Consider the following 144,179-nt stretch of genomic DNA (forward strand, 5'->3'; position numbering starts at 1 on the left):
ACCTGTAGTAAATCATAACTTAGAAAAACATTAGCAAAAAAAGAAAAACGTTAGAAAAATTAATTTAAATAAACATTAGAAAATTTAGATAACAAATTTAAACAAATTAAATTTCCTCTACAATGTGACCCATTTTCACATCCTATTACACGCACAACATGACCCCTTAAGACCACATATGACACTATACGTTCCCTTAGGAGGTCATAGAGGATCACATATAACATAGTAGAGTACATGTATGACATTCCCTTTAGGATCACATCTAGTGTCCTAAGGGGTCATACGTGGTTCTAAGGGGTCACACATGTGTTATAACACATGCGTGACCCCTTAGAACCACATATGACCCCTTATAAAATTGTAGTGTGAACGACATACCCCTTAGTCCATCAAATAGTGTCTTAACACATGCGTGACCCATTACAACCGCATATGACCCTTTATAAAATCCTAGTGTGAACGACATACCCCTTAGTCCATCACATAGTGTCTTAAGGGGTCGTATGTCGTCCTAAGGGGTCACGCATGCATTAACACATGCGTGACCCCTTAGTAGGTCACATAGGACCCCTTATAACATCCTACTATACATATGACATTCCCCTTAGGATCACATAGTGTCATAAGGGGTCATATGTGGTCCTGAGGGGTCATGCATGTGTTATAACATATGCATGACCCCTTAAAACCGCATATGACACCTTATAAAATCCTAGTGTGAACGACATACCCCTTAGTTCATCACATAGTGTCTTAAGGGGTCGTATGTTGTCCTAAGGGGTCACGCATGCATTAACACATGCGTGACCCCTTAGTAGGTCACATATGACCCCTTATAACATCCTACTATACATATGACATTCCCCTTAGGATCATATAGTGTCCTAAGGGGTCATATGTGGTTAGAACCACATATGACCCCTTGTAAAATCCTAGTGTGAACGACATACCCCTTAGTTCATCACATAGTGTCTTAAGGGGTCGTATGTGGTCCTAAGGGGTCACGCATGCATTGACACATGTGTGACCCCTTAGTAGGTCACATATGACCCCTTATAACATCCTACTGTACATATGACAATTCCTATGTGTCCTAAGGGGTTGAATATGTGGTCCTAAGGGCTCACGCATGCATTAACACATGCATGACCCCTTAGTAGGTCACATATGACCCCTTATAACATCCTACTATACATATGACATTCCCCTTAGGATCACATAGTGTCGTAAGGGATCATATGTGGTCCTAAGGGGTCATGCATGTGTTATAACATATGCATGACCCCTTAGAACCGCATATGACCCCTTATAGAATCCTACTGTGAACGACATACCCCTTAGTCCATCACATAGTGTCTTAAGGGGTCGTATGTGGTCCTAAGGGGTCACGCATGCATTAACACATGTGTGACCCCTTAGTAGGTCACATATGACCCCTTATAACATCCTACTATACATATGACATTCCCCTTAGGATCACATAGTGTATAAGGGGTCATATGTGGTCCTGAGGGGTCATGCATGTGTTATAACATATGCATGACCCCTTAGAACCGCATATGACACCTTATAAAATCCTAGTGTGAACGACATACCCCTTAGTCCATCACATAGTGTCTTAAGGGGTCGTATGTTGTCCTAAGGGGTCACGCATGCATTAACACATGCGTGACCCCTTAGTAGGTCACATATGACCCCTTATAACATCCTACTATACATATGACATTCCCCTTAGGATCATATAGTGTCCTAAGGGGTCATATGTGGTTAGAACCACATATGACCCCTTATAAAATCCTAGTGTGAACGACATACCCCTTAGTTCATCACATAGTTTCTTAAGGGGTCGTATGTGGTCCTAAGGGGTCACGCATGCATTGACACATGTGTGACCCCTTAGTAGGTCATATATGACCCCTTATAACATCCTACTGTACATATGACATTTCCTATGTGTCCTAAGGGGTTGAATATGTGGTCCTAAGGGCTCACGCATGCATTAACACATGCATGACCCCTTAGTAGGTCACATATGACCCCTTATAACACCCTACTATACATATGACATTCCCCTTAGGATCACATAGTGTCATAAGGGGTCATATGTGGTCTTGAGGGGTCATGCATGTGTTATAACATATGCATGACCCCTTAGAACCACATATGACCCCTTATAGAATCCTAGTGTGAACGACATACCCCTTAGTCCATCACATAGTGTCTTAAGGGGTTGAATATGTGGTCCTAAGGGCTCACGCATGCATTAACACATGCATGACCCCTTAGTAGGTCACATATGACCCCTTATAACATCCTACTGTACATATGACATTCCCCTTAGGATCATATAGTGTCCTAAGGGGTCATATGTGGTTAGAACCACATATGACCCCTTATAGATTCCTAGTGTGAACGATATACCCCTTAGTCCATCACATAGTGTCTTAAGGGGTCGTATGTTGTCCTAAGGGGTCACGCATGCATTAACACATGTGTGACCCCTTAGTAGGTCATATATGACCCCTTATAACATCCTACTGTACATATGACATTCCCCTTAGGATCATATAGTGTCCTAAGGGGTTATATGTGGTTAGAACCACATATGACCCCTTATAGATTCCTAGTGTGAACGACATACCCCTTAGTCCATCACATAGTGTCTTAAGGGGTCATATGTTGTCCTAAGGGGTCACACATGCATTAACACATGTTTGACCCCTTAGTAGGTCACATATGACCCCTTATAACATCCTACTATACATATGACATTCCCCTTAGGATCATATAGTGTCCTAAGGGGTCATATGTGGTTAGAACCACATATGACCCCTTATAAAATCCTAGTGTGAATGACATACCCCTTAGTTCATCACATAGTGTCTTAAGGGGTCGTATGTGGTCCTAAGGGGTCACGCATGCGTTGACACATACGTGACCCCTTAGTAGGTCACATATGACCCCTTATAACATCCTACTGTACATATGACATTCCCCTTAGGATCATATAGTGTCCTAAGGGGTCACACATGCATTAACACATGTGTGACCCCTTAGTAGGTCACATATGACCCCTTATAACATCCTACTATACATATGACATTCCCCTTATGATCATATAGTGTCCTAAGGGGTCACACATGCATTAACACATAAGTGACCCCTTAGTAGGTCACATATGACCCCTTATAACATCCTACTGTACATATGACATTCCCCTTAGGATCATATAGTGTCCTAAGGGGTCACACTTGCATTAACACATGTGTGACCCCTTAGTAGGTCACATATGACCCCTTATAACATCCTACTATACATATGACATTCCCCTTAGGATCATATAGTGTCCTAAGGGGTCATATGTGGTTAGAACCACATATGACCCCTTATAAAATCCTAGTGTGAACGACATACCCCTTAAAAATATTTTTAATCCTATTAAAAATATTAGATAAAAAATATTGAATTCTAATTAATTGATACGTAATACATATTAAATTAAAAATACATACTTGCATCATGATATCTTTGTCTTCTTTGTTCTTGATATCTTTCTTCCGTTTCGGGAGAATAATTCCTTGAAGTCTTATTTTGCCTTCTCTTCTTGTTTCCCATGCTTTTACAAAAAACCTTCAAATTATTGCCTTCAAAATAATTTTCAAATGTCTTCTTTCATCCAAAAATGTGAATTATTTTAATCATTTGGGTGATAAAAAACGAAAAAAAATTATGGATATTTATACGATTCCACAAATGAAAAAAAAAACAAAAAATGCGTCGGCCAGAGTTCGAACGAAAGCCGACAGTTAAAAATTGTTGGGTTCGCTCGAACATGACAGTTACAAAAATGTGCGTGCCAAAATCGAGCTCATTGGTTCGAGCGAATGGGGGTTCGCTCAAACCACTTTGGGTTCGAGCGAACCCAATTCGCTCGAACTCGTGTTCGTTTGAAACCGCAAACTAGGGGTTTCTCCCAAAAAATTTCAGAGTTCTAAAGAATTAATGACTTCGGAGCTCTGGATCAATACATGAATGAAATAATCTTGATAACCCAAAAATATTAGATAGTAGTACTTGAAGCAAGCTTTCTAACGAGTATAATTTTGTTATATTTTGAATTTATTATGTTCTTGTTTTTTTAATTTTATGGAAAATTGGTTTTTCATCGAATATGAACTTCTCTGTTCAACGCCTTGGGAAAAATAAGAAACTAATTCAAAAAAATTCTAAAAAATATCTAAGCCCCTGGTATTGATGTCTTCTTTCTAACAAAAAAAAAAAATTGAATTTTGATTTATATAGAACAAGTTATGTGTTCAAACGTAAACCTATGTTTGAATTATGACTAGTCGGACTTCAAAACTTTATAAAATGAAAAATATTGAACATATCACTATAAAACCAAATGCAAGCCCTGGATATTGATATTACAAACCAAAATTCGAAAGAATTGAGTTTTTATCATTTATAGAAAAAAAGTTATGCGTTTTGGGAGGCACTTCACTCTTAAAAAATGTAGTTTGTTGTAAAAAACTACTTTTCGAGGGAGATGGAAAATTTTAAAAAAATCCTTCAAAAAAATTTGAAAAAAATGTATATAGAATCTACAAACAAAATGCTAGAAATCACTAATTTACATCATCTTCAAATTTTTAATAGTTTAAAAGTTATAGTTCTCGGAAGTTGAAGATTATTTTTAAAATGTACATCTCAGTGTCAAAAGTGGCAAAAAAGTGGGAACCATTATTGTGAGTTCACCCAAGTATGAAACAAAATCAAAAGCTCTAGGCTCGTGTCTCTGAATATCTGTTGCTAAAACTAGCGGTCCTATGTTTGCTACATCAGGAACTTCAACTCCTCCAACCTGACCACATGCCATATATGTATACTGTAAATACTTCTTGAAAATAGTCATATCATAAGGAGGACCGTCTTCCTCTGTTAGCCTCCCCTTCTCTGTTTTGTGGATAGCGAGGTTCCAACCCTGGTATGTAGTATCCATTTTTTTGTATTCTTCTTCCAAATCCACAAAAGATAAGGGCACATTCGCCTCCAGATCTATTGCAAAAACCTCTTGAATTGTGGCTACTGCAAAGTGAACTAAAACAGTCTCGTCGAGCAACAAAATGCATCGCTTGTTTGTATCATAATGTCTTACCAGGAGCTTCAACAAATCAATATTTACAAAGACATTAGGTACCACGAGTTTATCTATACCGATACTCCACGGGTTTGAAATTGGCATGGACTCATCCCTACAGAAGTAATGGAAAAGAAACAGCTCGTGCCCTCACACTGTTGTGAATACATCTCCAATTTCTCTGTATCTGTCTTCCAACTGGTCGCGAATAGGCAAATTCACCTTACCTCTGCGTGACCTAGCTCCTAGAGAGCCCATTTGATCTATCATGTCTTGATTTAATTTTCTTCGAGCCTCACTGACTTCACCCTTCGATCTTTTTGTCATGGTACTGGATATTTGAACAACCTTCCACTTCCCTTTTGAGCTTGACCCTTCCATCTTTGCAAATTCCTTTACTCTATGCTCAACAGCTCAGAATATTTCTCAATAAACACCTAATATCTTTTTGCAATAACACTCTACAAAATGTTGTTATGCAACACTAGCTATATATCCCAAGGAGTCCAATCTTGTACTTAATTACTACAATCTTGATGGATCTGCTTTGTGTGGCATCGGACCTACTCAATGGATGCATTTAATGGAAGCCATTTTGTCAGTTTTTCACATCAAGACCTTCAACGGCTAATCGGCGAGACTTTTCCCGATGATTCAATTGTTTAGCGTTGTTTGTTATGACTTTACCGCTTCTTACCTTCTGATCGATTCAATCTATCTCGACCGACATATCAGGTCTCGGGATAGCAATTTTTCTCCTATCCCGATGGTTCACTTTATTCCAATGGATACTCCTTCAGTTTTGGCTTTGCTTTTTGTTTTCACGATCCATCGGCATAACTCTCCCCGATGCATCAGCCTTTGGTTCTCCTTTACTTAACCCATCGGGTATCGGCATAGTTCATTTTATGTCCCTTCGATGTCCTGATGACCTCAACATATCAATCTGCATTCGGACTAAGCTCCTTGCGTTATCAGCACAACTTACCCCGAAGAACTCCTTGCAACTCACCATCCGCCCTAACAGTCCTATCGGGATTCGGCATAACATTAATTTTTTTCTCCCAATGTCCTGATGAGTCTTCACTTAATGTTACTTTATCAGTATAATTCACACCGATTTCCCCGCAAACGCTTTTATCTTCATCAGGGGTCAGAATAGCCTTTTTCTATTCCTCCCGAAGTCCCGATGAGTCTCTGATGCATTTTTATGCTTTATTCCTCTGAGTCTATTTTATCGGTATAGGTAATACCGATAGTTCCGCCTTTCGATTCTCCATGTCATCGGGGATCGACCTAATTATTTTTGCACTACTCTGATATGGTCATTTTCTCCGATGGGCCCGCCTTCAGTTCTCTTCAGTTATCGGGCATTGGGATAGAGTTGTTTCATTATTTCCGATAAGTCGATACATGCCGATAGAAAATACCAACCTTCTGCCTCATCGAAACAAGCTATCCCGGTGGTATGATTTTCCAAGAGCGCGCACCATGCTAAATATTACTTAAGTGCTCCAACGAATTTTCCCTTTGATTTATCAGTATATGTCATGCCGATAATCCTTCTTTTGCTTGCCAATGCTATTTCATCAAGACTACCTATGTCAATAATTGAAAATTTACAATTTTGAACAAATGAGCCATCCACCTTGAATATTAGTGATCCCAACTATCTCACAGGGTCTGATACACACTAGAAAACAATCTTAGGTTATACCATAATGACTTCTCCGCTCATTAAATGCTTTCATACTGGATTCCTTGTGCAGTCTATACTCAGTGCATGCCCTTAGTGTGCCCAAGTGATACCTTGACATTCCAGAAACAGCTCATGCTAATAAGGTTCCTACACATGCAAACCAGCAATAAATGCTCATATGATAAAAGAAAAGGGGCTCCATATAGCACAAAATATTTGGTAAAAATATGTGCCAGCACATCACACACATGATGACTAGCTCTAGCTTATGTCACATATACATGGTGACTAGGTGTAGCAAACGTCACATTCATAGGGACTAGCTTCAATATACACCACTCATATATGGTGACTAGCTTCAAAAGGGATCACATACTTAGTGACTAGCATCTACACAATGAAGCACTAACATGTCCATAATGGCTAACAACCACTTGCCCACAGTGCATCCCAAATAAAAAGGAATGTCGGTGCGCTGTGCACTACACCGTGGGACACATTCTTTGGCCCAGTCTTCTTCACCAGTGAGCAAGTGGAAACAGGATTTGATGTATCTCATAATACACCAAGTGTGTATCCTCGTCCTATCAAAGCCAACTATACCACTTCCACATCAAAATACGCCCAAAATTATACAATGAGATTGGTCCAATTATTACCTATTCTTCATTAGAAATTCTCTTCCCTGCAGCCCAGCAGACAGCTAAGCAACAAGGACATCCATTTTTGGCATGCAACTGGCTCCCAAGCCTACATGCTCCTGGTGAATTCTGCCCAATACTCTAGATCAATGCGGGGTGTCCCTTGCCTGCATGGAACTGGCAATAACCATCTGTGAACTAGAGGGTACGGTTGACAATCTACCGACATAGTACGCTCCTTGACTACTGGCAATCTCAAGCAGATAAGCTTATCTTATGCAACTCATAGGATTTATTCTCCAATGATCACCTCGGATAGAGGGGACTAGTCTATGTGCTAGAGGAATACAATCCTCTACCTATGCCCTCATAGGGTCTAAACAATATCCATTGTCGTAAAAGTTTGCGCCTATACTTGGCTTAGCACTATAACTGGAAGAGAGGTTCCTAATTCAGAACAAGTAGATCATAATCAAGATAGGTCTAGGAGTATATGCATAAAATCTTATTGGTCTAGGATTAAATTACACAACTTCATAACATTACTTGGATCGAACATAAGATCGCTTCTAATCAATAGATAAACAAACTAACCATAAGTTGGTCTACCCTTTCACTTATCAACTCATTCAAAACACAATATATATTAAATATGAGCTATGAGGCGTTCTTAACTCTTTCATAATCTTCTAATGCCTATTCAACCTCGTTTGAAGCCTACTAAAGAGGAAAGGTCAACAAGTTAGGAACAACCCCAAACCTTGGAGTTATACCCCCTAGACCCTAGCCCTATGAACTTGAGGTCACATGAGCATCCTTCACCCAACAACCGCCTATGTTCTACTTCCAAACGGATCAAAGTCACGCGCAATTCTCCTTACCAAGTTTCCCTCAAGGTATTCCCATGCACACGTTCCCATAACCAGGGTTCATCAACATTTCCCTTCCATTAATAACACCTAACAATAGTTAGAAAATCATAAATAGTTCATAATTTAGTAACTAGCACTATAACACTTTCTTTCCCTTTTAAAATATTGAGGTGTTGACTCAAAGTCCTCCCATTATTATTCATAAACAATGTGAACGTCCCAAGGTTTGTTTTATCAACCTAGGGGCTAGTGTTATTACTCGTCCTGAAATTACCTTAGTTCACACAAACCATATACTTATCACTAAGTTAAGACACCAAACCATAGTGGATGAAGTTGCATTATTGTAATCATAATTACTATGTCCAAAAATTATATTCTAATAGAACCATGTTGGTTTTATTTGGGCTAGCTCACAAGAAAGAATAATTTCGTTACGGACAACATTACAGATTTGGGGCCCCTTACTACTCTAATTAAGCATACCCAGGTATGAGAATACTTACACAATCTTGTTTCCATATAAGAAGAAGAAATTAATAAGGTATATAAGTCCATATAAGTTAGTATTCATATATCATTACCAGTCATCCATAATGCCAAAGTCTTTATAAATATACTAATGGCGTCCCACTGTAGATGGGTGCAATGATATCAAGTATCCTAATTATCTTATATTTATACAATTACATAGGGTTGAATAGTCTTATCACTCTCAAAAGCATGGTCCATTATGTTAAAAACATATGATGATAAATACTTCTCTAATTTAGAAGTTTAGCTAAATATTTCTCTTAAAATATTAGTATATTGTCTCATCCATATTTTAGTACAAGGTTCACCTAATTTACCTAGGTCCGTCCCATTAAGCTATCATTTAGCACAAGCATAAAATGACCATCTCTATCATGACTATGATAGAATGTTACCCTTCAAAGGCAAATAAAGCATCCCTACCAAGAAATGAATTGAATTTATTTGTAGCCCACAATTGTAGATAAAACAATGTGAATATGAAATTCTTAATTAAAATATAAGACTAAAATAAAGTTACAGTTCCCCTCCAACCCTTTTTTTAAGATAGATTATAATGTCGACCCCCATATGAATGTAAGGACATCTCTATGGGGGACATATTTATATAGGCAAATCTTCATAAAATAGTCAATATGTAGCCCCTCTTTAACCCAATAATTTTTCTTGCCTTATAATTACCATAGCATTGGTTCAACCTTTAAGTACATAATTAGAAACACAATCTAAGTATAGGTCTATATAAGCGTGTCTCTAATAATACTTAAGAGACTCAGCCTAAATTTTCTTGCAACTAATAGGAGAATCTACTTACAATTAAATAAAGGAAAATAAAATTCAAATTCCTAGCCCGCAGTAATGTTCTTCCTTCAATAAAACTTAGGTAACATTAAAGTTTTGGTTACTACTTATTGTGACCTATTTCACACATCGCCCCATCGCAAATGAGGACCCCCTATTTTTTTTGCTTTTTATGGTTTTTTCATAGCTCTGCAATTTTGTAAATCCATCTTCTTTGAGGTTTTTGAGTCAGAGTTTTTGAGAAGTCATGCTGAGCCAAGTAGGGAGTTCATGCTCAAAACAGTGTTTGAACGCTATCAAAGTTCTTAGAAGGTTTGAAGGACAAGGATCGCAATTGCTTTGAGTCATTTCTGATAACTTTCTTTTTTTAAGAATTTATGCTTTTTTTCTTTTTTCTAAATTTAGAAAGTTTTGTTTTTGGCACTTTGGGCCCAATCTAGGAAGCAGCTATTTTGGCTTGCTTTTTTTTTTTTGCTTTTTGTTTTTTTCTGCTTTTTTGGAAGTAGAATTAGGGTTTTGTTCCTCGAGTAATATGATCAGTGCCCATGTTCTCAAAATTTTAAAAATTTGCCTCCAAGTGTAAAAAGCAAGGTGAAAACCCTAATCTAGGGTTTTTGTTCCAAATGATCCAAGTATGAACATGGCAAGTTAGATATGGACATGGTAGTCTAAATAAACATGTTTGGAAGGAAAATTGGCATGAAGGACAAATTCAACCAAGGAGGACATGGCTTAAGCCAAACCAAGTTCGCCCACGGTGAAGAAGAATGGCAGGACATTCATGAAGTCCACCCAAGACAAGTAGATAATGAAATATGGCAAGAGTTCTTCCAAGTCCACCTTGGCATGGGGCTTTCTAGCTCCACCTACTCTTGGCTAAGCTTCCATGAAGTTCACCTATGTCCTAGAAACCATCAAGTCTACCCATGCACAAAGTAAAGTTGGCAAGCAAATGTTACTTCAATCTGCAGTTAAACAAGGATGGCAAGGGTTAAGATTACTTCTACTTGTAGTTAAGACATAGTCAATAGCAAGACTTCATCCAAGTCTGCCTACGTTGGAAGATGGCTTGATGAACTTGGAAGCGTGTCAAAACATCCTCAAACTCTGCTTAGGCATTAAGAAACATGTCCAAACACGTGAACCTCGCCCAGCCAAGTATGGAATTATAAAAGCATGGCAAAGAGAGACAAGGTTGCAAAAGAAAAGAAAAACAAGTAATAAAGCAACATGTCCTAAAACTCCTCAAGTCCGCCATGACATAATGCTACCCAAGTCTGCCTTGGCAAATTGAAGACAGAGTTCGCCCACAAGGAGAATGATAAAAGTAAATAAAGCAAGTAAAAAGCATGGTTTAGTTTATCCAAGCACAAAATAAATCAACATGACCAAAGACACATAAAGTTCACCAAAGCAAAAGAAAACATGTCTAAGACCAAGCAAGGTCTACCCAAGTGAACCCAAGAAGATGGTAAGAAAGCTTCTAAGTCCACCTAGTATGAGGAAACAAAAAAAGAAGAAGTTGTTAGAGTAATTGGGTCTTTACTTGATTAATTAAACATTATTTGTTTAATTCTTTAAGTTTCCAATTATCTTTTTACACTTAAGCTAACATTAGGTGCATATAATTAATTATTTTAATTAATTATTATGTGCAAACCTAGGGTTTTCTTTTTTTAGGGTTTCTTGACCTATTAGAGGTTATTTTTTTCTTTTCATTGTATTATCTTTTCACAATACATTTTCTAGTGAATTGGAGCTCTCTTGTTTGGAGAATATTTTTTCCTGTGTTTTTCTTGTTCTTCAGATTTTGCTTCATTGCTTCTCCTTGTAACAGGTTATTCGTCTTGCAGAAGATCTTCAGGCTACTATGGGGTTGTATTTCTCAACTCCTATATGGTATCAGAGCTCAGATCTGCAGCTACCTGTTCCTGTTTTTTGAGAATTTTGCCCTTGAAGCAGATCTGGGGTTTCAAGCATTTTTTGTGTGCTTAAGGTTAAGGTTTTTTTTCTGAGCACTTTGGGCCTAAATGGACCTCACCATCATGCTCAGAAGACCCAAAAACCCCTATAGTTATATAAAATTTGTCCATTTTTGACCCCTGAGCATCTGGGTGATTTTTTTCTCCAAGCCAGGCCGTACGGCCCTGGCATGCAAATCGAGAAAAAAATTGCAAAAAAAAATTGCCTTTTTACGGCATGCAGGCCAAATTGTTTTGATTTTTCAAAAAAAATTTACAAAAAAAAATCAAACAAATCAAAAAAACGCATTAAAAAAAAAAAGTTTTTTTACCCAAATTTTAGGGTACCGGACCTGACAGTCTGGCGTCGTACGGACCTGTCAGGCCGGCCCCACTGGCGCCGCAGGCCTCTAGCTCAGGCACCAGCTCCGTGACGTCCTCGCCGCCAGCCGCTCCATGACGTCTCCCGCCGGCGACTTTCCTCCACTCCGGCCGGCGCTCCGACCGCCACTCCCGCCCCGCCAGTGAGCCACCATCATCGAGCTGTGCCACCTTCGCCCAGCCCGAGCGCCGCTCTGCCTTTGAACCACCTGCGCCCGGCCCGAGCCCCACCTCCGTCAGAGCACCACCAGCCCCTCCTCTCTAGTCTTTTTGAGACGAGGTTGGGTTTTTGGGCCTAGATCGTGCATCCGGAGTCGGATTTTGGCAAACGAATAGGCGTTGGAAAGGTGATTCCGAGCCAGACCTCGTGGTTGTGGATTTTTTTCTTGGATCTACTGTTTGACTGTGTTTTTTACCAGTCAAAGTCGGGCTTCTTTTTTGCACTTTCGGAGTCATAGAATGGGCAAACGGACTCCGTTTTTCGAAAACGAATAGGCGTTGGAAAGCTCTCAGCATGCTCTATTCAGATTTGTGATCTTTTTTCTCAGAATTTTCACCAGGTACATGAGATATCAGTTTGAATTTTTTTTGCTTATGCACTACTTCCTTCTCAGTACTATGTACTAGGGTTTGGGTTTCTCCATTGTGGGGGGGTGTTTTTTTTTTCTCGCTTTCTATCATTTATATCAAAAATCAGGAACACCTAAACTCTCAAAACAAACAAACCCTTCTGCATCTTCTGTCTATTCTGAAAGATCACATAATAAAAAACAACCAACAAGCAGGTGCAGGTGTAGAGTTTTTTCTTTGTTCTCATGGCAGATCCTTCAGTTGAGTTGTTGACTTCACACAACTATCACACCTGGAAGCCCCACATCACAAGGCTTCTCAGGTCACGAGGGTTGTGGGCTACTTTGGATGAGGTTCAGCCAGACCTTCACCGTCCTTATGAGGTTCTTATGTACCGGAACAAGCTGGATGAGGCCATGGGTTTGATCGCTTTGCATGTCTCCGACAGTCTTCTGTTTCACCTTGATGAGTTGCTTACTCCTCGGGATATGGGGTTGAAATTTGATTCTCTCTTCGGGAGGGTCAATGAGATTCGGGCATTACAGATTGAGGCAGAGTTGACTTCATTGTTACCTGATACCTTTCCCACTATTGAGGATTTTTTGAACAAATTCAAGACTACCAAATTTGTTCTTCAGGGATGTGGAAAGAACAAGACCGATACAGAGTGCATTCATTTGATTCTTTCAAAGCTTCAGGGTCCCTTTCAGTTTTTTGCCTTTGCTTTCTACTCCACCATGGATGGTTTGGGTACTAATTTCACCATGCCTAGCTTTGATGTCTTTTGTGAGCGCTTGTCTCGTGAGCAGTCTCATCTTTCTCAGTTGGATACACTCTCAGGCTCCAAGAACAAAGCATTGGTTGCTCAGTCCTCTAAGGAGAAGGACAAACAAAAGCATAAACCGAAGTCAAAAAAGCCTTCTGCAGGTAGTGAGAATTTCTCCAAGCCTGCTCCTAAGTCTGATTCAAAACCAGTTCCTCCCAAACAAGGGAAATCTTCACAGTCCGGTGAGTCTTCCTCCAAGACTAAGAAGAAATCATCAAACACTTGCAGTTTTTGTGGAAAGGACGGACATCCAGTTTCTAGGTGTTGGAACTGATTAGAGGCTTTAGAGGAAGCCATGCAGCAGCATCACATTTTCTCACCTCAGGCGTCTTCTCCTTCCATAGGGAAAGGTCATGCTCTCACTGCTAGAGCTTCGACCTCTGGGTCCACATGGATTCTAGATTCTGGTGCTTCTCACCATATGACACACACTCAGCAGTTGGTTACTTCTCTTGCCTCTTGTGGTATTTCACAGATTGCAGTGGGTGACTCAGTTCAACTTTCCGTCTTGGCTTCAAGATCTGTCTCTTTGGATGGGGGTACTCTACAGAATGTTCTGGTTGTCCCTGACATCTCGACGAACCTCATGTCCATTTATCAGATTTGCCACTCTAGCTCTGGTAAGACAGTTGATTTCTCACCACATGATGTGGTTATTTGGGACCTCCATGACCCTGATTTGGTTGTGGCTTCTGGTAGTGTGGATTCTGCATCTCGTCTCTACAAATTTGACGAATTTGAGCCCTCTTCGGGTACAGGTTCATCTCTCATAACACATGCAGATTCAGTGAGTAAGCTTTGGCATGAGCGATTGGGCCATGTCAATTACAGATATCTTCAGCAGATGAGTACACAGGCACTTGTTCTTGGGCTCCCACAGATTTCCTGCACTGATGGTGTTTGTCATGGTTGTGTTCTTGGCAAGCACCACAGAGATCCCTTTCCAAAGGGGAGAGCCTCTCGTGCTTTGGCACCCTTGGAGTTGATTCACAGTGATCTCATGTCATTTCCCACTCCTTTTTCAGGGGCCAAGTATGTACTCACGTTTATTGATGACTTCTCCAGACGCACATGGGTGTACTTTCTTAAGTACAAGTCTGATGTTTTTGATCCATTTCGAATCTTCAAGACATTTGTCGAGAAGCAGTCTGGTTGTTCTATTCGACGGATACGTACAGATAATGGGGGGGAGTATGTGAATCAGGCTTTCAGAGATTTTTGCACTGAGCATGGTTTCCAGCATCAGTTTACTGTTCCCTACACCCCTCAACAGAATGGTGTCGCTGAACGCAAGAACAGAACTTTACGGGAGATGGCGAATTGTATGATTCAGTCCAGGTCAATAGATTCGTCTTTTTGGGCTGAGGCAATCAATTGTGCCAACTATATTCAGAATCGGATGCCTCACAAGGCTATTCGACATATGACTCCTGAGGAGGTTTGGTCTCATGACAAGCCTGATGTTTCCTTTTTTCGGGTATTTGGTAGTGAGGCATGAGCCTTTATTCCTGATGCTCAGAGGAAAGCCATGGAGCAGAAGAGTCGACCACTCATTTTTGTTGGCTACTATGAGGATGTTAAGGCGTACAGGTTGTTTGATCCTGATTCCAGAGAGGTCCTATTTCGACGGGATGTTCAGTTTGATGAGCGTCTTCCCACAGTGGATACCCCGACTCCAGTGTCTACTCCTCTGCCTACTCCGGCCACTGCACCACTTCAGGATCTTTTTGGGGATGATTCTGATGATGGTGCTGATGATCCACCACCCCCACCATCCCCACCTCCACCTGCTCCACCTCAAATGCCCAAGTGGGCTCGCCTTACTGTTGCAGCGACAGGTCCTCTGGCTGGTGACCCTTCACATACTCATCGCACTCGTTCTCACACAGTGGGTTCTAGTCTTTTGAGTCATGCTATTTCAGATGATCCTCAGAAGTTTTCAGAGGCGACAGGTCACCCTGAGTGGGATTGTGCTATGGAGGAGGAGTATTCTTCTTTGATGAGGAATCATACATGGGATCTCTATCCTCTTCCTAAGGGCATAAAGATGGTTAGGTGTCGTTGGTTGTATCGCACTAAATATGCTACTGATGGTTCCATTGATAAGTACAAGGCACGTCTTGTTGCGAAGGGTTTTTCACAGGTTGAGGGTATTGATTACTCCGAGACATTTGCCCCTGTCGCCAAGATGAATTCCATTCGCTTTGTACTCTCGCTTGCAGCTTCTCGGCGTTGGCCTGTTTTTCAGATGGATGTGAAGAGTGCCTTCTTGCACGGGGATCTCCAGGAGGAAATCTACATGGAACAACCTCAGGGATTTGTGCAGGATAGTTCTTTGGTTTGCAGACTTCGGCGTTCATTGTATGGTCTCAAACAGGCCCCTCGGGCTTGGTATGAGAAGATGGACTCTTTCTTGCTCTCCATTGGGTTCTCCCACAGTCATTCTGATCACACCGTCTACATTCAGCTTCTTGAGGGTGACATTTTGATTCTTGTGCTATATGTTGATGATCTTCTCATCACGGGTAGCTCATCCTCTATGATTCAGCATATTCAGCATGCCTTGATGGATCAATTTGAGATGACAGATCTCAGTCTCTTGCACTATTTCCTTGGTCTTCAGGTGATTCAGTCTTCTGATGGGATCTCTCTCTACCAACAGAAGTATGCTCTTGACATGCTTCAGCGCTTCGGCATGCTTGATTGCAAGCCTGCTCCCACACCATTTCAGTCAAGGGTTGTTTTGACCACAGCTTGTCCCACTCCTTCAGTCGATTCTACACTTTATAGGCAGTTGGTTGGCAGTTGGTTGTACCTGACTCACACCCGTCCTGATATTTCCTTTGCGGTTGGTCTTGTCTCTTGATTCTCCCATGATCCTCATGAGAGTCATTGGCAAGCTGCCAAACGTATTTTGAGGTACATTCGGGGCACTAGTTCTCATAGCATTCATTATACACCAGGGGAACCTCACATTGTTGGCTACACTGACTCAGATTGGGCTGGTGATGTCACTGATCGGAAGTCTACTTCCAGCTTTGTTTTTTGTCTTGGCTCTGGTCCTATCACATGGTCTTGCAAGAAGCAGACTGCTCATGCTTTATCATCTACAGAGGTTGAGTACCACTCTGTTGTGCTCGCTAGTCAAGAGATCTTATGGCTTCGACAGTTGATGGCTGAGTTTGGTTTTCCTCCTCATAGTCCCATTGTTCTTTGGTATGACAATCAGAGTGCTATTCATATATCCCGCAACCCAGTAGAGCATCAGCGGACGAAGCACATTGAGCTTCACATGCATTTCATCCGTTAGTTGATTCAGGATGGTGTTCTCATTCTGGAGTACATTCCCACTTCTGAGCAGGTTGCAGACATCTTCACGAAACCTTTTGCATCGCCGCGCTATCTTCAGTTGCGCTCTATGCTTGGGGTGAAGGAAGTTGTCCTTGGGGGGTCTTTATGAAGCCTTCCTTCCTTCTTCTTCTTTCAGCATGTTCTTTTATCTCTTCTTGGAGAGGAGTTTTTTTCCCACTGGGTTTTCTCCTTTATCTCCGTTTTATAGAGATTTCATTGTATTTGGATACCTGATCAAGCCTTGTTGCCGGGACCCATCTTTCATGCTTTCAGTAGTTGTTTTAGGTTTTAGCTTCTCCCTAAGTCTAGCTTAAGGGGGGGTGTTAGAGTAATTGGGTCTTTACTTGATTAATTAAACATTATTTGTTTAATTCTTTAAGTTTCCAATTATCTTTTTACACTTAAGCTAACATTAGGTGCATATAATTAATTATTTTAATTAATTATTATGTGCAAACCTAGGGTTTTCCCTTTTTAGGGTTTCTTGACCTATTAGAGGTTATTTTTTTCTTTTCATTGTATTATCTTTTCACAATACATTTTCTAGTGAATTGGAGCTCTCTTGTTTGGAGAATATTTTTTCCTGTGTTTTTCTTGTTCTTCAGATTTTGCTTCATTGCTTCTCCTTGTAACAGGTTATTCGGCTTGCAGAAGATCTTCAGGCTACTGTGGGGTTGTATTTCTCAACTCCTATAGAAGCAATGTCCAAGCTCCACCAAACTCCACCTTCTCTAAAAGAAAGCAAAGTTTGAATCAAGCACATAAAGACATGGCTTAAAGTACTCAAACTCTGCCCAAGGCATGTAAAGCATGATTAAAGCACATCAAAGAATGTCATAAAACTATCAAAATTTGCCAAGCATAAGAAGAAAATTGTCCAAACAACTTGGAAGCGAACTAAAGCAAGACATGGCTAAGCAACATCAAAGCCTGGCATGAGAAAGAAAAGATGGCAAATACAATATAAAATTCGCCTTGGCATTAGCACTCCCGAAGTCCGCCTATTATGAGATGAGCACAAAGTCTGTCTAGATAGCAAGAGGAAAACAAAGTTTACTAGCCGGCTTAAGACATGAAAATAATAAAATTTTCCAAGATAGATGGCACAAACAAATACAAGTTGGCAAGACACTAACCAAGTTCGCCAGACACTAACCAAGTTCGCTTAGGCATAAATGGAACATGTGAAGATACCTCCTAAACAAGATGAAAAATTCGCCTATGGCTCAAAGATTAGACATGAAAGCAATCAACTTTTCATGATGAAGAAAGAAAAATGGCTAGAGGAAAATTAAAATTGACAAAATAAGCACATGAAATCAACGGTTAATCAAACGAACAGGTTGTAAAATAAAACTTGACACACGAATATTTTTAATTATTTTCCAACACTTTAATTATTTTCGAAAAGAAAATAATGTCAACACTTAGAAAGATTTTCGAAAATTGAAGAAAATTTTGCAATCTGAGAGAAAGTTCTAGAAGATTCCTTTCTTTTTTAGTTGAGGATGAAATTTGGAAAAGAAATAAAACTTTCCATTTTGCAATGATTTAAAACATTAAAACACAAAAACAAAAACAAAAAAAAATGAAAAAAAAAACACAAAGATGGAGCTTCTAAAATTAAAATCTCTAACTCTATATATTATCAACCACATACTTTCAAATTCATTATCAGGTTGGAAGATTGGAGTGCAATTGAGAAGAAGTTTTCTCTCTCAGATGTGAAAAAAATGATTTTGAAGAGGAATTTTTCAACAAGAAAAATTTTCTAAGTGTTGGAAGTTAAAAACAAAGTGCTTTTTTCTAAGTTTAAGACAAAATTTTCAAAATTGAAGATAGATTTCAGTCATAAGAGCAATTTTGAAGACCCAAAATCTAAATTTGACTCAATTTATCTGTCTATCTTATTTCTCACAAATTTGTCAATTTCTTGGCAAAATTCTTCACTTTCAGTCTGATTTTTCACAGATATTTAGCTTTTTAACAAGCTGAAAGTGAGATTTCTGAATTAAAACGCCCAAAATCATAATCAGAATTATAAATACGAATTTTCTCAATAAATAATATTAATTTTTCATGTGTTTTACAGGTTAAAGACAACCAAAGGAGTTGCTTCTAAGAAAGCTCAAGATGAAGTTCGTTGGTAAGGGAGTACAGCCAGAATCAAAGATCAAATCCAAATGGAAGAATGTCATAGATACTGACCTTGGGCATGTGGATTTCGAAGACTTCAAAAAGAGAATGTATGGCCATGATGGATACCTACCAACAACTATTGTTTGCCAGATGATGAGGAACGACATTGTCCAAGTAGTTGGATTTCCACCAACTAAAGGATGTGTTGAGTTGATGGTTGAATGTGCTATGCACTATGTAGCACAAGAAAGAGCAATCATTGCCCCTGATGGAAGGGTATTAGCTAATCTTTCAGAGTAAGCCATTTGGGAAGTGTTTGGAATACCAAACTACAATAAAACCTCATATAAGACTAAAGAAGATACCCAAAAGATCTATAATGACCAGTCCGAACTCTGTGCGGCAAATATCAACAAATCATGGTTAGAAAAGACAAGACCTCAAGGGAAAGTGCCAAAGAAGTTGTTGCGCCCTTACTTCAAAGAGGAATATGGTGATATTATCCTACTGTTGAATAGAGTAATGAGAATCCCTCAGGGTGCGCCATTCGAGACATGGATGTACTACTTTATTGATGAAATCACTTCGAGTCGAGATGTTCAATTGGTCTTGCATAATCAATAATAATCTTCATGAACAATTGACAAATTTAGAAAAAACAAAGTAATAGAAGTTCACGAAGTAATCAATTGGTTCCTGATTGGTTTAAGGAAAGATAAAGATACAAGTAATAGAAGTTCAAGAAGAAGATGATACGGCCAACTTCTTGGCTAGATTAGAATAGGTTGTTGTAAAGAAGCCAACCAAAAGGTTTTCCACCATCAAGAGAGATGAAGCTGGTTGTCACACGGTGCAAATCGTTGTGCCAAAAGTAGACAAGACAAAAGGAGATATTGCTTCTCATGAATATGCAATCACTACAATCAATTTGGGACCAACTACTAAGAGTTGGGAAGTTGAAGACGTGAATAATTCAATCGCTTCCATGAATGCAAGACTGGACAAAGAAGTGCGGAAGAAAAAGGAATACAAAAGAGAGAAGTTGAGCGCCTAAGAGAATACATTCAGCATTTGACTAAGCCACTCAACCAAGCCAATCCAGAAGTTCCTCCACTTTTAAATTCATAAGAGACAGTCAAATATTATGAGGAAGAAGCAATTACAACCAAAGAAACTAAAGAACGGATGGCAAATTGAAAAGAAGGAGCAGCAACATTTGCGGACAAATTGAGACTGACATATGGGCAGACTTCCTTGCTTCTCTCCAGAATTGCAAGCATGGCTGAAGCATGGATTGATCTTCAGGACATTCAAGATAGGATTATCGCATGCCTAGAGTATTGAAGGGCATGCATAAACAGGAACTAATTAACAAAGAGATAATTGCATCAAGGGTTGCCTATGATTTTAATGCATTACATTGGACATTAGTTGCACGCAATGAAGTTTTGAAGAAAGTAAAGGCAGGTAGTGCTAAGGTTGAGCAGCAGATAAAAGAGATTCGGGATAAGATCTTCCTCATAGCTACAGATGTGCTCGAGAAAGAAACAATCAAAGAAAGTGATATGCAGTTGGAAAGCCTAAAGCTCAGTATTCAGGAGATTTCCCCATCACGGGACCAGTCCTGAAACAGAATTTGTCCAAGGTATCATAATTCTTGTCTATCTGAGATGTCTTCCAGAAATAGGAGTTGGAGTGGGAGATTGCTTTTGCCACTTGCACAGATGATTTGGACGAATGGGAACACAAGATCAGCATGTTGCCACATGTCACCATGGAAGAGGTCGACTCAATTGTGTCCAGATTCATTGAACACAATGTTATCCATGAGGATAAGGATGAACCTTCTTAGGAGATGGTTGATTACACCACTTGTCCAACATGCATTTGTCTCTAGTTTTTTTTTTAGAAACTCTATCTAGGGTTGTGTTGTTTAATCTTCCGTTGATCTTAGGATTTTTTTGCTCGATAATAATAGTTTTTATTCAGAAATAGTAGAAAGTAGGTACATAGATTTTCCAGTTGTCAATCCCAAAAACATCCCGAAACATATCAAACCCAAAAAAAATCAACTACTAACAACCCCAAAAACTACCCATCATCCACATGTAGATGCAAAACATTTCACAGTATCTGTGTACCAGGAGATTAAATCTCATAGACCAACCAACTTCAAAATTATTCCAAATATTACAAACCAACCATTAATGGTTAAGAGAATTGCAAAAAGAAACAAGGGAAGATGAGGGTCCATACACCCTACGAACTCCCTTCCCCTGCATTGTCTGAAATCTCTTGCAGCCTCTTCTTCTTGCATGGACGAAGCACTCAGCCTTCCATGATTCTAGCTTCCCTCTTGGCTTCTCGAATTATATCATCCAATTCCTTAATTTGCACCACCATTTTCAGTCCTTCCCATCTGTGTTTCGCATCTTGCCTACAATGAGCTCTTCCACAATCCTCTGGCTAGGGGATGAAGGCTAAAGGTTTTTTGAAGCATTCATGTGGCACAAATTCCATTCCCTTGCTGACTTTGAGCCCTACACCCGGAATTGCCCATTCTGTTATGGAATCCATGCCTAACGAGTAGTCGCAATGCACAAGTGACTCCATCACCTTCTTTATCACCTCCACTTACTCACCAAGCTCCAGCCCCCACGCCATAATCATCGAATACACATCCATATTTGTGTGGTAACGATGTCTGAGATTGCCAAAGGCCTTCCCCAGAATTAAACGGACGCACTTAATCAAATGCTCGTCCTAGAAAAGGAACATCCCACGAAATCTTCTCTCTATGACCTCTCCCAAAAATGGGCACAGCTACTTTTTGGTTTTAAGCGTGAAGTTCGCTTCCATGACCGCTCTACAACTATTTGCCTCTCCTCACTCTGCCAACACAGCTACAACAAGAAACAGTGAATGCAAGTAAATGCTCACTCAACTTGTAATTCTTCGTAGTGAATGACTTGTCCCTATCTTCCCGCCACCCTTTTGCCCACCAACTCTGGACATTGCATTTAAGGCATTCTGTCAGAACCATGCGAGCTCAAATGGCCATCAATGCTCACTTAATCGCACCACTTAAGCATTCATGGCATCTGATGGATGAATAAATTCTTATCACTTGATAACTCATCTTCAAATTCATTAAGGTGGCCACTGCACACTTGTACCATCACCACCCCACCATTTCGTGGCAAACCTATCCAACTCATAGGCCACATTTGACAGCGAGTCCACCACCCCATTTCCCGCTCTCCTAATGTGGGATATCCTAAAGTCTTGGAAGGATAGAAGCTTCGAACAAATAATCGAAATAAATTTGTTAATTCTCCAGTTGGGTGAGGCCCCCTTCACAATTGCTTCCACTACAATTTTTGAGTCCCCTTCTAGATGTACCTTCGAGACTTTCATGTTGTTAGCTAATTCTAACCCCAACAACACAGCCTGCACCTCAGCCTCGTTATTCGTACCATCTTGCAATCTCGGAGCCCCTTTGAAGAGCACTTTTCCATTCTCATCACAAGCTACACACCCTGCACCTAAAATCCCTAGATTTCCCGTGAAACTCCATCAAAATTGATTTTTATCCATCCTTTCTTTGGCACCGTCCACACCTCACTTGAGTCCTCATTACCTTTGAGACAAGGATTAACCCTTCCCAACCCATGAACAAGTCTGTTGATCTTAGATTGATCTCAACCATTCATTCATCTTTCAGAACTCTATATAAACTCTCATTCTCTCATTTCATTGTGGAGAGATTTATGAAATTGTTGCTTAAAGCTACTTGAATAATAAAAGTTCATTTGCAAGTATTTGCCTTGAATCTTGTTGTTATTAAGTGGTTGTATGGTTGTGCATCTTTCTTCAACAAATAGAATAGAATAGAATAGATTTGCTTAAAGTAATTTGCTTTGAAGTTGTTAGATGAAAGCAAGATTGATAGTTAGATTGGTGAAACTTTTGCTCATACTCTTTGGATGGATGATTTTGATTCAATGTGTAAACTTAGCCTGAGCTTTGACATGGATGCTTAACTCCTACTTCAAGTAATATTGTTCAACTGTTGGCATTATTCATAAGGATGAAAATCTTGAGCACAACCTTAGAAGATTGTACCCACTTTGCGTAGTTGTCCAAGAGTGGTGAAACAAAGTGTTGTTATTGGTTTCACCCTGTCTTTATCGTCTCTTGAGTTCATAGGAATAGTTTAGAAGTAGCATAATAGAACTCTTGAACCCTTATCCATTTTATCCTTTTTTTGAGGAAGTTGAGTCTGAAAATCAAAAAAATAAAAATAAAAAGAGAACATTCATTGCCATATTTGTCCAAGTCCTAACTAGCGAATGACATCTTTATCAAGCGTAAGTCCCCCTTGTATTTCAACATGCATGCATAACCAAGGAAGTTATCCAACATAAAGTCGCTTGTTCGCACATATAGCCCTTGGAGTCGCCTTGTGGTCTTTCTCGCAATCTTGGCACAAGTAGTGATTTCGTTCAGGAGAGGATAGAGTATCCTTGGATATTTTATTCTAATGTTTAGTATATGATAAAATGTACACCAACATTACTCAAGTAGGTATATGTGGATACATTTATACATTCAAGGATCTAGGAATGTAACACCTAATTCCATTTCTAAGATATTGTTGACATTTTATTGACTCATAAGCACTAGCCATATATTCCCATATGAAAGACATATTTTATGTGCACCATAGAAGTCAATAGAATAACAGAATTATTGTTCATTCATCAATGCCTTTCATGTATAAAGGAACGAATTGTTTTACACAATACAAAATTTTCTCCTTTGGAAAGAAATGATTAGATGATCCCTCTTTGAACTACCAAACATTGTGAATCAGACCAACTAGAAAGAATTACATTTAGGATAAATACAAGAATTTCCTTTTAAGGAAAGCATAAGCGATTCCTCGTGAGCACATTGAACTTCATACTGTTTCTGATGATTTGACTTCAATTCTGGTGCAAATTGTGGAGAATAGTGCATTCTTGAGAATTCAAGTCTACAAAATGTAGAAAAGTCTTCAGGGAATTATGTGTAATCACCAAAATGTGTAGCTCTTTCTTGCTGTTGTAATTTGAGATGGCAGTAGATGACTATGGCCTTTCTTCGATTCTTCTAGGGATGTCAAAAAAATAGATTCACAGTTGCTGGTTACATTGCTTGATAGTTTCAAAAGCCTTTTCACAACCCAATTTATACATCTCTTGCATTCATTGCATTCCATGAGACCGTATTTCTTTTAGACATTATGTCAAACAATTAACATGCTTTGGCAGTGCTTCTACATTCTGCATACTAGTCTACAAAAGCAGTCACAGAATATGGCAATTTTCATGGATTAGGTTCGAATTTAATTGAATTTCAAACTTTTATAAAAAGTTCAAATTCAGCCATAAAAAAAATTCTGCTAAAAAGTGGGCAGACAGCAGAATAACTTTTACAAAAACTACGAATGTGAAATAAAATAATCCAATACAATGACACTTTTGTATATAAAAGAAACGACAAGTTCCTAGAATAAGAGGGTGGTTTCCTGCATGCTAAGTTTGAATTCAACATGGTCCCCGGCTGTGGCTATATAAAGGCCGGACAGAAAATGATAAACTTGCAAACCCACATTGAACTATCACCTAGTTAAAAAATTCTTAGAGAAATGCAGGTGTCAAGTGCACTTCCTTCTGCAGGTTCAAAAGGGATTCCACTGCACATTGTATTAGGTATATCATATATGATCACTAGCATTACTGAAATTCCTATGTTTCTTATGGTTTATATTTTATAAATGTGCCATCTTTTATAATGACTTCAAATCTATTTAGCAATGTTAAGCTATTTGGATAATTTACTAGAAGTATACATATATTTAAAAATAAACAAAATTATATAAGGCGAATTTTATCCGATTTTTTTTTTTCAAATTTTTCCCTTGTCGAATTTCATCCGAATTTCATGGCTGTCGTATTCAAATTCGAATTCAAACCTTGTGACTTAGTTCACAACTAAAAGACTTGGTAAATTTCCTCTCTTCTTTATGCTTTGATGGTAGTCCATCATCAATCTGCAAGCTTCCACTAACTTCTAACTCTTCTCAGTTGCTGCACAGAAGGCGGCAAAATACAAGCTACCTTGCTTTAGATGAGAGGTTCAACACATCTTCCATCACCAATCTTCCTTCTCTATACTCACCTACACTCCCTTGCTTCTCCTTCCTTTACTCATCTCCTTCCCTTGCTCTGCGTTTTTAATCTTTTATTCTTGCAGTCATTCGATCCCCGTTCCAACACTCATATCACCACACAGGCAGAGTCTAACACTTAACTCCAATCTCTTTTGTCCTTTTTGCTTTCAATTCTCAACAAAGTGCTCTCTGTTTCAACACATGAGAGGAGAATGCTTGCCCATGCTGTCCTCTATCACCAGTCTCACCCAATTAATGGGTCCCCATGCCTTCATGTGGTGCACGTATTGGCACCATGTCTTTATCTTTCCCTATTGCCATTTTCCAATATTTTATTTTTTATTAATGTTTCACACCTGCACTATTCAGTAAGGGGGTCACTGACAGGGATGTGACAATATGTTGTTTGCTGTTTGGCACGTTGGCTCCAATGTGAATTGATGATGTTGATCTTTGGTTTACTCCGAATGCTTCTATCCTAGACTTGATAGATGGAAGAAGGTATTTGCAGAAGGCTTCACGCAGTAATCTCTGATGGATATGTGGATGCCAAATATTAATAATTAATATACTTCTCTTATATTCAAAATGGTAAATGTTTAGTTGTCCCCAAATAGGATCTCCTCAACACAAACGTAACTGTGACTGTTCAGCCTATATATATTTGTATATGAAATAGTAGCTCTGTATTGAATAAATGTGTGTTCGCTGTCTCTGTTTTCTATCAATGTAAACCTGCATGAATATAGATACTTGTACAAATATTCTTGTCACTTTTAGTGTGACTACATTTCTGATAATAACCTGATTGCTTGTCCTGGGTATGTGCTTTATAATCCTGCAGTTTAATCTGATGCTGCTCCTGATCAATAACCCCTTTGCTTATGCGTCCATTGCCTTGTAATTTGGTGGGCAATAAATCACCTTTTACTTCGCTGAGTGAAGGCTCTATTGAGCGCTTCCTAATCTGAATCAAATATATAAAAAACAAGCCTTCGATGATGTCTTGGTGAGACCACAAATCTCCCCTTTAAAATCCATCGAATGGATGTGATATGGGAATTTGTATCTCTTTAATGGACAGCCTCCTCAACAGCCACATCCCTTGCATTACATGGGCCGCTCCACTATTTAACTCATTTATTCCCACTTAATATTTCTTTCTTAATTCATTCCTCATTAATTCGTAAGTTCCTTTAATTGCCTCTCCTTCATTACGTATTCCTAGTGACCACTTAGTTACACATAGTATGGTATTATGTGATCACCATCCCGTGAGAGATGGATAGTGTAGAATAGGCTAGCATCCCATTTAAAAATCGGGAGGGTTATTTCAGTGAAACCCAAGGAACCATGTTGCTGGATTCTAACAATGACCGACCCAGTTTTAGTTCACCCTTCCAACAGCTTGGAATTAAGGGTGGGACTTGAAACATTTTACAACAACCACAATACCTTGACACATGACAACACGTATTCACAATTAATGATAACAATTATTATAAATTAAAATTAAGTCCACTTACAAGCACATTAAGGAAGTAAAAAACTTGGAATGCTACGCTCAAGCTGCTTTAAAGAGATTCCTCAAATTGATAATTTGGACTAAATTCAAAATAAATACAAGAACATTTACAGTGGAACAATAATCCTATCCATTTTTGTATCCCTTTGCTTGCCACCCTGTATAATAGCTGCACCAGTACCTTCTTTTGCTATCGCATTGGATGACATGTATGGATAAGTTAGACCTTGTGCCTGCAACAAAAGAGAATTAGTTAGCAATACAGCTAAACTTAATTCGATAGCAGACTACGATAAAATCCAAGACACTTGAATGTTATTAAGCTATCACTAAAAGACTGCCACAAATTTTCTGCTGAATAAAAAACCACAATGCTCACCATATATGCACCCAATATAATGCTTTATGCTTTGTAGTTACTTCAACTATTAATCATTGATTTATTAGTTCCAAATAAACAAAAACGATATTGAGTGATGATTCTGATGAATAACTGCTGCAGCTAATCCCAAAGTTCCCACACAAGATCATGATTGTACTTAAAGAAACCAAGGAAAAAAATCCAAACTAGAAACTTTATTTTATACAAGAAATGTCCAAACCTTTTTTGAAAAACTCGAATATAAATAAATAAAGTTGAAAATACCTGTAAGATTGACGTGGGGATTTCTATAAAGCCCTGCAAAAATATGTCCACATTCTGCAAAGTCCTTATTGGAACAGGGGTAATTACATGAAACAAACCCTTGAAAATATCTATTCCTCTCACAATACCTGCACATAAAATAACTCAACATCTTGAATCCTGAATTTATACAATTCAGATAAAGAAACTCCATTAGTGAAAAAACAGGAGCATAATTAAAAAAAATTGACTTTTCATAGTTTTTCTCTCCATTTCATGTTTAAGATTCCCTTGGCTAAAGGGAAAAATAAGGTATTTCCTGGTATTGTTTACATTTATTGTTCAGCAATTCTGGTTAGCAGGGGATTCAGACACTGCAATCTTCAAGCATGATGTTGAAACTTCAAGTAACAAAATATGGATGCAAAGGGAAGAAAAATATGATTATTGAAAACAGAACGCAACCGTTTTTAACTAGTAAAGAGATTACAGATGTTAACACTAACAGTAGTACTTAAAATGTGATGATTAATAAAGGGTTGAGAATGCTGAAGCAAAACAGATTGGTAACAACTATAGTCAATTCATAGCACCTTAAAGGATGGACTATTGCTAACAACTTGGTACAGGGGCATCCCCATGGATTGGGTATGGCTTGGAGACTCTAGGACATCTCCAAGACATCTAAGAGAGTCCCAAGAGTTTCCCAAACACCCCTGGGACTTCCAAGCATCCCCCACAAGAAAATGAAAGAGTCAAGGATTTTTAAAAATCAAAAACTAAAAGTGTTTTCGATCTACATGTCACAAACCCTAACCCTAATGGTCTATGGGCCCCATCCAAACCCTAAGCACTAACAAAAAACTTATAAATAGGCATCTAAGCCTCATCTCAAATCACTCCCTAAGTTTCAAAAATAGTAAGGACTTGGTGTGGCAAAAAAGAAAGTGATAAAATTGTGAAAGCTGGCATTCACTATGAAGGTTTGTGTGGTTTCAAAGGCCTTACTTTGTGCTTGGTGGTGAGGGCTCCACCCCTCAACCCTGCCATATATCACAACAGGGAACACACCACAGGTGATTGGGGATACTTTGGTCTCCAAAGGGACATCTCCAGTACCCTATGACACAGAATAGAGGTAGAAATAGAACCAGCAAGGGTCTTTACATATTGAATAGTAGTGTCGAAAACCTAATAAACCAAATGTGCACTATAGCATGTCACAAGTTTCACACCCTTAATTGGGATTTTCATGATACACCCCATGTGGCTGAAGATCTCAAGGCTAAAGCTGAAGATACCGCCATTCACAAGCATGGTACCAGGGATGAGTAATGTTTTCTCATCTGAGAAAGACATTTAAGTCCAACGGACTTCAAGAACACATCTAAATCAGCACAGAATTAGAGTGTTTTGTTTAATGACAAAAGCACTAGATACAACATGGCAGTGGTTACATTATTGAAATGGCAGTTTCTTGAGTGTCATAGTATTTTGGTATGTCATGATAGTTCAGTAGTGGCATGGCGATTTTGCATGTGGACTAGCAGCCATGTTGTATTGCTTGTAGCTATTTCAAACAAAAAACTCCACAATGGCCAAGATTTAGTGTCTCTTCCCATTCTGAGTGATTGGGGATACTTTGGTCTCCAAAGGCACATCTCCACTACCCTATGACACAGAATAGAGGTAGAAATAAAACATGTGGGAGAAGTACACGACTTGATGATTGTACGACTACGAATACATACTAATGAGTAGTCAGTTGTTCATAGTCGATGAGAACTCTATGGTTCCTGTAGCCTTTCCACACAGGAGACAATGGAGATTTTAACATGTAATGCTCCTTAGACTCTTTGTATTGGCCTCATTGCTGAAGGAAGGAATGGAAGCCGTGTAATTGCCCCTTCCAGTTGGCTTTCCCCTTTCCAGGTTAAAAACCATTGTGCCCTATGGCATATTTTAATTATTTCTAGTTGATTAAGGTTTTGCAAGTTATATCACTCAATCTAATGTAAATTCTGCTACTCTTAACACACTCATAAAACCACTACCATTTGAAGTTCATTCAAGTAGTCATAGAACAACTAAATAAGATCTGCATGATTTTATTGCAAGTAGAATTGTAGGGGAAATTTCAAAATCAATGATCCAGTATTTTGTCTACAAGAGACATCTACTCTGTTGTTTGTCTGGTCAATAATCTAAATGGCATATCCCTTATGTGGTGGTTTTTCTGCCCTGCTGACCTGCCCTGACTAGTCAATATACTGTATTTGGTTCTGAGTTTAATATAAACCCCTTACTTAGAGAAAATAAAAATAACGAAAGCTTTTAGACAAGGTATGGAGGGTATCAAGATCTTATCATGAGAAATAATACAAAAAGGAACAACTTCCCTGGTTCCCTTCCTCTTGCTTAATGCTTCCATATTTTCTAATTTACAAAAATGACTACAAATAGGAATAGAATAAAATCAAAAAAATAAAGATGTTGCATGTGCACAAGTAATCAGATCATACAAACTAATGATCTTCGAAAGGTTTCAAAACTTACCAAGCCCCACACAAACTGGTTGAGAAAATACATTTGAGCAGTTCTTAGAGCCAACTGCCAGACCTACAATGGTACCATTCAAGCTATAATATATTTCATTATCTGGTACCTAAAAACATTTTAAATGCATTGTTAGTAACATTCGGCGTGATTCACTAAATTTTCATCATGAAACCAGAACCAATTTTTCAAATTACTATATCTTTCCGAATACTGTAATCAACTTAAGGATGCAATGAGAATGTCAGGCACAAATTGTACTTCTCCAAGTAAATTCCACTTTTTATATTTAATCATTTTGCAAACTTACATAATTTGCACCTCCACAAAGTGCTTAAAAAAGCATCAAAGAAATTCTAAGGGCAAAGAAGAAGCTAGCACATTTTTCCATAACTTCAAAGCTTAAATTATGTAAAGCACAACAGTAAAGTTTTCAGATAGACATCCAGCAAGACAAATGCAATAGTTCACAACCAAATGAGTAAAAGCTTTCTCTAAAAAATAACTATATTAACCTGACAGTGGAGATGCACAATCTTTATCCTTTGTATGGCAACTTGGTAAGGAGGATGAGAAGCCAAGGCACGAGCAAGCTCTTTATATGTTTTGACACTTTCTGAACTTTCGCCAAAGCACTGCCTGAAGTATGCAATGATACGCAATTCCCGCATTTGACGACCATGTTTTTGTATCACAATTCTATAACACAACACATTATTATTCACATGTAATAAAATATGGTGATAAATGCACTAGGTATGACAATTTGAATTCTCCTATATTGACAATCTTGAGCATTCATTATATAATAAAGATCTTAACAAGTACAAACTACAAAACATAAGTTTCAAATTCAACTCACATTTCAGAGTGGGCAGGAAGCGCACACACACAAATATACAATTAACATATGCAATAAGATGTTTGTGTTGACATAAATTTGATCAAGCACACAAATGAATATATAGAAGCACAAAAACTACACTAGCATGATTAGTTTACTAGAATTGGACTTGTTTAAAAGATATGCTACTCCATTAGTAAGCCAACGATCAACTCAAGAATGATAATCAGTAAAGATTGTTCCAAATCAACTTTTATGCATATGAGTATTTGAGACTCTTTTATTTCCACAATCATCTTGACTGAAAGTTGATGATGAGGAACCTACAGAGGTTGTAAACCCAATGGTTCATCCAACCAGGCTTGCAAAACTCGGCGAGCAATTCAAAAACTCGCGAATAATCGCGATCCATAATGCCGCGCGAGTTAATCGCGGAAATACTCGGGCCGATTTTTTTATATACTCGCCGCGATTTTTTTGGCAAATAATCGCCGTTAATGGCCAAAACCCGCCCGAAACGCGGCACAAAATGCGAGAAAAACGCGACTTAAGTCGCAGGGAAAAAAAAAACCGAAGTCTTTATTCCATTTCGCGGCTCGCGCGACTCCGGAAGGCAATAAACGCCACGCGATTTGCATAGGGTTTGCATTTGCACACACGACCAGGTATCTTTTTGTATTGTTTTATTTCGAATACACAGTCATTTTGACTGTGTAATACACAGTCATTGTGTATTACACAGTCAAAATGACTGTATTGTTTGCATTTGCACGCACGACCAGGTATCTTTTTGTATTGTTTTATTTCGAATACACAGTCATTTTGACTGTGTAATACACAGTCATTTGAAATGACTGTGTATTACACAGTCAAAATGACTGTATTGTTTGCATTTGCACGCACGACCAGGTATCTTTTTGTATTGTTTTATTTCGAATGACTAAGACTGTGTAATACACAGTCATTTGACAATGACTGTGTATTACACAGTCTTAGTCATTTCAAATGACTGTGTATTACACAGTCACAGTCATTTCAAATGACTGTGTAATACACAATCATTAGTAATTACAATTTACAGTCATTTCAAATGACTGTGTATTACACAGTCATCAGTCATTTGAAATGACTGTGTAATACACAGTCATTTGAAAATGACTGTGTATTACACAGTCACAGTCATTTCAAATGACTGTGTAATACACAGTCATTTCAAAATGACTGTGTATTACATAGTCACAGTCATTTCAAATTTTCAAATGACTCTGTATTACACAGTCATCATTACACAATCACAGTCATTTCAATTTTCAAATGACTGTGTAATACACAGTCATTTCAAATTTTCAAATGACTGTGTATTACACAGTCATCATTACACAGTCACAGTCATTTCAAATGACTGTGTATTACACAGTCACAGTCATTTCAATTTTCAAATGACTGTGTAATACACAGTCATTTCAAATTTTCAAATGACTGTGTATTACACAGTCATCATTACACAGTCACAGTCATTTCAAATGACTGTGTATTACACATTCATTTTCAAATGACTGTGTATTGCACAGTCATCAGTCATTTGAAATGACTGTGTAATACACAATCATTTTCAAATGACTGATGACTGTGTAATACAGAGTCATTTTCAAATTTTGAAATGACTGTGTAATACATAGTCATTTTCAAATGACTGATGACTGTGTAATACATTAATCATTAATGTACATTGTAATTAATGACTGTGTATTACACAGTCAATTGTGAAATACTCATAGTCATTTGAAATGACTGTCAACTGTGTAATGTCAATGTGTATTAAAGTATTTCATTTAAATTTAAATTTGAAGTTAAAAACTTAAAAAAATACACAACCAATTAAAAATTTTAATTTTAGAGAGTCATCTATTAATAGATGACTGTAAATAAAATACAGTTATACAGTCATTGTAATTTTTGGATGTTTGTGATTTTTTTTGGTAACAATGTTATTTATCTCTAAATGTTGCCTCTCTTTTGCTAGGTTCTTTTCCACATCTTTTTGAAAGAAAATGGATTCAGCTTCTACAGTTAAAGTTGGTGGCAAAAAGAGAGACCCTTGTTGGAAACATGGGAGACCAGGTCCAAAACGAGGAGATGTTTTTTGCAACCATTGCAAAAAAATTGTAAAAGGTGGCATTAATAGGTTCAAATATCACCTTGCAAAAATTCAATGCCGAGATACCACAAGCTGTACGGAATGTACTGAAAAGGCTACGAGAGATGCAATAGCAACGCTTGAAGCATATGATCAAAGGAAGGCAACAAAAAAGAGAACAGTAGAGGCAATGGCAGCGCCAAGGGCAGATTTGAGTTCCATGGGGTCACATGCAGATGTGGGGACATCTGGTTCTTCCCTTGGGCCACGGATACGAGCAAAGGGAACTTTGGACAGCAACATGGAAAACTTCTTTATTCCACGTAACACTCCTGGTGCACAACCTGGATTGCTTGGCACTGCATGGAATAAAGAGGCTCACCAACAAGCCAAGGTGGCGTGTGCTAGATTTTTTATCTACAACGATGTTCCGTTCAATGCTATTTCTAGTCCATCTTGGGACCAATTGGTCACCGCGTTGACTGTGGCAGGTAAGGGGTTCAAATCCCCAAGCCGTTACGAGGTAAGTGGACCGTTATTGCAGGATGAGGTCCAAAACACTCATGCATTAGTGGAAGAGCAAAGGACTATTTGGGAAAAGAATGGCTGCACCATTCTTTCTGATGGATGGACAGATGGTAGGAACAGGACACTCATCAACTTTCTAGTTGCTTCAGGAGGACAGTTAGTATTTTTAAAATCAATTGATGCCTCCAATGAAGTGAAGAATGCGGAGACCTTGTGCAACATGTTGGATGAAGTGGTGATGGATGTGGGAGTGCAGAATGTCATCCAAGTTGTGACTGATAATGCAGCTGCATATGTGGCAGCCGGCAAACTTCTAATGGCTAGACATCCGACATTATTTTGGAGCCCTTGTGCTGCCCATTGTCTTGACTTGCTCCTTGAGGACATAGGGAAACTAAGTTGGGTAAAGAAAGTGGTTGAAGGTGGAAGGAATATCACCAAATACATCTACAATCACACATGGGTCCTGAATCTTATGAGAGAGCACACTGAAGGTAAGGATCTTGTGCGGTCGGGGGTCACACGCTTTGCTACCAATTTCCTCACCTTGCAGAGCATACTTGCTACATTGCCCAACCTGAAGCGGATGTTCATGAGTGAAAGATGGTTGGGGAGTCCTTATGCTACAAAGCTTGAAGCAGAGAAGGTTGTGATTGCCATTTTTGATACTAATTTTGCCAAGATAGTGGAGGAGATCATCAATGTAAGTTTTGAAACTTTAATTGATGATTTATTATTTAATTTTCTAATATTTCAATCTGCTGATTTTGTTAGATTTTTTATATCTAGGTGTCGGAACCGTTGGTGAGGGTGCTACGAATGGTGGATGGGGATCATAACTCCATGGGGTATCTATATGAGGCCATTGATAAGGCCAAAGAGGCGATTCAACACTTGTATGGGTCAAACAAGACCAAGTATGAACCCATATGGCGCATAATTGATCGGAGGTGGAACCATCAACTCCACCAACATATTCATGCTGCTGCCTACTTCTTGAATCCCAAGTTTTTTTACTCTCCGAGTTTCAGAGCAGATGCAGAGGTTAGAATTGGCCTTGACACATGCATTCGGAGATTAGTTGATGATGAGATCCTTCGAGACCTGATACTTGATGAGTTGCAGAGTTATAAGAAGGCCTTAGGGGAATTGTTTTCTTCACTTGATTGCAAACGTAGGAGAGCCACCTTACGACCAGGTAAAAAAAAACATATGTTTAATTTTTACCATTTATTTCTCTCTTTAAGATTATTGAAATCTTTACAAGTTATAAATCACATTTTGTATCCTTGCAGATTTGTGGTGGGAAGATTATGGTGCCACAACGCCTAATCTTCAAAAACTTGCCATCCGCATATTATCACAGCCTTGTAGTGCTTCTGGTTGTGAGCGCAACTGGAGTGTTTTTGAGAACATCCACACAAAAAAGCGCAATAGGTTGACTCAACAACGCTTGAATGATCTTGTCTATGTGCGGTACAACATTCGATTACATGAGAAGAAGGTGCTAGGGCAAGATTCACATGAAGCACTTGACTTGGATGACATTGATCCATATGCAGCAGAATGGGTTGCTTCTCCTGATGATGTTGATAATGATTTGGATCCATTCCTTACTAATGAGCAGCTGAGTGAGTTGGAGAGGGCAGGAGAGGAATGGGATGCGGAAGTGGCAGCACGTGAGGAGGAGCAGGAGGTTGATCATGCAGCAGAGGCACCTGTTAGTGTTGAGGATGTTGCCACTACTTCAGCACCACCCATCCAGCGGCCACAATCTGTTTTGAGCTTTAGTCGTAGACGCAATTTATGATTTCTTATTTTCATTGATACCAAACTTTGAACTTGATATGTAATCAGAATTTCAGAGGTTCTTGTTTTGTGGTCTATGACTCTATAACTCTATGAGACTGTCACTATGATACGTTGATATGTATTGAACTCTTATACATATGTTGCACTTGGTTTTTGGTTTATGCTATGATACTTGCATTTGTTGCTATGTATTACCAAAAAAATTTGATTTATATATCATGGAAATCATATATGTTATACAAATTTGGTGTAAATGTGTGTTTTTGAATTATATATAAAAAAAAAATGTATTTTCAAATGTTCGATAAAGTTGCCGAGTTTTGCCGAGTTTTGGCGAGTCCCGAGTTTTTAAAATTTTTTGGCCTTGCCGAGTTATTGCAAAATCCGAGTTTTTCATCTATGCATCCAACAACTAAATTCAATACTAGTTTCCACATACATCATAGCTATGCACAAACCCATCATTACTATAATTAAAACAGGCCACATTGTATGAAAGATAAGTGAGCTGCAAAATAACCAAAAAACTAGAATGACAACAACAGCACAGAAAAAAGGAATGAAAAGGTAGATGAATACACTAATATGTATGGATACATAGCAGAGTGCATTCATTTTGAAGATGAAAGGTAAGAAACATTACTGCATAACCTGTCTTAACAAGAATTGACAACAAGACATGAAGCAAACATTTATATTTGAAATATGAAAGAATAGCTTCATATAGTGGAAAATGAACCCATTGAATATGAAGTTTTGCTGCAGAGATAATTTTCCAATTGAAATTGGAATGAGTGAAAAAGGATCATTTGTGCAAGACAAGTGAGCTAATTACACTCAGATAACAGCATGCCAGTTACACCACCAATTAGAAAGCCCTCTAGGATGTAACAGATATTAGCTGATTGAATGATGAAAGATTTATTGGAAAACGGAAGCCTTTCAAATATGATTTTCTATGCTTGGCAAAGCCAAGCTTGCTTGTTTCTGTGAAGATATAACCTCCTTGCTCATTGAAGCTAGGTTTAGGCACTACCTATCCTTACTTTTATAGAGAGATCTTCCTTGTATTCATGTTGTTCACCTGTAATTCTGCTGAAGTGTTCTTATCTGAGAAAGGGTAGATGAATTTCTCAAATAAATGTCTGACACCTTTTAATAAGGATACAAAACCATAAATTTAATGCTGATTATTGATTTAATACCAAGAATAATGAAATACTAGTGTCAACACATGAATGTAATGGACTTTCCCAGCATGTAAAGTATCTCCTTCCATCTTTTCTGCTAAGAATAATGAAATACAAATTATAACACATGAATGTAATGGACTCTCCCACCATCTGAAGTATCTCCTTCCAACTGCAAATAAATCATGGCTTGGGAACTCATTTTTGTAAAGTTATCTCAATTTTAATTGAAGAACAAGTTATGAACTATGGATGCTATATACGGATATGAGGAATTATGTCAATATCTAATAAATCTGATTTTTATCTGCAGGTCTGAAGGAGAGAGATCATTTAATATTTTCTATATCTTCTCCAGATGAATTCAATTGGCATATATATCATTTAGGCAACCGGTCAATTGGTGTATTGACCGGTCATGCCTTTTAGGCATGACCGATCAATGCACCCATTGATCGGTGCCTTTACATTTATACCATTAACACAATGCTGATTATCGGTTCAAAAACCTTCGATAGCATATTGTAATATCATAATATAATGACTGATCTATTTAATGAATCGGTTCAGGTAAACATCGATGATTCAAAGTGCACGATGAATATAATCCAACCGGTGCATTTGTTAACCAATGTTTAATGCCAAATGAAGCGGTGTATTCATTAAACCGGATAACAAATATGCTCGATATAATTAAGCCCGATAACAAATGTGAATCGGTGCCAATGTTTATGCATCCGATAGCAAGTATGTATCGGCTAATTTAACCCGATGACTTAATGATAAGCAATGTTTGTACACTCCGATAATCATATGTAATATAAATCAGACACGAAGCATGTAGATGAATAACAGAACAAGGTTAGGAAGGTCTTATCTTGCATAAGCTACCATGCATTAACACTCTCTCTTAGCTTTGGAAGATAGATAAGGCAACCTGCATCACATTTCCTTTTCATAACTAAGATAATGTCAGTCAGCAAAAATCATTTATACATGAGAAGTATCATCAAGACATATGATACAAAATAGAAGAACATCACTTGAGCATGTGACATAAAGTATTATTTTAACATGTGATAAAAGTAAGAGAACCATCACCTGATCATGTGAGAAATCACCAAAACATGTGATCTGTAAGATTCATCAAGATATCACCTAACACATGATATCAGTATTACCTAACATGCAATACTTAAGGATAAGTCTATGAGAAAGGTTAGTTTCTCATCATATCCAAGTTGTGATAAGTGCAATAACATTTATAAATGTTTATCACAACATAGTCATGGCACATCCATGACTTACCAGAGATCCAACATGATCAATGGTTGAGATATCACCTACACGTGATATCAGTATTGCCTAACATGCAACACAAGGATAACCATATGAGAAGTGCTAAGTTCTCATCATATCCAAGTTGTGATAATGCAATAACATTTGTACAAATGTTGTATCACAACATAGTCATGGCACATCCATGACTTACCAGTGATCCAACATGATTACTGGTTTGACTATCATAAGATCGTCACCTTATGATGTCTATATACAAGTGTTCAGTATCTGAGAGATCGTCACCTCTTAGATATGAACACAGGTGGCAAGAAGCCAAGAGATAGTCCAAACATGACAAAGAAGTTTACACCTTAAACATCTTAAATATATGTAAGTATAGATTACAAAGCAGATTACCTTTCTATCATACCTAAACCCTTTCTGAAGTGATCAACCTTCACTCTGGAAAGTGGTTTGGTCAGAATATCTGCAGTCTGATCTCCTGTACACACATATTCTAACTTTATCACATTCCTGTCAACCATATCTCGTACATAGTGATATGGAATCTCAATATGTTTGGACCTGTCACGAAATACTGGATTTACAAAAAGTTTTATACAGCTTTGATTATCACACTGAATGACTGTAGGTTTCATAGGTTCCCCAAATAATCCCACGAGCAATTTCCTTAGCCATACTGCTTCTCGGGCAGCCATTGAAGCTGCAATATATTCAGCCTCTGTGGAACTCTGAGCTACTGAAGATTGTTTTCTGCTGATCCAGGATATCATGGCTGACCCTAAACTGAAGCAGCATACTGAAGTGCTCTTTCTGTCAGTCACACTGCCAGCCCAATCTGAATCTGTAAATCCATGTAGATCTATGTCAACCTTTTCATATTTAAGACCAAGCTTTAGGGTACCTTGTAGATATCTCATTATATGCTTTACTGCAACCAGGTGTATCTCCTTAGGTTCACACATGAACTGACTTAAGGCATTAACAGCATAGCAGATATCTAGCCTTGTATTTACTAGATACATTAGGGACCCAATTATCTGCCTGTATTGAGTGGGGTCAGTAGGTCTTGATTCTGCTGCTGCTTCTTTAAGTTTATGGAAGTTGGTTTCCATAGGAGAGGTCATGGGTCTGCAGTTTAGCATTCCAAATCTTGTCAATATGTCCAAGGTGTACTTCCCTTGGTTCAGTACAATATTATCAAAATTTTGCCATACTTCCAATCCTAGGAAGTAATGAAGAAGCCACAAGTCTTTCATATCAAATTCTGTGGATAGATCTTTCTTGCATTGATCTATTAGGTGATCATCTCCTGTAATTAATAAGTCATCAACATATAAAATTAATATTAACATATCACCTTTATTTCTTTTGAGGTAGAGATTAGGATCTGCATCATTCTTAGAGAAACCCAGCTTTGAGAGATAGGTGTCAATTCTTTCATACCAAACTCTGGGAGCCTGTTTGAGCCCATAAAGAGCTTTCTTGAGTCTACACACATGAGACTTTGCATCATGAATTTCAAACCCTTCAGGTTGCTCTAAGTAGACTTCTTCCACGATCTCGCCATTTAGGAATGTTGTCTTAACATCCATCTGATGTACCTTCCACCCCTTTGCTGCTGCAATGGCTAGGACAGCTCTTACTGATGTGTACCTGGCAACAGGTGCAAATGTTTCTTCGTAATCTATTCCTTCCTTCTGTGAGAACCCTCTAGCTACAAGTCTGGCCTTGTGTTTTTCAATACTGCCATTTGCAGCATGCTTGATTTTAAACAACCATTTAGAAGACACGACAGACTTCTTGGTTGGCCTAGGAACAATCTCCCAAACATCATTCTTCATAATGGACTGATATTCTTCAGTCATGGCATCTATCCATACTTGATGTTTGAGTGCATCTGAAACATTGTTAGGTTCAGCTTTAGAGAGATCATTCATAAGTGCAACATAGTTGATGAATTTATTAGGCCTCTTGCTTTCCCTGAAGGTTCCTGAAGGAGCAGCGAACTTCTGAGCTTCTGCTATAGTTTTGGTGGCCCATAGTGGTCTTTTCTTGCAATTATCTATAGGTGGGTCTTGTGTTTCACTTATAGTTTCCTCAAGATACTCCCTCTGAAGCTCAGGAGTAGGTTCTTCTTCTAGGTTAGGAGTAGGATTATGAATTTCAGGTTCTATTGTATTTTGGGCCCTTTTGAAGGCTAAATCTTCTTCGAAGATTACATCCCTACTGAGTTCAATATTTCTCTGCCCTTGTACATAGATTCTGTAGGCTTTAGAAGTTTCACTGTATCCTACAAGTATTCCCCTTTTTCCAGAGAGTTCTAGTTTTAGTCTTTTCTCTTTAGGTACATGAATATAGACCGGACACCCAAATATCCTAAGATGGCTGATATCTGGTTTTGTCTTGGTAAAGACTTCCTCGGGAGTTTTATCTTCAAGGTGTGAATGAGGACATCTATTTTGTATGTACACAGCAGTGTTAGTTGCTTCTGCCCAAAGGTTCAAGTTTAGATTTTGATCTAGTATCATGGCTTTGGCAGCTTCTACTATGGTCCTATTTTTCCTTTCAGCTACTCCATTTTGTTGTGGATTATAAGGTATTGTCAACTGCCTCTTAATCCCAGAATTCCTACAAAAGTCTTTAAATAGTCCTGATGTGTATTCCCCCCCATTGTCAGTTCTTAAGGTTTTAATTTTGTTTTCAGAGAGATTTTCTGTTAATGTTTTAAACTCTTTGAACCTACTTAGGATCTCTTCTGATTCTTTACATTTCAGAAAGTAGACCCACGTCTTCCTAGAGTAGTCATCAACAAAAATTACATAGCACAAAAATCCCCCTAGCGAGGGTATGGACATAGGTCCACATACATCAGAATGAATTAACTCCAAAACTTTGCTAGTTTTCCTAGTACTATTCTGAAATGCATTTTTGGTATTTTTACCTAAGGCACACCCTTTGCATGCCTCTGAATGATATTGCTTCAACTTAGGTAGACCTGTGACAAGGTTTCCTATGGTTGACAAAGCTCTATAATTCAGGTGGCCTAATCTCCTGTGCCATACTTCATTTGCATTAGTTGCTTCATGGATCAATGCTAGATTGGGCTCTGTACATAGCTCATACAAATAGCCTTGTCTTCGACCAATGACCTTAGCGTCTTTGATGGAGGATCTCTTTGGCCAAGCCAACACCTTGTTTTCCATGAAGGTCACTCTGTATCCTTGATCTTCTAGTGCTGATATGGAGATTAGATTTCTTTTGATGCCTGGAACATATAGTACTTCTTCAAGTCGTAGTGACATGCCTGTCTTCAGTTTGATGGTGCAGGTTCCAATTCCTCTGACTGGATGTGAAGAATCGTCTCCGATGGTTACTTCCTCATCATCTTTCTCTATCATGGAGTCTAGTATTTCTCTAAAGCCGGTGATGTGTCTGGATGAACCACTGTCGATCACCCATGAGTTAGATTTGTTTGAAGTATGGCTTGTAAGTGCTGAGTAGAGGACATAGTTCTCGGAGTCATTTTCTTTTCTAGATTTCCTCACTTTTGCAAATGTGGCTTGCTTCCCTTTCTCCGGACAGTTTGCAACATAGTGTCCGAATTTGTCACACCTATAACATTGAACATGTGATAGGTCTTTCTTAGAAGTGTTCTTGCCTTGTTTAGCTTTTCTTTTCCTGAATTGCTTCTTTTTGTACTTCTTATTGATGTTTGTATTTAGGACTTGCAAGTCTTCATCTATATTCTTCTGTTTTATTCCTACCTTGTTCAATCGGGATTCTTCTTGTAGACAGTCATCTCTTAGTCTTTCAAACTTAGGATATTTGGACCTTGCACTGATGCCTTGGACGAATGTGCTCCATCCACTAGGCAACCCATCTAAAGCAATGAGTGTTAGTTCTTTGCCTCGGATCTCATAGTCTAGAGTTGCAAGTTCATCTTTTAGAACTGATATCCGCATGAAGTAGGCGTTGATTGTCTCCCCTTTGTTCATGGTGATATGATTTATTTCTCGTTTTAGTGTTAGAGTACGACTTGCATTTGATATCTCAAATGTCCTTTCAAGTGCCTTGAACATTTTATAAGCCGTCTCCTGCTTTCTAATGATGGGCATTATATTATTTCTTACCCCATCCACTATTATTTTAATAGCCTTATCATTTCCCTTGATCCATGTGGATTTCTCGATTTCATCTTCGAGTTGTGCACTTTCAGTTTGGACATATGAATCAACTTTGTTTTCTCTTAAAATCATGTTGATTCTAAACTTCCAAGCTGAAAAATCTTCGCTACCTCCGAGTCTATCTTCGAATCTGATAGCGTTGGCCATTATGGAAATGTGATGTAGTTTGTAACTTAGTCCTTGAATTTTATCAAAATTGAATAGCCTAAGGTTCGATTACCTTGGCTCTGATACCATGTAAAGTTATCTCAATTTTAATTGAAGAACAAGTTATGAACTATGGATGCTATATACGGATATGAGGAATTATGTCAATATCTAATAAATCTGATTTTTATCTGCAGGTCTGAAGGAGAGAGATCATTTAATATTTTCTATATCTTCTCCAAATGAATTCAATTGGCATATATATCATTTAGGCAGCCGGTCAATTGGTGTATTGACCGGTCATGCCTTTTAGGCATGACCGATCAATGCACCCATTGATCGGTGCCTTTACATTTATACCATTAACACAATGCTGATTATCGGTTCAAAAACCTTCGATAGCATATTGTAATATCATAATATAATGACTGATCTATTTAATGAATCGGTTCAGATAAACATCGATGATTCAAAGTGCACGATGAATATAATCCAACCGGTGCATTTGTTAACCAATGTTTAATGCCAAAGGAAGCGGTGTATTCATTAAACCGGATAACAAATATGCTCGATATAATTAAGCCCGATAACAAATGTGAATCAATGCCAATGTTTATGCATCCGATAGCAAGTATGTATCGGCTAATTTAACCCAATGACTTAATGATAAGCAATGTTTGTACACTCCAATAATCATATGTAATATAAATCAGACACGAAGCATGTAGATGAATAACAGAACAAGGAAGGTTAGGAAGGTCTTATCTTGCATAAGCTACCATGCATTAACAATTTTGACAGCATAGGCTTGGAGGTTTTTTATTTGAGGGGGCAGATCAAGAAAAACCCAGCTGAGTTTCCTTTATCCAACAAACATATGCTAAACCAAGATTGGAAACAATGACCGCTCACTCTAGCAAGATGACTTGCATTGTATCAGTTCCATTGGTGAGAATTCATTGAAATAAGGGATTGTCTAGCATTAATTGTTAGATCAACCCCCACACCAAAGATCAAATGGAAATTTAAATGGAAAGAAACGAAGAGGGGTTTTTTTAGCAGAAAGGACATATGTAACACAATGAGTACAGTGACAGGCAATGAAAATAGAGGTGTAGAAAATCAATCGAAAGTGGAAACATCCGTCATGTAATTGGCTTCAAGAAAGGACACCAACATGCATTTATCAAAGAGCTGGTGGATCACATGAACAATGTAACCCAGAGAATGTGTGAAATTTGATAACGTGAAATTGATATTGTAATCCCCGGTTTGTTTGTTTTGTTGTCGCCACAAGCACCAAGATTTGAGTCAGTCATCTTTCAAGTGTGTAGCCAAGTTTAGTTAATTAGTTTGACTTGTATTTCTTGTAAAACAAAGGCAACCTCAATTTCCAATCATTCATGTCTGATCTTAAAAAAAATTAAATCATGCCCCTGGACACCCACAATAATGCCCAGCATGCCCTCAAACCCATCCAGATTGGATAAACTCAGAATGACAGCCATAATTAAACTTCTTTTACATATGTTGCAATGATTGTTTACATATATGTTTATCTGTAAAAAAAATCCTTAATTCAAATCCTTTTTATGTCAGCTTTGCTAAATCACACCTAGGAGCTATTATATGCACATAAAGGGGCTGCAATTAGCTCTTTGATTTGATTTAAAGGGACCGCAGGTAAGGATAGATGGCAGGGATCATAGCTACTGTTATGTACGAAATAATAGGAGATGAAATGGATTTTCTGTTGAGTCTCCAAATATTAACATCAATGTTTGAATTTTTATCTTTGATCTCATGTTTGAAAATGGAAAACAAATGCTGGCTATTCCTCTTCGTAAAAGGTGAAGTAGTTTAAGTGAGCTTTTTGCTAATGATAAACCAAGACATCTAAGATTCACAAACGAGATAACCATTGAGGTTGACAAAGCACATCTCAGTTGTAAATTAGCGACGAAATATAACTACCGGAACAGTAGGTCTCTAGTAGAGCAAGCAGGACATAAAGTTCATTTCAGAATTTCAAAGGTAGGTTTCTTAACATTTGAGCAGTTACTAAGGATTCAAATAATAATAGTAGTAAAGGGAAAGAGATCCACTATCCTCACTGAACACAACCATGGTTGTTTTTCATATGAATTAGATATATGCCACTTGGATTTCTATCAATGTGGTAGGTTTCTTAACATTTGAGCAGTTACTAAGGATTCAAATAATAATAGTAGTAAAGGGAAAGAGATCCACTATCCTCACTGAACACAACCATGGTTGTTTTTCATATGAATTAGATATATGCCACTTGGATTTCTATCAATGTTGGAGATGTGCTTTTCATGTTTAATAAAGCTCCTACTTGTTGTGACGTTTTCACACATCGCCCCATTGCAAATGGGGAACCCCACTTTTTCACTTTTTAGGGTAGATGTTTTTCTTAGGTTGTCTTAGTTTAGCAATAGTTTTCTAATTTTAGCCTTTTACTTGAGAGAGGATGCAATGCAATTTCCAGGTCGTGTCCAGGCATGAATTCCATGATGAGGGTTTGGGGTAAGAAATGTATGAAAAGAGTGAAACCAGGAATATCAGTTGTTTACCTTGTATTTCCGGAAGGAAATTCAAAGATAAAATCTTCATATGAGGGAGTCCGCCTCTCCATCCTTCCCTCCAGCCCATATCCTCCATCTCACATCCATATCCTTTACACCTTCCCTACCCATGGCATCCTTCATGCCTCTCTCCTCCCTTCTCCCTTCCTTCCATCTTTCCATCCTTCCTTTTGCCAATACGTCCTTGATCACCTTTCCATCACCCTTTCATCCACCCTTCTTTCCATCCTTCCCTTCATCCCTTATCCCTCCATCTTCCTTCATCTCCTTCCACCCTCCATCGTTCCTTCCCTCCTATCATCTATCCTTTCCATCCATCCTCCATCTTCCTTCTTACCTTCACCTACCTTCCCCTTCACCTTCCACTACTTCCTTATACCTACCACATCCCTCTCCACTTCACCTCCCAACATCCTCCTTTACCTTCCTTTGATTTTCACCTCCCAACTTCCCTTCCACTTCATCATCCTCCATCCCTTTACCACCCCAAAACCCCGATCCTATCCTAAGGCATATCCCTTCATTCTTCTCCTTTCATCCATCTGCCCTTCATTTCATTTTCATCTCCCTTTGCCCCGGCACCTTATCTCTCCACATCCTCCATCCCTTATACCCCCTTTCACCGCGGCATCCGATCACTTACCATCCCTTATACCTCCCACATCCCTTACCCCCCTTCATCCCTCAACACATCCTCCATTCCTTATACCCCCCTTTCCCCGACATCCTTGACACCCCCCTTCCTCCCAGCATATATTCCTTCTGCGTCCCTTCCACTCATCCCCTACACAACATCCTTTACACCCCCCTTCCATGTGGCACTTCATTTCTTCACATACTACACCCCTCTCTCCCTTGCGGCATATATTTCCTCCAACCTCCCTCACTTCTCTTCCACCTCGACATGTCTACATATGCATTGGCACCAACTAGAGGTAAAACATAGCCAACTTCTTATGGGAGACAAGTCAATTAAAATATGACCGTTGAAAGTCAAAAAGTAATAAAATAAAAACACCCCATCCAAGTCCGCTATGTGAAGGAACTATGCAAATCAAACACAAATGCCCATTTATGAGAGTAACAACATTTCATTTCCACCAAAAACAAATTTAATTAACTGATTGAAAGAAGAAATCAGTGCAAATTACAGCAGATTGATGGTGACATTAGAGAAAACCAGATCACAAGCAAATCAGTTCAAAGTAAATCAGCTGCAGATTAGGGACAAATCAGACCACAAGCCTTACATTTTCTGACCTGTGTTTGAACTTTCAGTCCTAAAGTGATCATTTCCATATTTTTGAAAGGCTTTAAGAAGTCAATTTCATGATTTAACACTGTAATATATTCTTTAGAAATTTACTCCTATTTTCCTCTTTTCGGGTATGGTTGCACAGAATTGACATCAAGAGGAAAGACAAGCTCGTTGGAGGACTCATAACTGTTGAAATTGTAGCTAGCTCGGATACCTATTTTATACACTTGTATTATCCTCTATGTAAATATGCCATTGGGCTGGACCCAAAATGTAACGTGAAAGTCATCTTAATAAGTTATTGGGCTAGACCCAAATGTAGTGTGATAAAGCAATACAATGTGTCATTGGGCTGGGCCCAAAATGTAACGTGCAAGAGCAATTAAACAACTATTGGGCTGGACCCAAATGTCCAACGTGGGAATATACAATAATAATATATTATTATTCATGCAAGCCGATCTGAGGGTAATTAGTGCCTAAGGTTGATAAATAGTACTCCAAGATGAAGTCATTTGAACACACAACACATTCATATGTTCCTATCTGCTCTCCTAGCAGCGATTCTCTCTAATGCGAACTTGTGCAAGGCGATTATGCAAGGTTGAATATAGCGAAGTTGTCAAAGTTCATCTCAAGGTATCTTGTGCAAATCAGATCCAGACTTCTGCTGCTTCACCTTATCATCTGCTGTTAATGAAGGGCTGCATCCATCACTGATTTCTTGAACTCCAATCTGAGATAAGTCTTGTAAACTATCCATATTTGAGATAATAGATATCACATTTAAAGGCTGGCTTTTTTCACCTCTAGGAGGGAGGTTTTCCCAGGGTATCGGTGTCTTGTGTTTTATTGCTATTACTGTTCTTGTGTCTTGTGTTTTATTACTGTTACTGCTTATACGCAGTCTGATTATAATCAAATTGATTAAATTAACATCTGATTGCTTTAAAATCAACATGGTATCAGAGCCAGGTCGAGGCTAGGAGCCCCAAGCACATGAGAGGTGTGGCTTAAGGGGGGGTGTTGGTGTTGGAAATAAGCCACACCTGGACCGACAATGGACTGGTCCAAGAGGGGCCAGTAGCTCAGTGATAGAGCACTCCAGCAGCGTATGGAAGGTCCTAGGTTCGAGTCCTAGCTGGTCCATGTCTCAACATGATATCAAAGCTTTAGGTTCATTCAAATAATCAGATTATTAGTTACTCTTCACTTTCAGTTTGTTGCTTTAGTTTTGCAAGATGGTTACAGGTCTGAAAGTAGAGGATAGACTTGAAGGTGCTCTCAATTTCACATCATGGAAGGTTCGTGTCCTCCTTGCTCTTGAAGAATTAAAGTTGTTACAGTTTGTCGAAGATATGGATCTGATTGAACCTTCGGATCCGGAAGAGCTAAAGCAATTCAAGAAGAATGCTCTCAAAGCAAAGAAGTTTCTTATTGATTCCGTGAAGGATCACCTTGTTCCAGTCATCACCAAATTGAAGACAGCCCGAGAGATGTTCAAACATCTAGAAGGGATATATGAGATCAACAACATCAGTCGGACACTCACATTGAGGCAGCAACTTCTTCAAGTCAAAATGTGCAAAGGAGATTCAGTCATGTCCTTCTTCATGAAAATTTCAGAATTGAAGGACCAACTCAGCGCCATTGGAAGCGAGGTTGTGGACAAGGATATTGTCATGATTGTGTTGAATGGTCTTCCCGACTCTTGGGATCCCTTCATTCAAAGCATAAGTGGAAGAGCTGAATTCCCTTCCTTCGATCACCTCCGGTCAGATTGTATTCAAGAGGAGTCTCGCCTAGCTGCCAAAGAAATGCATAAAGGCTCTCATGGAGGAGATCAACATGTGCTTGCATCTCAACATGTTAGAAGAAAGGGAGGCCATTGGAAGAAGAACAACTTCAAAAGAGATAGAGACTTCAAACCTCCAGCTTTTGATTCAAGGAAGAAGCCAAGGGATCTTTCACGTGTTCGTTGCTTCAGATGTGACAAGTTTGGACATTATGCCAAAGAATGTCAGAATTCGCCCATGCAAGGAGAGGCCAACCTGAATGAAGTTGCAAACTCAGAGGACAATGAAGACTACCTCTTCATTTCTGCCTTGTCTAGCAATGTGCCAACCGATAGTAACACTTGGTTAATCGACAGTGGTGCATCTAGGCACATCACGAGATATCGAGAGCATCTCTCAGACTTGATGGAGAAAGAGTCCAACCTTCATGTGGTAATTGGTGATGATGCTCAGTATTCGGTAAGAAGCTTTGGTAGCACTTCTTTAAATTTAGAATCTGGTATGTCTTTGCATCTTAGTGATATCTTATTTGTACCTGGAATTAAGAGGAATTTAATTTCTATTTCTGCTCTAGAAGATAAAAGTTATCAAATAGCATTTTCTGAGGGTAAAGTACTTGCATGGCCTAAGAAATCTACTATTAAATTTGCTCGTGTTATTGGAAATAGATATGACAGTTTGTATAAGCTTTCAGCTAACCCCATTCGAGCACTCATTCATGAAGCTCCTGAATCTAACGAGCTATGGCATAGAAGGCTCGGTCATCTTCACTATCAGACACTTCCTTCACTTGAAAAGATGGTTAAAGGTATGCCTAAACTTAATCAATCTCATGATGATGCTTGCAAAGGTTGTGCATTAGGTAAGAACACTAAAAGTCCATTTCATAAAAGTGAAAGTAGAGCTAAAGAAAAATTAGCACTTGTTCATTCTGATCTATGTGGACATATGTCTGTTCCTTCACCTAGTGGATTTCTATACTATGTTACATTTATAGATGATTTTTCTAGAAAGACTTGGATTTACTTTCTAAAATCTAAAGAATCTGATGAAGTGTTAAGGAGGTTTAATGAATTTAAAGCTCTAGCTAAAAATATGTCTGGCAAAAGAATTAAAGTGTTAAGATCTGACAATGGAAGTGAATACACCTCAAGTAGCTTCAATGACTTTTGTGTAGAAACAGGAATCAAGAGGGAGTTTTGTGTTCCCTACAATCCTCAGTAAAATGGTGTAGCTGAACGAAAGAATAGAACCATCGTTGAAGTTGCTAAAGCTATGATTCATGATCAAGATCTACAGACATTCTTATGGGCTGAAGCATCCAAGACCGTTGTGTACATTCAGAATAGATGTCCTCACTGTGTCCTGAAGAACATAACTCCCGAGGAAGCTTTCACAGGAGTCAAACCAGATATCAGTCACCTAAGGATCTTTGGGAGTCTTGTCTATGTTCATGTACCAAAGGAAAAGAGGACTAAGTTAGAACCTTTCGGGAAGAAGGGTATCCTTGTTGGGTGTAGTGAATCTTCCAAGGCATTTCGCATCTACATTCCTAGTCAAAGGTACATTGAGGTAAATAGAGATGTCACCTTTGAAGAAAATATTGCTTTCAAGAAATCTAAAGGTTCTCTTGTTGATAATGATAAAGAAGTTAATGATAGTCAAAATATGGATATTGATACTAACCCTGAGATTCAGAGGGAGCCTATTGAGCCTCCTGAACCTATTGAGCATGATGATCCTCCTGAGCCTCTGGTTCCAACTGATGGACCTAGAGAAATTGCAGTTAGCAAGAAAAGACCACTTTGGGTTAGAAGCACAATTCAAGATACAGAAAAGTTTGCAGCTCCTAGTGGCACTTTCAGATAAAGTAAGAGACCTCAGAAGCTCTCTAACTATGTTGCAATGATGTGCAACATCATTGAGGCTGAACCATCCAGCACAGAAGAAGCTATGAACCAGCAAGCTTGGAAGTTAGCTATGGACGAAGAGTATCAATCCATCATCAAGAATGATGTCTGGGATGTTGTGCGTAGACCTAAATGTAAGTCTGTTGTTTCTTCCAAAAGGTTGTTTAAAATTAAACAAGTTGTTGATGGTAGTATAGAGAAATATAAAGCTAGATTTGTAGCTCGTGGTGATTCTCAAAAGGAAGGCATAGATTATGAAGAAACATTTGCTCCTGTTGCTAAATATACTTCTATTAGAACTATTATAGCTATTGTTGCAGCCAAAGGTTGGAAATTACATCAAATGGATGTAAAGACTGCCTTCCTTAATGGTGTTATTGAGGAAGAAGTCTATATTGAACAACCTGAAGGTTATGAGATTCATAATAGAGAAACTCACGTATGCAGATTGAAGAAAGCTTTCTACGGCCTCAAGCAAGCTCCTAGAGCTTGGTATGAAAGAATTGATAAGTACTTAGTTAGTTTAGGATTTTCTAAGAATGATGCCGACCCTAACATTTACTTTAAAGTATTTAATGGTGAAATGCTAATTCTAGTTTTATATGTTGATGATTTATTTCTAACTGGTGAAGATTGTCTCATCATTAGGTGTAAGAAAGAATTAGCTACTGAATTTGAAATGAGGGATCTAGGTCTAATGCATTACTTTCTAGGGTTAGAAGTGTGGCAAAGACCTAATGAAATTATTCTAAGTCAAGGTAAATATACTGTTGATATATTGAAAAGATTTGGTATGATGGATTGTAAACCTATATCTACTCCTATGGAAACTAACTTGAAGAAGTTAAGTATTTCTGCAACTAACTCTGATTTTGCAGATCCCTCAGAGTACAGGTTGTTGATTGGATCCTTGATGTATCTAGTCAACACTAGACCAGACATCTGCTATGCAGTGAGTGCACTTAGCCAATTCATGAACCAGCCAAAGCATGTTCACTTGGTGGCAGCCAAGCACATCCTGAGATACTTGCGTGGAACAATTGGCTATGGGCTAAAGTATTCGATCAACACAGCAATCAACTTGGAAGGCTACTCTGATTATGATTGGGCTAGAAGCGTTACTGACAGGAAAAGCACTTCAGAAATCTGTTTCAGCTTGGGTTCCGCTATGATCTCTTGGGCCAGTAGGAAACAGTCCTCAGTTGCATTAAGTACTGCAGAAGCTGAATACATTGCCTCAAGTGTGGCAACTAGAGAAGCAGTTTGGCTTCGCAAGCTTCTTGCTAGGTTGTTTGGACAACCATGGGAATCCACTATTATTTATTGTGATAATCAGAGTTGTATTAAAATGTCTAACAATCCCATGTTTCATGACAGGTCAAAACATGTGGAAACTCATTATCACTATATTCGTGATATGGCACAAAGAGGTGCTATCCAGCTGAAATACATCAGCACTGATGAACAGGTTTCTGATGTTCTCACCAAGCCTCTAGCTTGGGTGAAGTTTGAGTACTTCAGAGAGAAGCTTGGAATGGTGGAGAACACAGCATTGATTGATAGGGAGTCTCAATCTTAGTGATGCAATCCAGTTTGCATCTTCCACCCTCTGCGGGCAATGCAAGGTGACGGTGTGTCCTTCTCTGGGAGACGATTGAGGTGTAAGACCTCTTCCACCCTCTGCGGGCAATGCAAGGTGGGTCCATCCTCTGCGGGCAATGCAAGATGGACATCATGAAATGAGTTCATGATATTTATGTGTTTTTTACTGCAAGTATGAAGCTTATACATTCACTCTTACGGGCAATGCAAGATGAAAGTCATGAATGGATCATGACATGTGGTAGTTATCCTCCCTAGCTAAGAGGGAGTGTTGAAATTGTAGCTAGCTCGGATACCTATTTTATACACTTGTATTATCCTCTATGTAAATATGCCATTGGGCTGGACCCAAAATGTAACGTGAAAGTCATCTTAATAAGTTATTGGGCTAGACCCAAATGTAGCGTGATAAAGCAATACAATGTGTCACTGGGTTGGGCCCAAAATGTAACATGCAAGAGCAATTAAACAACTATTGGGCTGGACCCAAATGTCCAACGTGGGAATATACAATAATAATATATTATTATTCATGCAAGCCGACCTGAGGGTAATTAGCGCCTAAGGTTGATATATAATACTCCAAGATGAAGTCATTTGAACACACAACACATTCATATGTTCCTATCTGCTCTCCTAGCAGCGATTCTCTCTAATGCGAACTTGTGCAAGGCGACTATGCAAGGTTGAATATAGCGAAGTTGTCAAAGTTCATCTCAAGGTATCTTGTGCAAATCAGATCCAGACTTCTGCTGCTTCACCTTATCATCTGCTGTTAATGAAGGGCTGCATCCATCACTGATTTCTTGAACTCCAATCTGAGATTAGTCTTGTAAACTATCCATATTTGAGATAATAGATATCACATTTAAAGGCTGGGTTTTTTCACCTCCAGGAGGGAGGTTTTCCCAGGTTATCGGTGTCTTGTGTTTCATTGTTGTTACTATTCTTGTGTCTTGTGTTTTATTACTGTTACTGCTTATACACAGTCTGATTATAATCAAATTGATTAAATTAACATCTAATTGCTTTAAAATCAACAATAACATCAGGATGCATGCTTCAACATGACAGAACAAGAAGAGGATCAATATTGCAAGAAGCTTAACGATATGCATCCCAAGAGGGAAGATGGTGAGACATGAAGATTCCAATTGCACTCAGGATCTCACAACTTGTGCAAGGGCATCAACATCAAGACTTAACAAAGAAAGATGCACCCAACCTCAAAGTAGATTTTGTCACTTGAGAGAAGCATCAAGGAGAGAAACTATAAGGCAAAAATGGAGATCATCAACATCAAGGATGAGATCATCCTCACGGAATGGAGGTCAACATCACAAAGGATAAACATAGAGGAGTTCAAAAGGATGAAGAATGAAGCAAAAGATTCACAAGAGCAAGCATGAGAGTGCATGTGCTAAAAGAGAAAAAAATTACAATCTTAAATTTCCTCCAGAAAATCCAAGAATCATTGCCACTACATCAGGTGATTGTTCAAGAAGAGTTAATCAAAGTTAGCAAATGATGCAATTTGGGAATATCTCCCTCCATCATCTCATACACCGAACGCTTGAAAATGTTGAGTATCAAGAGAAATGCCTCAATCACATACAATTTGCAATGAGTTACAAGAGAAGGAAGTAGCTGAGGTGGCACCTAGTCATCACCTATCCACTCAAGTTCTTCCAAGTCAGCACGTCCAGATTCAATGCACTTGACTCATCCAACAAGGAGGATAACTACCAAATGTGGAGGCACAAAGTCCAATGTACCTAACCTCATTTTCTATTGGTTCACTTTCAATGTGTGACATGTCAAATTAAATGTAATTTTCTCATTGGTTAGATGGAGTTGTAACAAACCCTAATTAGAGTTTTTATCTTGTAATCTCAGCAGTTGATTGTGAATCAATCTGAGCCATTCATTGTAAAGAGCTATCTATATAAGGCATAGTTTTCTCATTTGTAAGGGTGAAGACAAGGGTAGTAGAGTAAGAAGAATAGAGTAGAAGATAGAGTAGAAGTTAGATTAGAAGGCAAAGATTGTTGCCAAGACTTTGTTGTAAAGAGAATATGATTTCATTGAAGCTATAGTGAATTTGATGTGTTATTTCAACAAGTTGCATGGTCTCTACTTCTCAATTCATTTTCATGTTGTTTAGCTGAATGGAAGAACTTTGTGCATAATCAATGGTGAAATTCGTTTATCCATACCACTAGCGATTTGCTGATTGTAAATTTGCCTTGTGTGGTCAACTAGAATACTTAAGTGAGCTTAACTTCAATTGCTATTCATACTTTGATATGCATCACCTTGATGGTATCCTTGTTGTTAATAGTGATTAGAACATCACATGCTTAGCTTTGAAGATCGCAGTAAGCTTTGTAAAGTTGTTGCTTTGCATGTCAAAGCAAGGCTTATTTGAGTTTCACCAAAGATTGTCCATCGTTTCTACATTCTTAGGATTAGATTAGACTCCTTATACCCTATCCTTTTGCCCTTTTTAAATCAAGTTAATTTCCACATTCCAGCAACATTCAAGTACTCAACGTAAGTCCCCCTTGTGATTCTAGCAAAATCACATCAACCATTGAGCTATATACACGTCAAGACCAGACTATAGAAACCTCAGAGTCATCTCGGTTAATCACATAATTGATCAAGAGAGAAAATTGTTTTAAATGTCTCTTAATATCCACACATGCATGAGGATTGAGTAGGAGCTTTATTGTTGTATTGTAAACGGTTAAGTTTTATGAAATAGTGAAGAAGGTTACATGTAAGGAATTTCCCAAGTAAAATATTTGTATGCATGATTGCTTTCTTTTTTGTTTTGTTATTGTTTCAGATTCTATGTGCATTACTTTTATTGTACAAGTTTATTGAGCTGCTTTTTTTTGCTACAATCAAAATGTTAATATTGGACTGTATGTGAAATTTTGAGTTTCAACTTAATTCTTATTGTATTAACTGGAAGATCACGAGTTAAATAATGAGGATGAAAAGCTTTTTTTAAATTAAATCCAAAGGAAAAGCTTATTGTGAGAATGTCCAAATTTGGCATTGACTTCAATGAACCATTTGTTCAAGTTATTTCCCCCCAAAAGTCCACAGAACACCCTAACTCTTTCAATCAAGTGGTTTTAGTAAATGAGCTGACACACTTGATCCAGTGGCCATGTTCACTCATGTTGGTCAATAGAGAGATGTGGTGTTCCCTCACTAACATATTCCTTGAACATTAAAAGGTTGCAAATCAGTTGTGGTTGACGAAGCAATTGACAATATTAACAAGGTAGTTTGCTCACACCCAATAACCAATAAAAAATGCAATGGATAAGGTTGAATGGGTCATTAAATCAATTCACATTCAGAAAAGAAGTGTTTCACAAGGTTCTACTCATTGTCAATTCTTGTTTGTATCTCGCTATGGTTAATAAAGAGATTTTTCTTTCATGTGGTTACCTCGATTTACACTTTCCTCATAAAAACATTTGATTTAACAAATTAAGTGCTCTGGTTTGATTTATGTAAATATAAATGCGTATTAAAATAATTTATGGTTTATGGCTTGTGATGTAAGTGCCACGAAATCTTCTTTTGTAGATGATGTGTTGTGAAAAAAGGGCAGGTTAGGTGGTTTAGGGACATGAAAAAGGAGGGGGGGGGAGAAGGGGGAGGGGGGCGAACAGGGGGTGCATAAAAATTAAGAGAATTATAAAGTCACAAGTGGAGAAAGATGAAGCTTAGGCCATTAGGAAAATATTGGAAATGAAAGGAAGGTGGGGATATGAAGAGAAGAGTGGAATGCATTGGCTTAAGTGATACAGTGGGGGCTAAAAATAATAAAAATGAAAGGTGAAAGGGGAAAAAATAAAAAACATATAGGTAGGTAGGAAGAAGTGATAATTTTGATGAAATATAAAGGTGGGACTTGAAATTTCCTATTTATGAATATTGATAACTTAGAGTTGGTTGGTGCCAACTAACCCTTAAATGGCATGGGTCATGCCCCACCTTTACATATCCATGTTTTGCACACATTAAGGATAGTGCATGTGGCACCAAGAAAGCAATAAGAGGTCCACTTACATACAATGTTGAGTGACAACAACTGACTAATCCATTGAAACAATAAACAAAATGCTACACTTTTTAATGTAAATGAAGGACTGTCATTGTGTTGTAAATGATACTACTAATCTATATAGACAAAAAACTTATTTTAAAATGACTCTTGCTAAAGCCTATCAATCTACTTTTCATTAAAAGAAAATTACAATCAACTATTCATACCTATCGGCGTACCCATTACACATTGAAGTGCAATTGCTAGTTCACTTGTTCTTTTTTTTCTTTTTTTTTTTAGATCAAGCGCTTTTGACTGGAGCTATGAACCAGTGAGATCACAAGGAGGACCTCATCTCCGAATCGAGGGTCAAGGCATCCTTTTTGAAGCACCCTACACAGCTTGAGAGCACAGCTGTCAATTTCCTAACCAACGAACGGAGAGTAATCGACCAACCAGCATCGGGGGGACCAAGAGCACGCTCCAAATTTATTCACTCACTCTTCGGCGTGCACCAAAAGCAAATGACCTCTCCGGCCAAGTCAACGGACGGAACGGCGGGGGCGGTCAGCAGTGAATGGCGGGGGCCGGCGGGAGTGGAGAGGGGCCAAGCCCCGAGCTTCGAACTCATGACCTCCAGTACGGGAGGCTTGCAGCTGTACCACTGCACTATGGAGTGAACCCAGTTCACTTGTTCTTATGTACTACTACCAAAGTGTCCAAGTTTTCCCACTCACTCTGGGCATGATGAAGTTGCTTCATTTCAGCATTGAAATGAAATGAAATGAAGGATTATAATAACGTCCACGAGGCCAAAGCAGCCTATGGGACCCACGGACAGTGCACAACCCACAAAATTAGGGCACCACGACCTTAATCTGCATGTAACCTCTTCTCAAGATCTGCTCTTCTATAGTGAATTTTTATCAACAAATTTGTTGTTTTTTCGAGTTTTGTTTCTTCAAACAAAGTGTTTAAATTGTCCGTGTTCAAAATGTCTTCATAAACGAGCCAGATGTCACTATATGTCGGGCATTCCTAAACAAAATGTCTCTCCGTCTCTACTGCTCCTATGTTGCAAAATAAGCGTATCCTTTTTTCCCACTCTTCTTTAGGTATCATCCATCTACCCGTTTCACATCTCAAGTGATGAGAGCTGATTCTTAACTGAGCCATTAGCATTTTTTCTTTCCATTTAATATTTGCTCCTATGTAGGCTTTTTCTTCGTGATCTCCTGTGGGGTTGAATTTTGTGATATAGTAGGCTTTTTTACATCCATCTTGTTTTGTCCATAACCTGCTCCTAAATTTTTCCTTCACAATTTTTTTTATTTCTTCATTCGTGTCTGGGCATTCTTGTATATTCATGTCCCATTTTTTCATCCATTTGTCATTTTGTTTCATCCATGTGTTATTCCTTCTATCTAGTCTTTCCTCCATAGTCAACTTAGGCCAACGATGTTTTTCCGTATTTTGAGTCTTCTTTAAATAACTTACCAAATGAACCATTGCTAAAGCTTCCAAGGGGTAGGTGTCGGTTTCTGCCAATAGATTCTCATATTGAACAGCAGTTTCAATTTTGAAACTACTTATGATTAGATGTTTTTGAATCCTTTCCAGTTGTCTCCTCCCTGATCTGACATACCACTGCCCCAAATTTCACATCTGTATAGAATCACTGGAGTGACCAGTATACCAAAAAGCATTCTCTTGCTTTTCCAATCTCAAAGTTTTGCATTTCTACACCTATTTTGTAGCGAATACAATGCTTTCCATCCACCTTGAATTCTTTTTGCTCTACATGTTTCCCAGTTAAGCTTGTTGTGAAAATCAAGTCCAAGATATTTGTACTCGTTCACCACCTCCAACGGGTTGCCTTCAAAAAGAAAATCATCTTGTGTCTTTTTGTTTCTTCTCAAAGAGAAGATCATAACTTTGGTCTTGCTAATATTCACTTGCATCCCTACTTCCTAACAAAAGGCTTCAAGCGTCTTCAGGTGTTCTCTCAAACCCTTTGCAGATTTAGCAATTAAGATGAGGTCATCCGCATATAGAAGTAGCTTTATTACATAATTAGCCAACTGGATGACTCCTCTACTAGTATTGTTTAGCCATTCTTCTAACTTATCAAAATATAGCCCAAACAACGTTGGGGAAAGCGGGCAGCCTTGTTTGACACCAATATCACTGCCAAAACATTCTGACATTCCCTTTGAAGTTCTGATTTTAGCCTTGACCTACTTATATAGCCTATGCACTGCAGCCCTAAGCACATTTGAAACTCCCAATTCTTCCATCCTATTCCATAGTTTGTCCCATGGTACCGTATCAAAGGCTTTTCTCAAGTCCACAAAGCAGCAAAAAGCCTTGCCCCCCATTTGCTTGCAGCCAGACCACAGGGACAGGTACACTAGCAGTTTTTTTCTCTATTTTGGATGTTAGAATATGTTTTTGAAAGTAACCTGTTTTCTCCTAGAATTTTCCAGACTGATCCTCTCAGCCCTAGCCATTCTCATATGAACATTACCATATCCTGGTATGGCACTCTTTTACTAGAGGATAATTATATTGTTGGCTCTTTTGACCTTAGCTTTGTTACAAATATGAGAGAGTGCTAGTTTTAAGTCTTGATCTCTATCAACTCCTTGTTTCATTGAGGATTCATTCCCTTAAATGACTATTTGTAATTTTATATTTGTACTTGGATATATGGATCTTGTTAAAATGTATATACACCACAATTTCTCTGGTCGCTCTTATTTGGTTTTCATGAATATGGATATGCATAGCAAATAGCTGTTTTGTATTTGTTATTTACTCTTCGCCAAATGAACACTAAGAACCAAAGTAGCTTCACAAAATTCAAACTACAACTCTCTCCTTTGAAGAAGCTGACATTATGTTGTGACGTATTCACACATCGCCCCATTGCAAATGGGGACCCCTGCTTTTTGCTTTCTAGGGTTTGTTTTCTAGGTCTTTTAGGGTTTTGTCTGTTAGCCTTTAGCTTTCGAGTGTCGCCAGGGGGATCACCTGGATAGCAGGTCCTGCTTGAGTTAGGTCAAGTTGGTGAGTGATGAAGTCTGGAATGTCTTGATCCTGAAATTTGGCTGTCTGGAATGTCCTGTTCCTGAAATTTGACGAAGTCTGGAAAACTGAAGAATCCTCCAAAAACTAGATTTTGCAATATAACTCCTGGAGGTCTGAAACCACTCTCAAACATCCTGAAAGTATATATGGAATATAACTTAAAGTATAAGTGACATTTCCTATACTTAAATGTTATATTCCATAAAATTATACTTAAATGTTATATTCCATAAAATTATCCTATACTTAAGTGACATTTCCTGTACTTAAGTGACATTTCTTATACTCAAATGTTATATTCCACAAAATTATCCTGACGGAGAGTCTAAAAATGTCAAATTTCGCTCCTGACCCTTCCAAAGGGTCCAAAGCGAATTTCGCTCCTGACCCTTCCAAAGGGTCCAGAGCGAAAATCTCCATAAGACATTTTAGTTTGACCCAAACTTAGAACCAACTCGTTCCCAGGCATCTTTGAGGGCAAAACACTTGTTTGGATGGAAAAATGTGAAAATAAAGTCAGGATTTTGGCCAAGATTAGGAATTTCGCTCCTGACCCTTCCAAAGGGTCCAGAGTGAAAATCCTTATACACCTCAATTTATCACTTATCAAGACCAAGTTCCTAGTTGCCAAGGCACGTGTGGAGGTGTTTTTGAATGTTCTTGCTTTGAGAGGGAGTTGGATGATTTCAAAGATCAAGATTTTGCTTAAAAAGTGATTTTCGCTCCTGACCCTTCCAAAGGGTCCAAAGCGAAAATCAACCTAGGATTCATTTCTTGCCTTATTTGACCAAATTTTGATTTGCAAGGCATTTTGAAGAGAAAAGTGGACATGTTTGGACTTTGGAAATGTCTGAAAACCTTGAAAAATGATGGATTCTAGCCTGGAAGAGGAATTTCGCTCCTGACCCTTCCAAAGGGTCCAGAGCGAAATTCATCATAAACTTCATTTGCCATCTTGTTTGAGCTTGAAACCTTGTTCATAACTTGGAAAATGATCTAATTTTGCCTTGTGAAGTGGTTTGAAACTTGAACACTGAGCAATTTGGCCTAGAATGAAGATTTCGCTCCTGACCGTTCCAAAGGGTCCACAGCGAAAATCTTATTTGAGCTTATTTTTCACTAATTTTGGCTAAATTGTGATGTGCAGGGTCTCTTGGAGTGAAGATTGGACATCATTTAAAGATTTGGAAGCATGCGAAATGAAGATTTTTGGACAAAATGGTGAATTTCGCTCCTGACCCTTCCAAGGGGTCCAGAGCGAAATTCCCAATAGCTCTCATGTTGCAATGAAAAGGGTCAAAGCATAGGCATGAATGGAAGAAGAATAGCTTGTTTTTGCCTCCTGAAGAAGTTTCAACTTTGAAGAATGAAGGATTTTGCTTAAAACCTAATTTTCGCTCCTGACCCTTATGAAGGGTCCAGAGCGAAAATCTCTCTGAGGGGTATTTCTTGGCTTGTTTGGTCAAATTGAGAAGTCTAAGGCATCATGAAAGGAAAAATGAGCATATTCAAACCCTTAGGCATGTTTAGAAATCATTGAAAAGTGAAGGAATCGAGCCAAATGGTGAAATTTGCTCCTGACCCTTCCAGAGGGTCCAGGGCGAAAATTCTAAAACCTATCTTTTCTTCCAAAGTTTGGGCAAAGCTAAACTTAGGCATGGGTTTGAGGAGACTTTTGAATTGCCTTGAAGTGAAATTGGATTGTTAAAAATGAAAATTTTAAAGCCAAGAAAGAATTTCGCTCTTGATCCTTCCAGAGGGTCCAGGGCGAAATTTCCAAATCCCCTATTTTGCCTTGCAAAAACAGACCAAGTTTGGATGGAGTAAATGAGGAAAACCATTGCCTAACTTTGAGTGAGGGCTTCAAGACAAAATGATGAAGGAAAAAGCTTAAAATGAAAAAATCGCTCCTGACCCTTCCAGAGGGTCCAAGGCGAAATCATCAAAAAATCTATCATTCAACCTTGATTGATTAAGTCCAAGGCAAATTGCAAAATTGTGAAGACAAAGTCGTGGAAATTTGCAAAAATGTAGGTTGAGAAAATTTCAATTTGATCAAGTGAACAAGCCTAGATGGGTTCAAACAAGTCTTGAAGCGAACCTAGACCTTCATCACTATTGAATATTTCAAAGCCTAAGGAGAAAGGAAGCTCCATTAAGCCTCAATCAAACCTCCATATTCCCAAATTTTCACCAAACTTGCTAAAATTAAGACATTTGGGGAGGTTAAATTAAGTTTGCATAATTTGAGGCCTTTGTAATTGAATTGATTAATTTTCAAGCCTTAAAATAAATGTAAAAATCCACCCTTAAAGCTTTGAAATTAATTCAAAAAAATGAAAAAATTAAGTTGAGCGCTCAATATTTGTTATTTGCCTTTATTTGCCAAGTCGGCCATCCTTCAAAAAGGGGGTTTTATTTCATTTTATTTCCTTTTTGTCAAGTCGGCCTCAACAAGAATTAGGGTAAGCGCCCTATATAAGGAAGGAGTATTGTTTCAAAATTCAAATCATTCATTCATTCCTTCTTATGCGAATTTGAGGAGCACATTAGAGGAGCGAAATCTAGCAGATTGGAGGCGAATTTCTTACTAAGTTGGATGCTAAATCTCAGAATTTGCTAAATGTTGGAGGCTAAAGAAGGTGAAGCTTTTGAAGGCTAATTGAGGCGTAATTCATCCAAAGGAAGACCACAATTCAACCCTTGTCCAGCAAAATCCGGTCTTCTTTCTTCATTTTCCAAGGTTTTATAGTTAGGCTTTCGAAGGAGAAGGTATGAAGAATCATTTTGAAGTTCTTATTCAAGATTTATTTTGATTTCATTGCCATTAATTTGAAAAATTAGAATTATGGATTTATCATGTCATTTCCAAATTAATATCTTAAATCATTCTCTTGAAAGGTCCTAATTTCTATGCTTTAAGGTTTGATGCTCAAAGACTGACTTTAATCTTTTGTGTAGGCATCAAATGGCTGCCCCGGAGTCGGAGGATCAATTACTTGGCGGACGCTCATCAAAGAAGATCAAGCCAGGACAAGGACGACCTCCTCCAGTCCAGCATCAACAAGGACGACCTCCTCCAATCCAGTATCAACAAGGACGACCTTCTCCATCTATCTTCCAGTCCAGCATTTGAAGGAAAGCATCACCAAATTGAGCATCAACCAAGTGTTAGACAAGGTGGCATCCTAGTCATCACTCCTCCAGTCGGGTTGGTCCACCTCAACATGTCCAGATTCAATGTACCTGACTCATGGGAGATGGCACAAACTTCGATGTACCTACCCCGGCTATCCATTGGTCGAATATTCCAGAGAAGATATGTGTCCAAACTCCAAATAATGCAATTATTTCATTGGTCAGAATTAAGTTTGTTGTAACAAACCCTAATTAGGGTTTCATTGTAAAATCTTGGCCATTGCTCTCAAATTGATCCAAGCCATTGAATGGTATTGAGGACACTATATAAGCCTTCAAGGGTTGAATTGTGGTCTTCCTTTGGATGAATTATGCCTCAATTAGCCTTCAAAAGCTTCACCTTCTTTAGCCTCCAACATTTAGCAAATTTTGGGATTTGGCCTCCAACTTACTAAGAAATTCGCCTCCAATTTGCTAGATTTCGCTCCTCTAATGTGCTCCTCAAATTCGCATAAGAAGGAATGAATGAATGATTTGAATTTTGAAACAATACTCCTTCCTTATATAGGGCGCTTACCCTAATTCTTGTTGAGGCCGACTTGACAAAAAGGAAATAAAATGAAATAAAACCCCCTTTTTGAAGGATGGCCGACTTGGCAAATAAAGGCAAATAACAAATATTGAGCGCTCAACTTAATTTTTTCATTTTTTTGAATTAATTTCAAAGCTTTAAGGGTGGATTTTTACATTTATTTTAAGGCTTGAAAATTAATCAATTCAATTACAAAGGCCTCAAATTATGCAAACTTAATTTAACCTCCCCAAATGTCTTAATTTTAGCAAGTTTGGTGAAAATTTGGGAATATGGAGGTTTGATTGAGGCTTAATGGAGCTTCCTTTCTCCTTAGGCTTTGAAATATTCAATAGTGATGAAGGTCTAGGTTCGCTTCAAGACTTGTTTGAACCCATCTAGGCTTGTTCACTTGATCAAATTGAAATTTTCTCAACCTACATTTTTGCAAATTTCCACGACTTTGTCTTCACAATTTTGCAATTTGCCTTGGACTTAATCAATCAAGGTTGAATGATAGATTTTTTGATGATTTCGCCTTGGACCCTCTGGAAGGGTCAGGAGCGATTTTTTCATTTTAAGCTTACTCCTTCATCATTTTGTCTTGAATCCCTCACTCAAAGTTAGGCAATGGTTTTCCTCATTTACTCCATCCAAACTTGGTTTGTTTTTGCAAGGCAAAATAGGGGATTTGGAAATTTCGCCCTGGACCCTCTGGAAGGATCAAGAGCGAAATTCTTTCTTGGCTTTAAAATTTTCATTTTTAACAATCCAATTTCACTTCAAGGCAATTCAAAAGTCTCCTCAAACCCATGCCTAAGTTTAGCTTTGCCCAAACTTTGGAAGAAAAGATAGGTTTTAGAATTTTCGCCCTGGACCCTCTGGAAGGGTCAAGAGCAAATTTCACCATTTGGCTCAATTTCTTCACTTTTCAATGATTTCTAAACATGCCTAAGGGTTTGAATATGCTCATTTTTCCTTTCATGATGCCTTAGACTTCTCAATTTGACCAAACAAGCCAAGAAATACCCCTCAGAGAGATTTTCGCTCTGGACCCTCTAGAAGGGTCAGGAGCGAAAATTAGGTTTTAAGCAAAATCCTTCATTCTTCAAAGTTGAAACTTCTTCAGGAGGCAAAAACAAGCTATTCTTCTTCCATTCATGCATATGCTTTGACCCTTTTCATTGCAACATGAGAGCTATTGGGAATTTCGCTCTGGACCCCTTGGAAGGGTCAGGAGCGAAATTCACCATTTTGTCCAAAAATCTTCATTTCGCATGCTTCCAAATCTTTAAATGATGTCCAATCTTCACTCCAAGAGACCCTGCACATCACAATTTAGCCAAAATTAGTGAAAAATAAGCTCAAATAAGATTTTCACTCTGGACCCTTTGGAACGGTCAAGAGCGCAATCTTCATTCTAGGCCAAATTGCTCAGTGTTCAAGTTTCAAACCACTTCACAAGGCAAAATTAGATCATTTTCCAAGTTAGGAACAAGGTTTCAAGCTCAAACAAGATGGCAAATGAAGTTTATGATGAATTTCGCTCTGGACCCTTTGGAAGGGTCAGGAGCGAAATTCCTCTTCCAGGCTAGAATCCATTATTTTTCAAGGTTTTCAAACATTTCCAAAGTCCAAACATGTCCACTTTTCTCTTCAAAATGCCTTGCAAATCAAAATTTGGTCAAATAAGGCAAGAAATGAATCCTAGGTTGATTTTCGCTTTGGACCCTCTGGAAGGGTCAGGAGCGAAAATCACTTTTTAAGCAAAATCTTGATCTTTGAAATCATCCAACTCCCTCTCAAGGCAAGAACATTCAAAAACACCTCCACACGTGCCTTGGAAACTAGGAACTTGGTCTTGATAAGTGATAAATTGAGGTGTATAAGGATTTTCACTCTGGACCCTTTGGAAGGGTCAGGAGCGAAATTCCTAATCTTGGCCAAAATCCTGACTTTATTTTCACATTTTTCCATCCAAAAAAGTGTTTTGTCCTCAAAGATGCCTGGGAACGAGTTGGTTCTAAGTTTGGGTCAAACTAAAATGTCTTATGGAGATTTTCGCTCTGGACCCTTTGGAAGGGTCAGGAGCGAAATTCGCTTTGGACCCTCTGGAAGGGTCAGGAGTGAAATTTGACATTTTTAGACTCTCCATCAAGATAATTTTATGGAATATAACATTTAAGAACTTATACTTTAAGTTATATTCCATATATACTTTCAGGATGTTTGAGAGTGGTTTCAGACCTCCAGGAGTTATATTGCAAAATATAGTTTTTGGAGGATTCTTCAGTTTTCCAGACTTAGTCAAATTTCAGGATCAGGACATTCCAGACTTAGCCAAATTTCAGGATCAGGACATTCCAGACTTCATCACTCACCAACTTGACCTAACTCAAGCAGGACCTGCTATCCCGATTGATCCTTTTCGCGACATCTTCAGCATTCGGAGACCTTATTCAAGAGAGGATAAGGTACCCTTTAGGTATTTAATTCTGTGTTCGCAAGTGCATGAAATACACATCAACACATTACTAGACTCATTTTCAAACTAAAAATATGTTGTCATCTAAACAGAATCAGTTACGACAACCAAATGATATACCATTCAATTTCCATCATCATTTGATTGGTATAATTTTTGGGGAATTTGTGCCAGCTAAAGCATCCACTACAGACCTAAACTTGACCTAGTGAGGATCAACCTAACAAGGTTTCTAGAGTAACTAGAAAAGCTCTATAAGAACCATAAAGATAATGTTTAGCATTGGGATTCTAAGACAATATTTAAAGAATATGTTGTCTGTTTGGTTATTACTTATTCAACATCATGTATATACTTGAAAATCCTGTTAAACAGAATACTTTTATAAGGAAATTTTAGTCATGACATCGATGCACCTCCAAGTTATTTCATTGAAATTTATCCCATCTTTAAAAATAAAATTATGTTCTTGTATATTTATAGATGTTTCATAAAACCTACCTTACCATTCAATGACCAAAATTGGGACTGAATTGGACAATGTGGTTTCACAGTCCCAAACAAACCTTCTCTTAAGATTTAGATGATTATGGCTAAATGTGTGTTCTTATGGACGACCCCCTTAAAACTACATCCAAAGACAAAATATATGATCAACATCTATATTGCCTGCAGTACATTCAACATGAGTCAGTAAGCCAAATGCTTGAGATCTGCTATCAGTGTACACCAACATCTAACCACCGCTAGTGGATGGGCATCATATAATGCTAGTGCTCAAAGATATCACTAATTTTCGACTCCAACCAACCCCCACTCATCAACTAGCCAAATCAAGATGATGACATTAGTTCCACTATTGTATTCATATGCTCATTCTTTAAGAATTTCATCATAGTTCAACCAGTTTGGCTACCATTCCCAACAGAACAGTTAATTTGACATGTATAATTTGTTAATCATGGTCTTCAAGACTTTCAATTTGCCTTCTGATAATGTCCATTTACAGCTTACTCCAATTATAGCTTACGTACTCTAGAATTAAATCTTTCTTAAATTTTTGGAAGTCAAGGGAAGGGTGCTGACGCAACAAGTCCCCCCATACAAAGCTTTTTAGTACAATAACTCATGCAATAAGCTATTGATCTCTTATATTTGTCTATGTTACATCATGGCATGTGATCATATCTCTACAAATAGTGCTCTTTGCTAGTGTAGCATTTTGCAATAAACATTTCTACCATCACTGCCTTTATATAGTTGGGTCAAATTGAAGTTAAGTGGAACTGAAAGTCAATCAAAACCATAACCATTAATAACAAGACACTACATTGTACCATAAGATCAGCATGCTGAAAAAGACTGAAGCACAACGACTGGAGGTTCTGTAGTGATATAAGAAAAGGTATTGTCCGGAAAAAGGAGGAGAATCTAAACACCAGCAAATGTACAATAAGGAATCAATGCCCTTGAGCATGAACAAGGATAGTAGAAGAAAATAATGTGTGCAAGCAGTGGCCCAGGAAATCATACATGCTAGAAGATTAGCTAAACAACAAGAAAAAATACAAAGCTTAGAATTCAAGGTAATTTGAAGCAAAAATGGACGCCTAAAAAGAAGTGTAAGTCAAGGTTGAAGCATCAATGGAAGGTAGAATGAAGCCAAAACTAAGTGAGTATTCGGCTGGAAACACAGGTGACAGAATCATATGCCACTTACAAATGGACATAGGGTATAGGTTGCCAAACAATTACCCATTTCAAACCAAGCTGGGTTGCAGCGTGCTGTACAAAAATCAACTAATGAGTCGACAGAGCTTCCTTTTGAGGAGAAGTCCTTTCCCACGATGGAGTGAACTTTTTGGGATCCTTATGGATAATTGTGAGAGTCCTTGGATTGTAGGGGCTCTGGACTAAGGATCCTACAAGGATGTACCACAATTAAGTTTCTTTTTGTTATATAATTATAAGGGATTGTCAAACATTATGAACTTGGCTGAAGTCTTTGCTTCCCAATAAAATGATGGTAGCAAACATCAAGTGGTTCCTACCTATCATAGTTTTCTTGATGAGCATTGTCAACATCATGCCTTTTGTTTCTTTGTGTTTCAAGTTTCAACGTTGCTTGCAAGAGTTGAGGGACAACTTGTGACAAAGAGTTAGCATAAATCTGAAAAAAGCAAGAAAAAGTAAAATGGGGTCAACGAATACATGAATGAACAGAAAACATGATCTCATAAGTCATATGTCAATAAGGTGGATAAAATCAAATTTGAACATAAATATTACAGACTCTTCACTTGTAAAGAATGAGTAGGTTCTTTGCTAGTGAAAAAAATTAAACCTGTTTTCTACTTTTGTAGTCAATGTGCTTTTTTCATTTGTTAATTAATTTTGTTTTGCTCGAGTGGACACTGAACTTGAAATGCGCAAAGTGACTTCTAAGGTAGAATTCTAAGTGGTGACTCTTGGTCTTCCAGTATTTGGCTTCTGGTAGTAATTTCTATATTGCTTGTAAGAGGCAAAGAATAAATATCAATTGGCTTAGATGCTCATTTGAGCTATACTTGTAAACTATTAGGATTTATTTTTTAATTTCTTGTATTTGTTTAACCATTCAAACATCTGATGTAAGAGTGTCCTATCATGATCAAGGGTTGTTCATCATTCTTCATACAAATAGTTAAAGGAGTTTAATGTCTAGACTAGAGATGACCTAAGTTTAAAAATCTAGAATAAAGATAAATAGATTCTACAAGAAAGACTATCTGAATAGAATAGATTCTACAATAAAGACCACCTAAATAGCATAAAGGAGAGAAATAACTTTGGCACATTTTCCAACAGAAAACATAGTATGCTAAATCCCATTTGGGAAGAACCATCATAAGAGATAATTTATGTTTTCCTGACAACAAACATAAGCATATTAATGTGAGCAGAAACTATCTTTGTCATGGTATCTCGTTTGCTTAATTTCAGTTATAAGCTTCCACACATACTTGGGAATAGTTTCTATTATTTATTTATCTCTGTTCTCTGAATCTACTAAATGCTAGACTAGACAATTTATTAGGGCGCATAACTTGAGCCCAGAACAACTGAGGCTCACTCTCCATGGGTTGAACCAAATTTTGATATTACAGATCAAGACTTCAAGAAATTATTCATAGCTATATGTCCTCTTTTGATGAGTTCTGAAGACACCCTCCCAACTATGTATTATATTATATAATATTTTTCTTCCAATGACTTCTTTGACCATCTATAGAGAAAAATATAAGTTCTTTCTCATTTTCCTTCATAAATCTTCCTCCAAAACAAATCAAAACAGAGAATGAAAAAATCTGGAATGTATTTTCATGTAGAATATATTCTCAAGTTCAAACTTGTAGCAATTTAGAAAGGAAGAAAGAGTAAAAACAAAACCCAATACCAACATGATACAACCCATAGTTTTAAAACTCCAAACTCAGCAGACCCCATTTCAACTTGGAATCTGCAACTTGGCCAAAACCTCAGTAAAATTTGGCAAATTAAAAATACCTAAATTCATTAACTCAGCAAAACTTGGCATAGACAGCTAAATGGGCAAGATTCAAGCACAAACTCAGTGAGTACTGTCAAGTACTTGCCATGTCTTCTAGCCTACAACTCACCGAAAATGCCCACAAGTAAGTGGGCAAGTTACTCAGTGCCCTCTGCCACTCACAAGTACTAACAACTTCCACAAGTCTCAGCAAGTGCATCAATGATATAAACCATGGACTGAGACCTAGAGTTGAAATGGACTTGCTCGGCTCATTTTAGGTTGGATGTGGCTTGGACTTGCCAAGCACATTTTATACTCAGACTTGGCAAATTATACTTGCTAAGAACTTGGCATGACTAAGCAAATTAAGAAGGTAAATGTTAACATATATTTCATTTAATAAAAACAAGTCAACCAAGTTGAGGCAGCCAAACTTGCTGCTACCAACTGTATGGAACACAGAAAAAATAAAGCAAAGATCACTGAGTTGAAAATTCAATTGTCATAGAGCATCAATTGGAAGATTAAAGCATCTCGTCATCAGTGCAAACATCTTTCACCAAAGTTTACCCTATTAATTATTTACCATTGGTGTTACAGTGTAATAATATCCAGAAAAATGACATATCAGCAAAGAGAACCTACGATTTATTCATGGTATCTTTCATTGGTGTGCCCAGATATAGAAGCTTGGTGGAGCTTGCATCATCCCTCACTGAAGTCCAGAAAGCTCCCAATGGAAGATTTTTGCTGATTGCAGTCAAACGGATCTGCACAACATGTGTAGGCACCATGTAGCGCAACATGTCCACCAGGACATTATAACCAAGACCTTTTTAGCACAAAATGGCAATTAGAGAGAACTTTAAAAGCTGGCCAAGAGGAGGTATTCATTAGTATAAAAAAAAACAATCAAATCAAAAGAATTCATAGAAAACTATTGGACACAACTTCCTTGAACTTGGACATCTCATTAGGCAAGCTTTGATTCAAATAACTAAAAATGGGATTGACAATTACGGAGAAATAAAATCAATTTAATGCTGTCTTTTTCATTTCCCACTTCTTATGTCTCAACATAAAATGGTTTAATCATAGTAAATTAATATTAAGAGCATCACTTTCACTGGTAAAGGGATACCAGTCTAAACAGAGATTTAAATTTCCTTTAAATCAAAAAATATTACCTTTTACCCATCCATGAGTATTTACAACAAGAGGTATCTGGACCCTTTTTAATGCTTCAGATTCATCTGATATATCAGCATCATAGTACTCCTTCCGGAAATGTTCATAAAGGTTTATAATAATGTGCAGATACTTTTCTGGATTACTTTTGGGAGTAATGTCACCATAGAAGTGGCACCTAATATTTAGAGACCAACTAAAAAATGAGTCAAACAGAAACACTTTCTATAACATTCAAAATATAGATAGAACTGACATTCAAAATAAAGTTGCTAGAAAGCATAAAAGTTAATACAACAGAAATTACAAGAATCTACAGTAGTATTCATGGTAGAGGAAAATACATTATATCCACACAAAGGTAATACTCAATAGAAATAAAAAATAGTGTGAAAATAAGAAATAGGGTCCACTTCAAAAAAATGGATGTGAAGGAAATATTAAGCTATGGGATTGAGTAAAGGAATTCAAATGTACACACAAATATCAAATAAGTCAGAAGATATATCATTGGGGTGTATATAAAAGAGGACGCAAAGGAAAGAAGTCAACACCTACAATTTGCAATCTTGGAAAGTACAATATATCCAAAACCCTAAAAGAGTAACATATGGAATTGCATATATCATGTCATGTTGGCAACTAAAAATAAACATTTAAAATTTGGAGGACCCGAGCTTCTATTTCATATTTTAAAATTTTAAATATCACTGACAAGCAAAGTGGAAATATTACTTAAGAATGTGTATCAATACAGATACAAAAAAATATACATGTATTCTTTTATCTGAAGAATCGGCAGATTTTGTAACAAAACAAACTAGTGCAAAAAAAAAAATTCTCCATAGTAACAAGAGAACACAACCATAATCCACTACCACTTCACCTTTCAATCCAACAGAGTAACGTGATAATATCATATAAATTAAACAAACTGGATCATCCATCTCCTTACTAAAATCGGATCCAAGCCAATCATAAAATTCATATTTATGTTTTCTTTTCTTTTTTGCTTCAACCTTTTCTTCTTTTGTTAAATTGCTCACTGTAAGGGAGGATTAATCATTATATAACAAGCCATGCACTGACTCCAGTATACATGACCAGAAAAGCTTCTCCCACCACAATTTTTTTTTCTAGCATAACAAAAAAGGGTTGCCACTACTTTGATCCCACAAATTATTCTTTTCTCTCAGTTTTGGAAAATGTGACCATTCTGCCATGAGAAGAAACCCATCATCATGCAGATAAAAGAGCACCCACTAAAAAAAGACAAGTTTGCATCTATATTACAATGGGTATTGTAAGTTATCAGAATTGAAAATTATAAACAAATTACTTGTCTTTAAAATTTTGTAGCCAATCTGAAGCAGTATTCTCATAACAAAACTTCAGCATCCATACATCAAATTATTCCATGTTATAGCTGGTCACAAATGGTTTTGAATCATATATTTCATGTACTGAGCATGATAACTCCACTGTAGCTCCTGAAATACAGTATTTGCACTTGATCATATTGATTAGAATTTTAGAGTTAGTACCCAATATTACAAATAAATAAACCATGAATGATCTCTACATTCAACGAGGTTTCCATCTATGACAAGTTTAAGAGATGCCTAGCCCTACAATCTACACCATATCACTGCCTACAAGACAAATTAAAATGGACAAAAGCGAGAAGTAGAACAATTAAAAACATAAAGATGCCCTAACACAGCAAAAGTAATATTTCAGCAAGAAATAGGTTGTCCCTAAAAACGACATCTCATTTCATGCCCTACTTCATCCCTAAGACCCATTCAAATTCAAATCTAATATTTGAAATTTGTTCCCAGCCTTTTTGAAATGGGTACAAAATGTATTTATAATTATACATATCTGATTCTGCAAAAGAACATGACAATTTGAGCACAAACCATAATTTATTACAATCATATAACATTCCAATCTAAGAATGCCTGACGTGCAATAAGGCCACAAACTCTAATATTATTCTGCCTCTACCCAAAACAAAGCCAAGCTAAAGCACTGATTTTTACTGAAACACCAACAAGTAAATGTGCAAAATAAAGACAGACTTACTCAATTTACATTTTCCCCTCGTCACAATAAATTTTAATCCATATTTACAGTATCAATGTGTCCAATTAATGTTTATAATTCATTGTTAACTGATCCTGACTGATTTAATGAAGAAATATTTGAAACGTGCAATTTCATGAATATTTCATGGCCATGTCAAAATGGATCAATTCAGCCTCCTTGAACATCTGGCCCTTAGGTTTTAACATCTAAATGTGACAGTCAGAGGCCATTATTAATTAATCCCTTCCATTACTCAGACAAAAATCAGATAGAAGACACACAAATCACAGAGGAAGCAAAGAGAGATGTTGCCAAAACTGACATTTTTACACTCTTCATGATTAAAACACAAAGAACAGAGGAAGTAGAGAGAGATGTGCCGTCAATAATTTACATTACTTATTCACATGACATATATCAATGTAAAATGATGAAGTTATGTGCTGCAAGTATAAGGCCAGACATGTGCAGAAAGCAAAGTCTAATTACAAAGAAACATTTATAATGGTGAATCTCATCATTTCCTCCCTGCAGAGAGAAAGTCATCTACATTTGGTCTCAGAAAACCACTTGGCCTTGCCAATAGACAACCATTGCAGGTGACAAGTAAGTAACAGTTTGCTTCTTGCAGTTGGTGTGAATCTAAATATTGGGCAGTTTCACTTGACCCATGGTTGTTGAAAATCTAGAATATTAGCTTTAACGTGAATGATGGAAAGCTCCATGCTCTAGGGAGATCACTCATTTAACTCAAACTTGTTCATGTCAGTTATATCATCATTACCAAGTTGAACTACAGGATCGAAGCAAAAAAAACATATGGTCTGACTACTAGAAAAAGTATCAAGAGGCTTTCTTACAAGCTGAAATTCAGTTGCCAACTTGGAAAGAACGAGATACTCTATGATGATCATGGAGTGCATCAGATTCAGCATGAATCTGCTAGAAAATGGCCTGAATTTTGGCATGAAACTTGACCAAATTCTGCAGAAATGAAGAAGATTTGCTTTGCTCCTATTAGTGGGTTTTTTGTGGAGCAAGAAAGGCAAAGAAAACCTCCTTAGGCATCAAAGGTTGGAAATCACAGCATGCTTCTAAATAACAATACCCTGTAAAGACATTGACAGTCTGTTTTCAACTATGTTAAACAGTTAAACAATATGCAAGTAGCTGTCCCATCACTTGTTCTACTATTAATAAGAATGGAAAGCCTGGCCTAGTTTGAATAACATCATCAGTATGGCCATCAATCTTGGCTGAAATGAGGTGGAAAGCAACAGTTGTCAACCAAGAATCCTCAACAATGATTGCCATAACTCTCAGGAAAGTGTAGGTTGCAAAAAGAAAAGATGGTGAATGACAGCAAAATTGCTCTAAATTGATGCAAGAGCATCAAGAGTGTATGAACAATATTACATCAACCAAAACTATTTTCTTTTAATGTTTGTTTGATGCAATTACTAATCTAGTTTCCAGGTGTTTTGGGTTGTGTGCATTAAGTTTGTAGCAGTACAACTTAGCACACTTATGTATATCAGCTTGAAGCTTCAACAATCAGTAATCGATGAGGCCACTAATTTTGAAGATCTTAGGTTGTAGTTGGGAAAATAAATCCAATAGAGCATCTTACATGTTCCATCACATATTCATGTGATCCTAATCATTGCATTTATGTTTTCCATCTCCAGGAGATTAACTAGACCAAAGCCAAATTGTTCAATGCATAATGATAACTTGTTTGAACTTTGAACTATATGCCAAGCATTTGAAATTTGAACCTACTCCAAATATTACCTATTTCATTTAGGGTCCTATGAGGGGTCATATATGGAATTGAATTAAACTTGGAGACTCCTATCTCAAGGTACATTATAGATGGTGATTCTACATATTACCAATGAACTTACATGCTACACAAGGTGACGTGCAAAGTTCCAAGGCCAATTGAAGATCAAATTGTTTAACTTTTGTGTCTGTAATCCTTATCATATCCACCTGCAAATGTGTACTACATTTCTAGCCAATAAGAATCAATACTACAAATCCTGTGTATACTATATAGAGAAGCCTGATATGATTAGATAGCAATAGTTTGCGAAGTGCAAAAGGAGAAAGTCGTCCGAGATAAGTAGGAAAACCAAATTGATATTGAGATTTGTAGATCTATTTTCTAATCAAACAGCTAATGCCTTGCATGTATTAAGCTCATAAAGCTATTATGAGCCGACGCAATAAAATTTCAGTTCTTTAAATGAATTTCTATTATTCTGTTATATACCAACTTTGAGAGTTTTTATTTTTTTGCAAGGAGTCCTTTGTTGAACCCTCTAACTTTGACTACGCCAATTGGTAACAAAGTAAAGATTTGGAGTCTTGCAAGTTTGTGAAAGAGGTCAATAGTTGGTTGTAAGATGAATCTTCCAGAAATGAGCATTGGGAAGAAGATTCTTGTGACTTGAATCGCTTGTAAACAAATTATCAAACCAGAGGCAAATTACTCCAAATCTGAAGATGCTTCCTAAAAGAATGCAGAGAGATTGAGGTGTACTCCATGTTGCAAAGAGAATTGAGGAAATGTTCAATATCATAAGGAATATCTAGATCTAGTTGGATGAAATAAAAGAGATATTGTTGACCCTAGGATTGAAGAAAGTGATGATGAACAAGATAATGGACCAATAAAAATTATCATTTGCATTAAGAAGATAGAGATGAAAGAATGTTTAAGGCTATTTCCAAAATGGGTAAGGAAAGTCAAGTTGATTTGCCTAATTATTCTAGTTTGAATCCTAAAGAGTGGATTGATTGGATTATTGACCTTGAAGAATAATTTGAGAATGAAGAAGTTATTGACCCCAATAGAGTAAAGTTTTGCAAAGATGAAGCTGAAAAGTCATGTTGCTATTTCGTGGAAAGAAACTCTATAGGAAAGAAATTGCAGAGGTAAGCTTAAAATTGAAAACGGGGATACAATGGTAAATAAGTTGAAATCTAAATTTATTCCTGCAACTTACTAGCTTGACTTGTTAAAATAATTGCAAAATCTCAGACAAAAAGATTTAAGTGTGAAATATTATACTGAAGAATATTATCAGTTGACAATAAAAGTCAGTCATCATGAAGATAATCAAGATAAGGTAGCTAGTTACATCAGTGGCTTAAGAAGATCTATTCAAGAAAAGCTAAGGATGTTAATTATTCAGTCAATTGACAAAGAATATCAATTTGCCCTGAACGCTAAAAACAAGTTAACCACAGATTTCATAAATAGACAAAAAAAGAGAGGGAGAAGTGACACATTTTCAAGAGATAGAAAAAACAGATAGTAGAGTATATTACAACAATGATGTAGAAACAAAAGAAAATAATGAAAGTTACTACAGTGGTAGATCTAATTATCAAAGAAGTAGAGGAGATATCGCAAAGCTGGTGGAAGATCACTTGGAACTTGTCTTTAATGTGGATGTGAAAGACGCAAACCATTTGAATGTACTCAGTCATAAGGAGGATATGATAGAAGATCTGAAAGGACTACAACGACAACGCATGGTTATAAAGAAATTGTAATGTCCCCTAATGGGACTCTCTAATATTTTGTCCTAGAATCACAATTTCAATATATAGTGATTACAATAGAGGGACACTACAGTCAACTAAACTTGGTCTCGAACCCGAATGTGATTCCCGGACAATACAATAACAGAGGCCTTTATCTTTCTTTATTTCCTTATTCCATTATTTCTCCTCTTAAATCTATCGTATCACTGACTTCTCACAAGTCTGCCATAAACTATTCACATAAATCTGAAACAAGTCCTTTACTTAGTCTACAGTCTACTCTTTTATTACTGATTTCCGGTGCATTAGTATTACGTATCCTCCCATTTTAATTCCAATTCCTTTCTACAAATATTTATCTTTATATTAAAGAGAGACACCCTTTCTAATGAGTCATGTCCTACCTCTTCACTTAAACGAATTAAACTTCACCACTTAATCGTACCATCCCATTACTAATTCATTGCTGACATGGCCTCTTCATAATATCGTGCCACTTCATGAAGGTAATCATTCTTTCCTTAATCGCTGCTGTGTTTATTAGTAATAGGACAATGGTAATTTCTGTTTATGGCCACTTAATAAATCGCACCTATGGGGAATTGTTCTTGCCTTTTACTAATCACTTTATGAAGCCTTTAGTCAACAACGTTGTCTTTAATATCTTCAATATAATTGATTCCAAACTTTAAAATAATCACTGATGTATGTATATTATATTATAGCATTATATTATTTATTAAATTATATTTTAAATGCTAATACTCTCAACAAGATAAAAGCAACTTATAAAACTAGTATTAGACAATAATCATCAATTAATATGTAATATTAATATTAATGAATGCTTAATATTAATAAGAGTATTAATGAATAGTTAATTAATTTTCATATAAAGATGTTATATAATATAATAATCGGTTTAAGAGGTTCGTTCAAATCTTTAATCTGAATGAACAATTATCTCATTATTAAATAATTAATGTATAAGCATATTCAGATATAAATTATTATTATTTATTTATTTGATTATTTATATTTTAATATTTTAATTTTATTATTAGATTTTATTTCAAAGGGGTACATTACAGTCCTTCCCTCCCAAATTTGCTTGTCCTCAAGCAAATGACAATTTTCTCAACTAAGTTAAAAACACAAGTATACATATGAATTCATCAAGACACAAAGCATACACAAGAAAACACAGAGTATACACATGAATACACAAAGTATACACATGAATATATGAATACACGAAGTATACACAATTACTGAAAATATACGTATGAACATATGCAAGCACGAAGTATACAAACAAATACACATGTTGTCAAACCTTGTTTGAAATCTTGCATTAGGTTAGGAAACCATTGGAACTAATAATATAAATCTCTAAAGAAAGATAATTAAGCATAAATTAACTTAACCAAGGTCTGGTCCAACTCCCTATAGGAGCTCAATCATAAGAAAGTGGGAGTAAGAGGAATGATGAGGTGTCCAAGAGACCCTCTACCCTAGGCCCAAGAGCGGAGTGAGAGCCAAAGCCCCCTTGGCCTCATGGGACCTATTGTGACCTTTTCACACATCGCCCCATTGCAAACGGGAACCCCCTCTTTCCTATTTTTTGCATTGGTAGTTTAGGGTTTTGGCAGCATAGTGGGCAATTTTGATTTCCCGTGCCCCCGTCTCGGATCTTTAATCATGCCTAATTGTCGTTTAGGGTTTTTTAAAGTTATAGGATCAAGCACAGAAAGTTGAGATTTTTAAATGATCCTAATTTTGTGTAAGTGTAGACCTTTTGAGCATTAACGTGTTTTCTGAACGTCCACGTCGGTGATTTTTAAGTGCTAAGATGTTTCAAGACCTTTAGGAGTTGTTTTCTCGCTCCTAGGAAATTATTTAAGTTGATTTTGCACTTTATCCCGATGGGTTTCCTTGTGTTTCGCTTAAATTTTGGTGGATTTGCCTAAGTCCAAATGAATTTTATTGAGTTTTGAAGTTTCCTAGTGGTTTTGAGTGGAAAAATCATCATATTTCGGATGAAAATGCACATTCTAAGGGTTAAAAGGTCCAAATTCTAGACTAGAGGTGCTTTTCCCTCATATTCCTGACTAATTATTTTCCCCACTCAAAATCCAGACTGGACATGGATTTCCCTTAGAATCTAGGCATGCCCTATTTTTCCCCCATTCAAAATCCAGACTAGGGGCGATTTTCCACCAGGATGATTAAATTTTGTGTAAGTGTTGGGAATTATCCTGACTACCTTTGAATTTCCCCTAGGGAGTGTGGATGAAGTTGCGGATGACTTAAGTGAGGATTCCTGATGACAATCAATTTTCAACCAGAGCTTTTCATAACGACTTTTTGTGGATTTTAGTGCGGATAGTGATTCCAAACTTGGTGCAAATTTCCACCAAGTACAAATTGAAGATTTTTAAGTCCAAATTGCTATCCAAACTGGGGGTCGATTTTCCCCAAAAGAGTGTTTTTTTTGGCCAAAGTGATTATTTTAGTCGGGATTTTGACTCCCAACTTAGATCGATTTTCCCTTGAAGGCAGTTTTGTGCAATTTATGATGAAATTTTGTCTGGATTTTTATCCAGACATGGGTCGAATTTCCCCAATGTGCATTTTTTGAAAAATTTTAATTATTTTTAAGGTCGATTTTCCCCATGGGTCCAATTTTGGATAAAATTTTAAAATCTTTTAATGATGTGACCCAAATTTAATTGTTTTTAATGATGTTGACAATTATTTAAAAATAAAAACAATTAATAAATGATTTGCAATGAATATTAAATGAATTTCACCTTCTAGAAGCAAATCGATTTTCCCCAAGCAAGTATAAGTACAAATGTTTTATCCCACATTGCTTGTGTGGTGAGAGCTCAAGGTGAAAACAAGTTTAAAAGAGGAGGCCAGCAATATAATATTATTATATTTGCCAAGTGTGTTTCAGACTTAGGTGATTTTTTCCTCCAGCTAGCAAATTTGGTGAAGTGTCAAGTTGACACATTGGGCTGAAGATTGGTTTTATTGTTCATTTTTCCTTCATTCCCAGCCAAGGCAATTTTTCTTAGCTGCCATTTGAGTGTGTTTGAAGCATATTTTTCAAACTGGCGATTTTTTGAGTGATGGCGCCATTTTAGGAGAAAGGCGATTTTGTTTTGGGGAAGTTTTTACCTCCACTTTTGTGATTGAATCTCCTTGGGTGGTAGCGCCATTGCTGGGAGCTTGTTGGTTATCATTCTCAGACCTGATTTGCATCATTTTCAAGTTTATGTGACCTCCATTGTTGGCCGCTAACTAATTTTCAGAATTAATTTTTCATTGCCCAGCCAATTCCAGCCTAGGCTATTTGCATTTGGAGGAGTTTTGTGGAGTTTTTAGTGCATTTTCAGACCATTACACGCTATTGCAGGTCTGAGACGGTATTGTTGCAAGCTGTCCTCAGAGAAATACCATTTCCAGCCACTTGTCAACATAGGCGATTTTACTTTGCAAGTATTTTTGCTTCATTCTGGGGCCATTTTCTAAGTTTATCTTCATTCCTAAGGGTGCTGGTAAGTCTGAAAACTTCATTTTCAGACTTGTCTTCAGACTTAACCTTCATTTCCAGCCCTATATACATACTCAGATTTATCCATGTTTGCCTCGAGAAATTGATTTTCATCATATATTTTGCCTTTTGAGTGATTGCAACATGATTTTAAGGACTAATTTACACAGTCGCAGGTTGTCTTCGGACTTTTGGCAGCCATTGTTGATTTCGGAAGGGTGTCCTCAAAATAGTTTCGTGTGAAAGTTATCCTTTTCACACCTTTCCGTAGTCATTTCTTGATCCAGTATACTCCTTTGCGCTCTATTTTTGGTAAATTTCCTAAGTGTAAGGAGGTGTCTTCATACTTTCTTAAGTCTGGAAATGATTAGCTTTATGAGCTTTCATAAGGGTCTTGTACCCTAATTTTATGTATTTACGTTCTATTTTCAGAATTCGTTTTAAATATGGACAAAGTTCTTGATTTCCATTCTCAAATTTGTCTAGATTTTAAGAAATCAGAACCTTTCTAATTCTGAAAATAGCTGATTAGGATTGATTTTCCAAAGTTCTAACTTCTAGTTTCGTACAGGTACGATGTCGAAGACCGGAATCAAGGAAAGGAGGGAACAACAAAGGATTATTGAGATGGGATTCTATCCAAAATCCAAGATGTCAACCACATGGAAGGAACACAAACATGCATTTCCTGAACATTGGCCAGATGCGACAGCGGATGTTTGGAATTGGAAGCCAAATTCCTTCCCCACCTTATGTGAACATTATGAAGAGTAGCATTAATCAGGCCGCTAGATTCCCGCAATCTATACAGTGCAGCGAGCTAATCCTGGAGTGTGCACGATATTATGATCCTCGCTCCCAAATGATCAAGACTCCTAAGGGTACCATTATTGCCTACTTTGTTGAGGATGCGATTGCTGAGGTGCTTGGAATTCCATGTGGAGTAGACATGAAAGATATAACCAAGGATGAATATGAAGACAAATATAAGAAGAAGATGGATGCGTGCAAGACCGTAGTGAACAAGGAATGGATGATCGAACCTAGGACTCATCATTCCAAAGCTCCCAAGACACTCATGTGCACAGATTTCAAAGGTGAATATAGTGATTTAGTATTCCTGCTTAACCGAGTGATGAAGATGCTGCAGGGTGCAATATATGATGGATGGATGTTCTATTTCATCTAGGATTGTCTAAAACGAACGTTGATTAATTGGTCTAAAATCATATGTGACAATTTGGATTTCCAGCTGAGGAATGTGGAACGGTCCAGGTCATTCACCATGACTTCCTATTTGGTGTACCTGCTTGCATGATTTGTTACCTACAAAGGATTAATATGCAGAGGTGAAGTTGGGAATGGACAAGGACAATTCAAGAGTTATGAATGCTATCCATAGCTGAACGTGTACCGAATTGAAGATTATAAGAGAGTGAATGATGCATTCACTACGTACATAACACGAATGTTGCAAGGCGGAATCCACAGGAGGTTGTCCAAAGAGGCAACGGAGCTGATGGAGAAATATGGATCATGGTACATACAGTTTCTCACTTTCACATACCTAAGGATTCATGGATTTCAATCCAAACATTACAGGCTTCCTAGGTATCCTACAGACAGAGTGATATTACTTGAGGTGGTGAGACAGCTTCTGGAATTTGATTCCATCCAGAAGGACAAACATAGAATGGGCATGTCATTTCCTATTTCCGTAGGGAAGACATTGGAGGTTTGCCAATCCACCGCAGCAACTAGCACAGCAGTTGAAAAACTTGCATTTTATCGATTTGCAACATATAAGAGAAGAGAAAGATTTGATCCGAATAAGAAAGTTGGAAGGATCGGGAGAGATGGGTTCATCCACAAGGTAGACATAGAAGATTATTGGGCCAACCTGATGGACGAGCAAGCAGTGAAAAGAAGAATGCGGTCCAAAATGTCAATGGATTTCATGAGAAAGTGTGGACTTTTCCTCATTCCTGATCAGCTATTAGATGATAAGGATAATCGAATCCACAATATGAGAATGAAATGAAGAAGGCGATTCTATTGCCTAATTGGTCAGAACAAGAAGAAACAGATTTGAATATGTTGATGAGAGAGGTCTTGAGTTTCTCTCGAGGATGGGTAGATAATCAGATGAACAAGTTAGTTGACATGGGTGTTACCTTCACTTATGAAAGGATGAAACCAAAGGAATCCGCTTCCAAGGATGATCAAAAGGCTATTAGTGATATCAGGATTCATGTGAATGAGGAGAGTCGGGCTCCCAAACAAAGGAAGAACACAACAAGAGAAGTCAAGGCTAGAGGGAAGAAGATTGAGGAGGTTAAGAAGAAAAAACAAAAGACTATCATTCCTTCACCTATCATTCCTTCACCACCCCTCAGTGTCTCATCAATCAAGGAAGTTGAAATGCCAAAACAGAACATGGAGTTTGAGCAATGTTCCAACACAGTGATATTACCAGAGAATATTCACGATTTACATGCCACAGCTACATTTGCTCCACCTAATGAGGAAGATGATCAGTCGCGATCTCCTACTATCCTTTTGGAGGTTAGTTTGGGAAAGAAAGTATATGATTTGACCAGGAATAATCCTGATGATGATGATGATGTTATCTCGGCATTGAGAGAGCTTGATCGAGATATATGTCTCGATGATGGTATGGAGATGGCCGCTATTCTTGATTGGTTGATGAGGAGTATGGAGAAAAGTAAGAAGATAGAGGCGTAGCCTATTGACGACATTGATAACTACTTAGCTAGGAGCAATAAGGAGAAAGAACCTAAGAAAGATGAGATTTTGTCACACATAGCTAGAGATGAGACAGGGATGCGGATTATGCAGGTGGTTGTTCCTATTGGAAATGTGACAACGGACATTGCTACTCCCATGGATTTCCAGATTACTTCAGTTGCCCTTGGTCGTACTACAAAAGAGCAAGAATTTCAGGAGGTTGGTGACACCCTTAAGGCAATCAGTGCGAGATTGGATAGAGAGATAGAGAAAAGAGAGAAGTACGAAGAAGAGAATATCAAATTTAGAGAGTACATTGCAGGGATAAGGCGTGAGAATCCCACCCTTATTTACCCTATTGCAATTGATCGTGGACTACATTCACATTATGAGGCAGCGAGAGATACACTCTTGAAGGTGGAGAAATGGATTGAAAATACAAAGAAACGGGTGGATGATTTCCTTACTCAGTTTGTCCAGGCTTTTGACAAGACAACAGGGCTTATATTTAGGATACAGTATTTGGAGGGAGTTTGGAAAGAATTCCGACCTATTCAGGAAAAGACTATTCCACGCCTTAGGGCTTTGAAGAAAGTTCCTACGTCCACATTGATCAGGGAGAATATTGTGCACAATGGAGATAGATACGATTTACATGGCTGGTATTCTTCATTAGCCATGAAGAAATCAACTTATGAGAGCGCACAAAAGAGTTGTGCAGAGATGGAAGGATCTATTCATGATATTCAGTCGAAGATCCTTGCCTCAATTGAGGAATTATTGGGAGTTGATGTCAGTGAAGCCAGTGGGTTACACTGAGCAGAATTGAGAGACAACATGAAATTCATGTATTTCAATCAGTTGGACTCTTTGAAGAAGAGTCAGATAGATGACTTGGTCTCCTTGTTGATTCATGTTCATATTTCGCAAAAGCTCATGCCAGATTGGGAGAACACTTTGGATGCTTGCTCAGATGCGTTGGACGTAATTGATTTACAACAGGATACCTTACCCAGCATTTCCATGGAGGAGTTAGATTCTGTATTAGCTAGATTCTTGGATTATGCTGTGAGAGAAAGAGATGCAAGATGGAATCTTCTAGAAGATTTCCTATTTGATGACTAGGTATCTTTATATTTCTATTGGGCCATATGTTGGTGGCTCCATTTTTTATGTAAACCCTAATTAGGGCAACTCTAGGGTTTTGTTGGCATGATCTTGGCCCTTGATTTTAGTTTAATCTTGACCATCCATTTTGTATGAGACTCTATATATACCTCATTGCCTCTCATTTGTAAGAGAGATTTTTGTAGAATTGTTGGTATATGTTGTAGCTTTTGAATATAAATCATTGTTCGACTTCATGGTGATTTTTGTTTAAGTGTCGTTTTGCATTCAAGGTTCTCAATTCCTCCAAGTTAGATTAGAATTTAAGATTTAGAATTTGCTTTCAATGTTTGTTAGATTGAATGAAAGAATTGTTGAGTATATTTGTGTGGAATCTATTAATCCATACCACTAGCCTCTTGATGATTGTAAGTGCGTCGTGTGTGGTCAACTGGAAATTTATGCAAACTTAACTTCGATTATTATACGTCCATTGTTATACATCAACTTGGGTGGTATCAATGTCTGATGGTAGTAATTTGAAAATCTATGAAATACACCTTAGATGATTGCACTAAGCTCGTGTAAAAATCTGTTCGATTTGATGATAAGACCTTGCCTAGTTTGATTCCACTAAATTTGTTCATCATTTCCTACATTCCTAGGCTTAGAATAGATTTCTTGAACCCTATTTCCTTTTGCCATTTTTTTTAGAAAGTCTTGAAAGAATTAAGTCCAGAACTACATTGCCAAATCCTAAGTTATCAACACACCCATTCCACGTTCATGATAAGTAAAGTTGATCTAAACAATTGTGTAAGTCCCCAAGTGAAAACAGCAAGTCACATCGACCATTGAGTTACCCACTCGTCAAGACCTGACTGTAGAAACCTTGGAATCATTTTAGTTGATCTTACCCTTAGCATCCGAGGTGATTTTGTTCAAGAGAGGGTAAAGTACTTTGGTATTTTATTTTGATGCTTGCATGTGCATAAAACACACATCAACGGGACCATCAGTCAAACTACCATGAGTGGTGTACCTAGTGAGGTATCCTATCACCGTTCCCCTTCATCACTTCCATCCTTATCCCCTTGCTAATAATCAATTATAACAGAGTTTGGAAAGATACAATAGGGTGTCCTAAATGTTCTTCCCCTCTAAGTCAAAGGGCGGTGGACTCTGTCTTGTTGTGACCTAATCACACATCACCCCATTGCAAATGGGGACCCCCTATTCTATTAGGCCCTCTTTGTCTTTTGGTTTTGGTTGTTGGGTCTTTTCGCAGCGGTCTCATCAGTCCTCTGAATTTACAAGTGTTTGGGGGTCAATTTGATCAAGTTTGCAGCTCGTTTCAACTAATTTGGTTTAGTCTGAAGTTTGTTTTGGTTGTTTTAGGGTTTTGTCCTTCAGACCTAGATTTTAGGGTTCTCTTTTAGGGTTTTGAAAAAATTTAAGTGTTGCATTGGAATCGAGGCCCTTTAAGGAACCTACACATGAAATTTGAGCGAATTCTAAGCAAATTTCTATTTTTAGAAAGTTCATATTTTTAGGGATTTCACTGCCTCCCGGATTGGTCTAATTTTGCCAAAAATCAAACTTACTATTTTTAGTAAGTTTCAATATTTAGTAAGTCTCCCTGCATCTTGTTTTGCCCTAATTTTGACATGTTGAAACACTTTCTATTTTTGGAAAGTCTATTTGTGGCAGGTTCTTTGCAAGTAGACACTGAAGACCAAATATTCATGACATTCCTAAATCCGGAAGGTCAAAAGCAGGCTCAGTGTATCAAAAATGGTTGTGTGAGCATTCATTCTACAAGTGGAAAACGTGGAAAATCTTCTAAGTCTGGCAAAAATCCACTTCAATTCCTCAAAATGGCACTTTAATCTAGAAACATTCAAAATTGACTAAGTCTAGAGGCAAACGAGTCAAATTCCTTCATCAAGGAGAAATGGCGCCCAAGTCAGAGGTTGGGCGCCAAATTCAAGGCACCATGGAAAATTCAAATTGTGGAAATTTCCTCCATCCAAGCATATTAGCACCCAAGAAGGACTAAAAGGCACCAAGTTGAGGTTCCCATGGAAAATGAAAAAATGTGAAAATTCCTTGACAATATGAAAATAGTGCCCAAGAAGTAGGAAGGGCGCCAAATGGGGGTAGCTATGGAAAACTTCAAAATCACGAAATTCCTTGACCAAGTGAAATTGGCGCCAAAGGAAGGTCAAGGGCGCCAAAACAAGCATAGCATGGAAAATCAAAAAACTGCAAAATTCCTCCTCCATGGTGATTTGGCGCCCAAGGGAGAAGAAAGGTGTGCTAAAACCACAATGCCATGGAAAAGTTGAAAATTTCAAGATTCTTCCTCTGGCGCCAAAGGAAGGTCAAGGGCGCCAAAACAAGCATAGCATGGAAAATCAAAAAACTGCAAAATTCCTCCTCCATGGTGATTTGGCGCCCAAGGGAGAAGAAAGGTGTGCTAAAACCACAATGCCATGGAAAAGTTGAAAATTTCAAGATTCTTCCTCTATGGCAAATTGGCGCCCAGGTTTGTGCTAGAGCGCTCAAGCAAGGATGTTGTGGAAAAGTTAGAAATGTGGAAATTCCTTCACAAGCATGAAATAGTGCCCGAGGTGGCTGGGGGGCGCCAAAACCACGGGGCCATGGAAAATCAAAAAAACTTGCAATTTCCACCATGAGGGCAAAATAGCACCCAAGAAGAATGACAGGGCACCAAAATGACTAAGGCATGGAAAACTTGAAAATTCCACATTTCCTCCTCCATGGTGATCCAGTGCCCAGTTTGGAGTCAGGGCGCCAAAATGAGGGTATCAAGGAAAATCAAGGAGAAATCAAATTCCTTCACGAAGCAGACTCCACGCCCAAGTCAAGAGGATGAAAAAATTTCTAAGGCAATGAAATTGAGGGTCGAGGATGAACTAGAAACAGAAAATTCCCCTCAGGAAAAAATCATTAAAAACCATTTTCGGGCATCAAAAGTCATCCAAATTTCAAAATGTTGGTGGATTTGGATTCGTGATGGAATTTTCTCTATACTAGACCCTGGAACTCTATTTTTGGAAAGTTCCTAAAAAATAGGAGATGTTGAAAAATCATTGTAAATCTCCTGCAGAACAAAGAAACTTCAAAAAACTTCAAGAAAATTCTTCTTGAGTCAAAGTTTCTCTCTCCTAGGGTGTTTTCCACCAAGTGGATGGATAAAAAGAATCTTAAGTCAATCTTTCAAAAATCCTTCCGAAATTCAAAAAATGGAAAGTTGGCAAGTTGGTGACTTAAGAAGAAAGAATATTCCAAATTATGACGCACAACTCAAGGCATTAAAAGAAAATTCCATTTTGGAACTCAATGACGATGGTGGAGCCCGTTTGCATGGCGTGTTGGTAAGGAAACTATGACACGTCATTAAAACAACTGCCCAAATTGACCTTTGCCAACTTAGCAGCATGTTGGAGAAATTCTATATAAACATGCAAGTACAATTCATTCCTCACGTGCAAAATTGGAGAAAGAAAAGTTGGAGAGAAAGTGCAAAAGTCAAACTTGGAGAATATTTTGTCCTTTCAAGAGGCTTTGCTCTTGGAGAAATGGCTGAACCAAGTAAAGCGGCAACTATTATTGGGCAAGCACAAATAAAAGCAGAAATGAAGGGATTCCTTCCGGAATCCAAGATGGTGTCCGGGTGGAAAGAAATCAGTGACAATAATCTAGGGACATTCAACTTGGCTGCTTTCTGAATTAGGAAGTTTGCGATAGCGGGACATAATCCATCACCTACCGCTACCAGGATTGTCAAAGTGGAATTGTTGCAACAGCGGGTTTCCCTCCATCTATTCAATGTCCGGAGTTGATCCTAGAATGCGCGAAACACTACAATCCGAAGAGAAGAGCTATTTTAACAACAAGTGGCAAGCTTTTGGCCAACTTGACTCTAGAGGCTATTGGTGAAACCTTTGGAATTCCATCACATCATTCCATGACCTATAGGACTATGAATGGAGCAAGGCAGTATATGATGCAGGTCCTGACAAATGTGCGGAAATCATCAACAAGAGCTGGTTGCAGAAGCCTAGGTCTTACATCTCCAAAATGCCTAAGATGCTCACCATTTTTTAATACAAGCAGGAGTATGTGGATTTGATAATGATGTTAAGAAGGATAATGAGGTGTCCACATGCCATAAATTTTGAATCATGGATGTTTTTCTACATTGGTGAAGTCATGAATGCCAATGGAATAGTGGACTGGGCTAGGTTAATCAGCCATTATGCGCATGAGTAGCTGAAAGATTTGAAGGAGAAGAAGACCCAATCCTTTTATATGAGTTCTTACTTGATTTATTCACTTGCGAGGATGGGTGGCTTCGATGGTTTGCCAGGTAAGGGGGTCATGGCCTACAGACCGGCATAGTTGAAGGTTCGTAAATGCTATTGATAGCTGCACCTATACAACACTAATTCTTTCAAACTAGTAAATGACACTTTTTCTATGTACCTAACCAGATTTATGCAAAATGAGCTTCACAAGAGAGTGTCACCAGAAGCCAAGGCTTTGGTACAAAAATTTGAGGCCATGTTCCTACAGTTTCCAAAGTTCACTTATATCAGGACGCAAGGATTCTCATACCAATCATATAAGTTAATGAGGTATCCATCCGATAAACTTGTGCTGCTAGAGCTTATGAGGCAATTGACGGCCTACGACCAAATTCAAAAGAAGAAAAGAAAGTTGTCTATTGATTTCCCAGTTGTTCTCAATGATTATGTGGAAGTGTGCCCAAACCTGGCAGCAGCTGAAAAAGCAGTAGAGGAATTGGCATTCTACCGCTTGGCATACTACACCTCCAGATCTCACTATGATCCATATCGTGAAATCAGGAACATTGTTGGATTAAAATTTGTCCACAAGTTTCACCTGGAAGATTATTGGGCAGGTGCTTAGGACAATCTTGATATCAGAAAGAAAATGTTTTGCAAATTGCCCCTTGACATGATTAGAATTGGTGAAATAATACAAAAACCGGATCAGGTGAAAGAGGATACAAACGTAGTGCAGCCGGAGTTTGGAAAGGTTAAGGATCAGCCCATCCAGTTGCCAAATTGGTTAGAACCCGAGGTAGATGACTTAGACATTTTAGCTAGGCCGGTTCTGAAGTTCACCGCGCGATAGGTTGATTGACATATGAAGGCGTTGAAGGAGAAAAATGTCCGCTTGAGCTACCAGTTAATGGAAAATTTGGATTCTCATAGTGAGGCCATAGGGGGATCTTCACAAGCCCAGGCTGAGGAAGGAGAAGTTCAACAGAAAGAAGTTGAGCCTAGTAAAGGAAAGAGTGCTCCGAAGAGGCCAAGAACAATAAGGAAAAAAGAAACCCAGCTGAAAATTCAGCAAGAAGTCCAGCAAGAAGAACCACCGCAAAAAAGGGCAAGAGTGGAAGGGATTCAATTGCTAGCTAGCTCTTCCAATGTGCAGGAGGTGGAAATGTTTACACAAGAAAATCCAGCAAGTCCACCACAGGGCAATCTTCCTGACAACGCTCCAGCACGAGATGTTCTCAGTATCAGTGCTCCACACAGGCCCAATCAGTCAAAGGTGCAAAAGTGAGAACTTTTCTCTCATCCAGAAGAGCCATGCCACGATAGTTTCGTAGAAACAATCCTTGAGGAAATGGAGGAAGTCTCACAGAAGCATGTGCAGATGGAAATTCAGAATCAATCAATTATCGCTCCTAATTAGCTGAAGGATAGGTTGAGGAAGGAACCAGAAAAGGAAATTGATCTAGCACGGGAATTGGAAGAACTTGATATTTAGAAATTGGCTGGGGGATATTCGTTGCATATGGGTGAATTTGATGAAAGTGGTGTGTTTAGTGCACAAATGGATGCCATTTTGGGCATTTAAAAATTAATTGTATATGGGTTTCATGGGCATTTATTGTAGATTCCCACCTTGTTGCATCATGTGTGGGGAATCTTTTTGGGGAAACCCTAATTAGGGTTTGCATGTAGACTTGGTGTGAGGCCTATATAAAGGGGTGATCCCCCTCATTTGTAAAAGAGGAGAGATTGCTTTCGAGATTGTTCCTATAAGTTTTGAAGCAGTTTGCTTAATACATCGTTCAATTTGTTGGTGTATTCTTGTGTTGTTTTATGACTTGCATGGTCTCGCTCTCTTCACTTAGACTAGACTTGCTTTCAAGTTGTTAGATGGACGCGATTGATGAGATTGTTTATAGTGTAAATCCTCGCTCATACCTTTAGTTGGTAGCTAATTGTTATTAATTGTGCAAGATTAGTCTGAGCCTTTTATATGTGGAAACTTAGCTTCAATCATTGGGTGGACATTGTTCCTTGATGGTGTTCACTGGTGGTCTGAAAACATTTCGCACAGCCTTTGAAGATTGCACCACCTTTGTGTAGTTGTCTTGTAGTGGCGAAGCAAAGTGTGGTTTGGGTTCACTTGAACAATCCCAGTCTTTTGGTTCTTAGATTTAGATTAGACTAGAATAGCGTTTCTAAACCCTTCCTATTTACTTTTTGCATATTTCAACTCAAAAAATCCTTAAAAACGAGCCTTTCATTGGTAAATCAGCGCGAGCAAATTCCTTGAAAGTTGTGAAAATTGTCAATTCTTCTTTGAGTGTATGTAAGGCCCCTTGGATTACCAATATATCACATCAGCCAACTGTCACATTCGTCGCATATAGGAACCTTGGAGTCGATTGACTGATCTTCCTGCAATCTTAGCACACAATCGCAGTTTGATCAAGAGAGAGTGAAGTGACCGTTAGGCAACTTTATTTTGTGTTTGATGCTGTCATAAAAAACACGTCAACATGTCTTACACCCCCTTGGCCTCATGGGACCATCGGTCAACTACCATGAGGTGGTCTACCTAGAGGGGGGCCTCATCACCGTTCTCCCTTGTTGTACTTCCCTATATTACTATCATAGTAGTTTGCTCAATATATTCATCATGGATTACTTATACATTTCATTGTTGTGTAATTTTAAGACATGGATTCATTGATTCGTGTTTACCCTGTAGGATAGCAAGATCAAAGCTTTGATGCCAATTGTAATGTCCCCTAATGGGACCCTCTAATATTTTGTCCTAGAATCACAATTTTAATATATAGTGATTACAATAGAGGGACACTACAGTCAACTAAGCTTGGTCTGGAACCTGAATGTGATTCCCGGACAATACAATAACAGAGGCCTTTATCTTTCCTTATTTCCTTATTCCATTATTTCTCCTCTTAAATCTATCGTAAACTAAATCACTGACTTCTCACAAGTTTGTCATTAATTCTTCATATAAATCTGAAACAAGTTCTTTACTTAGTCGACAGTCTACTCTTTGATTACTGATTTCTGGTGCGTTAGTATTACATATCCTCCCTTTTTAATTCCAATTCCTTTCTACAAATATTTATCTTCATATTAAAGAGAGACACCCTTTCTAATGAGTCATGTCCTACCTCTTCACTTAAAAAAATTAAACTTCACCATTTAATCGTACCATCTCATTACTAATTCATTGCTGACATGGCCTCTTCATAATATCGCGCCACTTCATGAAGGTAATCATTCTTTCCTTAATCGCTGCTGTGTTTATTATTAATAGGACAATGGTAATTTCTGTTTATGGCCACTTCATAAATCGCACCTATTGGGAATTGTTCTTACCTTTTACTAATCACTTTAAACAACCTTAAGTCAACAACGCTGTCTTTAATATCTTCAATATTATTGATTCCGAACTTTAAAATAATCACTGATGTATGTATATTATATTATAGCGTTATATTATTTATTAAATTATATTTTAAATGCTAATACTATCAACAAGATAAAAGCAACTTATAAAACTAGTATTAGACAATAATCATCAATTAATATGTAATATGAATATTAATGAATGTTTAATATTAATAAGAATATTAATGAATAGTTAATTAATTTTCATATAGAGATGTTATATAATATAATAATCGGTTTAAGAGGTTCATTCAAATCTTTAATCTGAATGTTCAATGAACAATTATCTCATAATTAAATAATTAATATATAAGCATATTCAGATATAAATTATTATTATTTATTTATTTGATTATTTATATTTTAATTTTATTATTATTAATTATTATTAGATTTTATTTCAGAGGGGGACATTACAGAAATTTCTTCCAATGGTACAAAAGTATGCCAAATCAAGGTGAGTTGTTATCATTGAAATCAAATTTCTTTAAGTCCCACAAGAGATCTAAATGAACCAATACAAGAAAAAAATCTGTTTAGGATTGTATGCAAATCTAGAGGTAAATATTGCAAGGTGATTATTGATAGTGGTAATACTAATAACTTTGTTTCAATTGAAATGGTTGAAAAGTTGAATTATAGAGGAGTTGACCATTCCTAATCTTTAAGGAGTATCTTAATCACAAAAGGATCGCAGAATTTTGGTCAGTGAACAATTTCTTGTGAAATTCAAAAAGGGAATTTATAAAGATGACATTTTATGTAATAATATGCCTATGTATGTTTGTCATATTTTGTTGGGTAAGCCATGGCAATTCGATAAGAAAGCTATACACGATGGTAGAGAAAATACTTATACGCTAGTGAAGGATGCAGAGAAACATGTATTTTTGTCTTTAAAGGAGAAATTGAAAGAATGAATGGTCTTGCCAAAGTAAAGTTGATAAACAGTAAGCAAGTTTTGAAGAGCATTAAGCAACAGAAGATTTTTGTTGTTCTACCTAAATGTATGAAGGTAGAAAGCACCACAAAAGCCAATGAAATACTGCAGCCAGAGATTGAGAACTTGTTGACAAAGTACAGTCACATTAATTTAATAACCTACCTGAACATTTGCCACCAAAAGTATAAGTCATCATATGGACTTGATTCCAAGAGCAGATTTACTTAATAAGGCACCTCATAGACTGACACTAGCTGAAAATAAAGAGTTGAACAGACAAGTTAAAGAATTGTTGAAGAAATGATCGTTTAAAGAATGTTTGAGTCCATGTCTAATACCAACAGTATTAGCACCAAAGAAAGGAGAATAGCCAAAGTGTACAAATAGTAAAGCCATAAATAAGATTACTATCAAACATGGATTTCTCTTACCAAGGATGCATGATCTTCTGGATTTCTTAAATGGCATAAAATAATTCAATGAAATAGATATCAAAAGTGGATCTCATTAATTTGAAATTAAAGAAGGTGATGAATGGAAGATTGCATTCAAAACAAAAAAAAAGCTTATTTGAGTGATTGGTTATGCCATTTCTATTTATTAATGCACCTCAAACTTTTATGAGGCTAATGAATGAGATATTGAAACCATATCTTGGAAATTTTGTTCTTGTATGCTTGGATAACATTCTGATTTTCAATAAAGTAAAAAGGAACATTTCAGGGAAATCAAGTTAGTTTGCAAAGGTTAGGAGAAGAGAAATTGCTAACTAATGTGAAGAAATGTAGTTTCATTAATGAAGAGTTAATATATCTTGGTTTAGCTGTTTTTATTGATAGATTGCAAATGCACCATGAGAAAGTTAAACCTACTATTGAATGGCTTACAAAGTTAGATCTTTTTATGGATTGGCTAATTTTTGTCAAAAGTTTATCAAAAATTTCCGTCGAATATGTGCACCCATTACTAAGACAACGAGTGGAGATAAAAAGGAATTTAAGTGGACTTTTGCAGTTAAATGTTTTGAATAACTACAGAAAAAAGTAACTAAACTTGTGTTAGCTTTCCCAATTTGATAAGTTATTTCAAATTGATTATGATGTAAGTGGAACTGCAATGGAAGCTATAGCCTATTTTGAGTCTAAAAGGGAGACCTAATGCTTACTGTAGTAAGAAGTTAAATGAAACCAAAAGAAAATATTATATTTATGATTAGGAATTCCATGTAATTGTGTGAGCACTAGAGACATAGAGACATTACTTATTGTCAAAAGAATTCATTCTGTACATTGATCATCAAGCATTGCAATATCTGAATGGTCAAAGCAAGTTGAATCAAAGACATGTCAAGTGGGTTGAATTTTTGCGAATTTATTCATTTGTGTTGAAACACAGAAATGGTAAGTCCAGTAGAGCAGCTGATGCATTGAGCAGAAGACATAATTTGCTAATGGAACGAGAATTGGAGTTGTTGGTTTTGATGATTTGAATAATTTGTATGAGACTAACACAGATTTTGTCGAGGCATAGAAGGGATGTAAAATACTGGTAAGTGGGAATAGAATTAAATGGTTAGATTACTTGATTCAAAGTGAATTATTGTTCAAAGGAACCCAATTATATATTCCTCAAAGTTCAATGAGAGAGAGTTTGATCAAAAAAAATATAGTGCTACATTAGTATATCATTTTGGGGTTAATGAAACAATGTCATTGGTAAGTGAACACTATTTTTGGTCGCAAATGTATAAAGCTGTGTAAAGATATGTCAAAATTGCAGAATTTGTCAAACAACTAAGGGAAGTAGTCAAAATATTGGATTGCATAAGCCACTACTGGTTCCAAAGAAACCTTGGAGTAATATAGTATGGATTTTGTGTTAAGATTACCAAGAACACAAAGAGGTCATGATTCTACTTTTGTAATTGTTGATAGATTTTTTAATATATCACATTTTGATGCTTGTGAGAAAACTAATAATGCTGAACACATAGCTAATCAATTGTTTAAGAAAATTCTCAAATTGCATGGATTACCTAGTTGTGATGTATCAAACAACAATGTGAAATTTGTTGGCCCTTTTTGGAAGACATTATGGAAGAAGATTGATACAAACTTGAAGCTTAGTTTAGCATATCATCCGCAAATATGGACAAATAGAAACTATGAATAGGAGTTTGGCAAACCTGTTAAATTGTTTATCAAGTGAAAGAAAATTGAGATTTAATCTTACCACAAGTTGAGTTTGCTTAGCTTATAATGATTCAATGAACAAAAGTACAAAAGAGACACCATTTGAAATTGTATGTGGAAAGAATACAAAGGATGTTTCAGAATTAAAAGAATTTTCTGCAAACCTCAGAAAAAGTGCTATAGCTGCAAATAATGCAGAATATATGAGAGATTTATATCAGAATGTAAAAATTCAACTGGAGAAAATGAACTGCAAGTATAAAATCCGTGCAAATCAAAAGAGGAGACATAAGAAATACGAAGTAGGAGATGACATGATGGTTTACATAAGGAAGGAAAGATTTCCATAGGGAACATACTATAAGCTGAAAATGAAGAAAAATGACCCTTTTAAACTTGTATAGACATTAGATTCAAGAAATACATATCAGGTGGAATTGTCTAAAGATCTTGATATATCACCAGTATTTAACATTATAGATTTATAATCAATAAGGAGAATTAGATCACATGACAGAATTACATCACATGACACAGATAGGTTGGGGATAAACAAATACCTAAGCAAGAAATATAAGGAATTGATACTTGACAGTAAGATAGAAAGGAGCTCCAGAAATAGAAAATAGGAAAAAATACTTGCAGAGGTGGAAGGATAAGCCAATTGAAAATGCTACATTGATGTCCAACACTTAGATTATCAGCTTGGTTTTCCCTTGGCTCAAAATCTAAAATAAAATTGACAGGCTAAATTTTCATTTACTGAAGGTGTCTAATGCAAGCGCATCAAGGGTGTACGAGAAATCTTGCCTCAAACAAAAAAATTTATTTTATTTGTTTGTTTTGGAAGTATTAAGCTAGGTTCTAGGCATTTTGAACTTTTGAGTTGTGTGTGCACCAAGTTTGTGGCACCAAAAGTGTTTGTCAGTTTGAAGTTTCATGTCCATAACAATAGGAATAGTCAACAAGTAGTAAGTTATGTGGCACCTAATTTTGAAGATCTTGGTTTGCAGTTGGGAACATAATTCCAATAGAACATCCTGCATGTTCGATCAAATTTTCATGTAATCCTAATCACTGCATTTATGTTTTCCATCTCAAAAAGCTCAACTAGACCATTACCAAACTGTTCATTTTATAACAGTAACTTGTTTGAACTATGCCCTAAGTATTTGAAACTTGTGCCAACCCCAACTATTACCTATTTCATTACGGATCCTCAGAGAGAGTCGTGTATGGAACCGCATTGAATTTGAAGACTCCTAGTTTGAGGTGCATCATAGATGGTGATTCTGCATGTTCCCAGTGAACCTACACACTACACAAGGTGATACACTAAGTTCCAAGGCTGGTTGAATATCAAACCATTTAATTTTGATGCCTTTAATCCTTATCATATCCACCTATAAAGGTGTATTATGTTTCCATATAATGCATATCAATTATATGTTGAAATATGTAGCTAGAATCGGATTCTAATTTAAGTTATTCATGTAATTGGGCTGGGCCCCATTGTAACTTATAATAATAGGGCAGGCCCTATTTGGGCATTCAACTTATGTATTATGTAATTGTTATGGGGCAAGACCTATCAAATATGTAGCTTGTAATTAGACCTTGACCTATATAATTGTAACGTGTAAAACTCTTGGCATAATATTCTTGCAAGCCGACTTGGGAAAGTTAAAGGGCTAAGTCGCTATAAATACAAGGCATTGATCATTATTCACCACATCTCTCACTCAGCAAATATATCCTATCAGTGAACTACTTCTGTGATCAGCGAAGTACAATCAAGGTCAGCAAACTGTTGCATATACAAGCGAATTATATCTGCACTGGCAAATCCGTCTAAGGCAGCGAATTGGAGTTCTCAAGCTGGGCGATCATCCTCAAGGTTGAGCGAATACCATCCTGGACTGCCGAACTTGTTCAAGGGCTTGTGAAGTAGGTCAAGGCCGCCGAATTCTGTCTCAAATTGACAGTGACCTGCATATACACTCTGTCTTCCAGATTCAGATAAGTTTTGCTATAGTTGATGTGTACCCTAGAAGGGTTAAATTGTAATCTGCTGCTGTATCTAAGATTCTAATCTAATCAGATCTGAGATCTTTGGTTGCTGGATTTTTTCCTCCAAGAGGGAGGTTTTCCTAGGGTACATGTGTGTTATGCGTATGATTTACTTTGCATTCTGATTTTCCATTTTATACTGCTAATCTGATTACTAAAAACAACATGGTATCAGAGCTTGGTTCGAATTAGGTGTAATCAGATTGACTGTAATTATTTATCTTCTTTCTGCTCTTATCACTTCTTCAAGATGATGCACAGCCTCAGGGTTGAAGATAGGTTGGATGGAGCATGCAACTTCACATCAAGATGGCGAAAGGAGAGTCCGTCTTAGAGCACTTATGAGGATGTTGCCCGTGACACCTTCAAAGGTCACATTGTAGCTGCAGCAACTGATTGCCTTTTGCTTGGCTAAAGATGCTGGCTTCAAGGTGGTTGCACATATGCCTGACCTGCCAAAAGTTGATATGGAGCGAAATATGGCGAGCCTCACAGAGTTCCTTGAGAGTCCTTCCTCTAGGACTGATGGCCTTAAGGTTTACCCTTCTTTAGTGACTCGTGGAACTGAACTCTATGATCTCTAGAAAGCTTCTCAACTCTGAGCAATCCCTGAGTGTAAATATGATTGTCGCTGAAGATAGGTGATGTGTGATGGAGAGGGTCGAAGGCCATGCAGCCATCATCACTAGATGCTTCAGTATGGTTGGAAATTCCAATACTGAGCGAGAGTAGGAAAGAACGTTGGTGGACCAACCTATGAAGAGATAAGTATTTTCCATGGTTGAATAATGTTCATGAATTTCTTCATATAGTTATTAATTCATGCTATAGCGAACCATGTATGATTCCAGCATTAATATTTATCTTCGAATGCTTTTAGGACGGAGATTGCATTCTAGGGTGGATGAGGTTGATACATCCTGTGGGCTGAAGAATGGAGATGCAGCTTGTTGCCATGAGACTAAGTTGGTGGCTGAAGATGTTTTCTCAGAAAAAAAAGGCTATAACATTCAGAAGGAGCGTGATGTTTCAGCTTCAGAGGGAGCTTGACATTTTAGCTTCAAAGGGAGCTTGTTAGGCTCAGAGGGAGTCTGTTGCTTTCAGCTTCAGAGGAAGCCGCATTCTTTGGTAAATGCATTCTTCTATGGGAGAAGTTTGAGGTGAAAGCCCTCCCTCTGCGAGTAGGTATGGTGGAGCCACCCTCTGCGAGTAGGCATGGTGGTGTTGCATTCTTCTCTGGGAGAAGTCTGAGGTTAGAGCCCTCGTTCCACCCTCTGCGAGTAGGCATGGTGGACCCACCCTCTGCGAGTAGGTATGGTGGGTATCATTGAAGAAATTCCACCCTCTGCGAGTAGGCACGGTGGTCCCACCCTTTGCGAGTAGGTATGGTGGGTATCATGGAAGAAATTCCATGATGGGTTCGTTCACCCTCTGGGAGTAGCTATGGTGAACGTATCATGTGTTTCATCCATGGGAGTAGCCATGGTGGTAGCCTCTATGTGACTTGATTATTCATAGAATCCTCTCTAGCTAAGAGGGAGTGTTGAAATATGTAGCTAGAATCGGATTCTAGTTTAAGCTATTCGTGTAATTGGGTTGGGCCCCATTGTAACTTATAATAATAGGGCAGACCCTATTTGGGCATTCAACTTATGTATTATGTAATTGTTATGGGGCAAGACCTATCAAATATGTAGCTTGTAATTAGACCTTGACCTATATAATTGTAACGTGTAAAACTCTTGGCATAATATTCTTGCAAGTCGACTTGGGAAAGTTAAAGGGCTAAGTCGCCTATAAATACAAGGCATCAATCATTATTCACCACATCTCTCACTCAGCAAATATATCCTATCAGTGAACTACTTTTGTGATCAACGAAGTACAATCAAGGTCAGCGAACTGTTGCATATACAAGCGAATTATATCTGCACTGGCAAATCCGTCTAAGGCAGCGAATTGGAGTTCTCAAGCTGGGCGATCATCCTCAAGGTTGAGCGAATACCATCCTGGACTGCCGAACTTGTTCAAGGGCTTGTGAAGTAGGTCAAGGCCGCCGAATTCTATCTCAAATTGATAGTGACCTGTATATACACTCTGTCTTCCAGATTCAGATAAGTTTTGCTATAGTTGATGTGTACCCTAGAAGGGTTAAAATTAAGTTTAAAAACTCAGACTCGCCACGGACTCGGCAAACCAAAAATTTGGACTCGGACAACCGTAGTTTTACAAAAAAACATAAAGAAATTAATGCATTTAGAGAACATAAGAGCCATAATTGAAACATTACACATGTCACATACTCATAGTTTCAAACTTTCAACTCTAAAATGTATAATACCAAGATTTCTTCAATGCTAATTATGCTGTTATATGGAGCCTAATCAGACTTGGAGGTTAAATTTTCCCTACTTCCATCGGTGCAGTTTCCCCCTATATTTTTCGACGGGGGTTTGGGGGCAGCACCCCCAAGTTGGGGTCAAGGGGCATCACCCCTTGTGGGGTCGAGGGGCAGCGCCCCGCGAGGCCAGAAATACTTTTATTATTTTATAAAGGCGTCAGGTGTTATTTTTCTTTTATTTTTCACTCCCTCAGTTATGCCAAATGAAGGCAAAAAAAAATTTTAAAAACTCAATTTTAAAGCTTGCATGACTTTTTTTCTGGGTCGCGTGAGTCCATCTGAAAAAGACTCACGAAGACTCACGAGTCCGTGCAAAAGACTCGCCAGGACTCGCCTCGCGAGTCCTTGGCGAGTTGACTTGTGATTCCCATGGACTCGCAAGTCCGTGGCAAGTCCACGAGTTTTAAAACTATGGGTTAAATTGTAATCTGCTGCTATATCTAATCTAATCAGATCTGAGATCTTTGGTTGCTGGATTTGTTGCTCCAAGAGGGAGGTTTTCCCAAGGTACATGTGTGTTATGCGTATGATTTACTTTGCATTCTGATTTTCCATTTTATACTGCTAATCTGATTACTAAAAACAACATTATACGTCTTGTATATATAGAGAAGTCTGATATAATTTGAGGGGAGTAGCTCTAGAAGGGCAGGAGGAGAAAGCAATCCAAGATAAGTAGGAAAAATAAATTGATATTGAGATTTGTAGATATATTTTGTAATGAAACAGCTAACACCTAGTATGTATCAAGATCAAGAAGCTATTATGATTTAAATCAATAGAATTTCAGTTCTGTATATGAATTTCTGTTATTTTGTTGTGTATTATGTTTAAGTGTTTTTGTTTTGCTGCAAGGTTTTGCAAGTCCTTTATTAGATCCTCCAACTATGACTGCATCATAAACATGCTTGAAAAACAAGTTGGCAACTTACAAAGCATGAATTATGTTTGTGTGCAATATAAAGATAGATACATTGGAGAACAAACATGCAACAACAAATATGTAGTCATGTTGTGATGGGTTACAGGGAGATTAACCAATGAAATCCATGGAAAATGGATTCCTGTGCTTGTGAATGTACCAGTTAACAGCTAATAAAAACAATGTTTATGATTGAAAAGAGTAGAACAAATGTAATCCTCAACCCACTTCCCATAGGTCTGTGAAAAAGTAAAATCAAGGATGTTAAGAGATCTTATATAAAGTAAAATGTCCACCGTAGGAATATTACAGAGCCTCTTTTGACATTTGTCAAAAGGGTCAATGGGAAATCAAAAATGGGCAACTTACATAATTCATCCCTCAAATTATAGAAATGAAAATGTGTCTAATTCACTACAATGGAGAGCTGAAACTCATTGACATTAAACCAGATTGGAGATTTGTGGAATAAAAATCCTTTCAGTAAAATAAATTGTGTAACAAGTATCCAAGATGCTATGTACTAGATAAGGAGAACTAAGAAAATTTGCTGTATTGTGGATGGCACCCTTCTTATATTTTGTCATCAAATAAAACTTTTTATGTAAAATGCCCACTACAAATGCATGAGTTTCTAAGTCTTAGAAATTAGAATGATACTTCAAGAAACTTATTGGGGTTCACTAAGTAGAGTGATTTATTACTAATAGATAATGGCACCACTATTTGAGTGTTTGGACCATAGATGGAATACTCGCAGAGTACTCGGCGAGTTTTGAAAAAATCGCGAGTTTTTTTGCTCTGCGAGTATTTATGACTTTAGCTCGCACAAAGTTTTTGGCGAGTTTTTCACAAAAACTCGGCGAATCTTTGGAAAAAAACTCGGCTGCATAAAAAAAAGACCCAAACATGTCAAACAATTGTCTAATTTTTTTTTCAAGTCACTCTCATTCTCTTCATTAGAATATAAACATGAAATATAACATTTAAGTCTTATACTTTAAGTTATATTTCATGTATATATTGGCAGGATGTTTGAAGGTGGTTTTAGATCTATAGGAGTTATAATGCAAATTCTAGGTTTTCGAAGATCTTTTAAATTTTCAGACTCAGTCAAATTTCAATAACCAATAGGCTCCTATCAGTATAAGTCACATTTCAATATGTCTTTTTCCTTTCTTATACTTTAAGTTATATTTCATGTATATATTGGCAAGATGTTTGAGAGTGGTTTCAGATCTGTAGGAGATATAATGCAAATTCTAGGTTTTAGAAGATCTTTTAATTTTCAGATAGTCAAATTTCAGTAATCAGTAGGCTCCTATCAGCATTCTCTCGCTCTCTCTACCTCACTCACTTTATCTGCCCCGAATTCTAGACCTATCTATCTTCCTATCACTCTTCCTCCATCCCCTCTCTCTACCACTCTCTATCTCACTCTCTCCTCTCTCCCCCAAGATCTAGACCTATCTGTCTACCCCCTCTCTCTCTCACCCTCAGACCCCTACAAGGGGTGCTACGCTCAACCTCATTTTGGCGAGGTGGAGGAGGCACATCGGACTCCTAGGACTAGACCCTCTAGTTCTATCTCTCCCCTATTTTTCACTAGAGCTAAGAAGAGGAAGATGTAAAATGTTTTGATGTAGTATTTACTTTTAGTTTTAGAAAAACAATTTGCTATTTCATTTTGTTTCAGTCTATCAGCCACCAACATTCCATAAGAGGATGCCATTTTGTACCCAATTTGCATTTAAATCAATCAAATATATCTAGACTCAGCTTGTTTCTTTTGTGTTCTCATTTATTGACTCATTGGATGCATCTCCTCACTAAATTTTGCAAAAAAATGCATTTCTAAGTAAATTTAAGCAATTTTTTAAGTTGCCGAGTACTAGCCGAGTTTTTCCCGAGTTTTTTTTTCAAGCCTTGATGAGTTTTTGCTTTTGGCGAGTAGTTCAACTATGGTTTGGACCATGACATTTTCTACCATAGTTATGATGACTGAATTTGGCATACAGCATGCCTTCTTAATAATAGCTCACAAGATGTCCCCCCTACCTAAGAATCATATATATGGCATAATGGGGCATGTTGATCTCAAGCTAAGATGGTTGTTGCAAGTTGAGGAGAGAAAACAATAGAGTAGAAAAAGGAGCATCTTTCAAGCAACTAAATGTGTGACAAGTAAGAGCCTTCTAGTAATGGAGGTGATATAGACAGCAGGAAAAATGTTTGTAGTCACAAAGAATTTCCCGAAAAAGTCATATCCACCATGAAAACTCTTATATCAAACATGTTGGATGGAGTTGACCACTCAAAAAGGACCATAATTTATCTAGATGCACATGTACTCCATTCTCATGAATGAGGAAGCCCAGTTGTTTGAGTAATGTTTTCCAAAGGGGCTTTGTCTTGGTTTTGAATTGGTGTTGGCAAAGAAGATCAATAATTGTTTGTAATATGACCAAGTGGTCATCAAAATGATGACGTACACCATGATGTCATCTAGATAAATGACAACAAATCTGCCACAATGGGGTCTGAAAACATGATTTAAATGCACATAAATGTGCCAAGTGCATTGGTGAGGCCATAAGGCGTGACCAACAACCAATTGCAAAGGTCTTGAAAGTTTGTCCTCCAAACATCACGCAGCTTCAGGCATACTCCATAATATCTAAAGTCAAGACACTCGAGTATTTGGCACCCTGTGATTAGTCAAAATGATTATTGATCTTGGTAAGTAAGTAATTCTTCATTACTGTTTTATTTTGTTGAGCGCCATAAATGTGACTAACCACCAATTATCGTGTCCTTTCTTTGGCACTGTACATTTTTGGACTTTAAGCTCATACATATTCTCGCTCTTTCTTGACTGTAATTTAATGTATCCAGTTATATAAGCATTATAAACAGAACATAAACTTTGCCCAACAAATCCTTCATGAGAACAGTTTTAGCAAACACGGTGACTTGCTAGTACCATTTAAATTATTGGTATGTATATTTCCTGGAAATCATATAAAAGTTTGATCCTTTGCATTATATACTTTTATTAAAATATTTCTAAAATGCAAAAAAAATCATTTCAATAAAAAATCATTAGCAATAAGCAATGCACTTTGAAAATCGTCAGGTTAAATATTACCTTTCAGGAGTTCTCAAACACAGAATTGACAAATCTGCAAAAATATACAACGATTTAATTTAGATAAAATTTCATATCTATCATCGTTAATAAAATAACCAAAACATTTTATTCAATTCCCTTATTAGTAAGTAAGTAAGTTAATCAGTGCACCAGGATTCGGTTTCTCTACGATGTGAAGGGATAGGCACCCTGGAGGAGTAAACTCAGGCTGTCCTACGTCAGTATCTAGATAGCCAACTTTCTTATACCTGCATAAAAATAGTCCTTTATTTAATCAGCACAATTCAAAAATATCATCTGCATTCCTATCAGTGAGTATATTAAAGCTTGAGTTGATCCCACGTGTACTATATAATCATCCAGAAGACAATTTCTTTGCTCTAGTCTGCGAGAGAATACCCCAAACCAAATATATTTTTATGAAACAAGCTAAAAGTACCTTCTTAGCAAATTATTGAGGAGAAAACGTGCAAAAGTGGTCTTCCCAACATTTTGCGCTCCACAGACTACAACAATCGGAGGAGCAGCAAAGCAATCCCTATCTGCAAATTTCTTAGGCTGCTCATTCTCTGAAATGAACTCTACTGCCGCACGCCAATCATCAGGTATGACAATCCTATCTGGGGCCAATTTAGCATGTGGAAGACACATCCTTTTAATCCCTGCTAATTCATTCTGATCACCTACTGCCCAAGCATCTATGAGTCCTTCAGAACTCTCCATTACACCAACTGCGTTAGATTTTTCAGAAGTAACTTCATCATAAACCACAAATTCAGGCAATGCTTCATTGTCTTCTTTAAGCTCTGGAATATTACTGTCACTAGGGTCTGAAAATTGTTCCCCTCGTCTCTTCTTTGTAGGGCGTGCCCTCGGTGATTCTTCTTTGCCCTTCGTAACATATCTCGGCATGTTTTCATTCCTATTTTCTTCAAGGGAAGGTACAAATTCTAGTGATTTTCCGGTTTTCTCATCTACTCCATCAGTTTGACTACTTATTATGCTTTCCTTCACATCTTTTTCATAGGCAGCTGCAGACTCTGGCATATTTTCCTCTAGCTCATCTGTTCCATCATATCGACCAAATTCCGTTGTGTTTCTGTTCCCATCTTCTACATGAGTAGCTGCAGATTCTGGTAACTTTACCCCTTCCGCGTCAATTGTATTCGTTTGACTATATTCCTGCAGCTTCCTTTTCCTAGAAAGAGTCTTGGCTGACGATTTCTTCTTAAATTTCGGTATTGTCTTAGTCTTGGACAGAAATTTAAGCTTACAAGTCCTTGCTAGATATTGCATTTTAAAACCCATCATTTTGATAGCTGGTCTATAAAAACCTGCAAATAAGATAATAAAACATGGCATCCTAGTTAAAAGCAGCTCTGGAAAAAAATGCATAGAACAATAGAGCCCTTTTATAGCCTCCGTTAGTTCTCTTTCCCACAGTAATCATCTTCTACTGGAAGGCATCTAAAAAGAAATCTGCAAATCAAATAAAATAAGACGGCGCCTTCTTAATAAATTACATTCACCATTGACAAGTCACTAACCGACATTAGCCCTGAGGGCAATTCAACCTTTGATGAATCAGAGTTTCTCATAAGGCAACTTCAAAATTATCTACAGCCAGCTATATTTCTATTGTCTATTGTTAATTGCTTCATCGTCTTAATCATATTTCAGGGGGTTCGATTCCTCTACATTGTTTAATTTTGAAGCTCATACAAAAATATATTCATACCTACCTCCAAGTACTTCAAATGTTGGTTGTGGCGATTGTGCTGTGAAAACAAAAGCTTGCTTCTCAATTCGCATGTTCAGTGTGAGGTTTAAGGTTGTCAATTTGGTCTTCTCTAGTCTGGGTTTTAGCGGCTGGGTTTAACCCAGTAAATCTTCTCTTCTTCCCATAATTACCTAAAAACTAAATTTGTAATGTTCTTGTAAAGAGCAAAATACTTGCTAATTATTAGCACTTATATCAATGAAGTGAAATGGTTATATGAGTAATATATTGGAGGGTAGAAAAAAGTTGCCCCTAGCAAGATATGTTTTGGGTAATATATTAGAGGATAGGAAAAAGATATATGAATGGATAAAACTTATAATGTAAACTAGCAAGTCATGTAAAATGTTTTTGTAATACAAAATATTTTTACGATGTATAAAGACAATTAACATAGGATATTGATTAAATTGAGTAGATTTGTTGCAAGGTGTTGAACAAATGCTTGATTGTAGTCGAAAATAAGTGTATTGATGGTCAAACATTATGTTATGTATTCAAGAATATGATCATTGACAATAGTAGTGATCATTGTCCCTAAGAATGTTGTAGTATGAGTACAATAGAAGATGATCTTTATGTTATAGTGTGGCCAAAAAGGTAGGAGTAGCTTAATTAATTCCTTTGTGTTGTCTTTCGTACCCACAATACACCAATATGTCTGTGCATCATAGGAATTTTAAGTATGCTATCTGGCAAGAAACTTCAAGGGTTTTCATCCTCAGATTCCTCTAAATGAAGTTAAAGCTCCTAACTTCTCAAAGAGAAAATAAATTAACCAAGTATATCAAATGACTTCCTCAAATCTCATTTTATAATCCTCTCATATAGTTTTTGAAAACCCTATTTAAATTTCCCATTTTTAATATTTTATTATTTAACTTGCACATGGGAGATAATAATAAAGTGACCCCTTGTGTAATTTCTTCATTAATATAAAGTCGCTTTAATATCCTTATACCTCCATATGTTGGTGCCCACTTTTGGCTTTAGTAAACGGTTTTTATATCATGAAATGAATATATGTATTTAATGCCCAAGTTATAACACCATTAATTATTAAATTATTTTTAATATATTTAATATTGTTAAAGTCGTTGCTTTAATAATAATAAATAAATCATAAATTCCAATTAAAGCCAATATAAAAAATAATTTTAATTAATTCTGTCAGCATCCAAGGGTAACCACAATGCCTGCTAACCATCTAGATGGTTTACTATAAATAGTAAGGTCCAACCCAACATCCATGTGACTTACTAAATATAATGAGTGAGTGTAAATAGTGTCTGAATGACCCCTGGAAGGTAGATCTCAATTATCTCAAAGCATTGGAAAAGGAGAACACAAGAAAAATGAAAACCAAAGTTTCAATTGAAGAACCCTAAATGGCCTCCAGATCAACTCTTTAGCCTACAAAACCAATTGAATAGGCCAATACCTTAAAAACACTAATGCTAAGGAAGACGCAAAAATGGGGACATTATAGTTCGCCCTTCTCAAAGATTGATTGCCCTCAAGCAATCTGCATCTGCATACCAGACCCACTACACATGTATGCCAATTTGAATATGAGGTCCCATATCAATCTTAGAGATATGGCTCCATTAATCAGTTGCACCACTCTGATATAATTGTCATCGATTTGCAACAACCTAACAAGCACTCCATCTATCATGGGAATCCTTGAATCCCAAGTTATCACATTATCGCACTCCCTAAAATGGAAGAGATAAATGTCTCTCATCATGTCATTAATGTCAAGTATTCATCTAACTCTGAGTAAATCTGCAAAAATGTGATGAATGTCCATCAAAGGTGCAAAGAATGTATGTCAATCCATAATAGATTGTTATTCTAGTTCAAAATAACATCAAACAAATTTAATTTTTTACCTCTATTAGTGTAAGAAATGCCTCCAATTTCATTTGTTGTTGGAACCTCGTTACCATGCCAATATCCAAGATTTGAGTAATGATCCCAAACATTCCAATCTATCCAAAACATTGTTATCACCAAAGTACAATCTAAAACTTTCATGACTAGCAATGTAGGATAACCTCCTAACAACAATGATTGAATTAGAAAGCAATAAGCTTTGGTTGGAATACTTCTACTCATGACCATCTCCATATCTTGGAGCATAGACCTACTAGAACTCACCAATTCCAAGCATATACCAACCCAAAGCAAGTGACTACATGACACGTGTCTCAAATCCTAATGTTAGGACTACTTCATACTCCACTAAAGAATCACCAACATGATGGGGTAGTGTCCTAACGCCATTGATCTCCTTGATCTCTTCATACATAGTTAAGGGCCCAAATAAATCTAAATAACCCATGCATCCATCTCTACATGTAGGCATAAAACTAGTGGTTGATCCCCAAGGTGTGAGCTCAACTACCCAATTAATGTCCATGACTCGAGCCTTCAAATGGCTCTCCAAAAGTGGTAATACATAACCCTCATGGTACAAACTATGTGGACAAATAAAATAATCTGAGTCATACCTCTTCTCTTGTTCACACACATCTACATGTTCTTGCTTCCTCGCCTCAAAAGGTTCATGCTCAACCTCCACTTTCAAGAGTTCAAAATATTGATGTCATTCCCCATCATTATTTCCAATGACATATGAAGTTTTCTCCTCCACAACTAATTTAAAATCAACATCATTCTCACCTACCATATTTGTTAAGGCAACAATATCATGGTTGCAATCAGAATCTTCATGTACTAACTCTCCCACATGATGTTCATCAACTACCCCTATCACTAGTTGGTCCTCCATATTCATTGTATATGAATGTTGCATCTTAGTTGATGATGTCATAGAAGATGGGATTTCTGATTAAGCTGAAGAAAAGAAATTCTAAACCAAGCTCATCTACCTAATTTTCTTCTTCATGTAGTGCCACTTGGCTAGTCTTTGAGGTGTCCTTAGTGTTCAAGAGCTCAAAGGTAAGGGTGTCTACTTCTTCCTTCTTCCTCAATGCCTCTAAATAAATCTCTACAAGATCAAGGATATGATTTCGATCTAAAAGAAGATGTAGATAATTTCATTTCATTTCACCTACAACAATTTTATCTTTGATGGCTTTCAATTAACTCTTCAAATTATGTGAGCCAATAGGTGTATGATAAAAACCAAATTTGTATGATGAAGTGGTTGAATGTCCTTGAAGAACTTGACTATCTTCTATGCCACCTTCTCTACACACATGTTGATTTGGAACTTGGACAAAATTAGTCCCAAATACAAAATCAACATCATCATCAGTTTGTGTCAAAACACACATAGACTCTATTGTTATATATTCAAATGGCACATTTGATTATGACATGCATTCCTCATGAAGAAAGGATGGGGCGGTGTTAGAATCACACACAACATCATCCATGGAAACCTTCATTTCACTAGTTTTGTCAAACACAACCTCCGAGTTTCCTACTAGGAAACTTGTGCAAACATTACTTGAAAAAATAATTGATTCTTTCTCCTTAGATATCACTATGTCATTCTTTTGTAACCTATCTCCCTCATCAACGTTCTCCTCTCATGTGGTGCATGCTTGAACACATGAAGAATCAACTTTATCCTCAGGATCATCTTTTGTAAACAATCAATCATTCTACTATAATAAACTTGTATTGGATTCATGTATTTCCTGATGGACCTCTTCAAATGATAGCAAGAGGTTTATGGAAGTAGATTGGAAATCTTCTTGTTCCCCTCTTCTAATCATTTTACCTATGCACAAAGATTAGGCTCCCATGCCCTATTATAGGAGCAACAAATATTTTGCCTCCTTAACTCATTCTTGCTCCCCTTTCAAAAATTTGTCTCTAGAAGAACCCATTTCATCTTCCTTGGATTCTAATATTTTATTTCCAAACTCTCCCTTATGCCTGGATTTTAACATTGTCTTACCATACACTTTCATGTTTGGGTCATTCATAAGTTCAAAGAGTCCTTCTATCAACTCATAAATTGACTTACCAAAAGTATTCATCTTTCTTATTCGTTATACCACTCACAAACTCCACAAGATGGCAGGTTCTTAAGCTCTGATACCACTGCAATAACCTTTACTAAATTTACCCTTAATTTTCAGTTAGGTAGGCTTGAGATTTCAAGAAAAACCTGATATACAAACTTGTTGATGATTTATTTTAGAGTTCTAACTTGTCTTTGATGCTAGATTTTCAAAGTCAACGCATATAGGAATGCATAGAAAAGACAAATAATATTTGCATAAACTAATAAAATAGATCACATATAGGAAGCTATTTGTTGTTGCAAGGAAGACACTGTTTGGGCTAGACTATTGATGGTAGCTTCCGTAGAGGGTTGAAATTGGACATGTTGGATTGAGGAGGGGTAACATTGTTGAATGAAGGAAGGGGTTGAGAATAAGGAAGTATATTGTTATAGGAAGGTGGGGGTTGAGAATAAGGAGGTGGAACATTATGATAGGTAGATATGGGAGAGAATTGGGTAACAAATGGAAGATTCATGGTAGGAGGAATGAAAGAAGAGGAGTTGCCCCATTGACTAACATTTGTAGGTATAGGAGAAGATTGGGTAACAAATGGAAGACTCGTGGTAGGAGGGATGAAAGAAGAGGAGTTTTCCCCTTGTCTAACATTTTTAGGTATGACATTTTGTATAGAGGTAGCCATGATGTTTGACATAAATGTGGGAACACTAGCCATAGGATTAGTCAAAGGAATGGAATGATTAACTTGACTGGGAGGTTGTGTATAACATAGGAATTCAACACAACTCTTCATGGGCGTAATATTGGAATCAACAATGTGAGCAATACCACGCAAGATATCAACACCAAGTTTATCACTTTGAACCATTATTTTTAATCCTTCAATCAATGGGAAAGCTTCACTTTCCGGGTGTTGTTGACTCATCCATTGTCGAAGATTTTCAAATTTATTGTCAATCTTCTCCAATCGGTCAACAGAAACCCTAGTTAGTGATTCCTCCACATCATTATAATTATCTAAAGATTGAGGATAAATGAGGACATTTGTAGGATTGGAAGAACCACCAATATCCTCAATGAAAAAGTTGTCCAAATTAGGCTCCATCTACTCGGTAATTAAAACTTGTGAAGCCTTAATCCTACAACTTCTTCTCACAGGGTTATTCTAGGTTGCACTAATAGTAGTAAAACTCATGCACTAAGGAAGGGAATTTTGAAATTAGAAATTTGAAGTTTGAAATTGAATATATGAAAAATGATTACTCAATTAAATGAACAAATTGATTGAAACAACAATAATGCAACCTCCTAGGAAATTGAAATTTCAAATTAGGATTATGTACAAATAACCTCTGAATTTTAAAATTAAAGCTATCCAAAAGAGATTGAATTTTAAAATTAGGGCCTTGTGAAAATAACCACTTAATTTTAAAATTTAAATTTTGAAATGTGGGAATTGAAGGAATCAGTTTAAATTTTAAAATTAGGGTTTACTTAATTAACCACTTTATTTTAAAATTTAAATTTGAAATTGAAATTTGACCCAAGATTGCAATTTTGAATTTGAATTGAAATTAACAAGCAAGTTGAAGAGAGAAATTCAAAATTTAAACAATTTACAAGCTCAATTTGTAGAATTTAAAAATTGAGATTTTTGAAATTAATCACTTAATTTTAAAAATTAGAAATTGAATCTTGGAAATAAAATTTTGAATTTTTAAATTGAAACAAGAATCTCAATTTGAAATAATTAATTCACAATTTAGACAATCCACAAGTTCAATTTTAAAATTTAAAATTAAGGTTTTTGAAATTAACCACTTAATTTTTGAAATTTGATTGCAAATTGAACATGTAAATGAAAACTTGAATTGTAAAATTGAAGAGTACTCAGATCTGAAATAATTAATCCAATTTAGACAAATCACAAACTCAATTTTGAATTTAAAAGTTAGGGTTTTAGTGAATTTAACCTCTAAATTTTTAAAATTTGCAAGCAAATCAAACTTGTAAATGAAAATTTAAATTGTAAATTGCATACACACTCCAATCTGAAAACAAAAATCAAAACTAAAGGTGCAAGGGGTCAGGTTCACCAAAATGTAAAGGGGAAAATTTTTATTTGGCAATTTGCAACATAGAAGGAGAAATCACCAAATCAATTTTCGCTTTAGGGGGAATTCCTTTACATTCAAAAGAGGGAATGAATCCACTAGATTTAGTCATAAATCAGATAAGGACTGGATACTAAGTGGATTGATTGATTGTGATGTGTTTTTCCCTCTTTTGTAAGTTGAAATGCAGATTTAGGGTGAAGTGTTGAAATTGGAGACAAAACTAAGACAATAATGAGCTACAGGTTCAAAATTTTGTCGTGCACCTAGATTTGAGTAATATAAGTTGATTCGGATTTGTCTTGCAAAAATACCCCGAAAAAGTAGGGATTATGTTATGGCAACACGATCCTCTGAATTTTCAGCACACCAAAAAGGGTTGTTCCATCTCTGTGTCTGAAGCTTATTTTAAGAAGTACAGTTGCGCAAACTATAAAATGCACATAGAGAGAAAGGGAAATATGTTGGGAATAGGGGCTTGCCTTAGGTCAAACCCCAACTTTGGAATTAACCATGAAATTGAGATAAATGTAATTGAAATGACTAAAAGGAAAGGTTCTCCTTTTGAGGGAGATGTTGAATTATGATTGAAAATTGAATGATTATACCTCCTTGTGAAGTTTCTCTTGCCTCCACATGGAATTAGGGTTTAATGAAATAGGATGTGGATCTCCCCTTCAATGCTTGAATATTGACTTTATTGCTACTCAAAGGCTTGAAGGAAGACTAAAAATGCTCAATTGCTCTTGAAAGCTTGAATGCTTGTGTGTGAGCTTGAATTTCATCTTTAGAATGTTACCTGTAATAAGTTAGTTTCACAAAATATAATGGAAATGCATACAGGAAATCCAAAATCCACCAATGAAACTACATGAAATACATACTAAAATAAAACATTATTTTACCTTCATGACTTATGTCTCATTGTGTCCTAACTCCACTGTTCCTGGTTGCAGATGGTGTGCTCTCAGACAATGCACTATTGGCTTCCAAGATGGCATATGAAGAATGGACTGATAACTTGTAGTTAACTGATAGTATGATATGCAAAGCTACATGATTATGCTAAATGATACTATATGATAATATTGCTAAAATGATATTTGTTATTTGCTAATTGCTTCAAAAACTCACGGATGCATAAGATTGGCTTGAAAACTATTTTTTGAAGACTTTCTTCCCCTCAACTGAAGCTCTTGGTTTTATAGACTTTGAGAGGATAAGATGATGTGGCTCAGATCAAGGGTCATGATCAGATCTGCAGATTTGAATGGTTGTGAGCAAAGGTGAAGGTTGAGAGAAAGGGGGAAGGAGAAGACAAGTGTCACTCATCTCACCTTGACAGGGTTGCTGACTGGGGGAATCTAGAGATGGTTGGAGGAAATTTAGGCATGGTAGGACAAGTGGACTCAAGTCCTTCCCAAGATGTAGGGGGTGTTGGAGAGAATATAGGAAATGGTTATGAAATGTGTGTACGTACACAATTTCATTAATTTTGGAGGTTGAAGATAAATCATGAATTAATATTTAAGGAATATTAATTTCTTTAGCCACATGTTTGATGAGTTGGCAAAGGGAAGATGAAGTGGAGATGGAGGGTGAGTTGGAAAAAGGGATTAAATAATTTAGGAATTATTTAATATTTGAGACTATAGGATAGGAGAATAACTATTAAATATTAGATATTTAATTGTTTGAAATATTTAATTGTTTGGAGAAGATAATTAAATATTAGATATTTAATTAACTTGGAGGAGATAATTAAATATTAGATATTTAATTAACTTGATTAGAGGAATAATTAAATATTAGATATTTAATTAATTAGAGGAATAAGATAATTAGATATTAGATATTTAATTAACTTGGTTAGAGGAATAATTAAATATTAGACATTTAATTAATTAGAGGAATAAGATAATTAAATAATAGATATTTAATTGACTCGGAAGAATAGGATAATGAATTAATTAATAAAATATTAATTAATAGAAAGATATGAAAATGAATTAAATTAATTAATCTTTTCGAATTAACTATTTAATATAAGAATAAATATTAAATAAATATAAAATATTAATTTAATTACTCATAGCCAATTTTTAGGTGTATACATTTTGCCCCTCTTTGAAATGATGTTGAGACAACATTGTTTCAAAGATTAAATCAAGTCTCGATAATGCCTGATAGAAATTGAAAATCCAGATTGTGTGCCCCCTCAGGAGATTGATCATGAAATTGTCAAAAATTTTAGTGTGAATGATTAATCTCATGATAATGTGATAAGAAATTTAGTCAATTAAATTCATTTATAAAAAAGAAATTAAATTGCCCCATTGTTGAAATTAATTACTCTTGAAATAGTAAATATAAAATTAACCAAGGCTAATTTTAACTTCATTGTTATCCTTGTCAGCTTTTGGAAAGAATATTCTTGCTGAGGTGGCCAAAATGGTGATTCCAGTGGAGTGTCATCGATTCGAGTGAGTTTGGTGATATCAACGGCCAACCGAGTATGGGTATCCGGTATGTATCTTATCCCAAGCTTTGTTTTCAAGTTTTCGTTCAAAATTTCATGTTTTAGGCGCTCTTTTTTGAATTTTTGAAAATTTTGATTTTTTCAATTTTTAGATTAGCGCATTTGCAATTTAGTTTAGCACATATGCAATTTTGGTTAGCGCAAATGCTTGATTTAGCGCTTTTACTTTGTATGTTAGTGCAAATGCATAGATTGTTAGCGCTTTTGTGTGTTTTAGCGCATTTGTTTGATTTGTTAGCGCAAATGCATGAAATGGTAGCGCTTTTGCATAGAATAGCGCATATGCATTGTTGTTTAGTGCATATGCTTGAAAAGATAACGCTTTTGCTTATAATAGCGCATATGCATCGTTGTTTAGCGCATATGCTTGATAGGATAACGCTTTTGTTCAAAGTTGGTATTTTTGATAAGTGCGAAGGTTTCAAATCACTTTTGATGATTAGATTTAACATGTGTAATACACATTGTGGATGAAATAGAGCCTTGATTGCGTGATTGCATGATTGATAGATAGTTTTGATTGCTCGATCGAGTAGCTTTGAGTAGCTTGATTAATAAAGTAGCTCTGATTAGCTTGAGTGATGAATTGGATTATTGAGTAGTTGTGATTAGTTTGATTGATAGATTTGATGATTGATTAGCTTTGTTTAGCTTGATTGATAGATTTGATGATTGAATAGCTTGATTTGATTGATTGATAGATCTAAGAAATCAATTTAGTTTCTGATGCAAAAGCTTAGAAGAGTTTTTGATCAAACTCAGTGTTTGATAATAAACCATGGTTGATAGGTTTGAAATGATTTGATAGCTTAAGTTGCTTCAATTTGATTTGATTGATTGATTTGATTGGTCGATAGCTTGATTGATAGATTTGATGATTGATTAGTTTTGTTTTGATTGATTGGTTGATGATTGAGTCAGTTTGATTTGATTGTTTGGTTGATGATTGAGTTAGTTTGATTTGATTGATTGGTAGATGATTGAGTCAGTTTGATTTGATTGATTGTTTTCTCTGAAAAAACAGGAGAAACTTGATGTTCTCCAGTGTCGAGAGAAATTACCGGCCATACGTCATTTAGTTCCAGAGTTGTCCCAGGCTAAGATTAGACACATAGATGCCTGTGGTTTATGTCATTTATTGTTTATGCCAGAGATTACTCATAACAAAGATTTGTTGACTACATTAGCCGAGAGATGGCATAGTGAGCATAACACTTTCCACCTATCGACGGGTGAGATTAGTGTTACCCTAGAGGATATCTACAAGATTCTGCATATCCTGGTGACTGGGGAGCTAGTGTAGTACAAGTATCAGGATCACGTTGGGACCAAGCCTTGCAGAGTCATTTTTACTGATGAGAGCATCAGTAGAGGAGAGATCCGATGGGTAGACTTGGTGATGTACCATGAGACTCTTCCTGTTATTCTTGCTGGTTTGATTGGTGGATTTATATGTCCTAATAGGTGATCTTGAGGTTTATCAGTTGGATGGGGTGAGGTTCTACTGAGTATGATGCAACATCATACACGATATGCTTGGGGTGTTTGTATTCTAGCACATTTATATCATGATCTACACCAGGTTGTGTATGATGAGAGTGCTAGTTTATCGACAAGATGTACTTTATTACAGATCTGGTGTTGGGAGCACATTGTTGTTACTCGGCCTATCCATCACAGAGTTCATGGAGAGAGGCAACCATATGTTTATTTTTATGCAGGTATTGTTACTCAGCCCAAGCTGGGTAAGATGGAGTATTGGCGTTGGGTTCTTGATTCTTTAGATAGTATTATTTGGAGACCATATGTTGATTGTGAGCCATGGATGGATGATGCACATACATTACCATTTATCATGCAGAGTAGATATCTCATTGGTCGTACACCCTTCATTGTTGAGCGACAATTGATTGGTCAAATTTTGAGATAGTTTGGTATCATTCGGCCTATGCCTACTGGTGTGACGATTTATGCTCGGCGATACAAAGATAGGCGAGATTGGGGGCCATATTTGTCATTTGAGATTGCTCGTGCAGAGTTTGTTGCTACTCTGAGAGTGGCTTACGATATGAGATTACACATTCTTGATCCTGTGGTTACTGCAGAGTATGCTCAGTATTTATTAGCTCATCCATTTCCTCAGATTATAGATCCAGCAGATCCTCCTCCTAGCTCAGGAGATGACGATGATGATTCAGATGATCCTGTTAGCAGGAGAAGGAGACATAGACGAGAGCTTAGAGCTGCACATGAGGCTGAGAGAGGTGGACATGATGGTGGGGATGGAGGAGGTGGTGGTGGTGGACCTGGACGGAGAGGACGTTGATTGAGAGTCCATGGAGGACCATTTGGACTGGCTGGCAGGATTCATAGACCTTGTCTTATGGGTGGGAGAGATGGTGGACGGATTGGGAGGGATACTGGCAGGGTAGGGATGAGATCACCTAGAGGATTACCATTGAGAGGGGGTTGTGGGAGAGGTATTGATTTTGGACTGTTTCAGCCAGATCCTAGAGTTATTGCAGCTCATGGTGGTTATGATGAGGATCCTGAGGATCATATTCCCCTGATTAGACGACGAGTTCAAAGAGTTACTCGGACTGAGGTTCCAACAGTTGGACAGGTTGGTAGTGAGGGGATTGGGATTCATGCACCACAGTAGGATCTACCAGAGCAGGTTGCACCAGTGCAAGATATGCCAGATGTAGTTATATTAGAGCATGATGTGCCAGGGCATGATACTATTGATAGTCTGAGAGCACAGATTGATTAGCTTCGAGCACAGATACAGACTCTTATGACTGAGAGAGACGTAGTTGTTAGGAGACAGCAGGATACTCAGGGTCTTCTAGATCATATTCAGTAGGTTGGATCAGGTACTTTCTCAGCGGACACTGTTAGAAAATTATTTCAGGCTGGGAAGGAGACTTCCTATTGGCAAGGAGGCAGTTGCAGAGAGCAAGTAGTTATCAGACCACCATGTTGATGGACACTAGCAGTGGTGGGGTCATGGGACCTCCTCAAAGGAGTGGTGAGCATGGTAGACAGGCATCTAGAGGATCTTCTCGCCCATAGCCACAGAGACGGACAGATTCAGGTGGTAGTGGTACATGACAGCCGTGACTTGATTTGGAGCATTTGTATTATTTATTTGATATCATTGTATACTTGGACTTTTATTGTTTTATGATGATCTATATGCAGACATGGATTCTATATGATGATGCTTTTTATTATGCATGTTACTTTATTTGATGATGTTCTATATGCTTATATGATTTGATTTTATGGATGCTTAGATGCTTGGATTGGATGGATGCAATGAGTAGATGAATAATGATATGATGATAATGACTTGCATGATACAATGATAAATGTTTTTGCTTTGATTTTGATGATTTTGGATGCAAATGAAAATTATTACTTAACTGATGCAAATGCAAATGATCTATATGAAAATACAAATGAATGATTGATTGATGTTTATGATGATGTACATACAAATGATCTATATGAAATGTTTCTTTTGAAATTTTTATGCATGCAACTAAATGATAAATGGAATGATAATGCAAATAATAATGATACACTATATGGTTAATGGAATGCACTTAATCGAATGCACTTAATACAATGATAAAATGCAGCTAAAATGAAATGAATAATGATTAAAATGAATGCACCTACAATGATTAAATGCAAATTGTTTTTATTTGTCCAAGTATACTCAATCTTTATTTATGACCGTTGACCTACTAATGAAATGATATGCTTATAATGGAGCTGACAAATGAATACTTATAATGCAAATGAATAATGAGCTAATGAAATGATCTAACTAAAATTTATACTGCTATTCTTCATATGCTATCTTGTAACAGTGCTTGATTTCATCATTGAGCTTAAAAATATTGTAAGAAAATACAAGCAACTTGACATAATGATTCAAGATGACTTGAGTATTTCTTACATGGATTTTGATATAGCAAGTTAATACAAGCAACTTGATATAATGGATCAAGTTGACCTGAGTATTGCTTGCAGAACAGACAAGGAGTATCTCCTTTCATGCATGACTTGGAACGTCCTCCTTGATCTTTTGTTGATCATATTGTGAGACAAGTTCATACTGTAGTAAGAGATAAACCACAGACAGTAATCAAAGAAAATAATCATGCCCCATCATAGCTCCTCTAGTCATGGACATCCTTGAGTTGCATAGAGTACATGATTACTAAAAATCAAGATATAAACATCGAATCTTGTATGTCATTCACATGTTCTTATGGTCATTAACCGATATAATCATCTTGATGAATGATATTTGATAATCCTATATAGCTTGCGGGTTGATTCTTCATTTTCTAAGTTTAATGATTCAGTTGTTGATGAGATGCCTTGATTGATTTGTTGATTTTTTGCTTCTTATCTAATTCAAAACCCTAGATGTTTTTGGTTTTTTTTTTGTAAGTTTTTCGAATGTTTTTGGATTTTTAAGTTTTCAAAAGATCACCTTAGCAAAAGGAATTAGGATTTTGCCCCCAGTAGAAACAAAAATTTATTATGGATGTTTGAATTGATCAAGATCCAAACCATGACAGAATAGAAATGCAGATTGATAGATACTGATAAAAGCTAAGACAATGACAAAGGCAAATATGTCAAAAGGTTATAATTATTGGTAAGCTGCATATTTCTTGCTAAATGGTTCAGAGCAAATGTATGCGAAAGATGGAATGGATAAGCTAAGATAGATGGAAGTGATAAATGGGAGAGGATGGAGTGGATAGGTACGCAAAGCGATCTCATGGATGGAGGAACTCACTTTTTAAATAGTGTCTGTTTACCAGGTTTTCACCATCTAAATTTATTGCATTTTTGTTGTTTTATACTTTTTAGGGATTTTTTGCTTTTCTGAGTTTTACTGATTTCTTCAGGACTTTATATGCCTTTTATTGATTTTTCCAGGACTTTATATCTCAAGCATAGAATTTCTTTAGATGGATAGAATTGATAGGTTCATCAAACCAATCACCTTCAGGGGTAGATAACTTGTATTCTCCCGATCCATATGTTGCTACTATGACAAAACGTCCTAGCCAATTTGGTTCAAATTTTCCCTTCTTTTCTCGGTCTTGTTGATTTCTTGGATTCTCCCTTAGAACTATGTCTCCAATCTAGAAAGTGTGCGGCTTGACTCTGTGGTTATAGCTTCTTGCCATTCTTTGTTGGTATACTTTCAAATGGTTTGTTGCATTTTGGTGACGTTCCTGAATCAATTCTAGTTCCTGGAGTCGAGAAACTCTTTGTTCTTCTTATGGTATAAGACCATGCAAGGATACTTGTACAGAAGGTATCTCTACTTCTATAGGTAATATAGCTTCTGATCCATAGACCAAACAATATGGAGTTGCCCCTGTTGGAGTGCGGACACTAGTTCAGTATGCCCAAAGAGCAGGATTTAGCTGAATGTGCCAGTCTTTTCCAGCTTCATTGACTATTTTCTTCAAGATTTTCAAGATAGTTTTGTTTGATGCCTTAGCTTGACCATTACCTTGTGGATAATATGGAGTAGAGAACCTATGTTGGATATGGAATTTTTCACATAGCTCTTTTACATCTTGATTTTTGAATGGTCTTCCATTATCAGTGATAATGGTCATAGGAACTCCATAGCGACATATTATGTAATTCAAGATGACTGATGATATTTGTTTTCCTGTCACTGTTGTTAAAGGCATTGCTTCAATCCACTTAGTAAAATATTCAATAGCAACTACAATGAATTTATGGTCGTTAGAGGATGAGGGATTGATCTTTCCTACCAAATCCAGGCCCCATTGTGAAAATGGCCATGATCCTGTCATAGGATATAACTCTTGTGCTGGTGCATGAATTAGATTTCCATGAATTTGACATTGTTTACATTTTTTAGCATAGGTGAATGAGTCTCTTTCCATAGTAGGCCAAAAGTAACCCATACGAATAAGTTTCTTAGCCAATGTTAAACCACTTGAGTGTGTACCACAAATACCCGCATGAATGTCATTAAGAACTCTCTCAGATTCATCTTTTTCAAGACATCTCAACAATGTACCATCTAGACCATGCCTATATAGGATATCAGCAATAATGGTATAGCGAGAGGACTGACGGATAAAGTTTCTTCATTGATTACGAGATCATTCCAAAGGAAGGATATGATCTTTTAAATATTGGTAGGTTTGACCGTATAAGGATTGACTGGTTCCTGATATATGGCAAATTCGATAGGTATACTGGGATTGAATGGTAGGGGTTAAGATATCTTCCACAAGAAACTCGTAACGTTGTTGATTCTCTTTATTTTGCAAGAGAGATGCTATTGTAGCCATTGCATCTGCTGCTTTATTTTCATTTCTGGGAATCTAGGTGAATGTGATTTCTTTAAAATGTCCTTTAAATTCTTCCACTAGTTGTTTGTACGGCATAAGCTTATCATCCTTTGTTTGATATTCATCATTTATTTGATTAATGACAAGTTGTGAATCACCATAGACATGTAGTTCTTTGACATTCTATTCAATGGCCATTTTGAGCCCTATAGCCAATGCTTCATACTCTGCAGTATTATTGGTGCATGGAAATCTCAATCTATATAATTTCAGAATTGTATGTCCTTGAGGTGTGATAAAAAAGATTCCTGCACCTAATCCATATTGAGTATAAGAACCATCAAAATACAATTCCCAAAAGTTTGTACTTATTGTCAAGATATCTTCATCAGGAAATTCGATGTGCGAAGGCATGTCATTTTATAGAGGTGCATCAGCTAATTGATCAGTAATGACTTGTCCCTTGATGGCTTTCCGGTCAACATATTCTATGTCGAATTCACTCATTATCATAACCCATTTGGCTAGTCTCCCTGTTAATGTTGACTTGCTCAATAAATATTTGAGAGGATCTTTCTTTGCTATTAGTTTTACAAAATGAATCAACGTATAATGTTGTAGCTTCTGAGTTGCAAATACAACTGCTAGACATATCTTTTCAATTGATGAATAATTTAACTCATATCCAACAAGTGTTCTGCTGATATAATAAACTACTCTTTCTTTTCCTTCATCATCATGCTGAGCTAGGAGAGTGCCTAATGATACACTTGTTGCTGAGACATAGAGTAACAATGGTTTCCCTTTGGTTGGTGATATCAGTATTGGAGGACTCATAAGATATTCTTTTATTTGCAAGAAAGCTTCTTCACGTGTTAGATCCCATTTGAATGGAACATTTTTATGTAGAAGATGGGTAAAGGGAAGACATCTATCGGCCAATTGGGACACAAATCTCCTGATTGATTGCAACCTTCCTTGTAAAGATTGCAATTGACTTATGTTCTTAGGTGATTCCATCTCCATGATAGCTTTAACTTTTCCAGGATCGACTTCAATGCCATGAGCTGATATAATGTACCCAAGGAGCTTTCCAGAGGTTACCCTGAATGCACATTTCTTTGGATTTAATCTTAATTGATATCTTTCCAGCCTGTCAAAAATCTTGCTTAGAATGTTCAAATGTTCTTTTCTTGTGTGATATTTTGCGAGTATGTCATCGACATAATCTTCCATGAATGTATGCATCATGTCATGAAAAATTATTGTCATAGCTATTTGATATGTCACTCCTACATTCTTAAGCCCAAATGGCATAACATTCCAGCAGTATGTTCCCCATGCACAGGTGAAAGTTGTCTTCTCTTGATCTTCAGGTGTGATTCTTATTTGATTATATCCTGAGAAGCCATCCATTAATGAAAACATCTCATGCCCTGCTGACAAGTCTACTATGATATCAATGTTTGGTAGCGGGAAATCATCTTTTGGACATGCTTTATTCAGATCTCTGAAATCTGTGTAGATTCTTAAGCTCTTATCTAGTTTTGATACTGGTACAATACTTGAAACCCATTCTGGATAAGCAACTGGTCTTATGAATCCCACTTCTAATAATTTGTTGAGCTCAGTTTTGACAAGGAAAGCAATATGTGGGTGCATCTTTCTTAGCTTTTGCTTAACAGGTTTTGCTTTTAAATCCACATTAAGATGATGCATGATAAGATCTGGGTTAAGCCCTGACATATCTGCATAAGACCAAGCAAAATTTATTTGTCGTAGCTTAAAGAATTCCATGTATTCTTTCCTCTCTTTTTCTGATAATGAGGCAGCAAAATGAAGTATTTTAGGATCTTTTGATGTATCAATGTTTACTACTTCTGTTGGTTCTATTAGGATAGTAGATCTTTCTTGAAAATATGTAGGAAAAATGTCAAACTTTCCATCTTCTGATGCCTCAAGGAGGTTTTCATCATCAGATACGCCCTTTATTTTCTCTTTTGATTGATCTAATGTTGCCATGAAATGGTTTTCAACAATAGGTCTCTTTCCTTGTTTTATTTCACTTTTGCGACTGAAAAGGTTGGCATTCTCCTGACTATGAAAAACTTTACTTGATTCTGTAGTAGAAGATATCTTAGGTGGGATCGGTTCAATAGCGTTAAGGTACACAACTAAGTCATGATCACTGGAAAAGACATTTAGTTCGGGGTTGTCTAAATTATCCCAATCAATTAGTTCAGGATGAAGAAGGGGTAAATCATAATCACTGTCATCATTAGGTGTTTCAACGTTCATGACATAATGATCATAATTTAATATAGAATAGGTATTGTCATAGATTGAATGTTTTTGAGGATTGTCTTTCTCAAGAATTTCCGAATTAGTCTTAACAAGATTAATATTAGCATTTTGTAGTTCACACTCAAGTGGTTCTTCAATTGACGTTTGTCCCTTAAATGAATGGATTATATCAACACACACGTCTTTGGTATTGCAAATTTCTTCCTGATTGACTCCATTTGCAGTTTGGAGTTGATAGACTTGTGTACATGTTAAAGAGGATTCTTTTAACAGATTTTGTCTCCTTTCAAACTCATCTTCTTCTGGACTAATAGTTAATCCAACTTGACTATCTCTTATTTCTTCTATGGTTCTTGTATATCTGATTCTTGTTTGCACTTCTAGTGGCATTGTGTCATTGTTTTTGTCATTCTCCTTTCTTTTTGCATATGCCTCTTTTCTCTGAATTCTAAGTTTCTCGTCTCCTTTCTAATTTTATCTTTTGTTCTATAATGGACAAGTCTTCTTTTGTAATAGCTGCTTGATCTTCATTGTGTTATTTACTTGATGTAGTAGATAAGGCATCTGGTCCCCATTCATACTCATTGGAATCTGTTTCTGAATTCTGATCTAAGATTACTTCACTATACCATACTGGAATGTCATATGGTGCAAAAAGTTCTCTGATTTCTGTCATTTCTATTTTTACTGCTTCCGGAATATTTTGTTCAGATTTTTCTTTTGTTTGTATTTCTAGGACTTGCTGAGAAGATTTTTCATTCCCTGGGATGATAATCTCCTCTTCTTTCTTTTTCATGTTCTTCTTTCTCTTGTTGTTTATTGGTTATTGTTTCGGCTGCTTGATGTAGCTTTTCTTGCCAATTTTCTTCTTTAGAAACTGATTTCTTTCGCCATTTTTGTTGTTGATAATTATGTTGCTTTTTATTAGACTTCAAATATCCTAACCCAGATTTATCTTCTGTGGATTGTGAATGTGGACAAATAGGTTCTGAAATACCTTGATGTTGCTTACCAATTGGTCCTTTCCCTTCATATCCCATCTTTTGCATGATTTCATATCCTTTGCCATATTGTTTTATGGGAATATTGACTTCTGTCGTTGTTGCTATAGTTTTATCTTCATCCTTGTATAACCAATCAAGAATACTTTTGTCTTCAATTTCTTCTTTAAGAGTTCCACCACTAACAAATGTCCCTTTAAACATGTGTTTTGATTTTCTTGATGATTTTGATTGAACATCTATAGGTTTTCCATATGACTTAGGGGAAAGTGGAAAATTATTCAAAGAATACTTTCCCATTCCTTCATCATTTAACTTGAACTTTTCTTCAAAAGTTTCCCATAATTTTGCTTGAATTTCCTCAGTAGGAAATATTGATTCTCTATTATGTGGAACTGTGGTATCTTGTGTTGGCTTCAAATTATTGCAATATTGACTGGAATCTGCAATTATAGTGATTTCTTTTCCTTCATGAGGAAATTTTACACATTGATGGTATGTAGAAGGAATTGCTTGCATCTTGTGAATCCATGGTCTTCCTAGAAGAATGTTGTAAGAGAGATTCAAATCTAAAACTTGACACAATGTATCCTTTTCCACAGGTCCTATCCTTATTGGTAGCATAACAGTTCCTTTAGAAGAACATTCTGCTTCATCGTAAGCCTTGATGGTTATTTTCTTTTTCGGGTCTACTACATTCTATGAATATCCCAAAGCTTTTATCAAACTTAATGCACAAATATTTAAACCAGATCCTCCATCTATGAGTACATGTTTGACACAAGTTTTATTAATGGAGACTTCAACATATAAAGGAGCATTGTGAGGATGTTGTAAGGATGCATCATCATTTTCAGAAAATGATAAGCAATGAGGAGCTATAAGATGTCCTACCATGTTTTGGAACTGATCTACATCCAGATCTTTTGAAACTGTTGTTTCCACTAATGCTTTCTCTAAAATTTCTTTATGCATAGGTGAAATTTTGAGAAGTTCTAGAATTGATATTTGAGCGGGTATTCGTTGTAATTGCTCTACTAAATTGTATTGTTGTGATGTAGATGTTGGGTCTTTTGCTATACCTAGAAAGGTTACCTTTGCTTTGCTTCTTGTGATAACGTTGATTGGTTCTGAAGATGGATTTTCATTAACAATTATCACATTTACTACATCATCGTATGTATAAGCGTAATTCACTTTGGTTTTCCCTTTGTCATTTTCTAATCGGGATGATTCACCTTTATCATAGTTTGGAAGTGGAGTTTTAAAAGCCAAGTGTGATTCATTCGTCTTATGGCTATCCACCATGATGGTTCCATTATCAATTAGATCTTGGATAATGTGTTTTAATCTTTGGCAATCATTTGTTAGGTGTCCTTTATTCCGATGATAATTGCAAAAGTGATTGTCATTCCACCAATTTGGCTTAACTGGTGGTTCATAAATTCTTGCTTCTGGTAAAACAACCAATTTGTTAGCAAGCAAAGTTTTTAGAGCTGATTCTAAAGATTCTTCAATATTTGTGAATTTTCTCCAAGGATTAGAGAAAAAGGACTTGACTTTATTGTTTTCCAAATTGTTGTTGCTTGGGTTTTGACTTGATAGATTGAAAATTGGTTGTTGTTGTTTTGCAGTATTGTTATCATCATTTCCTTCATTACTGACATTCCTATTCTTTGACCAAAACTTGGGTTTGTCATTGATGTTGTTGTTGTTGTTGTTGTTGTATGAATTATTGTAAAGTTTTAGTTCTCCTTTATTTACCATTGTGTTCTCTATTTTCAGACCATTTTCGACATTTTGGCAAAAGAGGGAGGACATTGCATCCTTAGTCGATAACTCATTTCACTAATAAGATTATCAATGAATATGTCCATTTTTTATTGATCAGGTACATCCCGGAGATACCTATTAAACACGCGTTTCCATCATTGTAAAAAGATCATAAAGGATTCACCATTCTTTTGTTTAACATTGCAAAGATCTAGCATTGTTATTTCATTCCTTATATTGTAGGAATATTGTGAAATAAACCTATTCACAAGTTCTTCAAAGGATTTGATTCCAGATGGTAATCTTGAAAACCACTCTATTGATTGTCCATTTAAACTCCTAGGAAAAAGACGCCTAAGGTAAGTTTCCTCGTGAGCAAATTCCATGCTCATAGTACAAAACTCCCTAGTGTGATCTTGAGGATCAGTTTTTCCATCGTATTTGTCATATTTAGGGATCTCGCAATGTTGCAGAAATGGCATCATATTCAAATTTTTATCAAAAGGATATGGGCATATATCTTGTAATGAATATTTCTTGGCGCTTGTCCCATTTTGCATGTCTTGTATTTGTTGTTGTAGAGCTTGTATTTGTTGAGTAAGGTTTCATAAGGGATTAGCTGCATAGTCTCTCCTTGTTTCGTCATGAGTCTTTTTGTCACTACGCTCTTTTCTTTTATCATCCCTTCCTTTCCTTGTTTCTTCGTTGTTCATATCTTCGTTATTTTTCTCATCTGTGTTTTGGGTGTTACTTGTCTCAGCGTCTTGTTTTAATATTTCTATGTTAAAGTCTTGTGGTAGTTTAGCTCCAGATTATGCCAACATCAAGAGATATTTTTCTTTTTGTTTTGTCAACAATTTTTCCATTAGCCTATCAAATTTGAAATCTTGTTCCAGGTCTCTAATGGTGCTATTGACAACTTCTTCGTCAACAACGGTAAATCCAAAAGTGGTATCTTCTTCCTCCATTTGTTATTGTTTTCTAAGCTGTTCGTATTGGGCTCTAGTCCAAACTGGCATGTGATTATTTCAAAGTTGTCAAAAGTTCCCAAGGACAAGGTCAATAGGTGATTATTGGTTTAGGAAGATATGCTTTATTGATCTTACCACTATTGTTTTTTCATTGGGATAAAGCATCTTTGTTGAAAAGCACATCTTTGTAGAGTTTCACCATTAAATTCTGTATCGCAGCCACGTAAGTAGTGACAAAAATGATGTAGGAATGTTCTATGTTTCAGTAAGATCTTGCGATTGATACACAAGAATCTTATTCTCTTTTGAGTAGCTTTGTAACTGGGTTTTCTTTTCTTAAGGTGATACTTAAAAGTCATATAAGCATTTGACAGTTTACAAGTTTGATTCCAATGTTGGTGCAATTTTGGTTTTTGATGTAACCTAAGTTCAAAATAGGAAAGATATATCCAAGATTAGGAACCTAGTATAGATTCATCAAGCTTCATAATAGAGGATTTGATTATCCCGATGAGAGACTTGACAAGAATGTTGATTTTTGCACTTAAGATGTTTGAATCAATAGTTTGCTGAATGTTGATGTTTATAGAACCTTTTGGGAATAACCCATAGGATTAGCAACCTAGTTGTTTTGAGCTATCTTGAAAATACGTGATGGTTTAGAGACAAACCTACTTCAAGGATTATTTTGATAGTTTGATGTTTTGATACTTTGATTTTGAGTTGGTGCTTCAAGTGTTGGAATGCTTTTCGTTTTATCCTTTTGATCACACTTTTCAGAAATTTGTTGATTTTCAATCTCTTGTAGATGATAATTTTCTTCAATTTTTGACCGTTTGGAACATGTTACAGACATAGAAGACACAATTTTTAATAAATGAAAAGCACAACCAAGTACAAATCCCTATGGCAGGCTGAGACAATAGTTGTTGAATCTCACATGGAGTTTCCCCCGAGGCTACGCTATTCAAAGCAGATATTTAGATGCTTGACCCCATTGGCTCCACCCTCGGCACTCACTTCTTCGGGGCAGCGAAGCACCAATTTCAATGAAAACTCCCCATGGCAAACTTTATATCTCTACTAGGAACCGTATGTGTGTGAGCCGCTTCAGAGGTCCAACCTCCTGCGCCAACAACTAGAAGGTTTTTGGCAACTAGTACAAATAGTTTTTACTAAAGGCTTCCGGTCATGTGGCCATGCATGCGGCACTTTCAGCTCTGTAAATACAGAAGGTTCCCAGCCTATAGAGGTTACACTCCATAGGGTTTATGGGGAAACATAGTGTCGGTATGAACTTATCAACACATGTTGTTTGAATTTTCGTCACAAATGTGATTTATTTAGAGTGGATTAGAAGAACTTGGTATTAGCCCGTTTCCACTTTAGGTCATTCCCCTCTCACTGGCCCCCTCAAGGCAGCTTGGGAAGGCAAGCCCTCTAAAGGATTAATTGTTTGAAAGTAAAGAAAGCGTAAAAGAGTGGGTTTGGCTTTTTGGTCACCCAATTAAGGGGAGAGCATATACCTACCACTTTCGAGACACAAAATACAAGTGTTCTTTTTAACTTTCCATAGCAATGTGATCTATCCTCTACTTGGAGATTTTGCTCCAACAAGCATGGTGTTTATTTTAGCCCCATATAGCAAATGATTTTCTAAACTAGGACTTGGAAATCCTGGTCAACAAAATGAAAATCGTTGCAAAAAAGTAACTTGCTTCGTAAGAATAGACAAGTTGATTGTTCTTTTTAACTTGCAAAATATAAGATTGACTGTGCTTTTTACCTTTGCAAGAAAACAAAAGATTGTTGTTCTTTTTAGAGCCCAAAATTTGAGATGTGAATCATAACTTTGCAAGAAAGTAAATGTTTGATTTGTTATTTTTTTAACCTTGCAAATGTGATTATTTTTATAGCCCAAAAACAAGTAAGGTACTTTTTAGAACACCAAATTTGAAAAATGAAGTTCTTTTTACCCAAAAAGAAATACGAGTTCTTTTTACCCAAAAAGAAATACGAGTTCTTTTTAACCAACTTCGAAAAAGCTAGAAAATAAATCACTAAATCCTGACTTAACTCCTCCAAATCTGCAAGAAATTGTTAAAAACCTGCAAAATAGTAAAAAGTTAGTGAAAAACCTTAGGTGGGCTTCTACAAGCCTAATTTCAAATCATGGTTACACACTGTAGTCACATAAATCTGTCCACTTAATTAAATGAATATTTAATAATTATTTGATTATTTAACCATCAATTAATAATTAATTAAATTAATATTTAATTAATTCATCTTAACCCTCTTCTCCTATTAATTAAATAAATTATTTGATTTATTTGATTTAATTCACTTAACCAAATTCAGACCATTAATTAAATAAATAAATCATATTTATTTAATTAAATCTTCTCTCACATTTAAATAAATTAATATTTATTTAAATCCCCCAAAATCCCAACTCTCACATTTAAATAAATTAACATTTATTTAAATCACCTTTATCCTCTACCCACTTGCATTTTCCTACAAATGCAAGTTGCACAACTATTTTAAATAAATCATTTATTTAAATCACCTTTATCCTCTACCCACTTGCATTTTCCTACAAATGCAAGTTGCACAACTATTTTAAATAAATCATTTATTTAAATCACCTTTATCCTCCACCCACTTGCATTTTCTTACAAATGCAAGTTGCACAACTATTTTAAATAAATTATTTATTTAAAATCCTATTTATCCTCACCCACTTGAAACCTTTAATGGTTTCCCTTAAAGTCTTCAAAACTTGATGGCTTTAAAGTTTTCAAACTTGATGGCTTCCTTCTTAAAGTCTTCTTAAGACTTTAATTGCTTCCCTTAAAGTCTTCAAGCCTTTAATGGTTTCCCTCAAAGTCTTCAAGCATTTTAATGCTTTATCTTCATTTTTCTCATTTAAATAAATTAATATTTATTTGAATATTTATCCAAATGCAAATTACACCATTTAATTGAAATAAATGATTTTATTTTAATTGAAAATACCAAAATTTCTCCCACTTGCATTTTCCTACAAAATCCACTTGCATGCCTAAACCCCTTCTAGAATTTTCTAATCACTTCTAAATAACCTAACCCCTTCTCTAAACTTTGTCACATTCCTAAGCAAAAGGGAAGTCACTTCTCAAACCCTCAAAGTCTTTGATAACCATTAAAGGCTTTCAACCTTCAACCACTAAATGGCTCAAAGTCTTTGATAACCATTGAAGGCTTTCAACCTTCAACCACTTAATCCCCAAAGTCTCCAATAACCATTAATGGTTACCTCAAACCCTCCCACATGGTTAAAACATTTGTTTTGACTCAACCTCTATCCAACCCAAAGGTCTCATCAGGCCATTAATGCTTTGACCATGATTATCTCTTAAACATTTGCACAAAGGTTTATCCTTGGATTAACTCTTAATCCAGTGGGTAATCTTAATTTGGACTTGACCCTTAGCCTCTAGATAACCATGAGGTCTTCTCAGGCCTTTAATGCCTCCAACCTCTTCTCTCAACCCAATCCTATGTTGACACTTGTCACCATTTTATTGGTGCCAATTGTGCACATGGATCCCCAACTTTCAAACTTGGCCCTTGATTAAACCATTCAATCTTAACCCTTCATTTCCCCATTTCTTCTATAAATAGAACCCTTCTCCTCAAGCAAAAGGAAGCATTAGAGTATTGTTGTTATACTGGCACTAGCATAGAGCTTTCTCATAGCATCACTATCTACACTTGCATAGCATTTGCTTATCATATTCAACCATCTTGAATCTCCATATGGCATCCATGGCTAGTGCTAAAAGCTGAGAGCCACACTCATTTGGGACTTGGAGAGGAGAGGAACAAGGGAGGAGCAACTATGAGCATCTTGATTAGCTATTTTATTCTATGTTTATATGCTTTCTATTTCATGCTTAATATCTCTCTTGATATGCCTGTTTAGGATAATCTTTTGTTGCTAACACTAATGTTTGTTTCTTGTGCTCTTGTGTGTGTTGCCATCAAACAAATTTTCTAATCCTTTTTGCAGAGCATCACACACTTTTCTGTCAAATGCGCTAATCTACAATGCAAAAGCGCTAACCTGCGTTACAAAAGCGCTAACCTGTGATGCAAAAGCGCTAACCTATGATGCAAAAGTGTTGATTTTCAGACAAAAGCACTAACCTATATGACACGCGCTAACCAATTATGCAAAAGCACTAATTTTCAGACAAAAGCGCTAACCTACATGACATATGCGCTAACCAATTATGCAAAAGTGCTAACCTAAGATGCAAAAGCGCTGTAAAAATTCACACATGCGTGAATCTGCATTACAAATATGTTAATTTTATTTTTTGTGAGATTTTTAAAGATATATGTGAGGTCCAGCCCCACGGTGGGCGCCAAAATGTGTGAGCTTGAATTTCATCTTTAGAATGTTACCTGTAATACGTTAGTTTCACAAAATATAATGGAAATGCATACAGGAAATCCAAAATCCACCAATGAAACTACATGAAATACATACTAAAATAAAACATTATTTTACCTTCATGACTTATGTCTCATTGTGTCCTAACTCCACTGTTCCTGGTTGCAGATGGTGTGCTCTCAGACAATGCACTGTTGGCTTCCAAGATGGCATATGAAGAATGGACTGATAACTTGTAGTTAACTGATAGTATGATATGCAAAGCTACATGATTATGCTAAATGATACCATATGATAATATTGCTAAAATGATATTTGCTATTTGCTAATTGCTTCAAAAACTCATGGATGCATAAGATTGGCTTGAAAACTATTTTTTGAAGACTCGCTTCTTCTCAACTGAAGCTCTTGGTTTTATAGACTTTGAGAGGATAAGATGATGTGGCTCAAATCAAGGGCCATGATCAGATTTGTAGATTTGAATGGCTGCAAGCAAAGGTGGAGGTTGAGAGAAAGGGGGAAGGAGAAGACAAGTGTCACTCATCTCACCTTGACATGGTTGCTTACTGAGGAAATCTAGGGATGGTTGGAGGAAATTTAGGCATGGTAGGACAAGTGGACTCAAGTCCTTCCCAAGATGTAGGGGGTGTTGGAGAGAATATAGGAAATGGTTATGAAATGTGTGTACGTACACAATTTCATTAATTTTGGAGGTTGAAGATAAATCATGAATTAATATTTAAGGAATATTAATTTCTTTAGCCACATGTTTGATGAGTTGGCAAAAGGAAGATGAAGTGGAGATGGAGGGTGAGTTGAAAAAGGGATTAAATAATTTAGGAATTATTTAATATTTGAGACTATAGGATAGGAGAATAACTATTAAATATTAGATATTTAATTGTTTGAAATATTTAATTGTTTGGAGAAGATAATTAAATATTAGATATTTAATTAACTTGGAGGAGATAATTAAATATTAGATATTTAATTAACTTGGAGGAGATAAATAATAATAGATATTTAATTAACTTGATTAGAGGAATAATTAAATATTAGATATTTAATTAACTTGGTTAGAGGAATAATTAAATATTAGACATTTAATTAATTAGAGGAATAAGATAATTAAATATTAGATATTTAATTAACTCGGAAGAATAGGATAATGAATTAATTAATAAAATATTAATTAATAGAAAGATATGAAAATGAATTAAATTAATTAATCTTTTCGAATTAACTATTTAATAGAAGAATAAATATTAAATAAATATAAAATATTTATGTAATTGCTTATAGCCAATTTTTAGGTGTATACAGCTTGATCTCATGTGTGTTTGTCGGATGCTTGATAGATATGTTAGATTGTTCGAATGAGAGAGGAAATCCTCTTTATATACTTGCCCGTTGAGAAAATTGATTAATTTTTCGACATGGGCTGACACAGAGAGGGAAATCCCGCTCAATTTTGAAATGCTAAAGTGGGTTTAAAGAGGGCCCAATTTAGGGAGGACCATGGCGCTAGGTGTGGACCAAGGTGCCATGCCCTAGTCCTGCCCTATTTTGGGTTAGGATCAAGGTGCCCAAGGGGGTGCCAATAATTTTTTTTGATGTTTGTGATGTGCATGAGCATAATCGGGTCTTCAATCAAGCCAAGGGGCGCAAACACTAAGGTGAAGACCCAAATGCGGTCAAAATTGCAAGGGGTGCAATTTTAGGACGCTACATATGCCAATCATCTAAAATAACTAGAAAGGATAACACAAGAAAATGACACCCAAAGTGTCAGCTGAAGAACCTTGAATGGCCTCCAAATCAACTCATTAGCCTACGAAGACCATTTAAATAGGCCAATCCTTGAAAAACACTAACACTAAGGAAAGCACTGTAAACACCTAAAATTAATTAAATTAATATTTAATTAATTTATCCCTTCTCACATAATTAATACAATTAATTATGTCAGTCCTTATTCTTCTAAAAATTAATTAAATTATATTTAATTAATTTTACCTTCTCATTCATATAATTATTTTATCAATTAATTATATACAATCCTGTAATATCCCTACTATAATGTTATTATTTGTTGTTAATGAATAACTTGTTATTATTTTATTCATAACCTATTAATTAATATCATGTTTTATTTATATTTTTGTTTAACATCATAATTATTGTTTGATAAATTATAAATATTAATATCACTTTATAATAAATCCTATTAATAAAATATCATGTTTTATTTTTGTTTATACCAAAATCATTGTTTGATAAATTATAAATATTAAAATCACTTTATAATGAATATAAACGAAACCAGATGGAGAAAGAGGAATCAGATTTCTCTTAAATCATTTCGTTTACTTAATCATTGATGATGCTCTTAGAAATTGACCGATTCATGGTCAAAAGGCATGAATATTGGTTATGGGGGTGTCTCTCCCCAAAGATTGCAAGGGTTGGGGAATTTAAATAGGTTGTGATCTCCCTTGAGAAGGCACAAATAGAAACTAAGAGGCAAAAGAGCATACGAGAGAAGAGAATAAGGGACAACAACAGGTGTGGATTGGTAGATAATGTGAACTATTGATAATATAATTTTAACATGGCTAATTCAACTAATATTTGGGATATTATTAATATCATCAATATAATACAATATAATTAACACTAATAATATCATTAATATAATGGGAGATGGCTCTGCGTGTGCGTGGATGGCCTGCTAGGGCTGAAGTGCCCTAGCCTGTGATTTGTGCTCTGCTTGCTTCGTTCCAGGGGGGGGGGGAGTTCTTGCTTGCTCGGGTTCAACTTTTGCTTACTCGTAGTCAGGTTTTTTGGGCTACCGTAGGGTTTTTTTGCAACCCTCTTCTGTTTCTTCTGCTCTGGGTTGTCATTGGGGTTTGTGGGGTTTTGGGGTTGGGTTTTCCGTCCCTTTTATTTTTCTTCTTTTGGTATTTTCTCTGGATCCATGGAGAATAGAGGAGTATCCTCTTCTCATATGGTCTCTGGAGACCTGGATATGGCAGATCCGTCTCATTTGATGCATGCATGTGGAAAGGAACACATTGGTCATTCCCAATCAGGGGCAGGCGCTTCTTCTTCGAAAGAGCCTTTTCGCATGAAAAAGGTGAATGGTTGTTTGGAGAGATCCCAAGATCGTCCAGTTCTAGTTATTCAACCTAAGCAAATTTCAGAGGATATTGAATATTGGTGCAACCATGCTCTCATATGAAAATTCATCGGTCTTCGCCTCTCTATACCTGTTTTAGAGTCTTGGGCACACCGTGTCTGGAATCCTGAAGGAGACATGGAGCTACTTATGGCAGCCAATAACTATTTTCTGGTTATTTTTTCCAACTTGACAGATAGGTTCAAGGCTTTTGAAGGTGGCCCTCATTTTTTCAACCAGGTGGGACTCTTTATCAAACCTTGGCATATTGGCTTTAATTCTTTTGAGGAGCTTCCCTCTCATGTGCCCGTGTGGATTTGATTGTCGAGGCTTCCGCTGGAGTTCTGGAGAGAAGATATTCTTCACTCAATCTCACTGCTTATTGTTAAACCTGTGGGTTCGACTTCACAAACTCAAGATCGAAAGGTAATCTCCTATGCTCGCATCTATGTAGAAGTTGATTTAAATAATCCTTTGCCAAACTCTATGGAAATCTGTTTGGGGACATCTTCTTGGATCCAACAGTTGGACTATGAAACCCTACCATTTAGATGCAGAATTTGTCATGAATATGGTCATTTACAGCGGAGATGCCACAAAAATAAATCTTCTAAACTGACTGTTTCTGATCCTCCTCACTCTGTTCTGGGGGAAGATAAGGGGAAAGCCCATATGCCTAATGGTTCTGCTGATAAAGATGTCTTCATTCCTGTGAAACCTCGAAATAAAGACAAGGGAAAGAAGAGAACCTGGTTGGATAGGCAAAATGATGTCACCCTAAATAGGTTTGAGGTTCTAGAGGATTTGGTCCAAGAGGAAGGAGTTCTAGTTGAAATATCCTTGGGTGCCCAGTTTTAGCATGAGGTGTTGGATGGGGATTCCAAGAAAGAGGGTCAGGCCCTATCTTTGGAGAATCAACAGGATGTTCAAATGGTTACAGATTTGCCTTCCCATGTTCTAGACAATAGAGATCTTAGGGAGTCACAGGTCCCTGAAGATGCAGTGGTCATGGCGTCTACTCCTCCTTCCACTATTGTGGCCTCAAGTTCAGTGAAGAGTAACAAAGCCCCACCTATTTTAGGCTTGCAGCAGAAGATCCTCAAAAAGGGTTCTTTAGACAAACCTTTAAGGAGTGGACGAAAGATGAATCAGGAAAAGGTTAAGCTTATTGGTGATACTTTAGTTGAGTTGGGGTCTGTAAAGCCCATTGATTCTCACTTCTCTCAACCACATAAATGATTGTGCTCTCATGGAATGTAAGGGGGTTGAACAACATCCCTAGACAAAAGGTTGTTCGTAGATTAATTGACTCTGAGTCTCCTGATGTTGTTTTTATTCAGGAAACCAAGCTTTCAGTGGATGGTTTGGCCAGTTGTGCTTGTCATGTCTGGCTGCAGGGCCTTTGGCAGGGAGTGAGCTCTCATGGTAGTTCAGGGGGGGTTGCTTGCTTTTGGAACCCGAGGAAAGTTTCCCCTTTGTGGTGGTTTTCTAGCAGGTCTTCCATTTCTATGGTCGCTTCTAGCTTTGAGACAGGAGAAAGATGCCTCTTCTCTAATATTTATGCTCCTACAGATCTTGTGGGTAAGTCTAATCTTTGGGCTCACATCAATTTTGTTTGGGCTCAGGATCCTTTTCTACCCTGGATTTTGGCTGGAGATTTTAATGCCGTTACTAGTTTGGAGGAAAAGCGAGGTGGGTTATTCAAGCTTGATCCTTCCTCAAATTTACTCAGAGATAATATTGGTCTCTTGAATCTCATTCATGTGAAGCCAATTAATGGTATCTTTACTTGGAATAATAGGAGGAGTGGTGTTCAGGCTATATCCAAAAGGCTTGATAGATTTTTGGTTTCTTGCTTCTGGGTGCATGATAGGTGGTCCACCAGTTTAGAAATTCTTGATTGGAGGGGTTCTGATCATTGGCCTATTAATCTTTCTATTACATCTTTTAGAACCTCCAAAAATCCCTCTTTCAAATTTCAATTAATGTGGCTTCGTGATCAGTCATTGAGGGAGCTTATGGTTGATTGGTGGTATGAAGGGGTTCCTACCCATGGGCGGGCTATGTAATCCTTTGGGAAGAGATTACAACATTTAAAATATAGGCTGAAAAGGTGGAATAAACAATGTTTTGGGAACTTGCATAGATACAAGATGGAAGCTCAATCCAAGCTGGATGAGGCTATGCGTCAAATAAGGGATCAAGGGATAACTGTGGAGCTCAGTATGGCCGAGTCCCTTGCTCTAAAGGACTTAGAAGAGTGGGAGTTGCGTGAGGAGATTTTCTGGAAACAAAAGTCTCGTGTGGATTGGCTCTAAGAAGGTGATAGAAACACTGATTTTTTTCATAATTTTGTTAAGGCTCATAGGTATGGTAACTCTATTACCTCTCTCATTTCTTCAGAAGGGGTTCATCTTTCATCTAAAGAAGAAATTGCTATGGAAGCTGTCAGTTTTTTTTCTAATTTATTTACCAAAGAGGATCCTGAAGCTATGGTGGAAGAGAGGGCCATCCTGAATTGTATTCCCCCTCTTGTCTCTGTTGAAATGAATGATGCTCTCTTGCGCCCCATTTTGTTGTCTGAACTTGAGGGGGTTGTGTTTCAAATGAAAAAAGTCAAGGCTTCTGGCCCTGACGGGTTTCCTATTGAGTTTTTTCAAGAATTTTGGGAGATTATAAAGTATGATCTTCTAGATGTGGTTCAAGAATCTCATAGGAATAAACAAATGTTCAAATCTATGAATTCTACCTTCTTGGCTCTCATTCCTAAGAAGGAGGGGGCTAATAGCTTGGATCAATACAAGCCTATTGCTCTATGTAATGTTGTCTACAAGATAATCACTAAATTGATTGTTGAACGACTCAAACCTCTCCTCTGCACTTTGGTTCCTAAGGAGCAAGGTGGTTTCATTAACCGAAGACAAATCCTTGATGGAGTTGTGATAGCAATGGAGGCTATTCATTCGATGGCTTCCTCTAAGGAGAAGGCTATGTTTATTAAACTTGACATGGCCAAAGCTTATGATAGGGTGAGTTGGGATTTCTTACAGAAGATCCTTTTGGCTTTTGGTTTTGGAGAAGAATGGGTGAATTGGGTTCTTAGTTGTGTGACTTCTACCTCTTTCTTTGTTCTTATTAATGGGGAACCCTCAAAATTGTTTAGCACTTCACGGGGGCTTCGACAAGGGGACCCTTTATCTCCCTATTTATTTATTCTCATGGCTGAAGGTCTTGGCAGATTTCTCACTTCCTAGGTGAGACATGGTCTTATTCAGGGCTGGAGTTAGAATAATGCTTTACCTCCCTACTCCCATCTTCAATTTGTGGATGACACAGGTTTGATGGGCAGGGCCAGAATCACTGAGGTGGTGAATTTCAGAAGAGTTTTGGATATCTATTGTAAAGCCTCGGGTCAGAAAATTAATGAAGATAAATCATCCATATATTTCTTTAATACCCCTCAGCTTATTCAGAATAGGATTGCCAGGATCCTCAGATTTCAGACGGGGTCTCTTCCTTTGTTGTACCTTGGGATTCCTTTAGATTTGGGGGGTCAGCGCGGAGATTTTTGGCAAGGAATTTTGGATAAATTTCGTTGTAAGGTTAATCATTGGACCTACAGGTGGTTATCCTCTGTTGGAAGAGTGATTCTTTTGAAGACTGTGGTGCAATCACTTCCCATTTATAGGTGTTTTGTGCAAGCTCCCCCCTCCAGCTTTGTGAGAGAGTTTGATGCTCTTTCTCGTCAATTTCTTTGGTCTGGTAGTTTTCTTTCTTCTAAGTGGAGTTTAGTTAAATGGAACTCTGTTTGTACACCGAGACATGTTGGGGGTCTTGGCCTCAGATCTATTGCATTGGTTAGCAAGGCCTTGGCGGCTAAGCTGTATTAGAGGTGGTGTAATAGTCAGGATCAGGACTGGGCCAAGATTTTAACCCACAAGTATCTCCCTGGTGCTAATGATCATGAGGTGCCTCATCTTAGTTTAGTGGGCAGGGGCTCTTGTATCTGGGATACTCTTAAAAAAGGTGCCCAACTTATTAAAGATGGTCTTTTCTGGATTTGTAATAGAGGCTCTGAAGCTCTTTTTTGGCAGGACTCTTGGGATGGTCACCCTCCTATTTTGTCTAGTTATCCACAAATTCAACCTCTTTCCAACATTTTCACTGATGTTGGATGGGTTAAGGTGGAGAATTTCAAAACATTTAGGTGCATTGGACAGGTTGAGATGACTTGTTGGAAAGATGCTCTTGAATGGCCCTTGGGTCGTTCAGATGAAGATCGTGCAGTGTTGTTTAATATCTTGGAGGATAGGTTATGTAGTTCCCTCAAGGAAATAGATATTATGGCTTGGGGTCCTAATCCAAAAGGCAAGTTTTTTGTTGCTGAAGGTTATGCTCAGCTTGATAGGCAATTGCATGGCCTGACGGATGTTCCCTGGTGGAAGAAGGTATGGAATAGCTTTTCTTGGCCGAAATGTAATTTCTTCATATGGCTGGTTGCTTAGAGGAAATACCTCACGTGGGAGAATCTTCGTAAGAGAGGCTTCCAAGGACCATCTATCTGCTATCTTTGTATGCATAATGAGGAAGACTGCTCCCACTTGTTTTTTCTATGCCCTTTCTCTAGGTATATTTGGCACAAGTGGTGGGAGGCTTGGCAACATGCTTGTTTTCATGCTACCTCCTTAATTGAATTTTGGGATAGCTTGGGCAGACCCCCAACAAAGACCTCTTTTCTTCAAGTGGCCTAGGCTATTGGGCCAACTCTTATTATCTGGAATTTATGGCTGGAAAGGAATCGAAGGGTCTTTTGTGATTCACATATAGGGAGTTCTCAGCTGTGGCAGAAGATAGTTAATAGGCTTCGAGAGACAATCTCGGCTAAATGCAATTTGTCTGTAAATTTTGATCCGGGTGATTATGCTATTGTAAGGAATCTGCAATTGGAAAACATTAAAATTGACTGTGCTGCTGGAAATAGATCTCATCATGCAAAGCAACGGATAAGTAGAGTTGGAAGGTGGATTCCCCCTCCTGTGGGAATCTTAAAAATTAATACTGATGGCTCTTCTCATGGGAATCCTGGACATGCAGGTATTGGAGGTATAGGTAGAGGTGAGGATGGTTGTGCAATTTTTTTCTTCTCTATTTATATAGGGCAGCACTCCAACAATCTTATGGAGGCCCTAGCTATTAAGATTGTTGTTGAGCGAGGCTGTTCTTTAGGATGGAGGAAGATTATTTGTGAGTTAGACTCTCAGATTGTTGTGGACATGTTGAACAAACAAGATTTGAATGATGTGAGTTGGCAATTAGCTTATGTGGTTAGACAAATTTTGCAAATGTGTAACACATTGGAATTTGTCTCCTTTTGTCATATTCCCAGGGAGTGGAATAGAGTGGCTGATTGTTTGGCCAAGTGGGCTTTAGAGCATGTTGATGGTTGGGATTTTAGTGGAAGGGATGGTATACCTCAAGATTATCTGGAAACTTCAGACAGGTTAATGCTGGAAGACAGGATGTTGCAAGAGCACCCTGTGGTGTAGGATCTATTTCCCTTTTATGTTTGTTTCATTTTCATTGTCATTTTTGAGGCCCTTCGAGGCTTCGGATGAGCCTGATTTTTTGTGTAATTGTGGCACATCATCTTTCTGAGGGCTTTCCGAAAAGGTATTATCTTTGGAAATCTGATGGTTGGATCTATTTATGTGGTCACTGGAATTTGTAATGGTGGTATTGGTGGTTCCTTTTAGTTTTTGTTGTTGTCTTGGTGGGCCTGAGGCCTCTTCTTTGTAATTCTATGATTTCTGAATAAATATTTACCCCCTTTTTCAAAAAAATATCATTAATATAACACAATGTAAGTAACACTAAGAAATCAAATTAATATGGGTATTACAATTATTATTGTATGTGAGAAAAGCGGTGCAATGAAACAAGAATTATGAAATCAATGACTTGTCCACACACCAATGGGACTCTTGGTGCAAGTTATGGAGTTGTATGGAATAGCTCAACTTCCCAAGGGGTGTTCCATTGTTCTCTATCTCACAAGACCCCTCAAGCCAATGCCTTTGCTCTCATATCACTGAGCAAAGTGACTTAGGGATGACAATCATGAGAATGAGGGATGCTTTTGATCAATCTAACATGAATGCAATCCTAACTATGCATGATTTTAACAAACATGAATTAAACTAGTGTGTACATGATGATAAGATGAAAAGATTAGCAAAAGAACTATCCTAACATGATATACTAGTTTAGTATGATTATTTGTGATGATAGAAATGCTTCTAAAATGTTTATTAGATTATTTCTATTTCAAAGAGAGACTAAATGCTTGATAAAAATGAGTATAAGTGTGATGCTAAAGGCTTGGATATGAGAATGAGACAATGAGGGCTCTATTTATAGGAAAAAACAGGGCAATGGATGGTCAAGATTGGATGATCTTATCAAGGGCCAGGATTGAAAGTTATCAATCCATGTTTACAATTCTCACCAATGAAATGGTGACAATTGTCAACATAAGACTTCTTGAGAGGAGATGTAAGAAGCATTAAATGCTTGAGAAGGCCTCATGGTTACCTTAGAAGGTAAGGGTTAAGGTTAGGTTAAGAAAACCCATTGGATAAAGCTTTTACCCAAAGGATAAACTCTTGTGCAAGGGTTAAAGGAATAACCATGGTCAAAGCATTAAATGCTTGATGAGACCCTAGGGTTAGATAAAGGTTGAGTTAGGCACAAAGACTTTGGGAAAAAATTCGTAAGAGTCCTTCCAAATTTGGGGGAATTCAACAAGTTAGCTTGTTGAAGGCATAAAGGCTTTAATGCCTTTGGAAGACTTTACTCCAAATTTGAGAAGTGACATCCTCAAATTTAGTGAAAAGGGGATAATTGAAGGGTTTAGGCTAATTGATTAGGATTAGATAGGTTCTAGAAAGAGGGTTAGGAGGCAAGTGGGAGATGTAGGAGAATGCAAGTGGATGGAGGGTAATTTTAATTAAAATAAATTGCTTTATTTCAACAAAATACATGCAAGTGGAGAATTTAAATAAATTAGATTTATTTATTTGAATTGAATAATTTAAATAAATGTAAATTTAATTAAAAGGAGAGAGAAGAGATTTAATTAAATAAAATAATTTATTCAATTAAATGACATGAAAGGCTTAGTTGAATTTAAATAAATAAATTGAATAATTTATTTAATTAAATAGAGAAATGTGGATGATTTAGTTAAATTAGATTTAACTAAAATAGAGAAATGAGAATAAAATGAACATTAAATATTCATTTAGGAATGTGCTCATTTTTATATGTCTACATTTTGCCCCTCTTTTAAGTGACGTGTGTGCACATGTTGATTCAAAGAAAATTGATGTGTCACCAAAATTTGCCTGGTGTGATGTCGAAATGTCGATGTTGTGCCCCAGATTTTGATATATGATGTTGATAATGCCCCCTCGGGAGATGAATCAAGGATTTTGAAAAGTTTTGTTGATTTGATAAGAGTTGGTAAATTTGATCGCATTTTTAAATTGTCTATGTTGAAAGCGTTCTTAATTGATTCATCTCCCGATAATGATGTTTGTTAGGGTTATAATCGAGAGCACGAGCAAAATACATGCCCTTCTTGCTAACCCTAATTTCCTTTTACCCTATAAAAAGGTGAAAAGTGATTTTATTTGTATCATTTGTGCTTGTTGACTTTTGGAGATAGTGACATTTGGAGAGTGACAAAATGTCGGTTCTCTATGCTTCGCACCGATTCGAGCGCATTCATCGATATCGAAGGCTCGCCACATATGGTCCACCTGTAAGTCATCTAAATTTTGCTCCTTTTGCTTTTTGTTTGGTCGATTTTGAGCGCGTTTTTCATTTTTTGTGTCGAATTTTCACGTGTTAGCGCATAGGGTCAATTTCGTAGCGCACACGATAAAATCTCTAACGCGTAGAGTTAATGAATTAGGGTGGCATCGAGGGGGGGGGGGGATTGGGTAGCGCGTCACAGGTTTAGGCTAGCGCATAGGGGTAAGATAGCGCATATGGTTTATAGGATAACGCATAACAAGAAAAGGGTAGCACATAAAGTAGACCTAGCAGCGCGGGAGAAGGGTAGCGCATCGAGTAGACCTAGTGCGTAGGGGAAGATGGTGGCGCATGGGTGGAATAGGGTGGCGCATAGGGTAAGTCTAGAGCATAGGGTAAATTTTGTAGCGCATAGCTAAGTTTAGCTAGCACATAGGTGACAACGTAGCACATAGGGTAGGTGTCTTAGCGTGTGGGAAGAAAATGCAATGATTTAGTAGGAAAATATGATGTTGTGAGGTAAAATTAGAGGAAGGAAGATATGTTGGGGTGAGTAGGTGTCTACCAAGTTCTCTCGGATGGGTGCGGTAGCCAATCTGTGTGTCTATTGTGCTGATGTGTGTTTCGTTTTGATAAATTTTGAATTTATCTTTGTTGAACTTCCAAGCTGAGTGTTTGAATGATGATCTCGATTTGTCTATTGTATTAGATCTTTGATTTTTGTGTCATGAATATGATGTCTGATATGAGTTCTGATATGGTGTCTGATATGAGTTCTGATATGGTGTCTGATATGAGTCTTGTGATATGGATTTGAGTTGATTTCGCGATATGGATTTGATAGATAAAACTTGATTTGATTTGAATTTGTTTCAAGTTTGATATGAAATTTGTGATTGGATATGGGTTCGATTTTCTAATATGAAACTTTGTTTGATTTGCGTTGTTTCAAGTTGATATGTGATGTTGATTTCGATATGGATTTTATTTCTTGATATGAAACTTGATTTGATTTTCATTGTTTCAAGTTGATATGAATTTTGTGACTGGATATGGATTGGATTTGATTTCTGATATGAAACTTGATTTGAGTTTCGTTGTTTCAAGTTGATATGAATTGTCATTTTGATATGGATTTGATTTCTTGATATGAAACTTGATTTGATTTTCGTGTTTTCAAGTTGATATGAATTTTGTGATTGGATATGGATTGGATTTGATTTCTGATATGAAACTTGATTTGAGTTTCGTTGTTTCAAGTTTATATGAATTGTGATTTTGATATGGATTTGATGTGGGAACTAATATTTGGACATATTTTGCTTGTTACAGGAGCGACTTGGGGTTCTTCAGTCATGAGAGCGATTTTTGAGGCCATAGTCTATGATTCCGCGCTTGACACAGGTGGATAGAGATATTATTGAGAGATGTGGGTTGTCCTCTTTGTTGGACATGCCTCAGTATATCATTAACCGGGGTTTACTGACAACATTGGCAGAGAGGTGGTACAATGACACCAACACCTTTCACTTGGCTACAGGCGAGATCACAGTCACTCCAGAGGACTGTTATCGGATTCTAGGGATTCCTGTGGTAAGGGAACTATTGCCTTATGAGTAGACAAAGGAGGACAGGACAGAGGTGCTTCGCCGGATTTTTCATGATGAGCATATTTGTGGATATGAGATCCCTTGGCAGGAGTTCATAAACTTTGATTATGCCCCACTACCATCAGTATTGGCAGGTTTTGTAGGTGGCTTTTTCTATCCTGACCGTAGGTTGAAGGGACTGGCAGTGGGATGGGGGTTGGTTTTGGAGGATATGGTGACATAGGGTTGTCGGTTTGCTTGGGGGTCCTGCATGTTGGCCCATTTATACAAAGATTTGCATTAGGTGGTCTACTTAGGCTATAGTTATTTATCAATCGAGGTCACATTGTTACAGGTGTGGGCTTGGGAGCACATTCTCGCAGTGAGGCCACTTGAAGACAGAGATAGGCCAGTTGGGTGCGCCTATGCATATGGATATACAGGGATAGTTGTCCAACGTAAGCTCGGCAAGCTAGAGCATTGGAGGAGGGTGCTAGATGATATTGATATGGTTATCTAGAGACCATATATGGAGTGTGAGGTGTGGGCTGAGGATGGGCTAGAGATGCCCTATGTATACATGTCACGATTCCTGATAGGGTAGATGTCATTTGTGATTGAGAGGTTCCTGCACAACCGAGTTCAGCGGTTGTATGGTCGACAATAGGGTATACCACAGGGAGCATGCTTATAGGCTTGTCGGAGGCAAGATGTGCCGAAGTGGGGTTCGACTATTGATAGTGTTGCAGTGGTGGAGGAGTACATGCATATGGTTGGCCAGATATGGGACTATGCCTATGGGGTGGTAGATGCAGGGATGATGAAGGAGTTTGCAGCGCTCTTCGTGGCTCATGCTATAGCCTGAATATCTGCTCTTGCGGAGATGATTCCCACTTTGGATGATGATGAGGATGAGCAGCCCAAGAGGCTAGGGAGATGGACAGAGGAGGGAGAGGAGCTTGAGGAGGGATTTGGGGATGGTGGAGGGGATGATGGTGTAATGCCCATACCCTAGTCGGACTTTTAAAACCCGTTTAACCTTGAATTGACTTCCTATGTGGCATTCTTGAATGGTAGATTAACCGATATGCAATGTGTAGTTTAGACAATATAAATAAATTGTGCATACTTATTATTGTGCTTTTGCATCGATTCTCGTGTAAATGTAATTGTTTCCTAACCCTTGAGATAAATCTTGAGCTAACGCCTTCATTGAATATGTATATGTATATGCATGCTTGTATGAATTCATGGGTGCAGGAGATTGCAAGTACAACACCGCTTAGGGCAAGGTTCATCTCCTTTGGAATTTGCAAGGTTGAGTATGCTTCTTCATCTTTAGAATTCGGATTTAGTGGTCATATAACTCTCGTCTTGCCTTAGCCATGGTTAGGTGAGCATCGTGTGTGGATTTGTGGGGCTTGCTTTTCATTGGGATGCATGTCGAGAGATTTGGGGGACTTCCTCGATTTGCGTGCCTTGCGCGAGGTAAGTGAGGTTTGTTATCCTAAGTATTAAATTCAAATTTATGAGTAGACGAGCACATTAGAAATTTAGAAATTTAAATGGGTAGCTTCCTTTGTATGATAAATCATTAATTTAAGAGATTGCTTTAAATTATTATTGTAGCAAGTTTAAGGTATTTAACTGGGGTTAGTGTGCTCAATTACGCATTTTTAACATTTACGCATATGTAGTTGAGAAATTTGAATAAACAAGACTCTTGCATTAGATTAGTCATTTATTTAAAAATGTCGCTTTATTTTGTTGTAGCGAGTTAATTTAATAGTTAATTTTAATAACGACGATTTTAATAAATTATGCGTTTTGGAAAGGAAAAATTTAAAAGTCAATTGAGAGATAGAATTAAATTACTCATTTTCGCATTTTGGAAGAAAAAGGGGTAAATTATTATTATTTAAATGAAATTATTTCCTTTTTACTTGTATAGTTGATATAGTATAAAATATTGATTTTTAGAAAATTAAAATTTAATCAAAACGCCTTACCCGGTAGATAGTTCCAAAATATAAATGTAGGCCTAAATCGATATTGAGAAATTAAAATTTAAAACTCAATAAGAAAAAGGAGCATTTTAATTTTAAAAAGGGAAAACAAATAAGATTAATAAATAATGGAAAAGAATGACTTCCATTTGGGGATTTTCATTCATTTTATTTTAAAAATAAATACCTAATTTCGAAATAGAGAATTAGGGCAAAATTAGGGCTTTTTCTTTTTAACCTAGTTTTGTAAGCATTTTGGGGGTTCTTTTTGCTTGGGAGTTTTTTTTTGAAAAAAAAATGGGAGATTTGCATGGGAGTTGCAGGTGGAGCTCCTTGTCAAAGAAATCTCTTCCCGGAATGCATTTGGAGGTAGGATTCTAACTACCCTTTTGTTTTTGTGTTGATCTCCATGAAATGTTGAAGAAAAGAAAAGAAAGAAATGTTTTTTTTTTTACCATGAATGTTCTAGAAGATTAGTTTCAGTTTCATTTAAAAATTTGGTTGTTCTTGAAAAGAATT

The 144,179-nt window shown here is 37.0% G+C and overlaps 1 protein-coding gene across 3 annotated transcripts; it reads right to left on the reverse strand.

Annotated features, from left to right (window-relative positions):
* Positions 1 to 26,611: 26,611 nt before the first annotated feature.
* Positions 26,612 to 103,727, reverse strand: LOC131037521 (polynucleotide 5'-hydroxyl-kinase NOL9). 3 transcript variants are annotated; one of them, XM_057969678.2, is made up of 10 exons: positions 103,508 to 103,727; positions 102,205 to 103,099; positions 101,916 to 102,013; positions 101,763 to 101,796; positions 69,239 to 69,417; positions 68,697 to 68,883; positions 30,357 to 30,540; positions 29,842 to 29,950; positions 27,307 to 27,434; positions 26,612 to 26,893 (listed from the first exon to the last, which is right to left on the reverse strand). In XM_057969678.2, exons 1-10 carry the CDS (start codon positions 103,575 to 103,577, stop codon positions 26,768 to 26,770), a joined length of 2,010 nt encoding a protein of 669 aa, XP_057825661.2. In that variant the 5' UTR covers positions 103,578 to 103,727; the 3' UTR covers positions 26,612 to 26,767. The 3 variants fall into 3 exon arrangements, 2 of the variants coding, with proteins under 2 accessions (XP_057825661.2, XP_057825663.2); XM_057969680.2 differs by having other exon boundaries at positions 103,504 to 103,709; XR_009104239.2 differs by lacking the exon at positions 26,612 to 26,893 and having other exon boundaries at positions 29,842 to 29,943.
* Between the last annotated feature and the right edge of the window lie 40,452 nt (positions 103,728 to 144,179).

The sequence above is a fragment of the Cryptomeria japonica genome, chromosome 6, assembly GCF_030272615.1.
Source record: "Cryptomeria japonica chromosome 6, Sugi_1.0, whole genome shotgun sequence".
NCBI classification, from domain to species: domain Eukaryota; kingdom Viridiplantae; phylum Streptophyta; class Pinopsida; order Cupressales; family Cupressaceae; genus Cryptomeria; species Cryptomeria japonica.

Bases quoted from the DNA above. Each gene is read 5' to 3' on its own strand.
- LOC131037521 (XM_057969678.2), bottom strand. From the start codon at position 103,577: ATGCGAATTGAGAAGCAAGCTTTTGTTTTCACAGCACAATCGCCACAA. The intron at 30,541-68,696 runs GTAGGTTCTCTT...GTTGTGTTATAG, and splicing joins AAAGATACCATGAATAAATC to AATTGTGATACAAAAACATG. The intron at 27,435-29,841 runs GTAAGTTTTGAA...TTTTATGTGCAG, and splicing joins ACCAGTTTGTGTGGGGCTTG to GTATTGTGAGAGGAATAGAT.